Here is a 144,179-nt window from a genome sequence, read left to right as displayed (position 1 = left end):
AGGTGTATATTGCAATTAATGGTTGCTTGGTAAACCCGTTTTCCTAGTTACCCCTCTTTGTTTTTGTTTGTATCTTTAATTTCTAAAATCAATTAATTGATCACGGAAAAACATCCTCCCTGTGGAATATCTCCTTTAGTGGATCTTGGGTTGACACTAATGGAAATAGTTCCAGAGTCTACCAATCAAGCAAACCCCTCTAATAGGAATTTTGGCCATTTTCCTTCTCTTGGAAATATTGGTGATCCTTATATGGAAACGTTGTCCCTTCCCAAATTTACCATTAGTTTTCTAGTTTGGTTTTTTTTTACCACTATGGTTCTGAATGTCCAAACTTGTTCTCAACCAAGTTCTCCTCCACTTGAAAAATATCAATCCAAGTTTATCCTAAACTTAATCCTTTGCCGCCTTTATTTGTTCGATCTTCTTCCTCTTCTTCCTCTTTGTCTTGTGAAAGCCTCCAAGTTAATAACCAGGTGGATAAGAAGAAGAATAAAATGAATATTAAGAAGAAGAACAATAAGCAAAGGGACAAGCAAGTAGCCATTGCTACTGATGCAAATGATGTTGAGAAACCTTCCAATCAGCCCTGAAAATTTAAATTCCCTTGCAAGTTATGTAAGGGTGAACACCTTCTTAGATATTGTCCTGGTATTCCCAAGATATTAGAAGTGTGGTCCACATGTTCACATCAACCCTTTTTCATCGGCCGCTGGAGATCATGTTAGTGATAATCCTTTGACTAGTGATAGTAAGGTCCATGGGAAAAAGGTTAAAGTCAAGTTTTCATGTAAGTTATGTGAAGACAATCATCCTATTCACCTTTGTTCTTATATGGATGAACCCTCAAAATTGTTGGAAAACTGTACAACTTCTGAGCCTCATTTTTTGGCTCGTTATCGAAAGATTTCTCCCAATCCTCCACTAGTTGATGAAGTGATTGATCATAATCCAAATGTAGTCAATATTGCTCTCTCTAATCATCAATCCTGTGAGTTTGTGCCCAACCAACCATTGGTTGAGAAAATTGTTGACCCAATTCCACCTTCATTCAATCATACTTTTCTTGTAGAGAGTGAAGATCATATCGCTCAGGTCCTCCTTGTTTCTTCTGATTCTACTGGACAAGGGGGCATTAATCCTGTTCCTATGAAACCCCCTCCAAGAAAACATGCCATTTCCTTGGATTGGAATCGATCGACAAAACCTCCTCTCCCTTCTTACATGCCTTTTAATATCATGGTAAAGGCTTATGATAAGAATATCCATCACATTGTTACAGATGAGGGAGATTTTGTTAGTATAATATCTTCCATTGCTTAGCAAGCTTTGGGTTCCCCACTTCTTGTGTCTATCGCTCTGAATCTGTTAGCTTTTAACATAAGAACCAGTAGACCCATAGTGATCCTTTCTCAGTTTCCTATTACCTTAGGAGGAAAAATTGTATGTATTGATGTTATGGTTGTCATAGACCCTTTGGACTTCAATTTTCTCCTGGGACGAGACTATATTTATGCTGTGAATGTTGTTGTATCCACACTCTTTCGTGTGATGTGCTTCCCGCATGATGGAAGGATTGTGGCTATCGATAAACTTTCATTTGTTGGTCCTGATTTGACTGCCAATCATCCTACTTCCCTAAGCCTTCTGAATGTGTAAGTGGTATCTTCCCCACAAAAGGTTAATTATGTGGAAACCTATCATGTTCACATATCTACTAATGAATATGAGCCTTTCATTGTCTGCTCAACTTCTTTCGACCTAGATCATATAGGTGATATGGTCCATCATTTACTGGCGGCATTGGAGCCTGATATTTCCATTGGATCCTTTGATATGTATCCCTTTCGGGGTGTTGTTCTTCCATCTGATGAGAACCTCTCGAATACATGGTCTCTTATTGACCATGATATGATTCTTGAGAAAAGTTCCTTTTCTTGTGTCAAGCTCATTACAAAATGAAACAAGGTGTCAGAGTAGAGTTCCTTTTCTTGTGTCAAGCTCGTTAAAAAATGAAACAAGGTATCAGAGTAGAGTTCCTTTTCTTATGTCAAGCTCATTAGGAAATGAAACATGGTCCTTTGAGAAAAGTTCCTTTTCTTGTGTCAATCTTGTTAAAAAATGAAACAAGGTCTTTTGAGAAAAGTTCCTTTTCTTGTGTCAATCTCGTTAGAAAATGAAACAAGGTTTCATGAGCATAGTTCTTTTCTTGTGTCACTTGTTAAAAAATGAAACAAATCCATTCCAATTCAAGTCTTTGATTAGATCTTTTAAATTCCAAATCGAGTCTTTCACTTGATCTTGTAAATGAACCTTCATTAAATCCACTTGTTAGTAACTAGTGGTCTACTTAAGCGAATGAAATGAAGTTAGTAACCAACATTTTTGTGGTTGTTTATATGGACGACATCCTCATATTCATCAGGAGTTGGGAAGAGCACTTGCAACACATTCAACAAGTTCTTCAAACCTTGCAACAACACAAACTGTGTGCCAACTTGGGGAAATTCACCTTCAGCATGAGCTAGGTCCAATATATGGGTTACATCATGATGTGGGAGCATCCGGCCACCCTTAGTCAAAAGTCAAAGTCAAAGCTATGGAGGAGGAGATGTGGAAAATCATGTGAACCGGGAGCAAATTTCTATTAAAAACGAGCTAATTTGATGGAATTGATAAGTCTCGAGAAGGCTTAATTTAATGTAATTATCTGCCATGTATGTGTGTAGAGAGATTTAGGGGATTTGATTGAGCGATTGTGGGAGGAGATTGTGGATCTTAGATGATCCACAACTTTGTAATTTCTCTCTAAAGAGTCTGTGTTTGTGAGAAGAGAAATGGAAGGATAGGAAACATTTGTGTAAACAGAGTGTGGATTCAATGTAGTTGAGAGGAGAATTTGTGACTAAGGCTGAAATGCCTTAGACTATAATTATACTGTGTATAATATAAATTGTGTGTTATGTGGAATTCGTATGTCTATGTGTTTATGTGCTATTGAGTTAATTCCCATGTTATTGATCGACCATCGATCACTGTAAGGATTGATGGTGATCCAATATTAACAAGTTAAATGTTGTATGAGTTGGAACAGAGTATGGTAGAGTTAATGGGTGTTTGACATAAATTCCATCTTAAGCGAACAAGCACAGAGGGAGTCGTCGAATTGTTTAGATCGATGGATATTAATGGCAGAGAATGGAGGAGGAATAGATTGCAGGGATAGGAGAGTCGAAATTTCTTGATCGTGGTTGAAGACTCACGCTAAATCCTAGCTGTCGATCTCATTTCCAAATGCTTACATCACAGTCAACTGCGGAGGTTAAGTTGTTTGGTAATCCGTGTGCTAGTTGAAGACCCGTGGGCCGTATATTTGATGACCTCGTATATCCAACAGGTATTGGTTCATAAAGTGATCGAACGTTAATCTTAGAACGGACTTGAACTTTTATAGACCAAGAATTATATTCCTTATCGTCTCCATAAGGGTAGTTAAACGTCGTGCAAGTACTCCATGCGATATCACTGTTGATCGTTGGATCAAGTGTGCTTTGATCAATGGCAGAGATTGAAGTCGATAACACTTGGGCCTGAGCGGACCTGAGAAGTTTATGGATGCGATTTTATTTTATTTCGGGTCCGGCTGTATGCATTCGGAGTGGGACCGACGTTCGTTGGCGGATCATGTGTTGTATCACTGCTTGGTGATTGGTTGGGTTTTTGTTAAAACCCACTAATGTAAACACTTCCGATTTGTATAGGTGGGCCATAACCCATAGGTTCATGTAAGGTTATTATGAAAATCAAGGAAATATCCTTTAGGCGGCTTTTCCTGCGTCACATCATAGATGAGCAAAGCATGCATTTGATCCAGCTAAGATCCAAGTCATTCGTGATTGTCCAACCCCGACCACTCTAACAGAGCTTCACAATTTTTTGGGCCTCACAAATTTTTATCGAAGATTCGTTTTGGGATACTCCCATATCACTTGGCCTTTGAGTCAAAATATGAATGGTGGAGAAAAATCAAAGTTTTCCTGGTCCAAGTCCCAACGGAGGGCATTCATTGAGTTGAAGCACCACCTATGCTCTGCACCTATATTCACATTACCAGACTTGCAGAAGCTATTTGAAATTGAGACAGATGCCTCTAACTATGATATTCGTGCAGTCCTCACCTAACATGGGCATCCAATGGCCTATCATAGTGAGACAATTTTTGATACAATTTGGAAGTACCCCACCTATGATAAAGATATGTATTCTATTGTGCAAGTATTCCGACAATGGAAACATTACATTTTGGGGAATGAGATAGTCATCGACATCGACCACCGACCTCTTCAATTTATATAAACAGAAGGAAGCTACAGAACAATCGCCATCAAAAGTGGTCTACATATATACAACAATTCCACTTTAACATTAAATACAAAAAGGGAAGCAACAATCATGTTGAAGATTGCCTTAGACGGTCCCCAGTTGCAGCACTAACTATTGTTCTCAACTCTTGTGGCCACAAGACCTTTGGATGGCCGCAAATATACAAAAATGATACAAATTTCACTACCACATACCAGCTTCTAGTGGATGGCAAGAAATTTCTTGATTTCCACCTCCAGGACTCATTATTATGCTACCTGGGCCTTCTTTCTGTTCCTTCACTCGAGCGTGCCAAGATAATTTGGAAGAAACACTACAGTCAGTTCATAGGACACTTTGGTGTGGATAAAACCATTGTCGTACTACATAAGTACTTTTCTTAGCCAAAACTCTGATAGGATGTTGAGAAATATATCAGATCTTGCACTACGTGTGCCATCGCTAAGCCAAACATCAAGAACCAAGGCATACACACTCCTCTTCCTACTCCCAGCCAGCCCTAGGGATACATCTCCATGGACTATCTATCTAGCATCCCTTCTACCAAGCATGGTAATGACTATATATTTCTGGTCATGGGCAATTTTTTTAAGATGGCTATATTGGTGTCGTACAAGAAGAGTATCACAACAGAGGACACTACCAAAATATTATTTGAAAGAGTGTGGGTACATTTTGGGATCTTGTAGACCATTATATCAGATCAATATAATAGGTTCCTAAGCACATTTTGGTCGAGCCTCTGGAAACTATTGGACACTAAGCTCACCAAGTCGACTACATTCCATCCCCAAAATGATGGCCAAACAATGGTTGTCAACAGGATGATAGTGCACATACTTCGTGTTACACTAAAAAATGTCACCATGGCTATTTGCAGTTAGTATGGCTCCATCAACTGTCATACTATCCTCCTTGGCAAGCCTCATACCTCTGCTCTCCATGTCAAACTCCAAAAAAGAGAGAAAGTCATTAAAAATCTGTATATCTCTGGGTACGCAGTTTCTCTTAGCCTTACCTGCGTGTACGCACCCCAAGCTCACAATACCTGCGTACTTGTACGCTCTGTCTGTAAAGCAATGGGTGCGTACTCCTGTAAAGGTCAAAAGGCGCAAGTTTCACTCCAAAAAAGTTACTTGTGGTCATTTCTAGAGCATTCTAGAAGCTTGTTTGACGTGTATGAAGCGCCTCCAGATGGTTCATGTATCCCTACCAAAGAGGAACTTATCCCATCAAGAGGGGAACTAACCCATCCAAAGAGGGGCTTATCCCATTGATGGTGGACCTGAATAACTTCCTCTAGAGCACTATAAATACAGGCATTGGGCCAGAAGGAGGGGAGGTTGAAAGCTAAACATTCCTAAGGGTAGATGCTGCTGGAATTAGGACTTCCTTGTAGAAGCTTGTGAGGAGAGATTCCCATCCTTTCTTGTTTCATTTGGAAGTGGGTGAGCTTATCAAAGTAAAGGAAAACTCTTGCTGGACCCTGGGAGGAACCTGCACAACACCAAGGTTCAGGTTGTAATGGTTTCTTTTGTTTCCTATTAATACAAATAAGTCCATTCTTCTCAACAATTTGTTATTTATGAGTTGTTTCATATACTCCTTGGTCTGTATGTTAAATATTTTTTGTTTTATGAGATATTCAGGTGCTATTTAATCGTTTGATTGTTAGTGAATGCAGGTTTCGAAGAGATGGAGGAGCTCATCCGGATCGACGAGGCTGGACTACTACAACAGCGTTGGGTTACAGGTAGGATCTAAACACTTGATTTCTTGTATGATAAATGCATTATTATTTAGAGAAGGATTGCTCTTAATTGTCTTGTTTGTCACTAGAAAGCCTTAAGCTTCTAGGGAGGTTGGTTGTGTCCGCACTATCGACTCTTTCCGCATGAAAAAATGGCGACCATACTGGGGAACTCCATTGATGTGAATGATTTTTCCTTTGTCTGAAACTTTGATCTGAGAAAAGTTGTTTGTTTTCTGGTTTTTGGCTGTCTGACTGTGTTTTTGGGTGGGCTAGCTTAGGGTTAAATTAGATTTTAGTTTTTCTTTCTTTTGCTAGAAGTACGCAGCCTCTGAGTTGAGCACAGTAAGTACCTGTACGCACTGTAGCTTTGTGCACAGAGCGTACCCGCACCTGTGCAAACAGGTCGCCTGCGTACCCTGTCAAAATTAAGAAAATTTCAATTTTCTTCTTTTTGCCTTTTAGATTTTGTTTTTAATTTGTTTTTTCTGCCCAGATCCACTGGTTTTCTGCCATAAATCTTCACCTAAGCTTGTTTCGTCAGTGTCGAGAGTTTTAGTGAAATTCATAGAGATTTTGCCTTAGGGTTTGATTTTTAACTGGTCCTGTAGTGACTTTGGCGTTAGAGGTTGTCAAACTTTGGATCTCCCTGGTTTTGTTCAACCCTCTTAGGAGTCGGACCTGTCATAGAATTCATCCTTGTGAGAGACCTACCTTTGTGTCTTCTCTTTGCGAATCTCGAAAAAGTTTGTTGATTGAACTTTGAATTTTATTCTTGAGAAAAAGAACAAAAGATTTTGATTTTTGTTTTTGACTGGTTTTTGGTTCTGCATTAACTAGTCCTTAGTTGCATTTTGACTGAGTAAAACATCCAGGAATCATCTTTAGTAGGCTTTTGCCTCGTTTGATTTAGTTTTTAGGTGCATTTCTCTAGATTTGCTTTTGAGTGAAATTGAGTTGATTTGATTGCCATAGCTTTTTTAACTTTGATTTTTGTTACAGTAAGTTTTACATGCTTTATTAATTAGGAAAAAATACAAAAATATCTTTTGAAGGAAAGTTTGCTTTGGTAGCATTTGAGTCTTTGAAAGGAAAAGGAATTTTCGTAGAATAATTAGTGGTCATGTGTTGTACGTTTTGGAAAAGATAAAGAGATTGTTTCTTTGATTGTCTTTGCCAAGAAAGTTGTCTTTTATAAATTTTGCATTCTCCAACTCTCTTAGCTAGGGAATTCATTGAAAAAGAAAATTAGTATAAGTCATCCTAAGTGCATCTTTTTAGTGGATTTGAGTCGAGTCTACACACCATCAGTTTCATCTCCGCTACCTTTTGTCTTAAAGAAAAGCCATAAAAATTAACGCTTAAAGTAAAATCAACGTAGTAACTTTTATTTACTAGGGCTCTGAAACACCAATATAGATCAGGCTAGTGTCTTGGAGTAGGAGAGTAATTAACTCTCCAAGACAGCAAAACCAAACAAGTAGCTTATCTTGTGGTAGGATAAATCCAACTGTTGCATTTATACTCTGGGAAAGCTCCTCTTAAAGGAGAAGCACGAGCTCGTGTCCGAACCAGTGAGGGGATCAATCCTCCCTCGTTGGGAATGACGCCAGACACGCACGTATTACAAACGGTAAACCTCGGATTAACCATTGTCGAGGAGCCAGGGGTCACTTGTCGGTAAACCTTGGATTATTGTCAAGGAGCCGGCAAGGGGATTGAACTTGATACTCTGCCCTTGCGTGCTGTCGGAGTGTAGACTGTTCCCCCAGGTGTATTTGTTGTTGTTGGTAACTTTAGTGACCATTATCTTTAGGATTCTACACGAGGTGACGGTGGAGGGAAGATCCCACTGTACCTGGAGCAGACGTCGGCTAGACTCACTTGGATTTTCCGGGGGGTTCACTTCACTCGAGACGGTTGAAGTGGAGGAACTTGTGCCGGTCTATTCATTAAGCAGGTTGCCGGGGTAACTGTTCCACCCTCCACTTCTGTACTGAATTCGGCGATGTTGGGCTTCATCACCAACTAGTGTTTTCGGTCCGGAAGGCTACTGTTTGTGTATGGTTTGACGCCCTAGATTCTTTAGGCGTATGATTCAAATTTGTTTGGTTCTTTAGAGACTTTAGGTGGTTTGCTTTGAGATTTTACTTTGTTTGCGTGTGAAGTAGTTAAAAGTTTTAACTGTGGCGGAATTACCGAGACAGTCCCGTAGACTTCGGGGCAAGTCTCCTGAGATTGTTACCGTGGCCGATTTGTTGAGGAAATCCCGTAGATTGCGGGCAAACCTCCTGAAGAGGTCCCGAGTCATTACGAAGGTTTGAAGGTCCTTGTAACTCCTAGTGGCAGTAAAGTAGGTTCACCTGAAGAAGGAGAATCGTCGTTGGTAGTCCATCCAGATTACCAAGGTCTAGAAACAGGTTATAATCCCGAAGCAGTTGCAGTTTCCGAGCTTGCTGGTAGTTTTTCATCTACTAGTGATATAGGCGAAGAACCTGAAGTACCTGAACCTGTTACTCCAACTTCTAGTGCACCTGATTCACCTAGGGTAGAAAGAGTTATCACCGAAAATCTTCCTGCTGGTTTGATAGCTATTGAAGAACTTGCTCCAGAGGAAGAATTTGGCGTTTCTACCCTTGAAGATCAACCTACTATTGATCTAAGGGAGCGTGAATCCATCTTTTACAGTCCTCCTAGAAGTACTACTTGGTACCTTTCGTTAACCAATTATTTAGACAACTCAGGGATAAGTTTTTCTCCACCTCGTACTCCTTTTCCACCTGGAGGTATTTATACTCCTGTAAATATGTCTGGTCAGTCGTCCGTGTTCACTCAATCTCCTGAATCTTTCTTGTATGGCGGTCCTTCTGTTCCCTCTGGGTATCAGTCACTTTCTGGTACTTTTGCGGGAGCATCTCCTCAACCCATTGAACATGGGTTATTAGCTGGAAACAATGGTAATAAACCGTTGGGTGTAGGAGACATTTATATGATGTCAGGTTCAGTTCCCGGTTCTCAACCTCAAGGTGGCCAATTACCACCTTGGGGGCAGCCTCAATTAACGCCTGGGGGGCAACCTCAAGGTACACAACTTGCGTCTGGGGGGCAGCCTCAAGGACAGTATGTACCCATAGTCCAATACATTCCTCAAGGTCAACCCCAGCCTCAATATGTACCCCAGGGTCAACCTCAGTATCAATATTTACCTCAAGGGTATCAACCTCAAGGTCAAGGTCAACCCCAGTATCAGTATTTACCTCAAGGGTATCAACCTCAAGGTCAATACTCGAGTCAAGGTTATCAACCACCTCAAGGTCAATCATATGTACGGGAACTGTGCCTTTCAGTTATCAATCCTAGCCTCAATCCGGTTATGGATCTCAATATCCTCAACCTGTCATGGGTCAGTACCCCGGAATGAACATAGTGTGGGATCCATCGCAAGTTCAACAGGTATTGCAGCCAAGTGTACAGTTGTCATCTCAAGCCGGACAACCCTTAGTTGCTGGTCCATCCCAGCAACCAGTCCAGTCTAATGTTCAAACTTCTGTACCTTCGGTAGTTACTCAGTCGCCAATTGCACCTAGTACTCCATCTCAAACGACTGCTGCAACTACCGCAACATCTGTTTCTTCCACCGCACTTACTTCTGGAGTATCGACAGCTCCGGTTTCTACTGTCTCTGCCACTACTCCGCAGACATCTTTACCATTTTCTGGATCCACGATTCAAACTACGGTTCAGATGCCTGTGGGGCAGCCTGGTTTAAGTACGGTTGTCACTAGTCAACCACAATTTGTTTATCAACCGTACCAGGGACAGTACCAATACGGGCCTGCTGTCCAACAACCGGTTTACCAGTATCAACCGTATCCTGGGTACACTTATCAACAACCTCAGCAACCCCAGTACGGTCCGGTTAATCCTGGTTTTCCAGGAGGATACAATATCCCGAATGCGATTCCTGTTCCAAGTTATCCTGGATATCCTCCTCCTGGGACTGGTCTTGTGACCCAGAGTTTTAGGGATCCTAATCGGCAATTGCCGTTTATCGCAACTTTGGATTTACCAGACTTGACGTGCCTAACGAACGATCCAATAAATTATCTTCCGTTCTGGCCGCCAATGCCAAATAAGTTGCCCAGTGACATACCCAAGTTCGAAGGTAAGTCTGGAGAGGATCCATCAAATCACATGATGACTTACCACCTCTGGTGTGCTTCAAATTCTATCTCGGATGATTCGATCCGTTTACGTCTTTTTCAGCGTACACTCATTGGTCTCGCGGCCAAGTGGTACATTGAGTTACCACGGGCCTCTTTTTATAATTTTAGTTAGTTAGCTACCTCGTTCTTAACACATTTTCAGTTGCCGGTCAGGTATGATAATGGCACCGAGTTATTAACTTCATTAAAACAGTCGACGTCCACTTATATTTCCGATCATATTCATGAATGGAGACGTCGAAGGCGATTAGTGAAAGTTTTTATCCCGGACCAAATCTTAGCTGAATGGTTTGTTAAATCATTATTACCGAAGATTACTGAAGACGTAGCTAAGGCCGGAGTAGTTACTGAAGAGCAAGTAATTGCTCAAGCGCAGTACCTTGACTTAGTTTATACTCAGTCGGGTACGTTACACGAAAAGATCCCAGATCTTCCAAAGTCAAATCAAATTGCTGCTGCTCCTTCGGGGTCTCATGCTGCTGATGGCATGATTGGTACGGTAAATACTAAAAGCAAGAAGAAGTCTTCAAAGAATTCTTCGCCCATTATAACCTTACTAGACTCCCCGACAGGAGAATCTTCTCCTGAAATTTCCGCTGATATTCACGCTGTAGAGTCATCTACGGCTAAATCAAAAAACGGTGGGAAAAAGAAAGGCAAGAAGAAGGATAAAGCAGACAAGGCTCCAAAGGAGAAAAAAGAAAAATCGGAAACCAATGACGAAAAGCGCAAACCTCGATATCCTTGTCTTATTTGTGAAGAGGATCATTTTACAAGAGATTTCCCTCATCGGGCCGAGGTTGTGAAAATCGTCAAGGGTTCTCCAACTCCTGTTGTTTTGAAAGATCCATTTCCAAAGCAGGAGAGTAAGATGATAGGTTCTTCCTCGAGTGCCAGTGAAGAACCCATATTGATGATGTCTCATGTACGGATTGCGACTCGATCACACGATTATGGTAGTAAAAGTCCTGTTGATGGATCGAAAGAAGCAGAATCTTCTCAATCAAATCCATCAACCTCAGCTCCCGGTTCCGATCCACTATAGATCGAGAAACCTAACCCTGACTTAGTAATCAAACCGCCCGCCAAGGGTGTACTTCGAAGGTCTGCTTTCAATCCACATGCGAGAGCGGCCCAGAATTACAACATTGTTGAGGATTTAGCTGTTTCACCCTCAGCAATGTCGGCTTTAGAAGTGCTGCAATCATGCCCAGCACAACGAAAATTACTTTTGTCGGCTATAGGAGCTGTTGATGTTCAGGACCCAAACCTGATAATCTTTGATCTAGAAAATAGTACACCGCGTCTCCCTCATCAGATGGCTTTCCAGATTCCAATGATAGTCAAAAACAGGCCTATTCATCGGACTGTAATTGATGAGGGAGCTTCCACGTGTATTATGTCAATTCAGTGTTGGAGATCGCTTGGTTCTCCTTCACTGAACCAATCCCCGACAATTCTTAAGGCCTTTGATGGCCGTGGGTTCCATCCGTTTGGCATTTTATAGGATTTGCCCATAGGGGTTGAAGGAAAAACCGTTAGTCTGGATGTGGAGGTGGTTGATGCCCCTCTGGACTACAACCTTCTCTTGGGTCGAAGTTGGTCTTACGCTATGACAGCGGTCGTCTCATCGGTCTTCAGAGTTATAAAGTTTCCACACAATGGCAAGATCGTGACAATAGACCAGCTGGCTTTCTTTTCATCCGACCCAGCCTCTTCAGAGAGTATCCAGCATGTTGGTAAAACGACTATCCCTTATAAGGATGTTGGCGTAGGATTAGTTAAAGATTCCGGTTTACTGGGAACTTTTCCTTTTCCTCCAATCAACGCAAACCCTTCATTCGCATTCATTCATATGATTACGTCAAATACTATTATTTACGATGATCCTTGGATTGTCCCATCTGAATCTGAGATAGACTCATTCGGTGATGCTATGCCTTTGAGTCCATATGAAATTGCTTATGAAGCCGTGCAGTCTTTTACCGACTCGCGTTCAACCCAAATCGACCAAATGAATGTGGTCGGTGAGGAATCACTTTTCACATCAACCTTAGAACGGATAGCGTTTCCCGAAGTTGTGTCATCTGACGAGCAACTTCGCGAAATCCTAAGTGTAGACGATCTACCATGGGAAGATCTCCATCATAGATCTTCGTTTTTACCTGAGGGTGATGGCTTTGAAAATGATTTTTCATCAATCTTTACGGCTGAATATGTCAAGGATGCTCAGAATCCCATGAAACATCCTGATTCAGAGTTGAATTTGGGAAACATTTCTCAAACTATTGCCATTTACATTTCATTCAAAGCTGGAATTGTTGAGAACATTCATATAGGCGCCTCGTGTACAGATGACGAAATTCAAACATACAAGGCCCTATTTCAAGAATTTCGTGACGTGTTTGCCTGGTCCTATGAGGAAATGCCAGGAATTGATCCCTCCATTGTTGTTCATGAGATCAAGACTTGCCCGGACGCTAAACCTGTTCGGCAACGTCTGCGTCAGATACACCCTTGGAAAGCGGCTGCGATTAAAGCAGAAGTTGAGAAGCTGTTGAAAGCAGGTTTCATTTATCCGATCCCGTTAACGGATTGGGTATCGAATATTGTTCCGGTTACCAAGAAACAAGGAACAATAAGAATATGCATCGACTATAGGGATATTAATCGTGCTTGTCCAAAAGACAACTATCCCACGCCCTATATCGATCAAATAATTGATGATTGTTCCGGCAGTGAAATATTTTCCTTCATGGACGGTTTTTCCGGTTACAATCAAATCAATATTCTACCTGCCGATCAACCAAAAACGGCTTTCATTTGTCCATGGGGGACATTTGCTTATTGCAAATTACCTTTTGGGCTTAAGAATGCCGGAGCCACTTTTCAAAGGGCAATGTCTTATGCGTTTCATGACATCAAACACATTGTGCAACCGTATCTCGATGATTTGCCTGCTCATTCTTTACATCGAGCTGATCACCTTGTCCATTTACGAGCAATCTTCATGAGGTGTAGGCATTATCGTATACGTTTGAACCCACACAAATGTGTCTTCTGTATAGAAGTGGGACGATTGCTGGGATTTGTAGTTTCAAAAGCCGGCATTCGCGTCGATCCCTCGAAGGTAGAAGCTATCATCAAATTGCCTCCTCCTTCGAGTCTTCGCCAACTCCAAAGTTTGCAGGGGAAAGCAAACTTTTTACGCCGATTCATTCCTAACTACGCCGAGGTCACAAAAGGTTTCACACGGTTGTTGAAGCAGAACGCTCAATTCTCTTGGGATGAGATAGCTCAGCAATCTTTTGATGCACTTAAACACGCGTTGACCCATGCACCGTTGTTGCATCCTCCCAACTACAACCAAGATTACTTTTTGTACCTCGCCGCCTCTCATTCCACTATTGGAATGGTGTTAGTTCAGGAAGATGAAGTCGGAACGGAACATGTGATATATTATCTTAGTAGGACGTTGAATCCCACTGAGCTAAAATATTCGCATGTGGAGAAATTGGCCCTGGCAGCCGTTCAGGCTGTCCAACGTTTTCGTCATTACATTCTTCTCCGTAAAACTACAGTCATTTCGGATTGCAACCCTATGATCTACATTTTGACTAAACAATTGCTAGGGGGGAAGTACTCTAAATGGATCGTTATCCTGCAAGAGTTCGACTTAGAATTTGAAAAATCTAAGTCTAAGAAATCTTTCGTTTTTGCAGAGTTGATGTGTGACTTCCCGCGTGCTGACACGGAAACTGTGGCAGAGGAACCCATTGCGGACGAATCTTTGTTTCTCATCAGCACTTTAGATCCGTGGTATGGGGATATAATCGTCTATCTCCAAACCCAATCCTTTCGGCCCGAAGCTTCCAAGTCAAAACGTCGGAAAATTCGATTTCAGTCCCAACAGTACAAAATTATTGGAGATACTCTTTATCGTCGTGGGGCGGACTTGGTTTTTCGTCGTTGCTTAACTCACGAAGAAGCAGAAAGGGTTATGAATGACTGTCATTCTGGAGCGTGTGGCGGTCATATGTCTGGGTATGCCACAGCCCAGAAGGTGTTGCGTGCTGGCTACTTCTGGCCGTCCATGTTTAAAGATTGTATCATTGCGGTCCGAAAATGCCACAACTGTCAAGTGTTTGATCGCAAGATGCGCGCACCACCAGCTCCTCTCCACCCTATAATTGTCGTTGGTCCTTTTGCCAAATGGGGTATCGACTTTATTACATGTAACCCTCACTCGGCCGGGGGGCATGCGTATATCATCCTTGCGGTTGATTATTTTACTAAGTGGGCCGAGGCGATGCCTACATTCGAGGCTGACGGCAAGACAGCTGCAATTTTCGTATTCAATCACATTATTGCTAGGTTTGGTGTCCCACAAGCGATAATCACTGACCATGGGCGCCATTTTCGAAACATTATGATGACAGAACTTACAGGCCAGCTTGGTTTACGTCATGATAGTTCTACTCCTTATTATCCCCAAGCAAACGGTCTGGTTGAAGCCATCAACAAAGTTCTAGTTATCATGATCCGACGAATCATTGGTATTCATCGGTCGAATTGGCACAACATGTTATTTTCAGCGCTTTGGGCGTACCGAACCTCAGTAAAAACATCAACAGGGTTCACTCCTTTCCAACTAGTTTATGGTTTGGAAGCTGTGCTGCCTATTGAATGCGAAATCCCATCACTTCAAATGGCTGTCGAATTACTTCCAGCTACTTCCGAAGAGGAGAAACGTCTATTATACTTAGCTCAATTAGATGAGACTCGACGTGACGCTGCTTTGGCAATCGAGACTCACGCAAAACGAATGAAAGCTCAGTATGATCGAAATGTGACCCCTCGAAATTTTTCGGAAGGAGACCTAGTGCTATTATATGATCAAGCTAACGATAAATTAGGTGCTAGAAAATTCGTTCCTATGTGGCATGGACCCTACATTGTTAAGCGAAAGCTAGCAAAAGGGGCCTATGAGCTGGTTGACTTTGATGGGGACTCTTTGGGTAAACCCAGAAATGGACTTTACCTAAAGAGGTATTATGCTTAAATGATGGGTGTGAAGATTTTCGTTAGGTTAGTTAGGTTAATTTCTCTTTCTAGCTGGTGTGTTTGTTAGTTTAGACAGTGTGCTTAGCTTAGAAAGTGTGTTTTCGTCGTTATTCTGGCTTATCTTGGTTTTACTCTTGATATTGCAGATGTCGACGCCTCTCCAAACGTACATTGGATTTGCTGATGGTGCTTGTTGTAGTACACAGAATATCTCTTCCGCAGCTTGGGTTATCTATTCGCCCTCTGACGAGTTAGTTTCTATGCATGGGGTGAGCCTCGGTCAAACAACAAACAACATTGCAGAATACAGTGCAGTGATTGAGTTATTAGCTGAATCTATTTCATTTGGGATTCGGAGTTTGATAGTGAGGTTAGATTCTGAACTCGTTGTATTACAGCTCAATAGAGTATATGCCATTAGAAATCCAGTGTTATTAAGGTTATTTTTGAGAGTGCGTCTCTTGGAACGTGAATTTGATTACATTGAATATCAACATATTCCAAGGTCATTAAATACATTAGCAGATGCAATTGCTTCTCGAATGTTAGACAGACATTTGCAATAATCATAAATGTAAATTTAAAAACATTTCATCATACATGTTTAACAAGATAAGCCGGTAATAATGATATATATAGATAGGAGTGTGTCAAAATATACATCGTCTTCGATCATAGGTTGCAAAAACACCTTATGATCGGCAAAAATGATAAGTACAAAAAACCAAAATGTCATATGTGTCTACAAAAAGTGACTAGCCAATCACTAGTGGTGCTCTCTATACGAGACCACTGCCCGCGCTACCCTACACAGGAACCTCCTGAAAGGTCCTGGGACTGCGACCACATAGCGCTGAAGTCGGATAGGAATATCGTCTATAGTCGTCTCTAGTATGTCCGCCGTAAGACGCTCTAGGTCTTGTTCCAGCTCGGCTAAGGTCTCTGCGGCCGCATCCTGTGGGGCCGGTGCTGGTGCAACTGGTACTCTTCTCTCGAATGGCCGGAGATTGGCCGGACGCTGTGGACCTACATCTGCATTTTGAAAATTGTCACTGTCAATTTTGAGACGATATAAAAAACAAAAAATATAGATAATTTAAAAACTTGTGAAAAATGAAGTACCTCTGTCGTCCCATTGTTCTCCCTGTGGAAGAACCATGTCCGGATCACCGCGAAAATCCACTCCGGCATAAGGAAAATCCTGGATCGCAAAGACCTGGCCCTCCAACCAGTGAAAATAACCCGCAGGAAATCGGACAACTCCTGCTCCCTCATCAGGATGCCGGGCCATCACCGCAACCCATCGCATCAACTTTGGCTCCCGAGGAGGCCCAACTGCAACAGTGAGATGCTGTGGGATCAGCATCGGAACCCTCTCTAGGGCAAAGCTCACAACTAGAGGCCCATACCCAAAGGTCTTTAATTGCCCGTTCTTTGCCCTAGTCAGTTGGCCCTTCATATTAGCCAACACAGCATCGCACCAGTTGAAAATGGTGCCTCAGTAGCAATCAATCGCCATCCGCATTTGGGACCCGGTGGCAATATGCAAAGCGGCTGCACCGCAGAGTCTGGTAACTGTAAAGGCAATTACCATAAGTTCAGGCAGGGATATGTATTTGATTTCTATCCCTTTCTCCTGGTGCTGATTATTGCACCACTCTAGCCGGAGACTAGCAAGGGATTGGCCACCCGGCCTAGTCCCGGACAGAGTCAGTTGCTCGCCCTTATTAGGCAAACCAGTGAGAAAATATATGTCTGAGGGCTCTATCTCGAGCTGGTGCCCTCCGATGTAAAAACATTGATCCTGAACGTTCCACCTTTCGACCAGCCATTCTAAGAATCGCACCTGGGCCCTCATGCCAGGTATGGCCCAGTATTTGTAGAGACCGCATGCTTTCAAAGCATCAATGGAAGGTTGATGATCTATTGCGGCCAAATCGACATCTTCGTGTTCTCTTTCGCGCCAATCAAGCATGGTGGGCAATCTACACACCAAAAAACATTCATTAGAATTCATTAAATCAAGAATTGATGGTTAGGTTTTGAGTTTGGGGTTTTGAAAATCGCTTTGCGCGGAGTACGCACCCCGCGTTCAGAAAACAGAGCGTGGGTACGCAGCTGTTCTGAAGGTGGGCTGCGTACCCCGACCATTTTCCCAATGGAGAAAATGTCGGGGTACGCAGGTTACCCATTGGGCACCTGCGTACCCCGAAAAGCACATCTTGAAACCCCAAAACCCCCAAAAAATCAAACTAGGGCTTAAAATGAAATTCTAAACGGATGAAAACAAAGAGGAGGATGTTGTGAAATACCTGAAAGAGACGGCGCTCGATTCCGACGGTCGGATTCTCCGCAAAGTCCACGGGAAGTTTCTTGTCAAAAGCCCTTTTCTCTCCCTCAACAGTAAAATGGTAAAAATGACATGGTAAAAAGTCTTTTTATAGGTTTTTTGGATAAATGAATGCTAAGTTTGTTTATTTTTCACCATGAAAGGATATTTTTCAATGTATTTTTGCCAATCTTAAACAGGTATGAGTAATGTGTTGTTTTTGTGCAGGACAAAAGGACTTCTAGGTAAAATTATCATTTTTTACGAACCAAAACATCAGAGTCATCTTTTAAGCCCTTTTCTGACTCCTAAAACATGAAAAGATTGCCGAGCGTTTCTTTTACACTCGTTAAAACGGAATTAAAAGACGGTCCCCTTATAGCTCTTTTCTGACCGTAAAAAACAGGAAAAGATCGCCGGGTTTTTGTCGTTTCAAACTCGATACTGGAAATAAAACGACGTGTCCTTGATCGCTTTTTACTTTTCAGGTCAAAGGCACTAATCATGAAAGTACTCCTTGGTCGCAAGATCAAGCGGTTCTCTCAAGTATTATTTTATACTTTTTCGGGCTTGGGAGACACAACTTTACGAAAAAGTTCAACTTGGAGTCTTCTTTAGTTTTTTCAGACTCTCTAAAAATTGAAAAACGCCGAGTTTCTCCTATACTGGACTCATTAAAATTTCACAGTAAAGGACCTGTTCGATTACAAACAGGAACGGACCACTCCTTCTTAGGGTTCGAATCAAAACTAAGTTGGACTCATCCGAAGGATGAGCTTATAATCAAGCATATGTTATCCTCCTCAAGCTTGTAAAAAATAAAGAGGTACTTGCCAAAAATGGTGGGGGAAAAGAGGGAAGAATGAGCCTATTTGTTATCCTTTGTCACAGAAAAACCTTATTACCACTCTTGAACACGACACTTTTCATTCACCTGGGTTGGGAAATCCTTTGTCTTAAAGTTGATTAAACCGCTTTGAAAGTCTTCAACCGTTTCTGGGTATTAACTTTGGGTCAATCGTCACCAAGCCATCTGTCGTGTCGTTATGTGTTCAAGAGGTCTCTGCAAATAAACCATTCATATGCAAAATACTTGTCATCCATTTTGACCATCCCTGAGTCAGTCCTTACAGCAACATTTCTTCAACTTGAACTATGATTTCGTGTTGTGGGCTTGCCTGCAACGGGTCGCTTTCTATCGACATCAGCACTTTATCTAGAGAGATGACTTAGAAATCGTCAGTACCTTGAAGTCTGCATGCATCAATGGCAGGTTTCTCGCCTTCGACAACAGTTTACATCATTGACTTTCGATCGAAGGATTCCATGACATGTTCGACATCAACCCATTCATTCGCATCTCATGGATTTTACTGGGTACTTTGAGAACCATTGACATCACTGGTGGTCTCTCTCATGCTTGTTAACAGTTTACATCATTGACTGGTAATCAAGTGGTTTCTACCATGTTCGACATCAACTCATTTATTCGCATGGATAGAATCGTACCAATTCGGGAAGTAGAAATGAAGACCCTGGATCTAGTTTCCACCATCCAGGCTGCGAGGAGTTTTGTATTCATTATACAGTAGACTAATCATAAACAGATGGCTGCGTCCATACTGTGTCTACAAAAGTCTATGATTATGATGTACTGCAAAATCATTCCTGTATCAGAGCAGTAGATAGTCAATTAGTTAAAGTTTTCAATCTGAGTATGGGAATGCCTACCTCAGCGATGATATGATCTTATATATGTATTTTGTGTTGAATACTTGCAGGTTCTGACCGGGCTCTCCACGAGATAATCCTTGAAATGATAAAGTACTTCACCCTTCCTAGATGATATAAAACCCTAATCTACTACAGGCTTCGCACTTTAGGGGGCAATCTGTTACACTAAAAAATGTCACCATGGCTATTTGCAGTTAGTATGGCTCCATCAACTGTCATACTATCCTCCTTGGCAAGCCTCATACCTCTGCTCTCCATGTCAAACTCCAAAAAAGAGAGAAAGTCATTAAAAATCTATATATCTCTGGGTACGCAGTTTCTCTTAGCCTTACCTGCGTGTACGCACCCCAAGCTCACAATACCTGCGTACTTGTACGCTCTGTCTGTAAAGCAATGGGTGCGTACTCCTGTAAAGGTCAAAAGGCGCAAGTTTCACTCCAAAAAAGTTACTTGTGGTCATTTCTAGAGCATTCTAGAAGCTTGTTTGACGTGTATGAAGCGCCTCCAGATGGTTCATGTATCCCTACCAAAGAGGAACTTATCCCATCAAGAGGGGAACTAACCCATCCAAAGAGGGGCTTATCCCATTGATGGTGGACCTGAATAACTTCCTCTAGAGCACTATAAATACAGGCATTGGGCCAGAAGGAGGGGAGGTTGAAAGCTGAAAATTCCTAAGGGTAGATGCTGCTGGAATTAGGACTTCCTTGTAGAAGCTTGTGAGGAGAGATTCCCATCCTTTCTTGTTTCATTTGGAAGTGGGTGAGCTTATCAAAGTAAAGGAAAACTCTTGCTGGACCCTGGGAGGAACCTGCACAACACCAAGGCTCAGGTTGTAATGGTTTCTTTTGTTTCCTATTAATACAAATAAGTCCATTCTTCTCAACAATTTGTTATTTATGAGTTGTTTCATATACTCCTTGGTCTGTATGTTAAATATGTTTTGTTTTATGAGATATTTAGGTGCTATTTAATCGTTTGATTGTTAGTGAATGCAGGTTTCGAAGAGAAGGAGGAGCTCATCCGGATCGACGAGGCTGGACTACTACAACAGCGTTGGGTTACAGGTAGGATCTAAACACTTGATTTCTTGTATGATAAATGCATATTTAGAGAAGGATTGCTCTTAATTGTCTTGTTTGTCACTAGAAAGCCTTAAGCTTCTAGGGAGGTTGGTTGTGTCCGCACTATCGACTCTTTCCGCATGACACTTCGCATGTACAACTCCAAGCATCCATGAAGCTGGGATGAGAGCCTTCCTATGTGCAACACAACTATTTTTATCACAATATTAGTTAATATTTTTGAGGCACTGAGAGTTTCAGTTTCAACGCCAATTTGTACAAAATAGTGTAAATTTTTTACAAACCAAAATAAGAGTCATATGTCGATAAGAAACCAAACTAATATGCCATCTAAGAAGTAAACTTAAATTAAGATTCTATCTCCTCATGGTTTTATACTAGAATAGCAAATCATGAGGGATTATTCTCGAAGATGTCTTCACGATCGAACAACTCTTCTCCATGCTCGCTTGATCTCGCTTGATCTCTTGTCGAACTTTGCTTGAATACTGAAACGTCATAGCTAGAGTTTGAATTTTGATTTTAATTTTAGATCTTTCAAACTCTGTATCTTGACATATCATGATGGTAGGTGGACATCCATGTGTAGAACAATTTTCATCTATAGGTACCTTTCATTCATTCATTGGCGCATTGAAACTTGTCTAACCATGGAGATGGCTACAAAATTTGATATTAGCAGCGGAATGTTTGACATTGGATAAACCAACGCTCCCTGTGTGTTTTGTGACATGGACTAACCACCTCTCGTGGATCCTTATCTTTAGAAATGTGATCATTGGCTAACACCTGCGGGTTTGGTCTAATGAAAATCGTGATTCCCAACAAGTGGTATCAGATCGTATGTCACAAGTTCGATACACACCTGACTCATGTTGGGGGGAGATTGTTGGACATTGGATAAACCAAAGCTCATCATGTGTTTCTTGACATGGAATAACCACTTCTCATGGATCCTTATCTCTGGCGATGCAACTGTTGATTAAAACCTGTGGGTTTTTTACTAACGAAAATCATGATTCCCAACACAAAATGAGCAAGATTTTGTAGTTGTAGAGATGTTTTAATTATATTTCACAAAGAAACAATAGATTCTAAAACATGGATGATCAATACCTTTTATATTCTTGAGTAAGTCTGTGATGACCTTGATTAGGTTGAAACTGCAACAATATGGTCACAAAAAGGTAAAGTAGAGGGAAAAGGGATAGTAAAAAAGAAATCATTTTTGGACTTCAACAAAATGTTTCTTGGTTCATTTTGATTTTTCTATAGTCTTCACCTAACTTTCATTTGTATGTAATATTTCATACAATTTTTCCCCTTTGCACGACATTACAAAACTTGAAAAATTTCTCATAAGCATGAATCAATATCAATAAATGTGATTTTTCCTACTCTTTGGGACAAAAATAACTCTATCATGCCATATCACCCCACACCTCTCTAAATGTTAACCCTCAAATAAAATTGACACAATGGAACATTCAGTTATTTAATAGACAATTTGTCGTTTCGTTGTCTTTGTCAACTACATTTTATGCTAGTCGTGGAAACTTTATAAAGAACAACCATGGAATAGCATTGCAAAATAGTTCTTGTGGCAATGTGGCTTTAACATCCATTTTTCCACCACATGGAATTCCTTGCCACTTGTCACCTCAAACCACTACCATCTGTCACTCATTTTCACCATATAAACATATCAAAGTGCATTATCCATAGTGGAAAAATTCCATGTCAAAATCCATGTGGGATCCACCATATACCTCACTTTAACTACAATTTATCGACACTAGGTTTACACATAACTAGGGTTTAGTGTCATGAGTTAATTTACATAATCAAAATGAAGTTATGAGTTTCACATCGTGGTGTAAGTTAGCACGAAAATGCATTCCAAGGTATTAACAAGGGCATAGCGCCAATGGATCATATGTCAACTCTGGTTTAGTAGCGTGGATTTATCAGAATCTCACAAAGATTTATATTAACTGAGGTTGGTGCTATGGTTATGGTGCTGATGGGGGGTGTTATTATTATATCTTATTTATATTCCACCTAGGTTGCACCTCGCCTCCATGTATACTACACCTAAGGCTCACCTCAAATTCTCCACATTGGACTCCACATGGGTAGATCCACACATTCAAAGTTTGACTAAAAATATATCATGCACACACTCCACTAGACTTATCACTACATGTTCAAACAAACTATAATGAGCCATAAAATTATATAAGCCCCTCTAAGCTTGTTCACTGTTGTGTATCTGGGATAATCTATTGTGGTTTTAAATCGATGGTCCAACCCATAAAAAGAATCAACACTTGTGATGTCTTTGTTTCTAAAAGTCATATCTCGTTCTTTAAGGCCTCAAAATTTTTCTAGCAAGTAAATTTTCACAAAAACTTCATATTTCTTGTTAGAATGAAATTATAAAATGGCTTAATCAATTTTTTGTTTGTTATGTGGGTTGGAATCATAAACAATCCTCAAGGAAATACATCAGGCCCATAAAACTTCCCGGAAAGATAAGATTGGAGGGAAACCCCAATTCTATTGGAAGAAACAAAACTTAATATGCAGAACTCTTCATTTGGATTTATCCAATTAATTGAACCTTCAACTAAGATATTTCCTAGGAAGAGCCTATTCAACAAACTACTTGATTTGAAAATCACTTATGTATGATCTCAGTTAATTAATGTAGGTACTACAGACTCATGTGCTGGTGTGCCTATGTTATTTTAAGCAACGGATCGATAAGATTGCGAAACACACAAGCATTGGAAAACAGTAAGAGAAACACAACAAGCAAATGAAAAAACACAACAATTTAATAAGGAGTTCACCCAATCCTCCTGGGCTACGTCTCCTGGTCCAGCTTTCAGTGGTGGCATTTTTTATTGTGTCTTTAAGCAGGGTTTTTACAATGAGGAGCTCAATTTGAGTCTCCTCTAACAGATGATGCTTAGTAGGGTGGCACATGGATTCCCCAAGCCACTAGAGTACATAGACTCCCCCTTACCAAGTCTCAACCTCAACTGGTCTTAATAGGGTGAATCCAATTTGGTACTTAGTTCCCAATAGATATCCTCACAAGGATTGCTTGAACTTCTCAAGCCTTCTCGGTTCTGTCTACTCAATGCTGCCTTAGCTTTGCCGTTCAGTTTGACTTCTCCGTTCTCTGCTTCTTACTCTTCTATCTGACTGTCTCCTCTCTGTTCTTTGTCTGTTCATGGCTTAAAGCAAATTCGTCCCTTAACTGTTTGCTTCCTCTTCTGGCTCTTTGGATCGCCTGCCTCTGTCCGCTTGGAATTCTCTGCTTCTGTGTCATCACCACTGTGTATTGTTTCACAGAGAGGTGGCCACTTGTCTCCTTATGGACTGAGTGCCAGCTCTTCCTCGAATAGTTGTTATTTCGGTTACTCTGCAAAATGATTTGTCCACCAGCTCAATGGTCATGTCGGACCCCAAATTTCATATGCCTCAACCTATTCTTCTGCCAAATCTGGTCTCCCATCTGGTGCAATCTCCACGATTTGATCTGGGGCCTCCAGATCCTACGGTCATTGCTTTTATCGCGCGGTTGACTTTCTTGGCCATTAGCCCGCGATGAGAGCGGTTTTCTCTCTCATCCAACGAACACGCATCATTCAATGTATGGCATCGCTCGGTCCTCTGACAAACCCACTTATCGCCCAAAATGCCTTCGATATTCCGCCGATTTTGGAGCGCGGGACCCGCCTGTCAGTTTTATCACTTTTCCCACGGTTTTGCCTATTTTTCACATGACCAGGTGCTGGGGCTATTCCTTCTCTGAGGTTTTTATCATGCGATGCGCGACGCTAATCAAGCATCAGAAATGGCCTCTATTTTCTGATCTGGACTCCCTATTTGCTAGTTTGCGCCACTGCGCGGTCTCCATGGGCCAACGGTCAGTGCGCTTTGACTGAGGGTCCTCATTGTTCTGTGATGGCTGCAACTGCCACTGTCCAGAGGTCCTTCCTGATAGCTCATTGTTTACAAGATTTTGGAGTCTGACATAGTTTGAAACAGTTATAGAAACTCTGATAATTTTCAAGGATCTAATTCGGATCATGGCCTTCCCACTGAAAAATCTTTTGGACCACCAAAAGTTGGTTTTCAAGCATCGACTAAGTGAGGATACAACCTTCTCACCTGTCCAATCTCTATCCATTTTGCATTGCTTGGATTTGAACCCCTTAACCCAATTCTGAGGTACTCAACATCTCCCTTGTGCGTCGTTCTCACCTTCCTATCCAAAACTGTGTCTTCCTGCAATTCATTAAGATATTCAGGTAGCAGGTCATCAATAGAAGGCAATTGACTTTTCTCTTCGGGATCTTCAATTAACGAAGGTTCAAATAGCTCAAGCTGTCTACATTTACTTACCCCAAAGTGACCTGATATTAGAGAAGTGTGTGCTTCTCGAATTATCTTTACTCTTTCAGTTTGTGGAATGCATAGCTTCCCACAATGATATAGGAGTTGGTCCTTAATATGTAATCCAATGCTTCTACTCATTTGCCTTGACTTAAAGTTGCATATACATTTTTAAAATCTATATCTTGAGCATATTGTTCAATGTAGCTCTCATGTAACACAGAATTATGCTTAAGTATAGTAGATGCATTTATAATGGGTCTAGATAACATATCTGCAACTTTATTGTGTATGCCCTTTTTATATCTGATGACTAAATGAAACTGTTGTAGAAAGCCCATCCATCTATAGTATCTTGATTGTTGCAACTTAATTTGGGAGTGTAGATATTGAAGTGGTTGATAATCAGTATGTATTACTGTCTCTTTGCCCATTAAGTAACGTTTCCACTTTTTCACACTTTATACTAATGCATACAATTCTTTATCATATGTAGGATAGTTAACTACTGCAAAATTAAATTTCTCAGAATGATAACATATGGGTTTACCGTGCTGTATCAACATGCTCCCATGGCATAGTCACTGGCATCCGTTTGGATCTCAAAGGGTCTTTGAAGATCATGAAGTGCTAGTACTGGTGTTGTACTAATCTTTTCTTTCAAGGTGTCGAAGGCTTTCTGCTATTTGCCTCCCCACTGAAACACCTTGTTCAATCCTGTTAAAGCATGTAAGGGAGCTACAATTAAGGAAAAGTTAGAAATGAAATTTCTCCAATATTGTGTTGCTCCTAAGAAGCTCCTAACTTCTGTAGCAGATTTCGGTTTAGGTCGGTTTATAATGACTCCCACCTTATAGGGATCTATCTTCAATTCACCACCCCTACTATATGTCCCAAATAATTCAAAGATGTTTTGCCAAATTCACATTTCGAGAGTTTAACATAAAGTTTTTCTCCTTTCAAAACATCTAATGTCTACTTAACATGCTTTAAATGTTCTTCCCATGTTTTGCTAAATATCAGAATGTCATCTAGATATACAATAACAAAATCATCAAGAAAAGGTTTGTGTACATCATTCATTATTCTCATGAAAGTAGCAGGAGCATTAGTTAAGTCAAAAGGAATAACTAGCCACTCATACAATCCCTACTTTGTTTTGAAATCAGTCTTCCATGCATCTTGTTTTGCAACTTTGACTTGATGATATCCACTATGCAGGTATAACTTGAAAAATAAACAACTACTTTTAGTTGATCTAATAGATCATCTATGCGAGGAAGGGGATAACAATTTTTTATTGTTATCTTATTCAATGCTCAGTAATCAATGCACATTCTCCATGAGCTATCTTTCTTTCTCACCAAAACGATTGGAGATCCACATGGTGATGTTCTAGGTTTGATGAACCCCTTCTCGAGCAACTCCTTGTTTGGTCAATTTAGTGTGTCCTAAATTGCTATTTAAAATGTCAATCCGGGAGTCGTAAACTGATGAAGTGAAGTGCACTGTATCTACAAGATAACCGTTTTCTTAGTCTTTTGTCGTTTTTGAGTTTTTGAGTTTTTTTTGGGTTTATCTTTTGTGGATTCCCTAGTGTGAGATGGCGAAATTGAAAGTTAAGTATGGATGGTAATGGTGATTTATACAATGATTTTCCAAACTTTAAAGTTCTCAAAAAGAAGGTTTCAAACTGACTGTGATGAAATCAATTCTCAAAAGGAAATAAATGTACCAAAACAGTGAACTAGTGACAATGGCCCAGTATCCTTACTACTATATGAAAAGGAAAATAAAAACTGAACTTAAAGCAACTCAAAGACTGAAAGAAAAGCAAACTAAATCACACTACTTCAACCCACATTCTGACCCTTCACCTTTCGACTCGCTCCGGCTATAGGAAGTAATCATAAACAAGCTGAGTAATATGATATCTAAATTGCAGGAAATCAAATTGCATAAAAGGAAACTAAGATTTAACTACTCATTCATATTTTAATTCTTGAAAATGACATAAGTAATTCAATCTATAACTTGCAGGAAAGCAAACTAAATCATACTACAACAAGTAATATTTTGATTCCTCACTAATTGAGTCACTTAGCTATAGAAAGGAAATCATAAACAGATGAGCAATATGATGTCTAAGTGGCAGAAAAGTAAATAAGCAAAGCAAAACTAAAAGAAATGACAATGCTGGAATTAAAACTCAGTGAATGAAAATCAGCAGAAAGGACAAGATGATCTCATGTCAGTAGTTATTAAAATATGTAAATTTGCCCGGGCTGCCTACAAAAACCTGTAACAAAAGCACTGATCAGCTAACAGTTATGAGAAAACATAAAGGGAAATATGGACAACAATGAACATCAAAACATCGCAATGTATACAAGCAATGATTATAAAACAGTAAATGAAAGCAAGTAAGAAACTATACAGAGCTTTGGTGTATAGGGGCCCTCTGCTACCTCAGCCAGTCAATACTCAGTCACAAATCGAATTCAGGAATGTTGTCTTCTCATATATTAAAGTGCAATAATAAGACAAAGTAAAGCACAGTACAGTGGGCTTATAACAACAGTCAAAATTACATTTGAAAAGCTAACCATCCAGCGTATACCAACACGTTATTTATAAGTGAAAATGCTGCAACTAATTCCTAGATTCTACGCTGCCAAAGAGACACATAAATCTCCACGGCCTGAGATCTAGCGTTATGGTCATCATGACAGTTAAATCCATGGAGTGGTGGCTGCTCGATTCAGTTCACGGGTTGATCTACAGGTGTGCCAATACCTCGGGAAATTGAGGATCGTGCCAAGCAAACCTTCGCATGGGCAAAACAGAGCCGTGCCACCGCAAAACTCCTTGTTTGGCCTTTCCTTTGACCATCGTTGACCATGACCGTTTATGAGTGATTTGGCTGAACTGAGGGGACACACTCCATGTACATGTCACTTGCAGCTTTCCCATGTGGCCGGTTTCTCCATTGGACACCTGTAACATAGACTTTAACAAAATGGCTACGGAAATTTGAGCTGGCTGCGGAAAGTGACAAGTTTCCGCAGTTGCTTGAACAAAAATCTAAATCAAACAACATCCATAAACATAGTTAGGAAACCATTTCATAAGCTCTTTTTAGACTAATATGCAATGATTTGACAGCTTGGTGGATGACGTAAATGGAAAAAGAAGGCTGAAAGGGTATATAGGGAAGTGCAGGTTTGGGACTCAACATACCCCAGCTGTGAAGGTGTTGCATGTCCTCATGCAACCAAAATTTAGTCATTCCCCTCTAATCCATATGTTCTGAAGCTTCTGCTAGGACATCTAGCCCTCTTTTCTTCTTCTTTGGTGCTACCACCATCCTGGGTTTCCTTATTAGACATCTGAATTTGAGATTGATCAATGCTCTGCTCAACGTTTTGCACTTTTTCTTCAATTTCTTGTTTTTCTTTTGCCATAGTCCCAAATGAAGCATAGTGTTATCATGAATAATTTTATCTACTTTGCTCTGCTCCTTCAGTGCTTCATTTTCTTGCTTGATATGCCTGTTTAGGACCTCTAATTCAAATACCTCCTGCTTTAAGGACTGAACTTGTGCATCTAGTGGCAGAGTGGTACTCGGACCTGCAGCTGATTTTTCTAAAGATTCCAAGTAGTCATATACCCCCTGTTGATTGGGATCTACTTCAGGTGTCTTTCTTGGACTGAATTCAAAATCTTGTGGAGGAGGAGGACTGCTCTCTAGCTCTGGCTGAGAAGGGCTTTCATCATGTGGAGGACTAGTTTCAATGCTTGGCTGAGGACGAGGTGGACTACGGCCAGCTGGAGGTTTCTCAGGTGTCTCTCCACCCAAGTCAATGAAGTGGGGCCGTTTTATTTGTGTTTTACTCCCCTTTCCTCTTAGCCTGGTGCTTCTCCTTAAGTATGGTGGACTAGTACTCTTTTCTTGTATACTCTGTTTCCCTTTTTCCTTTTTCTTTGCTATAGCAGCCTGTTCTTGAAGATGTACTAATCTCTCTAATAGTGGTTGATAATCCTCCTCTATGGATGGCTCAGGTGATTGGTAGACTTCTTGGATGGTCCTTTTGCCTTTCTCTTTTCTCCGTTTCTTGTCTTTAGTTCTATTCTCTTCTTCTTTTTGACCAACTTCTTGAGTTTCTGTAGTAGGGGAGTCATGGACTATGGTACTCTTTTCTTTTCTCCTAATTTTTCTTGGTGTCTTTGGTGTACTACTTTTAGAAGCCTCAGATGGCTCTTGGAAGTAGTTTCTTATCAAGAATTATTCCCAGGTATCTTTGTTTTTCTTTAGTTGGTCCTCAATGAGAATTTTTACAAGTCCATGATGATATAGATGAGGTTCTATATTGCCTATGTGTTTTTGGACTGTAATACTCATCTTCTTCAAACTCAACAGTAAGAAATAAGGCAAATTAAGAGTCTGATTCTCTAAGAAATTCATCAACAGTCTAGCATGGTACATGTACATTGAACCAAATAGTCCTTCACAAGTGACAAATTTTTGGATAACTAGCAGCAGACTGGCCCATTCTTCCTTGAATGCATGAACAAGAAGTCCTTTAGTAAGCACAGTGGTGTCCATACCTGGGTTTCTTAGCATAATTCTCCATGCGTGTTCATCCACGCTTTTGTTTTTGAACCATCGCTCACCTTCCTGGGGTAAACCTGTGGCAGCTGCTACTTTTGTTTCGGTCACTGTGAGCTTCAAATCTCCAATCTCCACCATTTGACCATCGAAAGACTGTGAAAAAGCCTTGGTTACCTCTTTATTATAGCCTTTAAACTTTTGGATGAAGCGTAACCATTTGGCTTTCTTCAGCAAATCTTTTGCTTGAGGGTAACCTTCTAAATATTTCGGTCCTTCTGGCTCTGCCCTTAGTAGTTTTCCCATTCCTTCCTCTGTTTTGAATTTCAACTGAGGATTCAATTGTGTGTGAGGGTTTAGCAGAGGCAAGGTAGCTCGGTTGTAGGGTTTATGGTAAAATGCAGTGGCTGCAATCGGTAGCAGGTAACGGGAATGCTTTGGATTACAGGCGGAACAGAGGATGAGCAGCCGCAAATGAGTTCACAAATTGAAATGCGTGTATATGAAAAGGATGATCTTAATGAAATGGTAAGTGAACGGAGTGGAGTAGAGATTTTTTTTGAATTAACGGCTGCGTACGAAATATCACACATTTTGATGGATGGTTGCGGGAAATGCGATGGAGAGGAGCCGTAATGGGATTGGTCACATCTCATGAGTACAGGTGGCAAATGAAAGTGTAGTCAATTTGAGTTTAAACCCGAAAATCAATCATGAGACCGTTAAGAAATGAATGCATGGTGTGTGGAGTAATATCGTGGAATAGGAGTGGGTAATGGAGCTATCATATCGAATCATTGCACATAGTAGAACTTTTATGGTTTGATAACTATGCATAATCATGACTTTAATTGTTATTTGATAAAAAAATTTGCTCATACCTTTGGAAACTTTGTCATTTCTTGCTCATAGCTTTTAACCAACTGCTCTTCCTTGATGTCTTGGAGATGCTCCATGTCTTGATGGCATTTGCTCAATTACACCTGCATTTTCATGATGACGAAGCCCAGGCCTCTCCCAGGCCACAACTACCAGGATCTTTGACAACTCATGCATATGAAAGCTTGTTCATCGGCGTTGTAACCTTATAAAACATGCTTGTTCAACGCGTTTATTGGGCACACGGTGCTCCATGACTTCTTAAAATTCTTCAACTGGCGGTTCACACAACATAAGAAAGATATATATATACTACCTGATATATATCCTCTGCATCATATATTCTCCTTGAGTTGAGCGTTCTTTACCTCTTGTCACTTCAGCAATGGTTAAGGCTGGCTTCTCCCCTAAACAAAGATGCAACCGAAATATATGTATATATATGCCGCCAGTTATAATCTGCCCTTAATTTAAACGAATTGCTCGAGGCATTGAATTACCACAGGCAGGCTCCGCTATATGTATCAATCGCCCGGCACTGGTTTCAATTTATTCTCATAACAGTCGCTGGCCCTTTGTATATATACTACGCCTATATATACCTCCGCTCTCTCATAAAGTTTCACCAAATGGATAACCAACTCGGACAGCCACGCATGCACAACACCGCTTCGGTCTTTTACATATACACCACTCCCTCCAATGCAACCGAACTGTATATATATATCAGTCAATGATTATAAGTCTGACACAGTCATAACAAATGCTTCCGGCGCATGAAATCATACTGCAGACATATAAACTATCACAGCAATTAATTGAATCTTCAATGGATCTATGGCCAGTCACTCTTCACGCTGGTCGAAGCAACAAGCAGCTCCCACTTTCAACTCGCACTGGCTTCAAACTTCGATTTAACGTGGAAACTGACCACAATCACCTCCAGATCCGCATGAATGCAAACGGAAGTCCTTGGTCACGAACTCATGACCCTGCGTAGCAGTAAAGTTCAAGGCGATGCTCTCATCGCATGGAAACCAAGCAGAACAACAGGGAACTGCGCGTTAAAAACTATATCCACCATATAGTCAAAGAACAAAGGACTGTCATCGGATTTTAATGAACTCAATTTAGAATGCACAGTCAAATAATTAAGCGGAGAATTAAAAAGGCCATTCACGCCTTCCAATCAACCATTGGATTCCGCAGTGCAATTTAATAAAAATTACAAGAGTTATATATGCGCCACAGTAAATAAACATCAAAGCATACAATCATGAATACACAGTATTATACCCCGGTTGCAATACGCTGCCTCATATGGTTCAACCGATACAATAGAACATTCAGGTATAAAAGTTCTATTCGCTTCAGCCAATTAATGGAAAATCCAAACTCTTAGAAACAGAGGCTATTCGTAACTGCTGTTTCAAGCCAGTATGTTATCAACGGAAGGCGAACTAATACAATAATTATTACACAGCAATTGCGCATACAGAATCGAATTCATCATCCTCATATATACATAAAAACAAACATTCATACATAACTTTACATTCATGGCCAGATATGCAAATCCATGGCCCTTTTACAAACTGCCCGAAGGCTTCCAAGGAGAAACCTTGCTCCTTCTCACACTCACTCCTCACACTTCCCTCTCACCCTACCTTTCATGCCTTTGAGGCTTCATAATTTATTAAACTTAGCATGATCTAAAATCTTAAAATTACTCAACAAACCCTTCAATCTCTCAACATCCCTAAAATATAGATCTATCCCTAAAGTTTTGCAACTAAATCTAATTTAAATAGATTTTAGGTGTGGACTCAACTAAGTCCCGTACATAGCATTTCTACTTCCTAGAATTTCTATCTAACTCTATTTTTTCTCATATTCCTTAAAAGAATATTTACAAAATCCTCACTTTCTCCTATTTTATTAAAAATAACAAAGTAATTAATAAAATATTAAAAATTGTCACACCCCCTTTAATCACATATTTACAATGAAAAAAAATGGTCTTGATGCTCCTGCATCACATGATTATTGCACTAACATTTTGACTGTGAATTTGAAAAACAGAGTGGTGGTAGCTGCGGAAATCGTTTCTGGCTGCGGAAACTATTTCTGGCTGCGGAAACTGCTTCCAGCTGCGGAAACTGGGACAACACCCACTTAGTTGAACAAAGATAGTTAGAAAAGAAATAACTGAGTGAAAATAGTCCTGAAAGGGACTTTTATTGATGAAATGAAAATGAAATGAGTGGAATGAAGTGAAAGTGAAACGGAGTGAAGTGAAATGAAAATGTGAATGAGATGGAGATGGAGTGAAATGGCAAATGAGGTGGAGTGAAGATGGAAAAAGGAGAGGAGATATTTTTTTTTTTTTTGGAAAATATAGAGCATTAGGTGTCCCTGATTTTCACTCTATATTTTCCGTATAAGACCGCCAATCTATGATTGGTTTTCAGGCTTATACAATTTTTTATTTTTTATTTATTTATTTTTTTTAATTTAAAGAAACAAAGGCTAGGCTGGTGGGGAAGAAGGATTCTTGTCCACCAGCCTTATTGCAGAATTCTCTTGGACATCTTGAAAAATTCCTCTTTTGATAGTGGCTTATGATAAATTTTCAATCGGTGGCCATTCACAATAAGAGGAGTCTGAAATTCATCAATGGTCTTGATTCTTACTGCTCCATTGTTAAAGACTTTGTCAATCTCATATGGCCCAAGCCAATGGGTCTGAAATTTACCTTTGAAGTCTTTAAACTTGGAATCAAATAGTAGCGCCCAATCTCCCTCTTGAAACATTTTCTCTTTGATGTATCTGTCATGCCACTTAGCTCTTTGATGTTGAACTAGATCAGTCCTTAAAATTGCTTCTGGTATGATCTCATCTAGCTCATTCAGCTGCTCCATTCTGTGCTTTTGGGCTTCTGATAGATTCATCCCCAACTGGACTGCCATCTTGAAAGTCTTGACTTGAAACTCAATGGGGAGCAGGACTTCTTTCCCATAAACAAGTTCATAGGGAGAATGTCCTGTTGTATTCCTCCATGTAGTTTTGTAGGCCCACAAGGCTTCAGGAAGCCTCTTTGCCCAATCGCTTCTGTGTAGATGGACAGTTTTGGTGATGATGCTCTCAAGAACTTTGTTTGTAGGCTCCACTTAGCCATTTGCTTGTGGATGGTAAGGAGTAGATTTTCTGTGCTTGATTTTGTATTCTTCCATCAGCTTCTCCATCAAGTTAGATGTAAATTGACTTCCCTGATCTGTCACAATTTCTCTTGGGACACCAAAACGAGTAAAAATATCCTCATAAAGAAAATGAACAACTGAATTTTCAGTGGCAGAAGGCAATGCTTTGGCTTCTACCCATTTAGTGACATAATCAGTGCATACCAATATATACTTCTTCTGTTTAGATGGTGGATTAATGGGTCCAATGAAATCTAAAGCCCATTTTTCAAAGGGTTCGATGAGTACCTGTGGTTGTAATGGCATTTCATTTGAAACAGTCGGTCTCCCAACTCTTTGGCAGCTGTCACACCTTCTGACATATTGTTTTGCATCTTTTAAAAGGGAAGGCCAATAATATCCTAAAGAAAGGATTTTATAGGCCGTCCTTTTGTCAGAAAAGTGTCCACCGCATGGTTCATCATGACATGCCTTGAGGATGTCAGGCATTTCATCTTCCCGAACACATCTTCTGATCACACAATCTAGCCTTGTTTTAAAGAATTCATTAGAAATCCATGAATAATTCAAACTCTCCTGAATAATTCTTCTTTTTTCACTAGGAAATAAATGTGGAGGTAGCTTTCTTGTAACCAAATAGTTAGCAATATCTGCATACCAAGGAGTCTTAGTAGTTACTGCAAATAAATACTCATATGGAAACTTATCCTCTACAGGAGAATTTTCATTAGTATTTTGGATTCTAGACAAGAAATCAGCTACTGTATTTTGTTTCCCTGGTCTATCCAACACAGTAATATTGAATTCTTGTAAAAGTGAGAGCCATCTTGTAACTTTTCCATTAGTAACAGGTTTGTTCATTAGATATCTAATTGCAGAATGATCAGTATGGACAAAAGTTTCATAGCATGTTATATAATGTCTAAACTTATTGATTGCATGAACAACAACTAAGAACTATTTTTCAGTCACAATATAGTTTAACTCGGTGGGAGTCAAATTTTTACTGGTGTAGTAAATGGCATAAGGAACTAAATCCTTTTGACCCAACACAGCTCCTAGAGCTATATCTAAAGCATCTGTAGAAATATGGAAAGGAAGTTTCCAATTTGGCCCTCTCAAAATGGGTGCTTCAGATATTCTTGTTTTCAAAGTTTCAAATGCAGATTGACAATCAGGATCCCATTTGAATTCACAGTCTTTTGTAAGTAATTTGAAGAGTGGAGATGCTATTTTGGTGAAGTTTTCAATAAATCTTCTATAATATCCAGTAAATCCAAGAAAACTTCTAACATCTTTTGACAATTTGGAATAGGCAACTTGGAGATGACTTCAACTTTTGATTTATCAACTTTAATCTCATCCCCTGAAATATGATGTCCTAAAACAATCCCTTCAGTAAACATCATAAAGCATTTTTCATGACTCAACGATAGGTTTGTTTATTTACACCTTATAAGGACTTTTTCCAAATTCTCTAATGCCTCTTCAAATGAATTACCATAAACTGTAAAATCATCCATATAAACCTCTACACAATCATGGATTAGATCATAAAAGATTCCTAGTACTGCCCTTTGAAATGTTGCGGGTACATTACATAATCCAAAAGGAAGTACTCGGTAAGCAAAAGTTCCCCATGGATAGGTAAATGTGGTCTTATCCTGATCTCCAGGTGCTACCTGAATCTGATTATAGCCACTAAAACCATCCAAAAATGAAAAATACTTTTTGTCTGCTAAAGTATCTAATACCTGATTGATAAAGGGTAAAGGAAAGTGATCCTGAAACGTTGCTTTGTTCAATTCCCTGTAATCAATGCATACCCTCCATTTACCATTCTTTTTAGGTACTATAACCAAAGGAGAAACCCATCGGCTATCTGAAATTGGATAAATGAAGTTTACATTGAGTAGTTTTTGGAGCTCTTCTTTCACTATCTCCCTAAGGTTTGGATTCATCCTTCTCTGAGGTTGTCTGATTGGTCTACTGTTTTCCTCGATGTAGATGTGATGAATGCAAGTCTTAGGGTCAATACCTTTCATATCAGTATACTCCCATGCAAATGCAGTAGAATGTTTATGCAAGATTTTGGTTAGCTCTCCCTGTTGTGATCTTTTCAAGTTTTTGTTGATATTCAATGTTTTACCTGGAAAGATCTCAATGGCGGAACTACCAAACTCTTCCATAGAGAAAAGAGACATTTGTCTAGATGATAGATACTCAATGTCAGAATCTAACTGAAATTGTGTGTGGTCATATTCTGAAGATGTTTCAAAGTTTTCTAATGTGTTCAGAATTTGACTATCTTCACTGACTTCAGAAATGGTAAAGACAGGTTGTATAGTATCCTCATCATCAACCCACTCATTATCTCCTATTTCTGTAATTGCTTTTGCTGGAGGATACAGATTGAATTTCTTTGTCAAATTACCATCAGAAATATACATATCCCTAGACCTACAACTGATAAAAGCATCAGCTGTGGCTAGCCAAGGTCTTCTTAAGATGAGAGGGTGTCCTCCTAAATTACTCTTGGGAGTTAAAATCATGAAATCTACTGGATATTCCCAAGAGTCTAAGGAGACCGAAATGTCTTCTAATACACCATCTGGTTTGATAATTGATCGATCTGCAAGTTGCAGTAAAGTAGGTGTAAAAAGAATATTAGGAAGTTTCAGCTGTTCCATAGTCTGTCTACTCATAATGTTGATAGCAGCCCCTAAATCAATCAAAGTATTTGGAATTTCTACCCCATTGATATGTGTTTTGACAATTGGACTACCGGGATCTACATACTTCTGCATAGTAATTTTTCCCATCATGATATCTGCAATTTTTCCTACCAGGTGGATTCTTCTTGTATCTCTTGGTTTCCTTCCTGGTCTTTTAAGACTCAACTCCTTTATTGTTTTTGCTAGAATAGGAATCTCTCTAATGGCTTGTAACAAGGGAATCTTGATACAAACATTCTTCAATTCATCTAGAAAATCATAGTCAGGCAACAAGATTTGTTTTTCCACCCCTTTGTCAATTTGTAATCTTTCAGAAAAAGGAGGTGTGGATGAAGATGCAGGTTGCTCAACTATAGGATTTGTGGGGGTTAACTCTTTTTCTTTTTCTTTTTGAGTGCTTGGGTTTTGAAGAGATGCTTCAGAACCTTTATTGGCTTCAGGAGAATCTTCCTCAGAAATGCTTTGCTTTTGGGCATCTATAGAAGGTTTATCTAAAACTCTACCAGATCTGAGTTGTACATCATTGAGAGGAACAATAATATAGGTAGGAAATTGTTGACCTTCTACCATGTAAGCATTTTGAGGGTTTTTATTGTTGGGGTTTGGCAATGGCTGGGAAGGAAGTTGATTTGGCTTCTGTTGGAATGGAAGCAAGAGTTGAGAATTTGGATTCTGTTGAGAAGGTTGTTGTTGTTGTGGAAATGGCAATGATAGTTGTGGATTTTGATTTGGAAGTTGTGGAGCTTGTTGGTTTTGAAAAGATGGAGGATATTGATAAAATTGAGCAAATCTCCCATAAGGAATTTGCATGCCTTGTACCCATGATTGAAAAGGATTTTGAGGTTGGGACCAAGGTTGTTGCCAAGGATTCCAATTTGGTGGGGCTTGAAAGTTCATAGAGCTGTTAAACCCTTGGTTTTATTGCCCCTGCCAAGGTCTCCTTGCAACAAAACAGAGAGACTCAATTGTATTTGGATCTTCTTGAAAGACAACTTTGAGCCCAGGAATTGAAGGACAATCCTTGGTCTCATGATTCTCTGAACAAATCACACATGTTTCTACAAATTTTGCATCCAAGGGACATTCCCTTAGAGCATGTTTCTTTCTACATTTTGGGCAAAAGATGGCCAAAGCTTCAGCTTCTGCTTTCTGCTTATTTTGTATCTTAAGGGTGTCTAGTTGCTCACTAAGACTCCCTAAGTTATCAGTTTTGAATTCATCAAGCATATTGCCAATCTCAGGCCTACTTACTGATCCAGTTGCAGATTTGTTTGCTCTAATGAGAGAAGGATCTCTAGGCCCTTTTCCAGTTTTAGATTTCCCCTTGAGAGATGGACACATAGTTCTACTATATCATGAAGTGGAAGTTGAGATATATCTCCTTTTCCCATCATGTTCAAAATATCTATCCATTCATCTCTAATGGCTTTTAATAGAAGGGCTTTCAAGGTTTCCTCATCCAAGTTACTCATTTTTTCTCTTTTCAGGTTGTATTGGAATCTTTCAAGTAAATCCTCGAAGTTTTCATCCTCTCTTTGCACCATTTTGAATACTTCATCCTTGTGATTGGTGGGCATACAATAGTCCAGGTATCTATCCAAAAATGCTTGTTTCATATCATTCCAAGCCCTAATGGATTGGGTGAGTAATCCCATGAACCATTTCAAAGCAGCTCCTTTCAATGTTGAAGGAAACAGTTTGAGTTTTTGAGAGTCTTCCAGATAATCATAAGTTCGACACACGACCTCAAACTCAAATAGAAATGTTTTAGGATCGTCATTTCTTAACCCATGAAAGTTTGGGAGGACAGATGGTGAAATGTTTTTCATTGTTGCTCGAGAATCCTCATCGACTATAGGAAATCCGAATGAGTTATCTCCATCCCTATTTCCCCCATTGTTACCTCTACCTCCTCCATTGTTTCCTCCTCCCCCTCCTCTACCTCTACCTCTACCAAATCCGTTTACTACCTCCTCTGTCATGATAGCTTCCTCAGAGACTTTAGAGTCCTCTGGTTCCTCTACTAATGGCGAACAAGGAGGAATTTCTCCCTCTTCTTCCTCAGGTGATTCTACTTCTTCAATTACAATGTGTCTCCCTGTATAAGGAAAGAAAGGATCTTTTCCTAATTCAGATTCGATGGATGGTGTGGGAGAGTCTCCTAATTCAACTACTGCCTCTTGAATTCCAGGAATCCTAAGGCTAGGAGTGTGAGTTGGAGATGATGGAGGTGTCTCTTGTTTATTCCTTGAAGTAGATGGAGTTGTAAAAATCGAACTCTTGGCTCTAGCTAAAAACCTTCCCCTAGAATCTCTTGCTCTATGCATGTCATTTTTTTATTTTTCTTCAAGTCGGGCTAATAATTCTCTTTCTGATCTTCCAGGTCACTCTAGGTGCAAGAAGAGAGCATACTCAAGAAACTATTAAACCAATAACTTTCTCTTTTTTGATCCTCCAGGTCACACTAAGTGCAAGAGGAGAGCATACTTTGAGAGGTTATCAATTTTCCTTCCTTGAAATTTTCTTATTTTTTTTTAAAGAAATTGGCTACCTAGTTTCACTTCCCCGGCAATGGCGCCAAAATTTTTGGTCAATTTAGTATGTCCTAAATTGCTATTTAAAATGTCAATCTGGGAGTCGTAAACTGATGAAGTGAAGTGCACTGTATGTGCAAGATAACCGTTTTCTTAGTATTTTGTTGTTTTTGAGTTTTTTAGTTTGTTTTTGGGTTTATCTTCTGTGGATTCCCTAGTGTGAGATGGCGAAATTGAAAGTTAAGTATGGATGGTAATGGTGATTTCTACAATGATTTTCCAAACTTTAAAGTTCTCAAAAAGAAGGTTTCAAACTGACTGTGATGAAATCAATTCTCAAAAGGAAATAAATGTACCAAAACAATGAACTAGTGACAATGGCCCAGTATCCTTACTGCTGTATGAAAAAGAAAATAAAAACTGAACTTAAAGCAACTCAAAGACTGAAAGAAAAGCAAACTAAATCACACTACTTCAACCCACATTCTGACCCTTCACCTTTCGACTCACTCCGGCTATAGGAAGTAATCATAAACAAGCTGAGTAATATGATATCTAAATTGCAGGAAATCAAATTGCATAAAAGGAAACTAAGATTTAACTACTCATTCATATTTCAATTCTTGAAAATGACATAAGTAATTCAATCTCTAACTTGCAGGAAAGCAAACTAAATCATACTACAACAAGTAATATTCTGATTCCTCACTAATTGAGTCGCTTGGCTATAGAAAGGAAATCATAAACAGATGAGTAATATGATGTCTAAGTGGCAGAAAAGTAAATAAGCAAAGCAAAACTGAAAGAAATGACAATGCTGGAATTAAAACTCAGTAAATGAAAATCAGCAGAAAGGACAAGATGATCTCATGTCAGTAGTTATTAAAAATATGTAAATTTGCCCGGGCTGCCTACAAAAACCTGTAAGAAAAGCACTGATCAGCTAACAGTTATGAGAAAGCAATGAACATCATAACAACGCAATATATACAAGCAATGATTATAAAAACGGTAAATGAAAGCAAGTAAGAAACTATACAGAACTTTGGTGTACAGGGGCCCTTTGCAACCTCAACCAGTCAATACTGAGTCACAAATCGAATTCAGGAATGCTGTCTTCTCATATATTAAAGTGCAGTAATAAGACAAAGTAAAGCACAGTACAGTGGGCTTATAACAAAAATCAAAATTACATCTGAAAAGCTAACTATCTAGCGTATACCAACGCATTATTTATAAGTGAAAATGCTGCAACTAATTCCTAGATTCTACGCTGCCAAAGAGACATGTAAATCTCCACGGCCTGAGATCTAGCGTTATGGTCATCATGACAGTTAAATCCATGGAGTGGTGGCTGCTCGATTCAGTTCACGGGTTGATCTATAGGTGTCCCAATACCTCCGGAAATTGAGGATCATGCCACGTAAACCTTCACGTGGGCAAAACTGATCCGTGCCACCGCAAAACTCCTTGTTTGGCCCTTCCTTTGACCATCGTTGACCATGACCGTTTATGAGTGATTTGGCTGAACTGAGGGGACACGGTCCATGTACATGTCACTTGCAGCTTGCCCATGTGGCTGGTTTCTCCATTGGACACCTGTAACATAGTCTTTAACAAAATGGCTGCGGAAACTTGCGCTGGCTGCGGAAAGTGACATGTTTCCGCAGCTGCTTGAACAAAAATCTAAATCAAACAACAACCATAAACATAGTTAGGAAACCATTTCATAAGCTATTTTTAGACTAATATGCAATGATTTGACAGCTTGGTGGATGAAGTAAATGGAAAAAGAAGGCTGAAAGGGTATATAGGGAAGTGCAGGTTTGGGACTCAACACTCCTGCACCTGCTTCTTGATTTCTGCATTCTCTAAAGTAGACAACCTGTACATTCTAATGTTAGGCAATGGAGCATCTTGTTGCAAATTAATTTCATGCACTATTCCCTTTTTGGGTGGCAGACCTTTAGGTTCTTGAAACAAGATATCATACTCTGAAACAACTTTTTCTAAATCAGCTTATTGTTTAGCATCACAGCCCTCAAATACATTGGTTTTATCAGGTTTCTTTTCCTTTACAACCATCAGTAAAAATTGTTTTCATGAATTTATCATTCGTTTCATCTACCCTGAGTTTATGAGAGTGTAATTATTCTTGAGCTTATGAGCTCTTACAAAGTATTCGATTCCATCTTTAACGAGTAGATACTTGTTCTCAGCTCTATTGAAAATAGACTTTCTGTCATACAAGTAAGGACTTCCTAAAACAATTCCACATATATCCAAAGGAATTATGTCTAACTCAACCTCATCTACAAATGCTGACCCAAAATAAAACTTGAGTTTGCATTGTCTAGTCACTTGTAGTTGTGCTTTATCGTTTAACCATCCTAATGGGTATGGTTTCTTGTGAGGTGTAGTCAGTAATCCCAAATTCTTTACAATTGCTTCAGAAATTAAATTTACTTGTGAACCACTATCAAACAAAGTATCAATATTTTGATGTTTGGAAATAACTCGAATATGGAAAAGCTTGTGTCTTTTTCGCTCATTTCTTCATCAATAGTAGATTGTGCAGAATTACTAGTAGATGCTTTAGAATTCTTACCTTTTATACCTGTGGTTGCAATGGCTATTTCATCTCCTGAGTCTGACCCCAAATCTTTCTGAATAGCTGCAACAGTATTCTTCTTCTTGCCCTCGAACTTCTTAGGTCTCAGCTCCAGATGCAGAATCCAATAGTGCTCATCATCATGCCCATCCTTCTTATAGTGAGTGCATGAAGACTTGCTTTTCTGTGCAATATTGGCCTTCCTTGCTTTCCATTTCTATTTTCTTTTCTCCTTATTCTTGCTTTCAGTGGGTTGGGATGATCCCCCAACTTCTGGGTTTCCATTCTTTCCTCTAGCTTCTAGATGTGTAGCTTGAACAGATACCTTATCTATACTAGTGTGATTAAACATGAGGATAGTGTGCCTCATGTAGCTATGTAGACCACTGATGTACTTCAATAGAGTCTCAGGTGAGTCTAATGAGATTCCTAGAATCAAAGCTCTCTTCCTAAATTCTTGGGTGTAACCTTGTACACTTTGCCCTTTCAACCGACGAAGAGTTTGCCAGCTCATAATGGCTTGTTACATGTAGGCCAGTGGATAGAACTGCTTTTTGATTGCAGAAACAAATTCACTCCAGACAGAAAAAGTCTTACCATGTCTCTTCATGTCAGCATGGGTCATGCTTTTCCACCAAACCAAGGTAGTGCCTCCAAGGCATAGGCTGGCCAGCTGAATCTTACTCTTATCTAAATCGGTACTCTGCACTCTGCAATAAACATCAATTTGTCTGATCCAATTGTCCAACTTTTCTGCATTCAACTCTCCATCATATATTGGCAAATCAAATTTAACACCTAGTTTAATCAAAGATGTCTTCTTTTTATGTTCAGGGCTATTAGGAGGTGTGAGAAATCTTTCTTCGTTCCCCTTGCCTTTTGAGTGGTCATGGAGGAGAGACTCTTCTTCTCCTTTATCTTGTTTGGAGCCTAATGAGTCTTCATCTTTATGTTTTCTAAAGTCCTTATACATTTCCTCTATCATGGACCTTATGGCCAGGAAACTATCTATAAATTGAGGGTCTGGCCCCACAGAACTGTCCTCTGACATTGTCTTCTGAGGATAGACTCTTCCAATCTCAGGATTAGTTTCGACCAACTCTCCTTCTCCTAATTTGAGTTTTGATCTAGTTAGCATTCAACAACTAAATCCAGCACAAGCTTGTCTAACCTTAACAACCTATAGCTCTAATACCACTTGATCTTAAAATCACTTATGTATGATCTCAGTTAATTAATGTAGGTATTACAAACTCATGTGCTAGTGTTCCTATGTTATTTTAAGCAATGGATCGATAAGATTGTGAAATACACAGGCATTGGAAAACAGTAAGAGAAACACAGCAAGCAAATGCAAAAACACAACAATTTAATAAGGAGTTCACCCAATCCTCTTGGGCTACGTCTCCTGGTCCAGCTTTCAATGGTGGATTTTTTTATTTTGTCTTTAAGCAGAGTTTTTACAATGAGAAGCTCAATTTTAGCCTCCTATAACAGATGATGCTTAGTAGGGTGGCACTTGGATTCCCCAAGCCACTAGAGTACAGAAACTCCCCCTTACCAAGTCTTGACCTCATCCGGTCTTAATAGGGTGAATCCAATTTGGTACTCAGTTCCCGATAGATATCCTCATAGGGATTGCTAGAACCTCTCAAGCCTTCTCGGTTCTGTCTGCTCGATGTTACCTTAGCTTTGTCGGTCAGTTCGACTTCTCTGTTCTCTGCTTCTTGCTCATCTATCTGACTGTCTCCTCTCTGTTCTTTGTCTGTTCATGGCTTAAAGCCAATTTGTCCCTTAACTGTTTGCTTCCTCTTCCAGCTCTTCGGATCGCCTGCCTCTGTCCACTTGGAATTCCCTGCTTCTGTGTCATCACCACTATGTATTATTTCACAGAGAGGTGGCCACTTGTCTCCTTACGAACTGAGCACTAGCTGTTCCTTGAATAGCCGTTATTTTGGTTACTTTGCGAAATTATTCGTCTGCCAGCTCCGTGGTCATGTCAGACCCCAAATTTCATATGCCTCAACCTATTCTTCCGCCAAATCCAGTCTCCCATCAGGTGCAATCTCCGTCGTTTGATATGGGGCCTCCAGATCCTACGACCATTTCTTTTAATGCGTGGTTGACTTGCTCGACCGTTAGCCCATGATGAGAGCGATTTTCCCTCTCATCCACCGGACACACGTCATTCAATGTATGGCATCACTCAGTCCTTTGACAAACCCGCTTACCGCCCGAAATGCCTCCGATATTCCACCAGTTTTTGAGCACGGGACCCGCCTGTCGGTTTTAGCACTTTTCCCACGATTTTGCCTGTTTTTCACATGACCAGGTGTCGGGGCTTTTCCTTCTCTGAGGTTTTTAGCCTATGATGCACGATGCTAATCGCGCATCAGAAATGGCCTCTGTTTTCTGATCTGGACTCCCTATTTGCTAGTTTGCGCTACTGCATGGTCTCCATGGGTCAATAGTCAACACGCTTTGACCGAGGGTCCTCATTGTTCTGTGCTGGATGCAATTGCCACTGTCTAGAGGTCCTTCCTGATAGCTCATTGTTTACAAGATTTTGGAGTCTGACATAGTTTGAAACAGTCATAGAAACTCTGATAATTTTCAAGGATCCAATTTAGATCACTACTATTTGTAAAATTCCCATGTTTTATAAAAGGAGCTGATAGAACAAGATTAGGTGGTTCAATTTTCGGAAGATCCGATTTCATACCACAGGGAAAACCTTTGCGCTATTATAAAGTTATCTCTAGGGAGGAAATTGGGAACCTGTAAGAGAAGATTAGGGAAAATATTCATTTTGTAATCAATATGAGCACTACTGCTTAGATTTCATGATGAATAAATATAACATCTAGTTTTGGTTTATTGTCTATTCGAGATAAGAGTTTATTGTTTTATTTTAGCATTGTTATTAATTTAACGTCAATTTACGCTTATTTAAAACTAATGTAAAGTTGTCTTTACATTATTAGTTAGAATTAGATTGAAATTGATTATTGGATTCAAGTGGACTTGTATGTATTGATTGATAACTATTTAGTAGTTTAATTACATACTTGTCTTTTCTTTACTTTGTTGTATTATATGAATTTTTTCTATAATAAAACAAGTTTTCAGACTTGAAATCAATTTCTACAAGTCTTATGAACTATTTCAGTGACTTACTAGTTCATCTTAATCTTGGATTCAAACCTAATCGATTTACCTTGATCTTGGTCGAGAGTGGGTTTGTTCCCTCTTTTGATAGAGATAGATTATATTTCTTTATGTTCTTTTCACATTAGCTTAGATTACATTTGCATTTAGGAAATTAGTAGAAAGTACCTATTTTTAAGGATAAATTCACTCAATGGCAAATAGGCCACATACCAATCAAAATCACTATCCCAAATGGAAAAGGGTCTAATTAAGACCCTGGCTAGGTGATTTCTCAAATGTTGATATGGCCATTTTTTCCCATCAACATATCTATATCCAACATCATGGTATGTGGTATCCCAAAATTTACTAACACTTGTTTGAAAAATAGCTTGACAGTGGCCTCCACTGTGATATCCTTCTTATAGGCTATTAGAATGGCCATCTTAGAAAATTGATCAACAACTACAAAGACACAATCACTTCCCTTCTTGGTTGAATGAAGGCTATACATGTAGTCCATCAAGATGGACTCCCAGGGTCTATCAGTAGTAGGAAGAGGTATGCACATTCCTTATATCTTAATGGTTGGTTTGGAAATGCCACAGGTAGTGTAAGACCTGATATACTACCTGACATCCTATTAAAGTTTCATCCAATATAAATACTCTTGTAGCTCCAACACTATATTTTCCACACCAAAGTGTCTCACTATTTGACTATAGTGAGCTTCCTAACCAACTTTGCATACTCGTTTAAAGGAACATAAATATGGAAAAATATGGCATAACATTCCATCTTAAAGATGAAAATTAGTGACGCTTGCGCTTATGCTTAGAATATGGTAGGTGGTAACAAAGTCAATATCACTCACATAGAGTTGGGGCCACTAAGAGGTCTCATGTCGACCTAAAGACAAGATCAAAAATATTGCAAATAATATAGACAATGAGCAGTTAGAAAACATAACAGACAAACACATCAACACAACAAATAATCAAGGAGTTCACCAGACTTCCTAGCTACGTCTTCTGGTCCAGCTTTCAGTGTCGATGTCTATATTAAGTCTTTAAGAATAGATTATTACAAGAGTGAGCTCAATAACAGAGTCTCAACCAATAGTGACATCAAAGAGGGATCTGCTCGAAAACCTCGAGTCTAAAAGAGTGCACAGACTCTCCTTCTATCTTTTTCCTCTATCCAATCTGCCTCAATCTGACTGACTGACTATCTTTTTGTGACCATCTTCCACTCTTCTCCTCTGTCCCTCTATGCTACCATTGGATGTCCTTTTAAGCCTATCAGAGTTGTCTGTCCATCTCCTTGTTCGGGCTCTCTGGCTTCCGTCCGTTTCCCTTCTTCCCTGGGCTCTCTAGCTCCCGTCGAGTGTTAAACACTCATTGTCGAAATGCTTAAGGCACATAGGCAGCCGTTTACAAATGGAAGGATCTTTGGCGCGGGTGAAAATCCTCTGAAATTACACTTCTCTGTTTACAGAGAGAATTACCAGGAAAACACTAAAAACAAAGGAAATCTCGACCGAAACACTAAAGCCGGACTTCAGATGATATAAAGTCCGCCTCATAATCCTTTCGGTCTGTGCTTTATCGCTATCAAAAGTTGTAGCGCTAAAGTCCTAATCCCTTTGTATTTGGTCCATAGCGGGAATACACAGAAATACATAGGAAAAACGCTTATTATCGGACATCAAATTTTATACAGCCGCATCTATACTTCCTTTCGGGTTTGCCTTAATTGCAGTCGCATATCGCATGGCGCATAGGCCCCTTTTTATTTGGTTCCATTCCTCCACGGATCGCCGATATTGGCGTATTGCATATTGCAAGGTCGCGGGTCCATTGGTATCACCCCTTGTATCATTGCGATGTGATATTGCGATGAGATATATCTCAATCGCATATCATTGATCGCTAACACACATTGGCCCTTTGTTATGCTTCGGTCCTTCCCCTTTGGTTATGTGCGATGCGATAAGTCACAAATCGCATATTGCATGGTCTTCAGGCCTACGGGTTAAGTCCTCCCCTTTGGAATCTGTGATGCGATATTATCATCCCGGCCATTGATCTTGTTAGTGTCAGTATCTTCATCCCTCCATCAGTGATCAAAATTCTCTTGTTGCATTGCATGTTAGGTGTCTCATCCAATCATCTGCACTCCATTAGGATCATGGATCATCTAATGGTAGTGGCATATTATAAATTTTCCCTCATGATCTTTACCTGCTAGCCCATTTTCATACATTTAGGTCATTTGCAGTCATTTTTTGTCTTTACATCTACAAAAGTCATTTTTAGGGTTTTAGGTCTCATTAGGTCTAGGATTTCGTCAATAAGGTTTTGTAAAAGCTCAATAATGGTCAATAGGCACATGAGGAGGACAAATAAAGTCTCAGCAACAAAAATTTCAATAATCACATGCTCAGTGATTGATTTTTCCTTAAAACCCTGTTTTGAGGAAAAACAAAGTTTTTTATGTTTCATGTATAAAATTTCATGTAATTTCATTTTTCCTATATGTAATAATTCTGAGATGCAGCCCTGGTCACCTGCACTCGAGCTCTTGCACTCGAGCTCCTGCAAAAGAGTCAAAATTTCAAAGCATTTAGTCCATTAAAGGCAAAAAGCAAATCACACTGCCCAAAACAGAGTTTTAAAAGGCAAGTGAAATCCAAACATTACAAAGTGGGTTTTTATAAGTGAAAAATTAAAATCATTTGTATATAAAGTCTTTTTCATGTCAAAGAGCTCATTTATGTGCCAAAGAAGAAAAAACAAGTGTTAAACCGTGTTTTTGAGCCAAAGGAGTGAGTTTGCTACAAATAGTGAGAATTTTTAGGCACGACGCACCTGGGTCAAGGCTCGGCGCACCTGGCCGGCGTGGTGCACGTAGCACAGGTTTTACAGTGCAATTCTAATTGGCGCAATGCACCAATGAGGTGTGACACACCAGTGAGGCGCGGCACACATGCCTCCAAAGCCTGAACTCATTCAAATCACCTCCTCCAAGCTCCAAACTTTCAAATTCCTCATTCCACAAGTAAGTTAACATCTCCATATTGCCATTGCAAGTGTTTTCATCAGTGTTTATGGTGTTTTAATAGGTAAAAAACAAAACCCTAGTTCCTTGCACAGTTGTATTGAGAAAGTTGCCTAGGGTTTGAAAAATTATAGTTTTTGCTGTCTAATTTCCATCCTACCATTTTCACATCCCCTCACTACAATTTCATTCACCTCTTTTCTCCTTCCATCTTTCACTTACACTTAACTATCCCCCCTATCCCCAAAACTGAAAACACTAATCCCTAATCCCACTACTCCCAAACCCTAATTGATATCCCAAAACCCTAAACATCATTCCCCAAACCCTTCCATTCCCAAAACCCTACAAGCAACATCCCAACTCCTCATTCATTGTTCCCCATCATCAAATCCCTGTCATTTAGCAGCAAATACCTATTGTCTCTATAAAATCTCTTCATACTCATCTAAGAAACATCAAACAATGGCAAACTTGGAGTTAGATTCATCTTATGACAGAAATGAGGAAACAACAAGTGACTCCTCCAAAGAAATTCATGCACCAAGGGGACCTCACAAGAGTGGAAAACATATCTGGGAGGAGTCCACTACACTTACTGAGTTATTGGCTTGCCCTCTTGTTGTAGCATGCTTCAAACATCAATATTGCCACCAATTTTGTGAGATGGTGGAAAGAGTCAAATACCACCATGAGCTTGCCAGATTTTTTGTGCTCCATCTTCACAATGGCCAGGTTAATTTGGCAGGTGTGACATTCACTTTGACACCTGAAACTATAGCTCAAGCAACCGGTATTCCGAATGTAGGTGAACAGTGGAACAAGGGACAACTGGTGGACAAAGATCATTATGAGCCTTATATCAAGGCTAGTTTTCAGAGGCATATCAGTAGGGTCTTCCCTTCCAGGTACCTACAGGACACATATGCTCCCCTTATGAAACTCATAATCCAATATTTTAGCTGTGAAGGCAGATTTTCTCACCTATACACCTATCATATCAGATTGTTGATGCATTTTACTAGGGTGAGGATGATGAACATCCCCTATTTCATATGCCGGAATATTGAGAAAATGACCACATTGGTGGAAAGGAAACCTCCTCATCAGTAGTATAACAACATCTATCACTTTGCATTAATCAAGATTGTGGTTTTACATCAACTTAGTTTACTGAATGTTTCATGGGAGGATTTCATTTCACATGAGGTCTTCACAGGTCCTCAAGTGCCCCCATCAGTTTTTCGTGAGGCAAGAGAGCCTTCACACCAACAAGAAGTGCATGAGACTTAAACCACTAGTGTGCCAGTGTTTGTCACTTACCAAAAAGGCACAAGGAGATTGTTTGCAGCAGCAAAATGAGTACTATCTCCACTCGGGGTGGAAGGGGTCTCGTTTCCTTCAACAGCAAAGCAAGTACATGACAAGGGTAAGCAGCCATTGCATGATGAGGGGCCTTCAGAAGGTCAAGAGAGATATTTCATTCTCATTCAGGATGATGACACTGTTATAGATCTGATATGAAAATATAGCTTCGATACCGCTTGTTATAGATCTAACCTGGAAATATATGATAATGGAAATAAACCCAGAAACAATAAGAGAGAAATAGATAGAAATGCTTCTTTATTGATCGCTCTGATACCACTTGTTATAGATCTGATATGAAAATATAGCTCTGATACCACTTGTTGTAGATCTGATATGAAAATATAACTCCGATACCACTTGTTATAGCTCTGATACCACTTGTTGTAGATCTAACCCGGAAATATATGATAATGGAAATAAACCCAGAAACAATAAGAGAGAAATAGATAGAAATGTTTCTTTATTGATCAAACCCTTAAGGTAGGGCAACACCATACATTCACTCCTTAAGGAAGGAGAACACTCCACAAGCCATATGCCTGTTCATACAATATTCCTTGACTATTCCTTGACTTGGAGTCTCTAGCCTCTATATAGGCCTCATACATACAATACCATGGGTCATTACCATGGTTCCCTCATACCATCAACTAATACCATGGGCCCATTACATTATTATTAACTACTTGTGGTCCCTTACATGATATGGGTTAACCACCTTATTTATTACTCTTGCCCATCCCATTATTACATTATTACCTTGGGTACCTCCCTTGGTACCCCATATTATCCCCCCTAGGTATATAACACTCCACCCCCCTTAGCATGTTTCATCCCCGAAACATAGGAAGAACACAAATAATAAGATCTACTCAAAAGAGTAGTCCACTGGTACCATGCACGTGCATCTAGCCATCCAAGAGAAAGGTGAACCCTCGATCTCGCTGGTGCCTCGCTCGCTTGAGATGGAAGTTGACCATGGCAGCTCTTTTGTGTTGATGTGTAGTAGGTGGATCTTAGCTCCTCACTATCCGTCATACGGGGGTTGTTGTCCTTGTGGCTAATTGGTTGCCATCTTGTTGGTTGTTTTCTTGCGGGGTGATGTGGGTGATGATATGTTGAAGTTTTAACCCATGGTGTCTTTTTCTTTAATTCACCCTGCTGTAGTGCCTGTTGTGGTGTCTTCTTTTCCAATATGACTTCAACCACTGAGCCCTCCTCTGATGTATCAGCACCAGTAACCTTTTCTGCTTCTGCCTTTGTTTGTGTTTGATTGTCTATCATCACTGGCTCATCATCTAATATGTCAGACCCTAGAACATCTTCTGTTTCAGCCTCCTTGCACTCTACCTGTTTATTAATCGAAATATCCTGTAATGTAATTTTCTTCTTTTTATACCAGAGCTTCAGGAATTTCTTCTGTACATTAATATTGATAGTACCCACTGATTCCATCTAAGGGTATCCCAAAACCACATCCATGTTATCCATATCTGAAGCATAAAAATCACCATGCAACACATACTTATCCATAGAAATCTTCAAATCCTTATACAATTGAACATCCTCATCATCCACCTGTGTGTTTTCAATGTGTTTTTCTGGAACTTGCAATTTTTTTACCGAATTAACATTGATAAAATTATGCTTGCAACTAGGATTTATAGAAACAACGATCTTCTCTTTCTTAATCAATCCATGAACCTGCAATAAGGATATACCAGTAGGAAATAGCCCCACATGTTTCTCCTTATCTTGTTTTCTCGCATGAGACCATCTGTCTAAAAGTAATTTTTCAAATTCTTCATCGGACAGGTTGGAACACTTCTTTTGGTTAAGTAATCCCCACCATGTGGCTGCCTCGTCTTCAAAATTACACACTACAAAAGTTCTCCAATGATTTTTCCATAATAACTTGTGTTTTTGAATGTATTCTTCAATAGTAGGACCATCATCGTTTCCTGTAAAATATAGCATCTCCATGAAGAGGGTTTGAGAAAAATTCACTTACTTGGCGAAAATTTGAAATTGTCACAGTTTCGTCAATATTGCTCAGAATCCCTATTATGACCTATTTTCAGAAATGGAACAATCATTCTGCATCTGCCCATGTGATAGAAATCCTGATCCAGGCACTAGAATTTCAAATCTGCGCTGCAACTCTCCCGCCGTCACCAAAATTTCTGCAAAAAGAGCTGATTTTAAATCAGCGATATCTCCCTCATCCGGACTCCGATTCGACCGATTTTTTTTTTGAAATCGGGTATTTTTTCACATAGAATCCAGATCTACAATTATATTTTGTAGATCTTGCACCAGGACATCCAGATCTGTGCCGCAAACTCGCTGCCTTGAAAAATTGTCTACAACCCCACTGATTTTTAGATCAGCGATATCTCCTTCATTCGGACTCCGATTCGACTGATTTTTTTTTGAAATCGGGTATTTTTTCACATAGAATCCAGATATGCAATTAGATTTTGCAGATCTTGTGCTAAGACGTTCAGATCTACGCTGCAAATTCGTTGTCTCGAAAAATTGTCTGCAACCCCACTGATTTTTTTAAATCAGCGATATCTCCTTCATCCGGACTCCAATTCGACCGATTTTTTTTTTTTGAAATCGGGTATTTTTTCACATAGAATCCAGATCTGCAATTATATTTTGCAGATCTTGCACCAAAACGTACAAATCAGATCTGCAAACTCACCGCCCAAAAATCCCTGCAAAAAATATAAAAAAAAATTCTCCACTTTTGTGCCCAAGAAAGTGCTCCGATACCACTTGTTATAGATCTAACCCGGAAATATTATAGATCTGATATGAAAATATAAGATAATGCAAAGAAACCCAGAAATAATATGAAATGATTCCTTATTGATCAAACCCTTATGGTAGGGCAACACCATAAATTCACTCCTTAAGGAAGGAGAGCACTCCACAAGCCATATGCATGTTCATACAATAATCCTTCACTATATTCCTTGACATGGAGTCTCTAGCCTCTATATAGGCCTCATACATACAATACCATGGGTCATTACCATGGTTCCCTCATACCATCAACTAATTTCATGGGCCCATTACATTATTATTAACTACTTGTGGTCCCTTACATGATATGGGTTAACCACCTTATTTATTACTATGGCCCATCTCATTATTACATTATTACCTTGGGTACCTCCCTTGGTACCCCATATTATCCCCCCTAGGTATATAACAGACACTGATTTGGGCTCCCAAATCTCAAAGCTCAAGGAGATCATTCAGGAACAGCAAGCTGACATTCATGACTTGTCTCTCAATCTAGAAAGAGCCAAGTGGATAATCAACTATCTTGAGCAAAGGAATAAGCAGTTGGAAGATTAGAAAACCATCATGGAGCTCCAAAACATAAGAGAAAACTGGCAAGCTGCCAAGAGGAGGAATATCAAGTTGACACCACTTGAACAAGAAATTGAAGATGATAGTGAATCTTGGCTTGAAAGGGAAAACATACACTTGGAAAAGATGTTGGAGAAGGCCAACAAAGAGAAAAATATGTTGAGGCACATTGCCTATCACTATTTGGTAAGAAACAAAGTTTGTAAAGTGAGAATTAGGACTTTGAAGGCCAAATTGAGGAAAGCTTTGAGGAAGAGGAAAGAGCAAGACAAGCTCAAGATTTTGGCTGAGGCTTCCTTAGCCCAACATAGCACTTGATGCAAGACACTCAGCCCAAATTTCAAGAAATTTGGGATACGTTTTGTCAATTTTGAATTTTTGGAGCAAAACAAAGGTTTTTCTGCCTAGTGCACTGCGCCACCTGGCGCGCACTTTTGCTAGGGACCTCCTTTGAAGGAAAACTCAGCATTTTTGGATTCCTCAGGAAAAAATATGAATTCCCACAAATGGCCAAGAAACGTTTTCAAGTTTTGATCTTCCAAAAGGGTTAAAAACACCTAAAAAATACCCTTTTTGCCCCTTTTTGGCCACACAGGAAGCAGTGTTGGGAGAACTCACTTTTGGAGGGGCAAATGGACACAAAATTCAGAAATTCCACTTGTTCTAGAAAGTAGACAGATAGTCCCTTCCAACAAGCCCACTTGGAGCAAATTTGGTGCACAGAAAGGCCTCCAAAATCAGTGGAAAAAAGGCACGGCGTACAGGGACAGAGGCGCGGCGCACAGGATGGAAAATTGACTTTTTTTGCCAAAAAACTCTATCTTTTCGCCTAGTTTTTTCTCAGTTTGACTTTTCTCTCTCTAATTTTAAAATTCATGATGTAATTTGATGTAACTTTATGGAATTTGATGTAAATATGCTAAAATTTCACTCATGGAGGTAGATACATCATGAAAAGGTAGTTTGCAACTAAATGAATAAGTTTCCTAGGTTTTAGAGGCAAGCTGTTCCACTGCCTACTTTTCAATTCTTAGTTTAGATCTTCTTGAAACAACCCCTAAACTCTTGAATTCAACCCCTAAAGCCTAGTATGAGTTGTTTGTTTCCTATATCTAGTAGTTTTTCAGTCATTGGTAAAGGTTGGACTCTTGTGAATGCTTTGAGAATTATTGTACATTCATTTATGCAATTTGGCAAAGAAATAAACCATGGTTTGTAGCATTTTGTGGGATTCTTGTGGCAACTTGATTTGGTATTGTTTTTCATTCTGTAACTCAAGTTTACATGTGTTTATGTATGCCATCATCTCTTTCTGTTCAACTTAACTAAATGAATCAAGGATAAATGTAGAATTCATTGATGTTGTAGTGCTCTACCTAGGGTTTGTTTAGTTATTCATGTTTTCAACTATTTGAAGAGGATCCCTGAGACCTTCATGCCCTCTCCAACTCCTCACCAGTCTTAAGACTCTCCATCTCACTTATTTCAAAGTACTAAAGCATTTGCCTACCTCGCCCCACAAAAATCTCTGCAAGACTGTGTCCATTCCCTGGACCCAAATCTGCCTTTCACATTTGAGCCAGCAAAACCAAAATTAAATTCAATCAAACTCTTCTGAGCATATACCTAGCCTAAATTCAGTCTTTACATCAGTCATCTCAAACCTCATTGATCATATTTTCCTGAGATTGACTAGGAGAGAGCCCTCTCCGGACGTGGTAGGGCTAGCTACTAGGTTAAGTGTGGTTTGATGTTACCCTAGATCCTTCCTTTCTCAACTTGAGGTAGATTTAGGCCCTAAAAGATCTGCGCACTTGATCAACGGTCAAAGACATGTCGTTGGATCGCGATCGCAATTTGCATAGGGCCGCCTCCAATATACTCCACTGGCCTCTCCCGATTGCAATATCCCAATTCAATCTAGGCTGTTGATTTGTCTGATCCAACGGATCTGGTGTAACGAGACTGCACTCTTTGTTGAACTTGGTTTTTCCGCCATTCCTTAGTGTTTTCAATGCCATAATTTTTTCCGCTAGTTTTAAAGACTTAGACTAAGAGGTTTTAAGATCCATTTTGGATCACGCCTCCCCACTAAAAAGCTTTTGGACCACCAAAAGTTGGTTTTTAGGCATCGATCAAGTGAGGATACTGCTCCTTCACCTATCTAACTTCTATCCATCATGCTTTGCTTGGATTTGAACCTTTAAGTCCCACTCTCAAGACCTCAACATCCCCTTGACGTGTAGTTCTTACCTTCCTATCCAGAACAGTGTCCTCCTGTAACTCATTGAGATACTCAAGCAACAAATCCCCAATAGAAGGCAACTGACTTTGCTCTTCAGGATCTTCAATCAATGAAGGTTCATACAATCTCAAGTTTTCTGCATTAACGACTGAATAGATCTACATATAAGCTGGCAAATCAAAGCGAAAAGCATTTTCACCAATTTTATCAAGTATCATGAAAGGTCCATACCTTATTGGTTTTAGCTTCTTACCTTCACCTTGCATTATGTCTTTGCTAAGGTACAGCCAGACTTGATCACCAACTTGAAAACTGTGTTCAACTCGATGCTTGTCATGTCTTGCCTTGTATTTGGATTGACTTCTTTCCAGTTGTTCCTGTACTGCCTAGTGAATTTCCTAGATTTGTTCAATGAACTTGGTTGCTTTGTCCACATCACTGTGTCCATCAACTGCTATGTCTTTACCAAAGACAAAATCCAAGGGAGACTTTGGTAAAAAACCAAAACAAGTCTCAAAAGGAGATCTCTAAGTAGAAGAGTGCTTGGCACATTTGTAAGCATGTTGTACATAACACAAATGCTCATCCCAAAACTTGGGATGCTTGCTGCAATAGCCTCTGAGCAACTGGATCACTGTCCTGTTGACCACTTCTGTCTAACCATCTATTTGTGGATGAAATGTTGTGCTCTTCTTCAACTTGGTGTCCATCAACTTCCATAGATTTGACCAAAACTTCCCAACAAATAGAGAATCTCGATCAGATACAATAGAAGTGGGTAACCCAAAATGAACCCATACATTCTGAAAGAACAACTTTGTAGTTTGTTCAACTGTAACCTGCTTGTTACATGGTATCAAAATACACATTTTACTGAACCTATCCATAAAAACATACAAATAATCATGACATTTCCTAGATTTTGTCAATCCCCCAACAAAATCCATGGAAACACTTTCCCAAGGACGAGAAGGAATTGGGAGTGGAGTGTACAAGCCTAATTTCCGATTATTGGGCTTGCTTTTAGCACACATAGTACACCCTTTGATATATCTAGAAAGTGTCTCATGCATTCTTGGCCAATAACAAAACCTTTGCAATTGTGCAACTGTTTTACTTACACCAAAATGACCTGATATGAGAGAAGTATGTGCTTCTCGAATTATGTTAACTCTTTCAGTTTGTGGATTGCATAACTTTCCCAAATGATATAAGAGTTGGTCCTTTACATAATAATCCAATTCTTCTACTTGCTTGCCATGAATTAAAGTTGCATATACATATTTAAAATCTACATCTTGACCCCCAGATGCGGGTGTCTGATGGAAAGGATGGCAGGCACGTGATCAGTGACATGGGAAAGTGTCCGAACACGCCTACTACGGGGTGGTGTACAAAGAAAGCGAGCTGGTCTCGCACAAAGATTTTAAGGCGAGACATTAATTCCTCAACCAGACTCCCGGTTAATTGTGCCATGGCACACCATATCCGTTGCTCTCTTGCTGCTCCAGCATTCATTTCTGCTGCCCCAGTCTCTTGGGTCACGGTGGTCTATGTAAAGCAGAGCTTCTCCCTCAGCGTGGCAGCGTTAATTCCTTTCCAGGTTCATTCGCTCCACCTCGGGACCTTGCAATGCTGCAAGAACGGCTCAGGATGATAAGTAGGCGAGGAGGCTCCAGGGGTCGCGCCATCTCGCAGCGGTCAACCTCCCCGACGCGCTCTTTCACAGAGGTGCAGAATTTTGGGCGAAGCAGTCCCCCTGTCACAAGATCTGGTAGTGGCAGAGGTCGAGGGCGCGGTAGATGGAATAATTGTGAGCATGAGGCACACCCCACGGTCCGCTATCGAATCCCCTGCACTCTTGCTCATTCTACCTTTATTGTTTCAGTCACAATTGAGAAATGTGAAGATCCCAGAGGCCAGGTAGATGCTCCTCCAGAAATGCCGGCCGTCCAAATAAGGGCGACTCCAATGGACAGTCAGTATCCAGTCTTAGGAAGCTCCTCGATGGCGAATCAAGCTATCTCTGTAGGTCCAAGCGAGCCAGTGCAGAGAGAACCAACAGGCTCGGTGGCTCTGCATTCAGATTCGGAGGACTCTTTACAATTTGGTTGCAGAGTCGTTGAGGAACCATACACCACTGATGATGATTGACCTATCCCGGTTCTTCGCTAAAGGTAGCTTCAGCAGCAGGAATACTACTCTGTTTTGTTTCTTGACTCATGCCAGTATCGGGTCTCTATCTTGAATCTTTTTCTGCAACATGTAGGATGCAATGTTGTCTTTGTTTAGCCTCGTTTCGGGTACTTTACTATCTCTGTTCAGCTATGTATATGTGTCGGGTCTTATAAGAGGCCATATAAAAAATGGAGGTCCTCTGAGAACTAAAAAAGTGAATACTTGTGCAAATTTCCAACCTCTTGGCAAGACTTTCAAGGCCAAGGCCTTGCTGTAATTTTTGCTCTTTTTGTATAATAATAGAAGTAGACAGATTTAGAAAAAAAAATCTACATCTTGACCATATTGTTCAATGTAACTTTCATGCATTACTGAGTTATGCTTAAGTATAGTAGATGCATTTATGATTGGTCTTGATAACATGTCTGCAACCTTATTGTGTGTGTCCTTCTTATATCTAATGACAAGATGAAATTGTTGTAGAAAACCCATCCACCTATAATGTCTTGATTGCTGCAATTTAGTTTGTGAGTGAAAATATTGAAGTGGTTGATGATCTGTATGTATGATTGTTTCTTTACCCATTAGGTAATGTTTCCACTTTTTCACACTTTGTACTAATGCATACAATTCTTTATCATATGTGGGATAATTAACTACTGCAGAAGTAAATGTCTCAGAATGATAGCATATGGGTTTTTCGTGTTTCATCAACACTGCTCCCATGGCATAGTCACTGGAATATGTCTCAATCTCAAATGGATGTTGAAGATCTGACAGTGCTAGTATTGGTGCTATACTGATTTTCTCTTTTAAGGTGTTGAAGGATTTCTGTTGTTTGCCTCCCCACTCAAACACCTGTTTCAATCTTGTTAAAGAATGTAATGGAGTTGCAGTCAAAGAAAAGTTAGCAATAAAATTTCTTCAGTAATGTGTTGCCCCTAGGAAACTCCCAACCTCTGTAACAGATTTGGGTTTAGGCCAGTTCACAATGACTTCAACCTTAGAGGGATCTATCTTCAATTCACCACCCCCTACAATATAACCCAAATAATTTAAAGATGTTCTGCCAAATTCACATTTTGACAATTTTACATAGAGATTTTCTCTTTTTTAAAACATCTAAAGCCTGCTTTACATGCTTTACATGGTCTTCTCGTGTCTTAATAAAAACAAGAATTTCATCTAAATAAACAATTACAAAGTCATCAATAAATGGTTTGATTACATCATTCATGACTCTCATAAATGTAGCAGGAGCATTAGTTAAGCCAAAAGGCATAACCAACCATTCATATAGTCCTTGATTTGTCTTGAAAGAAGTCTTCCATGCATCCTATTCTGCAACTCTGACCTGATGATAACCACTTTGCAAGTCTAACTTAGAAAAGTAAACTGCTTCTTTCAATTGATCTAATAAATCATCAATACGAGGAAGAGGATAACAATTCTTGATCGTTATTTTATTTAGTGCTCTATAATCAATGCACATTCTCCATGAACCATCTTTCTTTCTCACCAGCACGATTGGAGATCCACATGGTGATGTTCTTGTTCGTATAAACCCTTTATCGAGCAACTCCTGTACCTGCTTCTTTATCTCTGCATTCTCTAAAGCTAACAACATGTACATTCCAATGGTAGGTAATGGAGCATCTTGTTGCAAATAAATATCATGTACTATTTCTCGCTTGGGTGGTAGAACTTTTGGTTCTTGAGATATAACATCATACTCTGAAACAACTTTAACTAAATCAGCTTTCTGTTTAGAATCATAGCCTTCAAATGCATTGGATTTTTCAGGATCCTTCACCTTTACAACCATTAGTAAAAATTGCTTACTTGAATTCACAATTCTTTTCATCTGTCCTAAGTTTATGAGACAATAGTTATCTTTGAGTTTATGAGTTCTTGCAATGTATTCTATTCCATTTTTAGTGAGTTGATACTTATTCTCAGCTCTATAGAAAATATCTTTCCTATCATACAAGTATGGACTTCCCAAAACAATACCACATATATCCAATGGAACTATATCTAACTCAACCTCGTCTACAAATGTTGATCCAATAGAAAACCTAAGTTTACATTTTCTCGTTACTTGTAGCTTTGTTTTATCACACACCCAACCTAATGGATATGGCTTCTCATGAGGTTTTGTTTGTAATCCCAACCTCTTTACAATTGTTTCAAAAAACAAATTTACTTGTGATCCACTATTAAATAAAGTATCAATCTTATTGTGCTTGGAAATTACTCTAATACGAAAAAGCTCATTTCTTTCCCTCTCATTACTTTCATTATCAACAGATTGTGCAAAATTACTTGTGGATGCTTCAGAATCTTTGCCTTTAATACCTGTGGCTGTAACTGTTGTTTCATCGCCTGAATCTGATCCCAAGTCCTACTGAATAGCAGCAACATTATTTTTCTCCTTTCCACCAAATTTCTTAGGTTTCCATTCTGGATGCAAAGACCAATAGTGTACCTCATCGTGTCCTTCTTTCTTGCAATGAGGGCATGAGGGTTTATCCTTCTTTACAGTGTTTGCTTTCCTCTCCTTCCATTTCAGTTTCTTCTTTTTTTTGCTCTTGCTTATAGAATATTTATATGATCCCCCAACCTTTGGGTTTACATTCTTACCTCTAGCTTCTAGATGTGTGGCTTGAACTGATACATCATCTAAGCTAGTGGGATTAAACATGAGAATAGTATGCTTTAAATAGCTATGAAGACCACCTATATACTTCAATAAAGTCTCAGGTGAGTCTAATGATATACCTAGAGTTAAACTCTCTTTCTAAATTCCTAAGTATAACTTTGTACACTTTGACCCTTCAACTGACGAAAATTTTTCCAACTCATCATTGCCTGCTGCATGTAAGCTAAAGGATATAATCGCTTTCTGATAGCGGAAACAAATGCATTCCAAGTAGAAATGATTTTTCCATGTTTTTGTAGATCAACTTGTGTCTTGCCTTCCCACCATACTAGTGCAGTTCCTCCAAGTCGAAGGCTAGCTAGCTGAATCTTCTTCCTTTCCAAACCAATGTTTTGTACCCTACAATATACATCAATTTGTTTTATCCAATTATCTAGCTTTTCTGCATTGAGTTCTCCATCATAAATTGGCAAATCAAACATCACATCTAATTTGATTAAGGAAGTTTTCTTCTTCTTCTTAGAAGAGATAGTGTTATGTGAAGAAGATGATGAGGATGATGAAGGTGATGATGGAGGAGATGGTGGAGAAGGCATTTACCCTTTCCCTTTGCCTTTTGGAGGGGCAATTAGAAAAGGTTCCTCTGCTCCTTTGTCTAGTTTGGGTGTTGAAGTGCTTTCACCTCAACCCTTCTTAAACTCCAGATACATCTCTTCCACCATAGTCAGATTGTCATAAAACTTTCTATAAGCTGAGATTCTGATCCCAATGGAGCTTCTTCTGCCATTCTCCTCTAAGAATAGACTCTTCCAATCTTTGGATTAGCCTCAACAAGTTCTCCTTCTCCTAGTCTGAGCTTTAATCTAGTTAGCATTCAAAATCCAACACAAGCTTGTCTAACCTTAATAAAACCAAAACCAAATGCTCTGATACCACTTCATCCGAAATGGATACTAAATCAAGAAGAAAAGGTATTACAGACTCATGTGCAGGAAAATTTCTATATTACTTAGTGCAACGGATCGAAAAGATTTCAAATAATATAGACAATGAGCAGTTAGAAAACATAACAGACGCACACAACAAAACAACAAATAATCAAGGAGTTCACTAGACTTCTTGGCTATGTCTCCTGGTCCAGCTTTTAGTGTCGACCTCTATATTAAGTCTTTAAGAACATATTATTACAAGAGTGAGCTCAATAACAGAGTCTCAACCAACAGTGACATCAAAGAGGGATCTGCTCGAAAACCTCAAGTCTAAAAGAGTGCACAGACTCTCCCTCTGTCCTGTTCCTCTATCCAATTTGCCTCAATCTGACTGACTAACTGTCTTTCTGTGACACTCTTCCACTCTTCTCCTCTGACCCTGTGTGCTGCCATTGGATGGCTTTTTAAGCCTATCGGCACTATCTGTCTGTCTCCCTGTTCGGGCTCTCTGGCTTCTAGCCGTTTCCCTTCTTCCCCAGGATCTCTGGCTCTCGTCAAGCGTTAAACACTCATTGTCGAAACTCTTAAGGCACATAGGCAACCATTTACAAATGGAAGGATCTTGGCTGTGGGTGAAAATCCCCTAAAATTATACTTCTCTGTTTACATAGAGAATTACCAGGAAAACACTAAAAACACAAGAAATCCCAACCAAAACACTAAAGCCAGACTTTAGACGATATAAAATCTGCCCCATAATCCTTTTGGTTCTGCGCTTGATCACTATAGCAAGTCGCAGCGCTATGGTCATAGTCCCTTTGTATTTGGTCCACAGCGGGAATACACAGAAATACATAAGAAAAATGCTTATTATCAACTTCAAATTTTATACAGCCGCATCTATACTTCCTTTCCAGTCCGCCCTGATCACAATCGCATATCGCATGGCGCATAGGTCCCTTTGTATTTCGTTCCATTCCTCCACCAATCGCTGATATCGGCGTATCGCATATCACGGGGTCGCGGTTCCATTGGTATCACCCCTTGTATCGTTGCGATGTGATATATCGCAATCGCATATTGCCAATCACTATTGCACATTGGCCCTTTGCCATTCTTCAGTCCTTCCCCTTTGTTTATGTGTGATGTGATAAGTTGCAAATCGCATATCACATGGTCTTCGGGCCTGCAGGTTAAGTCCTCCCCTTTGGAATCTGTGATTCGATATTATCATCCCAACGTTGATCTTCACTCTTGATCAATGGTCCACGCTGTGTCGCTGGATTGCGATTGCAATTTCCATAGGTTCGCCTCTGATTTTCTCCGCTGGCCTCTCCCGATTGCGATATCCTGATTCAATCTGGGCCTTTGATCTATCCGATCCAACAGCTCTGGTGTAACGAGACTGCAATCTCCACTGAACTTGGTTTTTCTGCCATTCCTTAATGTTTTCGCTGTGATAATGTTTTTCGATAGTTTCAAAGCCAAATGTGCCACTTGCCATCCTATATGTCTCAATTTGTTTAGGGATCTCTATACATTGTTCTGGAGATCGCACCATCTTCTGGACACATGATAAGAATCCATCCATGATCTCAGCATCAAAATCAAACCTACATGCGTAAGAAAATGCAGGGTTCAGGAAAAGCCTAGTAGCATGAATGGGATGATGGAGTATGTTGTTCCATCGCTCATCAATCACTCCCCATAGGAGGAGTTGTCTTTGAAACCCATCATCTCCCTTACCATCATAGTAGGCCCGAATGGCTTCTTTGGCCCTGTCCATGGCCTCATACAAAAAGCCCATTACGAGCTTCTCACCATCAACCAACCGAAGAACCTTTACCAAAGGTTCAGTAATGACGCACACCTCCTGCACTCCCGCCCAGAAGTATTTCTGGTATGAAACTAGTCTGCATACGACCTCTCCCTTTGGTTTGCGGCTCATTGGCAAAGCACGCCACTCCTCTGAAAGAAACATTCTCTTCACATCCCACATAGAATTCAAGAGGGATTGAAGAGATATGAAACTGGTGGCAAACCATGTAATGGCGGGGCGCACCAACTCTTTGTTGTTGGTGAATCTTCTCATCAAGCTAAGCACAGATGTATGGTTATATATAAATTTTGTAATGCTTTTGGATGAATCAACAATATCTTTGACAAAGGAAATTTTCCCTATGTCCTCCAACATCAAATCAATACAGTGTGCAGCACAAGGTGTCCAAAATAAAGTAGGATGCCTGTCCATAAGCATCCTGCCAGCAGCAACATAATTTGCAACATTGTCCGTTATGACTTGGACAACATTTTCTACACCCACCTCCAAAATAAACACATCTAGCAAATCACATAAAGTTCTTTCATCTTTGATTTGTGCAGATGCATCAACAGATTTGATAAACATAGTCCCCTTGGGACAACTAACCAAGAATTCTATAAGGGTTCTCCCCTTTTGGTCAGTCCAACCATCTGACATAACAATGCATCTTGTTTGTGCCTATGATGCCCTAAAATCCTCCAATCTTTGGGCGCAGTCACGCTTTTCATTTTGAAGAATCCGGCCTTTGAAATCATGATAAGAAGGGATTTTGTACCCTGTGCCAACATTTGCAATAGCATCAACAACAGGTTGGAAAAATGGATTATTCCTTACAATGTTGAAAGGAGTATCACTTCAGAGGAGAAATTTTGCCAGCAACTTGTCAGCTTGTTCTTTCTCAGTTCTTTTTATCATTGAACTGATAGATGGCTATGAACCAGGTGTGGTTCGAGGAACAAAAAATGATGTGGTAGCTACCGGATTGGTTGATGTTGCAGTAGAACCAGTGCCACTTGCTTCAGCTGTCCTTTTTAGTTGCCTTTTGATTTCTTCTTTGGCCTCTCTACTCTGGTCTAAATTTTCCAATGCTCTCATGGCTCTTTGGATGAGTTCAAGATTTGTATTTGTACAAGGCCCCACATCTTTTCCAAGGATTTGTGCAAGGTGAAACTTCAACCTATACACCCCCCCGGACATAGAGTGGCCACACAACTTGCAACTCAAGTTTAGTCTATCATTCGGAGCATCAGGTTCACCATATTCCCAGAAAGGATCCAATTTCCTTGGCATGTTTGTTTTTGAACTTTGAAGTTGCAAACTTGAATGGTGTTTTGGTGAAGTTGTGAACCTATGGGAAAATAAGGATTACAATTTAGTATTTACAAAATTACAAGTTACAAATTTACAATTTAGTATTTTAATTTTTAATTTTTACATTGTAAAATGAAAACCCAAGTTACCCAACCAAAAACAACCATTCCAAAGTTCAAACCCAAGTTACCCAACCAAATGGCAAAAACAATGAAAAAAACATAAACAATGTTTAAAAACAATGAAAACAAAAAAAAAAATTGGTTCCCATAGTCATACCAAGTTACCCAACCAAAAACAATGAAGAAATACAAAAACAATCTTTAAAAACAATGAAAACTAAAAAAAATTGGTGCCCATACCAAGTTACCCAACCCAAAACAATGAAAAAATACAAAAACAATGTTTTTAAACAATGAAAACAAAAAAAAATTGATCCACATACCGTTTCTATGGAGAAATTGGTCTCCTCCTCTTGATTTTCTCCTCTAAGCACTTGAATCAGCTTCAAACCCTCTCCAGCAACATCTCCCAGCTCTCCTCTACCCTCCGCGCGCGACTGTGCAAATGATTTCATAAAAAAACTGAAAAAACATTATAAAACCTCGCTGCCAGAGACCCCCACGATAATTTCGTATAAAAATCGCGATAAAATCATTTTCTCAAAAAAATCGCGATAAGACGATAAAATCGCGATTTTCACAACACTGCTAAATAGTATATACCTAATTACGACATATGTAATATATAATACGTGGATTCCAGGATTCGATATGAAATATGTCTAATTACAACCTATGTAATATATAATAGGACCACGATTCCATATGAAAGTTATGTCTCAGATTTTTTTGGTTATCTTCATTGATTATTTTATGTTAAATGTTTTGGGTTATCTTTATTGATTACTTTATGTTAAATGCTAAGTCATTTGATACGGGGACACTCGGATTCAAGTATCGGACATACAGACATTGATTTTTTTTAGAATTAACATGTTATATATATATATATATATATATATATATATATATATATATATATATATATATATATATATATATATAATAAAAATTAGATATTTCTTACACAAATTCTTATTTATGATATAAATTTATTGATTTAAGCATAGATCTTCATTTAGATGTAAATTTTACAAAGTAGCATTATGCATACAAATATAATTGTGACATAAATGATAAATCATAATACATATTCAATTAATCAATGATCTAATAGGAAAAAGACAAGATACTATAGTTTTCTCATTAAGTCATCAAAATCAAAATATGTTACATAGGTAGTACAATGTCAATGACAAATAGAAATAGAAAATACAAAAAAACTACAAGTCTACAAGCCTCAAGCAGTAGGTAGCTCATGAGTCAACAATCCTCATCATCAAAATCAACATCACTGCACTCATAATCATGGTCACCACTGCTCTCCTCTATTGCATCCTCCTCCTCTATATCCAAAGTCATCTTTGCATCTCTTGGTGTGGAGGATGACCCCTCTAAAGTATCACCATCATTAAATGTGACAACTTCTAGCACTAGCTCATTGAGATCCAAGTTGGCCAATGCCAACTCAACATTGTTTTCCAGACCCATATCATCATGAAATATATCCCACATCTTTGTCTTTCTCTTCAACCACTCATCCCTCTGCCTATAAATAAGACGAAGGTTGGTGTGCACATACACCATTGTCTCTGTCCTGGACTGCTCAAGCCTGCTCTTCTTGACACTATACAAATTCCCATATATGCTCCAATTCCTCTCGAAACAAGAGGATGAAGTCACCTGAGAGAGGAGCCTCACGGCTAATTGTTGTAGAGGAGGGCTTGTTGCTCCATGAGTTGCCCACCAAGAATAGGGCTTCTTAGCCTCCCTGTCTCTAATCCCATCATATCCTGCAAATCGACCAGTGCCAGTGGAAAACTCTGAAAAGGCATCCTCCACCTCATCAAGGGATGATATATCTTGAAAAATCCACCTGAATGCATATTTCCTTCCCTGTGAGATTTCATCATCCATGTGAGGAGGGAATATGCGGGAAGGTCCAACATTCAACGACGCATGGTTGTAGTATTTTGGGTTCAATGAGTGAGCCAAACAATGTAAAGGTGTTCAATTCTTGTCCCATCTGTTGACAATAATATCCTGTATGGTGGTGAAGAAGGCCTTTGATAATGTCTCATACTCAGTGCACTCACTCTGTAAAATAATGCTCCTCACAGACTCAATCATGGAATCCCATCCCTCATAAACCTCTCCTAGGTTATGTTGGTCTATATCTGCAAATCGAAGCAAAGAAATGATATGGTCCATGATATGAATAAGTAGATCTACCTGCTCCCACCAAGCATCATCTAACATTGTTTCTTTCACTCTTTTAGAGATTGCTTGATCTACCTTTTTCCAAAAAGACCAAAACTCTGAAATAACCATGGCCTCAAGAGCGCTCTTGACCTCCCTCAACCTCTTCAACATGATGAATGAAAAGACAAACCATGTATCCAAAATCTTCAACAATGATAGATTGGTGTCCTCCTTGTATATAGTGAGGGCATTTGTATGATTTTTGTACAAAGTTGCAGATATGGCGTGCATCCTCAATAATGCTTTCAATCCAAAGCACATCAAAAACAATATATTTAAGTGCTAAGTTCAATGAATGGATAATGTAAGGTGTCCAAAACACTTGTGGATACTTATCTTCCACAATCATGCTAGCAACCTTGTAAACAGGTGCATTATCTGTAATGATTTGCACACAAGAATCAACACCTACATCTTCAATAACTTTAATAAACAACTCACCCATATATTGTGCATCCTTGTATTGTCCAAATGCATCCACTGATTTCAAGAAAACTGGACCATTCAAGGAAGACATCATGAAGTTGATGAGTGGGTGTCGTGCCAGATCTGTCCATCCATCAGAAACAATGCTAACCCCAACTGTTGGCTATGTTGATTTAATAGGCTTAAGCATTTTGTCCAACTCTTTTTTTGCCTTCATCAACAATGTGGTTCTAAGCTTATCTAACCCAAGAGACACATACCCTGATGGAGCCCCTTGAGTTAGAGCTCGTCACATCTCAATAAATAGAGGTGAGCATGCAACATTAAAGGACATGAAGTTTTGATAAATAAAAAAAGGCAATGGTGAGATCAAACTTTTCTCGTTTCTTTTTCTAAAAAAACTTATCCATTGGACCAAGTGCAATTGCCTTTCTTTTTGTTGCTTTTCCCCCACCATAACTCTCAAATGGAAATTTGTTGTTGCTTTTCCTCAAGAATGGAAGGGGGTCATCATTCTTGTTTTTTTTAGATTTTGCAGCTACATTTTCCATACCAACATCGGCCTCTCTTTCCATTTCTTTTGCCTTTGGTAAAAGCACTTTTGTACAAGCTACAATTCCACAGCTTGATAAAGCCAACAAATGAGCTTTCATATGGTAATATGTGCTCGTGAAATTAGTGTTGCACTAACTGCATTTCCAACTCACATTTCCTCCTCCCTTCATCTTGTCGCCTTACCCTTGCTCTCTTGTGACATATTTCCATAAGGAATATTTGTTATCTTGAGGATGTTGTCTTCCCTCAACATTTGAAGTTGTTGTTGCAACCCCACTTCAATAGAGGGAACACTTGCAACAGACCGTGATGAAATTGGAACAAGAGGGGCATCTCCAATGGAGACATTCTTCCCCTTCCTTTGCCCCTTCCATACTACCCTTGATTAAGCCATGAATGCTATAAAAAAATAAACAAAAAATGCACATGCCAACTATTGTAATAAAAATGAAAAAAAAATAGAGAGAAAATGCAATTACCTATTGCTTGAACCTCCTTGAAAATGCTCCCACACCCTTTTCTCTTTGCTCTCACACACCCACAACAAACCCACAGCCAAGAAGAAAGGTGAATGTGAAATTAGAATGGCCAAATCGACCTTTTAATGTTGTGGGGAAGTCTGATTTTCGGGATTCGTGTCCCAGAATCGGGACACGATCTGGACACGATCGTGTCTTGATCGAAAGGACACGAATCCAACCAATCTGTGTCCAACTCACTCGATTCGGGACATGAGAGGCAAGGAGGATGAAAATATGCTTTTTAATTATAATTTATGGTGTAATTTAATAATATTTTTTTAATTTTTTATTTAAAATTTAAAAAAATAAAATTTTATGATATTATTTATTTTTATTTTATTATTATAAAGATATTTTTAAAATATGAATAAATTAAAAAAGATTTAAAAAAAAATTGAAGGGTCAAAACTTAACAACCAAATATCTAATTAAAAAAAAACCCTTCATTAAACCATTGCCTTTTTTATCTCTTTGGCCTCTTGGTTTGCTATGTAGCCATCCAGGGTTAAATTTGGCGAGTCCCCTACTCATCATGGAATTTTTTTATGACGATTTTTTAAACTACCCTTCATATGACTTGTAATATTTACTTTCACCAGTTTTATCTAACTTCTACAAATTATATTCATAATTATTCTCACATGAAAATAGTGAATATAGATATTGTTGTAACTAAATTAGACAATAAAATTTAACTCAACAAAAATTGAAATACACACACCATGTTTCTATTTAAGTCATTTCAATGTTAATCTCATTAAAAGAACAATAATTGTTTCAAACAAAAAACATAATATGTATGAACTATGTAATAGTTCAAAAAGTAAATTCAATATCATCATATAAAAGAATTAAATTTTGAATAGTTTCACAAAAAAAAAGGTAATTGTCAAAACACAGCACCATAACCAACATAAAAATACAAGCAAAAGCTTCAAATATTTTCACCCTTTTTAGTTGGAGTCTCTTACTAAAAACAAACATAAACATAAAAACAAGATCTTTAAATATTTTGAGCTTTTAGTTTCACCTCCATTCTCTTCTCCAATCAATTAAATTTGATATATGGTCATTTTTCCATTCAATAAACTAGTTTAGAAAATGATAAATTATCCAAACACAATTATATATTATATATATATATATATGGTTTTTTAAGTTATTAAAAAATATATATATATATATATATATATATATATATATAAATAAATTGTAGTTTTTAAAATATGTGAACAAATGGTTATTGAAAACTAAAATCATCAAAAAAAAATTAATTGGAATTCATAAATCATTTTTTAATTTTTATTATTAAAATTTAAGGAAACCTAGGTTTATATACTTTATTCTTTTAAATTTTAACTTACTACCTAGGTGTTTATATTCTATTTTTTATTACTCAAATATATATATTCTATTATGTTGAATCTGAATATATCTTTAATCAAAAAATATATTTTAACTTGTTATTATGAAAGCATATTTTTAACTATTAATTTTAGTTAATCTTATTTTTATATACAATTATAATATATAATATATAATTGATTTATTTAAGTTAATAAAAAAATATTAGCATTATTTATATTTTTACATATTTTTATTTGTATTTTTCTCTATCTAACCTATTATATCTAACATACAGTGAATGCTGATATAAATAAGTTCAAATTGGTAGCCAAAAAGAATTAATATTTTATCAATTTCTCTCACACTGGTATAAAAAGAAATTTAAACTTGTTAATTTTTTATATACCCATCAATGTGACTTTTTTTTAGAATTATTGGTAAGTTAAGAATAACGTGTATATTTTAAAATAAACGGTATTTGACATCTAAAAATTCTGAAAAGGTGCATAGGGGTGTCAATTTTAAATCCTGGTAGCCATGATGATACGACTGACATCATTTTTATGTACGGCCACTCTCAGAGGATTTGAAGTTATCAGTGGTCAACGGTAGTGAGTAATAAACTTTTGAATTTGTAAGCCAGATTTAATGAAGCTTTTTCCCTGAAATCTGGCCCCTTTTTTCAGAAATTTTACTGTGCCAGTGTTGAAATTATTTTTATGATAAAATTGAATTCAGCACCGTTAAGAAACTATGAAACTGAATTCAGCACCGCACCATTAAGAAAAAAATTACCTAATTTTCAATCCGAATCATACAGGAATTTATACTGTTTTTGAGCACATGTGTGGCATGTTTGGCTCCGCCTTTTTGGGACTGGATTTTGGAAACGACGAAACACTGGATTGGTGTGCTGACCAACGTTACTGATTAGTTAGTACAGTACAATAACCGGAATATTTATATTGGTTTTCAGTCCACCTTTCACCACCAACTCTATGAAAGAGATCGGCTACCATGTATTTGCGGTTCAAAGATTGACAAGCAATTGATATCAATCATCGTGGTCCTGTATCAAACAGGATTCCGGCATTTGTTTTTTTCATACCTACTCTGTGGTAGTGCTGGACGTTACCTGTATCTGCTCAACACGGGAATGAGCCTTTATCTTCACTAGAACAGCTACATTGGTTATGTTCCTTTTTCTTTGCAATGAGAATTTTCTATTGTTGTGTTTCCTTTTGTGCCCTATTACTTCCACTTTTTAACTAAACTCAGTTGCTTCAAAGAGGTTGTCTTCCACATGGTTTTTAGAGCAAAGTGGGCTTCTCTCATCAAATAGCATCATATGAATAAGATGTTTTTGTTGCATGCAACCATTCATCATTAGCCAACTTGTCTTTATCAAACTTAACATCAACAAATTGAATTGTTGGATTCACCATAGGAATGGTTGCTTCAATGACAACTTCATTGTTATCAGCAAGCTCTGTTGCCGAATTCACCAAATCTTCATCCACTTGTGGTTGTGCACAATGGGATTCATGAGCATTTGTGTGCTCTTTTGCAAATTCTTCACAATCATGATCCACTTGTGGCTGAACACAGTGGGATTCACGAGCATTTATGTTCTCTTTTTCTTCTTCGTAACAGAACATCATCATTGTCATCCACTTTCCAGTGGAATTCACCAAACTCTTCATCTTCAACTTGATTACTGATGCAAGCTACTTAGAATATTATTGTACATTTGGTTGAATTAAGGGAGTAATGTTTTTAGTTATTTTTAGGAATTTGTATAGATTGAGTGAAAAATTTATGTATGAGGCTTTTAGTTGTGAAATATTCTCAACTATGTGAGAATATCAGGGAATTCTCAGGGAAATTTAATGTGTGTAGATCTCGTAGAAATCTTAGGGATTACAAGATCCTTAAATAGGAATTAGTTGAGTGATTTGTGGAGAAGATTATGGATTTAGAATAATCCATAATTATGTACTTATTTCTATAAATGTAAGCCTACGAAGAGAGTGAGAGATAGCTTTCTTGACAGAGTGTTAAAGTGTTAGAGAAAGCTAACTAGAGGAGAGAACAAAACAGAGCACGAGATGTTTTGTATATATATGTAAATACCGTTTGAATAAAAGGAGTTTTGTGTGTAAAAACATGTTTCTATGTGATTTTATGATGTGATTTGATTCTTTAATAGTAGGTTGAATCCTCTGTTAAATACTAGTTTTTGTTAATCGCCGATTGAACATAGACAAAGATTGAATGAAGAAATGAATCATCATTGATCACATGATGGATCAATGATGATCTAATACAAGAAGATCGATGGTGTTCGTTGGTGAATGCGCACGCAGCTTAACATAGAAAACGAACCCAAAACATTATAAGATTGAATTAGTTGATAAATTTGCGAGAAAACTTGAAGAAGCTCAGAACTGTCCGATCAATAGATCGGTTAGATCTACGGTCATCGCGTGCAAATAAACATCGAGGTTTAATCTAGAACGGACATGATATTTTATTAAACTGAGTTAACAATCCAGTCAGTTGTGACCGTCTGATTAAAGGAGGCAGATCCGACAGTAATCACGTTGAAAAATGAATGAGTTTTAATATAAAATTCAGATGCGATATGGTATGAATTGTGGTTTAATCCATTGAAGTCTGGATCAATTGAATCCATTCATTGTGAAGGGCGCGATCCGATGGTGATCGCGTGGTAAAGGTACGCATGGGTTAATTCAAAGTTCGGACCCGAGAAACTTATAGAATGACAGTGTTATTTCCTTTTGGTTCCGCGTGATAATTGAAGTTTTTGCATATTTCGGGTAAATAAAAGAATTCTACTATTATAGCATAATAACGATATTAAAGGTTTAAATGGGAATTTAAATTATTTTGAGTTCCGATAACGAAGAGGGGGTGATAATTTAATTAAACGGAAGGTTTAATTAATTTAATTTTCTGAAAGAGTGTAAAGTTGTAGTTTCACCCCACCAATTACTCCCTCATACAACAAAATTCCTCTCAAAGATATCCCAAGACTTTTTGGTTGTCTTTGTATCTGCATTTCAATGTGAAGGCATTCTTTTTCCATTTCACTAATAATTTTTTCAAAAAAACTTGCTTCAATTTTCTTAACCTCTTGGCTTTTCCATTTCTACACTTTCTTCACATATAAACCATCACTTTTCACCTTTCATTCAAATATTCTATACAAATTTATTTTCCTTTAAACAAAAATAACTCATGCATGCTCTTTTTAAAACTTATGTTATTTCATGAGGAAAAACCTCTTAAACATTTTCATAAATCCACGAGTGATTGTTTAAATAGAAACAAGTTTCCTTTGTTTTTTTCTAAGTAAACCCAAAGAATACATTAGAAGGATTAGAAGCTCATACATCAAGCTTTAACTTTAAGTTTTTTTTTTTTACTTTTCCAGAAGCATGAGAAGTTTTCAAATTTGTGTATGTGGCACCGAGAACAACCACGTCGGTGTGTTCCTCCATTTTGACCGTGCCTTGAATGTTGATGAAACAACGTTCCAAACGTTCTTGGTCCTCTATCCCGGAATCCGCTTTATTCTCTATGTCTCGAAGCCTTTTTTTAAAACCGTGTTGCCATCCCATTTTCTACATAGAACGTTTGCACTGCATCACTTTCTTCGATGGAGGGCTTGTGTGATGGGTTTCTAAACCACAATTTTGACACAAGGCATGTGTGACGAATCACGGAGTGTTATGGCCTCACGTTGTGATGCGTTAATACCATTGTGGGTAATGTGCAGCACCGACAATGTATGGCACCGATGATATTTCGCCGCAATTATACAACTACTTTAATATCGACTATGCCTAACACTTTAACACCTAGCCAATTTTTCAATTCAACCTTCTTATTTAATATGCAACATAGATAAAATTTTAATTCACTTAATTCATTAATGTTCAACAATTATTCAAATTTGTGATATCATAAAGAACAATATGAACACAACATACGTAATTATGCACGTTACCCCTATGTGGATTTGGGTGCCCCTCCTCTATGTGGGCGCGCTCGTCGCACCTCCAAGTCAATTTTTTGCCACCAAGTGAGCATGTCCCGTCATGGCCTTGACATCCTCCCCCACTTTAAAAAAGTTATCGCCCTCGACAACACCATCTCAATAAACTCTATCACCAAGACCAACTATCACAAAGTGCCACCAACTCCAACGTTAATTGTCCCTATTGCATGAACTCCTTGCCTTCATCAAATGAACTTCCATCAAGACTCATGACTCCATCCGGGTAAGACTCCTCAATCTCACAATCAACAGCCACAACTCGACGTAACACTCCACACTAGTTGACTCATGGAAGGTTTCTCCCTCCATCTTGGCTGCATGGTTTGGTCACAACTCATATCGTGCTAATCTATCGCATATCATCATCATCTATATTGTTGCTGCCATACTCCAACTCAACTCAAACATATCTTGGTGCATTGCATGCCCCCATGACTCGAACTAGTTGGTTAATTAGTCCAACCATCACATCTAAACCATGAGAATGCACCTCCTCATGCCATCATCATTTGTTTCTCCAACACTTTATCACATCTTCAACTTCGATAAAAAAATATTCCCATCTCCATGCATTAATTCTTCAACCAATGTTCATGGTGCCATATCTAGGTCCCTCAAGAAAAGTCCATCTCATTTGCGATATGTTGCTCATTAACGATGTCAAAGGGGCAAGTCTTCACTTGCCTCATCTTGTTGTCCATTTGTTGTCCATGGTCATAGACCAACAACCTCCATGTCCATCAAAAATGGATAAGTCCCATCAGACTCAACCCATGACTAAGTGCTCTCACCAAGACATCCTCATCACTGCAACCACCATCCAACTCCAAGGCATCTTGCTCCTATTGCATCCATCAAGTCGCTCCTCACAAATAAATCCCATACTGTGCCCAAGATATGTGTTATATACCAAAACAAAGTCATGTCTCGAAACTAACCTCAGCGCCTCAACGCACTATATACTCCAAGACGACCATCACATAAATTGTTCATCGACTGCAACGTTTTTCAAGTCATTATAGGCTCCTCTAAGCCATCTTCATCCAAAAATTTAGGAAAGCACACCTGTCTTGGTCACAAGTCCCATCACAAGTTACCTCTACCCTCTTTGTCGCATGAACGCTCGCATAAGTCGCCCATTTCTTCAAAACGACCATGGTCTTGCTATTCGAATGCACCCAAAATCCCCATTGGTCCATCTACAAAATATCTTCATGTGGTGTCTGTTAGAAAATTATATATTACAGAGCAATGGAACACATAAAATATTGCATAAATATAAACACAGAAAACGCACAAAACAAGAGAGACACAGATATACGTGGTTCACCCAGTTTGGGCTACGTCCACCCCGAATAGCTAGTCCTTCCTTTATATTATCCAGCAAAATGTAGAGACACAACCTACAGCAAATCCGCTGTAATATCCTCTATTTTCTCTCACAGTCTCACCTCTCTGTTTCTTGCTCACAGAATACACATCTATATCTCAGCCTCAAATACAATGCCCTCATACAAAGAGAGGGGTTGCCTTCTAGGGCAAAAAAACCCTAAACTAAACATAAGTTCTACCGTCAGATCATCTGCCTAATGAATGGCCCAGATTGACTAGAAATTACTATACTTTTACAAGGCAATTTTACATTTGTTTTTAGCTTCGGGGGCACTGCCCCCGAGCCCCCGCCGGGGGACCGCTGGCCCCCAGACCCCCCAGCCGGGGGGGATGGGCCCCCCCGGACCCCCGCACGTGGAGGGGTGTACAAACTTCCTAGGGTATACATCCGGCTGAAACAAAGACCTTTGAACAATCATGCTCCACACACAACAATCTCCCACTTGGAGAATGATTGTAGAAACTCCACCGCTGCTTCATTTGTTGGACAATGACTCCTCTTTGGACCTGGCTATTTCTCATCTTCATCATCATCCTTGAGGACCAATTGAAACTGAGCATATTCTCAGTTTCTCCTTGGTTACAACTTTTGTTAGCATATCTACAGGATTCTGGCTAGTGTGTATCTTTTCCAGCTTCAACTCTCCATCTTCCAACACTGATCGTATGAAATGGTACTTGAGTTGTATGTGTTTAGTCCTGGAATGAAATGCTGAGTTCTTTGCAAGATGAATGACACTTTGGCTATCACTGTATAACGTGCCCTTATCATGCTCCTTACCCAATTCACCCATAAACCTTTGTAACCAAATCATTTCTTTACTAGCCTCTGTAGCAGCAACATACTCTGCTTCTGTTGTTGAAAGTGCAACAACACTTTGGATTTTTGAAACCCAACTGGCAGTTGTTCCTCCAACAGTAAATACATATCCTATAGTGCTCCTCCTGTTATCTCTGTCACCTGCCATATCTGCATCAACATATCCTTGTAGGGAAATGTTTGATCCACCAAAGCATAATGCTTGATTTGTGGTACCTTTCAAATATCTGAGAATCCATTTCACTGCCATCCAATGTTCCTTTCCTGGATTGTTCATGTACCTGCTTACAACTCCCACTGCATGTGCAATATCAGGCCTTGTGCAGATCATTGCATACATTAAGCTTCCAACTGCTGATGCATATGGAACTTTAGACATATCATCCATGTCTTCTTGGGTCTTTGGGCACATTTCCTTGCTAAAATTGAAATGGCTAGCAAAAGGTGTACTAACTGGTTTTGCATTGTGCATGTTAAATCTTTTCAACACCTTTTGTATGTACTCATTCTGAGACAATGTTAATTTACGATTTTTCCTATCTCTAGTTATTCTCATACCAAGGATTTGTTTTGCAGCTCTCAAATCCTTCATTGCAAATGAATTTGCCAATTTTCTTTTGAGCACATTTATTTCTTGCATGTTAGATCCCACAACAAGCATGTCATCTACATACAATAACAATATAATATAGCTACCATCATTTTGCTTTTTCAAATAAACACAATGATCAGAGTGACATCTAGTATAACCTTGTTCAGACATAAACTTGTCAAATTTTAGATACCACTGCCTTGGAGCCTGTTTTAAGCCATACAAGCTCTTCTTCAACCTGCACACTAGTTTCTTCTTCCCTTTCACCTCATATCCTTGTGGCTGCTGCATATATATCTCTTCCTCCAAATCCCCATGGAGAAAGGCTGTCTTTACATCTAACTGCTCAAGATGAAAATCTTCAGCTGCTACAAGACTTAAAATAGTTCTGATTGAAGTCATTTTAACAACAGGAGAAAATATTTCATCAAAAACAATACCTTTCTTCTGTGCAAACCCCTTCACCACAAGTCTAGCTTTGTACCTCTGTTTTCCTACATCTTCTTCCTTCAGCCGGTAAACCCATTTATTCTTCAATGTAGTTTTTCCTGCAGGCAACCTGACTAAGTCCCAAGTCTGGTTATGCATTAAGGAGTCCATCTCTTCTTCCATGGCTACCTCCCACTTCTTCCTGCATTCAACCTGCATTGCTTCTTCATAACATTCGGGTTCACCAGAATCAGTCAACAATAAATAATATAATGAAGGAGAGTATCGTTCAGGGGGTCTACTTATCCTAGTAGATCTTCTAACACCACTTTCAGGTGTTTGGGGTGCCTATTGCTGTTGTGGTGGTTGCTGTTGTTGATTATTATTATTTTCAGGCACCTTTACCTTTTCAGTGATTTCATCAAGAACTGCGTATTCCTTGTTTTCTTTTTCCTGTTTCTTTTCCTGCAACTGATTCTTATACAAGACCTTTTCATTGAATATTACATCTCTGCTCCTAATGATTTTGTAATTTTCGTAATCATATAAGCGATAACCAAAATCATTAACACCATATCCAATAAAGGTACATTTCTTTGACTTTGCCTCAAGCTTTGTTCTATTTTCTTTATCAATATGGACAAAGGCCTCACAACCAAAAGGCTTTAAAAAGGAGTAGTTTACCTTTTTACCTGTCCATGCTTCCTCTGGAACACCACCATCCAAGGAACTTGAAGGCCCTCTATTTATTAGATAAACAACAGTATCTACAGCATCTGCCCAAAACTGTAAAGGCAATCCTGCATGCAATCTCATGCACCTTGCACGCTCCATGATTGTTCTGTTCATCCTTTCTGACACACCATTTTCTTGTGGTGTTCTTGGAACTGTCTTCTTTCTGCGAATTCCATGCTCTGAACAGTACCTATCAAACTCTTTGATGCAATATTCACCTCCATCGTCTGATCTAAGACACTTCAATTTCTTTCATGTCTCAATCTCAACCAAAGCTTTCCATTTCTTGAAAGTATCAAATACATCAGATTTATTCTTAATACAATAAATCCAAGTTTTTCTAGTTGCATCATCAATAAAAGTAACATAATAACGAGAGCCACAGAGAGATGATACTTGAGCAGGTCCCCATACATCTGTATGCACAAGCTCTAATTTTTCATTCTTCTTTTCTTTCCCAACTCTAAGAAATCTGACTCTCTTCTATTTTCCATAAATGCAATTCTCACAGAAGTTCAAATCAACATTCTTCAAACCCGACAACAAATTCCTTGAGTGAAGAATCTTCATCCCCTTTTCACTCATGTGTCCGAGCCTATGATGCCATAATGCTGCATCTGCTCCTTTGGAAGTTAAAGCATTAACATAGTTAGAAATACCATTGCATAAATACAATGTACCAACCTTTTCGCCTTTTGCTATTACCAGGGCTCCTTTGGTGACCTTCCAAGCTTTATCTGTGAAAGTTGTCACACAACCTTCATCGCCTAACTGCCCTGTTGAAATCGGATTTTTCTTTAGATCTGGAACATGCCTTACCTCCTTTAATAGCCATTGGTTTCCATTCTGCTGTTTTACAAGAACCTTACCCATTCCAACAATTTTACAGGTTTTATCATCACCCAGACGAACTTGTCCAAAATCTCCTTGAACATAGTCACGCAAGTATTTCTTATCAGGTGTGGCATGGAATGAAGCCCCTGAATCTACCACCCAGGAATCAGTAATATTTTCGAAAGAAAGAATCAAAGCATCTTGTAACACCTCACCTGTCACATTTGCTTCATGATTGTTTTCTTGCTGTGCATCTCCTTCTTTTCCCTTCTGAGATCTACAGTCTTTCTTTAGGTGTCCTTTCTTTCCACATTTCCAGCACACTATCCCCAATCTGGACTTGGATCTGCCTTTCCTTGATTTACTGCGATATCCTGAGCTCTTTCCTCTTTCCATTTTTCTTCCTCTAGACTCTGCACTCAAAGCATTTCCCGATGTCTCACCGGAGCTTTTCCGTCGCATTTCCTCGCTAAGGATAGCACCAACAACATCATCAAACTTTAAGGTACTAGATCCAGAAACGGAGTTACTAATGGCCATTACCAAACCATTCCAACTTTCTGGTAATGAGCACAAGAATAACAGAGCTCTAACTTCATCATCAAAGTTTACCCCTACAGAACTTAACTGACTTGTAACTATATTAAAATCATTTAAATGGTTTGCAACAGATCCACCTTCCGACATATTCATATTGAATAACCGTTTCATAAGAAATACCTTGTTTGAGGCCGAGGGTTTTTCATATAGTTTCGACAACGTCTGCATCAAACCCTCTGTCATGGTTTCCTTCGAAATGTTGAAGGTGACTGACGCAGCAAGGCACAACCGTATTGTTCCGAGTGCCTTTCTATCGAGAAGGTTCCATTCTTCATCTTTCATACCCGTCGGCATCTTTGTTTTTCCGCCCAATGGTAGGTATAGATCTTTCTGATACAGATAATCTTCCATCTGCATCTTCCATAGCGAGAAGTTTTGGCTGTTAAATTTCTCGACACTAAACTTACCATCTTCCGCCATTGCTCCCACTCGAACCAGGAACCCTTCTTTCTTGTGAGTTTATCAGCCAAATAGACCTTCGGCTCTGATACCAGTTGTTAGAAAATTATATATTACAGAGCAATGGAACACATAAAATATTGCAGAAATATAAACACAAAAAACGCACAAAACAAGAGAGACACAGATATACGTGGTTCACCCAGTTTGGGCTACGTCCACCCCGAACAGCCTGTCCTTCCTTTATATTATCCAGCAAAATGAAGAGACACAACCTACAGCAAATCCGTTGTAATATCCTCTGTTTTCTCTCACAGTCTCACCTCTATGTTTCTTGCTCACAGAATACACATCTATATCTCAGCCTCAAATACAATGCCCTCATACAAAGAGAGGGGTTGCCTTCTAGAGCAAAAAAACCCTAAACTAAACATAAGTTCTACCGTCAGATCATCTGCCTAATGAACGGCCCAGATTGACTAGAAATTACTATACTTTTACAAGGCAATTTTACATTTGTTTTTAGCTTCGGGGGCGCTGCCCCCAAGCCCCTGCCGGGGGACCGCTGGTCCCCGGACCCCCCAGTCGGGGGGGATGGCCCCCCCCCGGACCCCCGCGGGGGGGACAAGTCCCCCCCGCGTGGAGGGGTGTACAAACTTCCTGGGGTATACATCCGGTTGAAACAAAGACCTTTGAACAATCATGCTCCACACACAACAGTGTCAACACATCCATCCTGCACAATATTCTCACTTGGCACTTCTGCTTGATGCCCATATGTGACATCTCTATAAGCGCTCTTGCTCGATGTCCCTGCATGAAGTTTTCAGTGCCCACCTTCTTCAACTCGATGCACATGACTTTGGTTTTCAAACTCGTTACCTTCAACAGAACCAACAAAACTTCAGTCATCACATCCTTTGCTTCGGTCATGTTAGCGCCCTCAGTTTCCCTACCCTCATATCGTTATTGCAGGTCCCTTCCTTCACCACTGTCTCCCCGACTAAATGTTCACAAAGACTTCTCCTTGGCCCAATGAGACTCCGATGATGAAGTCCACCCAATATGTGCTATATTTCCTTCCACTTCGGTGTGCCCTTTCTTCCATCTTTCCATGAGTCATGTCGGGCACTTAGCCAAATCTTTGTTCGGCTAAGCGTGACTCACTCATCGCATAAGTTCATCATGTTCCACCCTTGTCTCAAGCGTTTTCACCTTCTACCCTAAGGTCAAATATAACCCAGACAAGTCATGCAACAAACAATGTCCCTTGTTTCCCAACTGCATAAGGATGCATCCCATTCTTCCAAGGAAACATATATCTTTGTCGAGGATTTTCTTGCAAGAATGGAAGGTATAAACACATATTTCTATATTTCACCGTTCATACCATATTCAGTTTTAGCCATTAACTCATATAAAAGAAATTTGTATACATATCAACCTTATAAACATCAGATCAGAATATCTCACTTCTGTCCAACATCAAATCAGAATATCTTACTTCTATCAAATGTTCTTTAGAGGGGATCTCTATAATTTATAAATTAAACAAAATGCTAAAAAAGCAACAAATCTTTATAATTTTGAGATTAGACAAGATGCTAGAGAAGCAACAAAGTTATACCCAAAAGTGCAATACACCACCATGGATTCTTATTTCAAGGGCTACTTATAAGTCGATAAAGATGGATGTGCTACAACATGAGTGTTGCTCGCAGGCTCCAATCAAGTTCAAATAATTGAAATAATTCATCATTATGTTACAAAACACTACATTTTAGTCTACAAATATGAGTTGGGAATTTTTTTTTAACCAATGACGCAGATTTATTTTTGCTATTTGGTGGTTTTGTGTGGAGAGGTGCATTTTAGCAAAAAAAAAAAAAAAAAAAAAAATATTATGGTTTTGTTCACCAAGGAAATATTATATCAAATGTTGAGTGGATTTCGCAGTTTTGTTTTGTAATGATTTCAATTATATAGAAACGCGTATTTACAATTTGACTCTTAACCATACACCCCGCCATGCATAGAACCGACCCTTTTCATGGTCGGTTGAGCATGTGGTGTCCTTTCTTTTGTCACCTTCATGATTAAAGGGAATTTAAATCTGCTTTCATTGATGGTACTTGTGAGGTAGATCTTATTTCTTTGTTATCTCTGTGAAGGGTTTTGTAATCATATGATTTGAGATATTTAAAATTTTGATGGCTGAATTTTAATAGTGCTTTTACGTTGGTAGTGGTTTTAATTATTTAAAAGTTTGTGGTTTCTTGACTTATATGGTATGAGTGAGATGTTTAAAATGGTGAGATCTCAATTTTTTGTAAAGCGATTTTTTTAGTTTTTATGGTACGAGTAAGATGTTTAAAATAAAAGTATATTGTTTCTTGATTTATATGGTTTGATTTATATGGTATGAGTGAGATGTTTAAAATGTTGAGATTTTAACTTTTTGTAAAGCGGTTTTTTTAGTTTTTATGGTATGAGTAAGATGTTTAAAATGTCGATTATTCAATTTCAACAAACTTTAGGTCAAAATGAACGCAAATTTCTTTTCCTCGTATTAGGTAATTATATATATATATATATATATATATAAATGTCAATTACACTGTGTGTTTTTTTTCACTTAATGGTAAAATGAGTTTTTTTATTAATTTCTAATGTTTGTGATTTTGGTGGCTTAATTGTATATTTTGATAGCTAGTGTTTATCTTTGGTCATTTATGTGAAGGGTTTATTTTCTCTTAGTTTCTATGGTGTGATTTGACATGTTTAAAATTTAGAGCTTCAACTTAAACAATTTTTGGTGGTAAGATATGGAGATCTTTTTCTTTAAGATATGTTGATTACATGGTGCAATTTCTTTGATCATAAAGTGTGACTAAAGGAGTTTTCTCATTGCCTTTAATATGATGGTGACTTAGTTGTGTACGTTGTTTTGAGAAAAATTCTATTATTTTTATGGTGTGATTTGACATGTTTAAAATTTGGAGCTTCAACATAAACAAACTTTAGGTGATAAGACATGGAGATTTTTTTCTTTAAGATATGTTGATCACATGGTGCAATTTATTTGATCATAGAGTGTGACTAAATGAGTTTTCTCATTGCCTTTAATTTGATGCTGACTTAGTTGTGTGCCTTGTTTTGAAAAAAATTCTCTTATTTTTATGTAAGGGTCAAGTGTGTTTTTCCTTTTATGGTATAAATTGAGATGTTTAAAATTGATGTAATTGGTCTAGTCACATTGATTACAACATACTAAATTATTTCTTAGTGAAGCCGCCTTGGAAAAATGTTTCCACGTGGTTTTCTAGCCTTCTTTCTTGCTTTGGGTTGTGTGATCCTTTCCTTGATCTATAAATGATGGACTTGTGACCTTCCATCTAGCTAACATAAATCTCCATGGAATCACAATAATTCTCTACAAATTTAAATAATCAATCTAAGATCATGCTTCTCAAAATGAATTCTTAGAGGCAACAAATAGGGCTCTATTCTAGATTGGTTCATTTCTTCTTCAACATGAGTTAGATGCCACATATTGAAATCTTAATTTTCTTGTTTGGTTCAACTGTTTGGCTAACTTGCTTAAGTGGAAATAAATAAGGAAAACTTTGTTTATCCCAATTTAACCCAAAAATCCAAATATTTTAGCAATTTGCATATATATATGTGTGTGTGCGCGCATGTGTGTGGTTGCTTGGAGTGTTAGTGTTTAGGCTCAGTTTTAGTTGTTGTAATTAACATATGTAATGCTTGGTTCGAAGGAAGAATGACTTGGGTGTATGCATTTTGGTGTAATTGGAATGAGAAAATTAAAAGAATGACTTGAACCAACCCAACAATGACTTGCAAGTGTAAATACCTTAGAGGTATTAAGTGGTCATAGGTAAATACTAAGGTTTACACAACAAGATATTAGAAACTCATAAGAAACAATTAAATCAGTGATGGAAACTAATTATTTACACATATACAAACTAATAACATAGTTAAAATAAATTTTAGTGATTTAAATGTTGTGGGTTGCACTAAATGACTCAATTAAAGAGGAAATTGGGTTGTGGTTACAACTTCATCACTCCAAGAAATGGATTTTAGTGAATCAACATGTATAAGAGCACTATCTAGGTATATGATTCTCATCGAACTATTTGCTAAGGAAAACAATTTGATTAGAAGCATTGGATAGTGATAGTAATATCGCCCCTCTAATTTTACATAAGCACAACCTAACTTTAGTGCAAGTAAACATCTGTTGTTTCCATGGATTTGTAGCTTATATTTGCAACATTAAGTATCCAGCAATTAACGATTTCTATGTAGTGATTTTTTTTCGAAGAGACTCCATTATATGGTGTGACTTCACTCTACAGATACTTAACAAATTCCAAAAATATATGAAAAAAACAAAGCCCGAAAATTTCTTGCAAAACTTTCCTCTATTTCCAAAGTACTAATTCCCATGGGCTTGTCCAATACCTATGACATTTAGTTCTTATAACCTACTTAACCCTCTTAACATGCATGCAAAACAAAGTTGTAATAGACAAGTTGATGGATCGACGGAATACCTTGTCTTAGAAGGTGGATGAATTAATGCTCCTAGTGACCAGAGCCCTTAAGATCTATCTCTTTGCTCCTTGCACTTGTAACCCACAAAACAAACAACCAAATTCTACCAAACTATATAACTTGTAGCAAAGTTAGTGTTAGCAAAATCAAAACCAAACATGTACATACTCAAGACGAAGTCGTCGAGATCCATCTCTTTCCTCCTTACACCTATAAATTTTGAAATAAACAACCAAATTATACCAAACTATATAACTTGTAGCAATGTTAGTGTTAGTACAATCAAAACCAAACATGTGCATACTCAAATATGAATAGCACATAAATTGGGGGGCGGGGGAAGAGGAATAACGTTTTTTATTATACCAAGATGAGTATAGAAGTGCAATTCTTTGAGGCTGTTGCAGTCACCTTCTCTTCTCATCAAAACTCACAATTAGGTTGACTACTAGACTTAGCTTATGTCAATGAGGAATTAATTAGGTTCTCAATTCGGCAATATTTACGTATGTCAACTTTTGACCTTTTGCTTCATCGAGAAATTTTATTTTATGTATGAGTTAAAAAAGTCATCAGATGAATCTAGAAATATTTTTTTACTGAGTTTGAATTGGGTTTGATCCAGGTGGCTCTGAAGAGGCTAAAAAATTGAAGTCTTTGGATTTCGTCGAAAATCATGAGTAGATTGAAAAGTTCACCATCCTAATCCCAATGGTACATGTGACACTAAAATCTGACTTCATATGCGAAAGTTATCAGTAGTCAAAGTTCAAGTAAAAAGGAGCAGTACTTTTGTTGTGAGCAAAATTTGGAAGCTCACTAAATTTGGCAGTCTAGCTAAATTTGGTGGCAACTAGCTAAGCAACAATTTGGCACTGCAGGGCCATAAGAACTGGTCAAATTATCGTCTATTTATTTTTTTGATGACCCTAAAAACACAACAGACGATTTTTTGGCCTTTTTTTTAAAATAAAAAATAAAAATAAAAATAAATATTGAAAAAGGGGTGGCGTGCCACCACCCATGCCACCACCACCAACCAAATATAATGAATATATTTCAAATATGGTGTGGGTCGCCATTGGTGGACTCGCAAACCCAATGAACCACCAATTAATATTGAAGGTCAACAGGGATCAAACCTGCCTAGCCCACCCAATGGGTAGCCCCAATTCCCAAACCATCATAACAAACAAAAACAAACGATGCCCAATTAAAAAAAAACTCGTTATTCAATTTAGGTGCGGGCGGGATTTCACCTCAGTTCTCCACCGAGCAAACAACGAGCCTCCGCCCTTAGGCCGATGGTCTATGTTGATATTCATTCCCATAAAAATATTCAAACTAGACTTTTCATTTGACTAGTGAACATAAAGAAATGGAACATTAAAGTCGATAGATCGTTGAGGGACAAACATAACCGTGACACAGTAGAAACATGTGGGGACACAAAATCAAGATAGAATATTTTCAAAGAATATTTCCTAGAATATTCTACAAAATATTCCCTATTCATAATCTTTGAGGAATCTTTAAGATTTCTTGGGGCCAAATTTTGACAGTGTCAGAAATATGTCAAGTTTATACTCATTTGATCGAAAATTTCACTAGGAATATGATGTTGCATATGGTTTTATGATATGAGCAGTGGATTTTCTAGAGGTAGAACATTGAGCAACATAACCATGAAGGTGGAACCTTGAGGCAGGAATCTGCAAAGAATCTTTTAGATTCCTTGGAGGCCCAGATTTGACAGTTTTAGAACACGGTCAAATCTATACTCAAATTTCATGATTTTTTGCAAGACTCGTGATGGAACAACCTATTTTTTCATTTGAATAGCCGGATTTAGAGGTATATTAATGCATTGAACACTCTTCTTGTTTTTTCCAGAAAGGAGTCATGTTTATAGTCATTAGCCTCAAATTTTCTAAATGAATGTAATGATGATGAGTATGCCTTGAATCTAATAAACGTATCAAGAGGTCCATTTTATGCCTCTTGTGTGTGAGTCCATTTATACCACTTTGTGAGAGATCATGCCTTTTCCATGTTGAAGGAGAATGTCTTATGAGTGAGAGTTCTTTGCAGAAGCATGTCTCTTGGGAGAGACATGCCACTCTAGATAAGGGATTCATCCATGTATTAACAAAGGCTACATTATGTACTCATCTTCTTGTAGATACTAATGAAGCGACCTCCCCAATATTGACCTAGGACTTGGAATCTTACAGTGGTATTAGGTTTATTTAATTATTAATTATTATTATAGTTTTTTTAATATATAATTTGACTCAGTCAAAATAAATTACATTAAAACATCTCTTTCATATTGTGCTCGAGCGTTCAAGATTATCGAGCAAGGTCTGTCGTGGCAGATTGGAAACGGGGCAAATCTTCGAATAGGAAAGGACCCCTGGGTGGGCTGCAATGAAAATTTTGCTCTATCCCCAGGTTTTATCAGGCACCTAGAATCTAAAGGAATTATTTTCCTTAGCCAGGTAGAGAAACATGGTCATTCAACAATCTGGGGAAAAGCTTGGAAATCGGGAGAGGAGTTGGATCTCCTGCCCCATTGGTGGAATGATTGGAAGGTCTACACCCGAGAACTCTCTAGATCAAATGTGAAGCTGAAAGACAGATCGGATCTACTGGTGTGGGCCCATGGAGATTCTGGATCCTATTCTCCAAAATTCGGGTATAAGTTCCTTATGTCAAAGAAAGGTTGGGGGAATCAGAATGGTGGGCCAAGCTCTTATGGAAGTTAAAATGCTCTGCAAAAGCCAGACTTTTCTTCTAGTGCATTCTCATGAGAAAAGTCCCCACATGGGACATCCTTCAATCCAGATATAAGTCAAGGCCGAGGAGATGTTCTCTATGCAAAAATGAATCTGAAACAATAAGGCATCTATTTATAGATTGTCCTGTTGTTAAAAAGGTGTGGGTGGAGGTTGGGAAGCTCATCTAAAAGCAGGTAGTCTGGGAAGGGGAAAACTTCTCTGATGTTTGGTATAAATGGTGGTGCCTATATCCAGAAAGGAATCTGCGGAATTTACCTCCCATTATTTCATGGGGCATCTAGATTGCCAGGAATAGGAGCATCTTCTTGGATAAGGAAACCCCTGTCGAGACCATTGCCATACAATGTACCTCTATTTACACAAACATTCCCGAATCAAAAGAGGAGAGGACTCCTAGACATTTTAGAGAGGAACAAATCAAGGAAGGTGTTCCTTGGGCTTATTTTGACGGGGCTTCCCAGAACAATAAAGCAGGAGCAGGGTTGGTCATAAACCTAAATGAAAACTAGATTCTAAAAGCATCCGTGGGTTTAGGCACCGGCTCAAATAACTTCGCGGAATTGTTTGCTCTAAAGTTGCTCTTATGCTGTCTTATCCACAGGAACATCTTCACAGTTCAGATTTTTGGGGATTCTTTGAATGTTATAAAATGGTATAATGGACAAAGTAGATGTCAAAATTATATTTTGAGACCTTTATTAGAAGAGATTCAGAATTTAAAGCTTTCATTTAATGTTTTCTCTCTATGCCACATCTACAAGGAACACAATGATTTAGCAGACAGGCTTTCTAAAGAGGGTCTGCAACAAGATTTGGGCACTTGGAGAATAGTGGAGGAGAACCATGGAGAGATCCGTGTCTTGGATCAGCCTCCTTACTCTTAGTTTGTTATCTTTTTGGAGATTTCACAGGCTTTGCAAAGTCATTTTTCTTACAGCTGTTATGGTGCTTTTATAAAACTGTTTTCAGTTCTGTATGACTTTGGTATCTATTTCAGTTTGGGTTGTTTTCCTCAGTGAGGAGACCCCGGAAATAGATGCACTGTTTTGATATTTTTATGGAGATGTTCAATATATGGAAACTGTATATTTTTTACTGTTCTGGAGACAGGAGCTGTTTTTCGGGGGGAGGCCGCCCGATGCCATTCATCGGGCGCCACGTAGCATTGGGGCCCAAAAGAAAACTGCCCATATCGGGCAGGTAAAGGTCGGGCTTCGGAGGCCGCCTGATATGATCGTCCACCGTTGGATTAACAGGGGGCGATCATACAGTGATCGGGTGGGATTATGGCATGAATTTAATGGAGGGGTCCAGCGAAGGTTTAAGGGCGACGGGTGAAATTAAATGATGGACTATGGCGGGTTAAGGGTGTTGGGGGTAATTTCATTGGCAGAGGTCGATTATTAATTAACCGCAGATTGGTTAATTAATTCGTTTATTGGGTTAGGGTCTATTATAAATTTTATATTTAAAACTTCTTTGGGGCGGGGTATTAATATAAGGGTTTTGTTTTGTAACTATACGGGAAGGGTTTATTGCTTTTTTTGGGATCTAATACATATAAGTTAGAAATTAATTACGTAAACGAAAGTGCTAAGTGTAATGTTGTTCATTTATTTATTGTTGTCATAACACATTATACTTAGGCTTGAAGTGTTTTTGGGTTTTTTTGAAGAAAGGGGTCTTTTTCATGGGGGGATGATCACTTTTTCTAGGATAACATGGTTTTATCCCTAAAGAAAGGGGTTTATTAGGGGAAAATGATATTTCCTTAAGAAAAGGGATTTGTTTGGAACTATGAGTGAATTGAAGGGGGTGAATGTTCATGAGGGGACTTTCAGTACTTAGGACCTATAAGTCATTGGGCCGAGGGTCCGGTCCATCCAGAAGCCAGAGAAATTCTTTGAACCTCTTTGACTTAAGATTTTGGGTACTTAAGACTTTTTATTGGAAATTAGTTAAGTGAAAGGTGTAATGAGTGAGGGAAGTTAATCAATTTGACTTTGTGAACTTGATACATGCTCAATTTTCATCCATACTTAGAACTTTGATGATGAAGGTGATTAATATGCTTTTATCTAACAATCATCACAATTCTGCAACCTTTCTTCTACTTACCCACGTACTCATCCTACCATTTTTACTTCTCTTTATTAGGGTGCACTTAAGCTGGCAAACCCTTATCAAAAAATTTTCCTTTCTTTTACAATAGTAATCTAACTAAGTCTAACCTTACATCCAAGGGCTCAGATTAAACAGTTGAGCACCTTCTATTCACTCCACCTAATCTAATTATCTGCCAAGATTACATTGTTTGGTCAGATTTTATTCTCTATCTATAAACATAAAATTGAAAGCATGAAATAGTCAAGTTTAAACATTTTGACTATCGGGGATTGTGGAAAAGGTAACAAGCTGCACACAATCATTTATTCTGCATCAAAAGTAACTGGGAGTGGCATTTTGATTTGCACACTTTCATGGTCTTTTCTTTTCTTGGGGTTCATTTTTTCATCTTTTTGACCTTTTTTATTCTTTTTGTCCTTTGATTTTTCTTTTAGGACATACCCTCTTTACATTTTTTAATTTTTTGAATATGGAAAACATTTGCAAAAAACAAAGGTATGTACATATTATAGGTTTAATCTCAGTCATTCAAAAATTATGACTCCTATTGGTATAGGAACCTAACAGGATCTAGAAAAAGTTATCCATCATCTCATTCATTTGTAATGTGAGGTCTTCCTCGAGTAACAGGTTAATAAGATCTCATAATCCTTGGTCTTTATTTTCTTCCATATTGGGAGGCCATTTGGTTCATCAAGGATGCTCTTGCAGAGGCTCAAGCAATTAAAGTCCCAACTCATTATATCCTAACCTTGTGGGTGACATGCACAAAAAATAAAATAAAGAGAAAACGGCTCTGATACCACTAATTTGAATTTAGGAAGGGAATAAAATGAAATACAAATTTGTAATAAAAACACAAGGATACAATAAAAATTGACTTCTATTAATAAATAGAATGTGCTAAAATTGTAAAAATGCAGAATGAAACAAACTCACTTGAATAGTGGTAACTTGTCTCGGAGAAGAGATGTGAAAGCTATGCACATTCTCTTGAGCACATTACAATGAGGTCGAAAGGTCATTTTTAACACAAATATACAATTATAAAACCATAAACATCTGAAAAGATAACCCTAGCACATAAAATGCCAAAAGGTGTGTGTCCCTGATGGGGTTAGTTAGTACGTTAAATTCTTGGGGTTATAAATTTTGCATACGATCTCTAATTGGTGTGCTCGGTATCCCATTGGAAAGGTCTAATTGAGAAGTACACATTTCAACGAAGCCTAGGAAGAAGCCTATAGCCATAGCCTACCCCCCTACCACATAAAAAAAAAAAAAAAACCATTGTTTAGGACCTCAAAACAACCCGAAAAGTTCATGACTTGAAAAACTGTAAAAATACCTACCAAGAAGGAGAATTGTGCTTTGAGCTAGTGGAATAGGTCGGTGGCCACAAATATCCACATAGATCAAACAAACAATTAAAATGACAATAAATAAGATCCTAAGCTATACATCCATGCACAATGACAATTAATTATCCATCCACATGGTCATTATTATGAACTATGATTCCACCCTCTAACCCCTAAGAGATTTAAACACTAGGGACAATAAATGAGATGTAAAAGTATAAGTACAACAACCTACAATTTCTTGAAAATTTAAAAATCACCCTTAAAATTTATGAGTATCCTATCTAAGCCCAAAACACTAAATTTGGGTACATTTTCGCAAGTTAATATATGTACAATACACTATTATTGCAAATTTTGGAGGATTAATCACAAATTTTCTTGTGGGTTTTGAAAATTTCCCACATATAGAAATCTTGAAAGTTCTTAAAGATTTTCCACATGTGACTCCACATGACTCTTACAATTTTTGTAAAACTTCTTACAAGTATTTTTTTGCTTTTGTACTGTTTACCACCAAACAACAAACAAAAAACATAATAAAAAAGCACATAAACCTAATACAAAAAACACATAAATTTGTAACATCTTACAAATAACTCATATTCTTAACCATTAAAATTATATATTAAAAATTATTATTTTCCATATTAATCAAAATTAATTACACTAATAATCTTAATAATAACAAAAACATTATAAGAACATTTATTCTTATATTAATAATTAAAATTAATTAAACCAACATCATATTACATAAAAAAAAATTATGACCCTTCAATTTTACGTTAATGGATGATGATAACATTCTTATATTTTCATGTTTAGACTTTTATAAATTTCTTATAATTTCCAACTATTTTTCATCACAATTTATGATAATTAAATAAAAGATAATATATCACATGTATATAAATTACTTATTTTTTAATATTTATAGTTTTATGGTTTTTATTAAATATTATACATTTAAATATAACTAAGGTTTATAACTTCTGTTTTACTAAATAGAGAAACCATCATTTTTATAACTTTTTTATTTTATATTTAAAGCTAAATAGTATATACCTAATTACGACATGTGTAATATATAATACGTGGATTCCAGGATTCGATATGAAATATGCCTAATTACAACATATGTAATAGATAATAGGACCACGATTCTTTTGGTTATCTTTATTGATTATTTTATGTTAAATGTTTTGGGTTATCTTTATTGTTACTTTATGTTAAATGCTAAGTTACCACGGTGACACCTGCATTTAAGTCCCAGATATACACGTTGACTTTTTAGAACCAGAGATGTTTTATATATATTAAAAATTAGATATTTCTTATACAAGTTTTCATTCATGATATAAATTTATTGATTTAAACATAGATTTTCAACTAGATGTAAGTTTTACAAAATAACATTATGCATACAAATATAATAGTGACATAAATGATAAATCATAATACATATTTAATTTATCAATGATCCAATAGGAGAAAGACAAGATATTGTAGTTTTCTCATTAAGTCATCAAAATCAAAATGTGTTACATAAGTAGTATAATGCTAATGACAAATAGAAATAGGAAATACAAAACAACTACAAGTCTACAAGCCTCAAGTAGTAGGTAGCTCATGAGTCAACAATCCTCATCATCAAAATCAACATCACTGCACTCATAATCATGGTCACCACTGCTCTCCTTTGTTGCATCCTCCTCCTCTATATCCAAAGTCATCTCTGCGTCTGTTGGTATGGAGGATGACCCCTTTAAAGTATCACCATCATCAAATGTGACAGGCTCTAGCACTAGCTCATTTAGATCCAAGTTGGCCAATGCCAACTCAACATTGTTTTCCAGACCCATATCATCATGAAATACATCCCACATCTTTGTCTTTCTCTTCAACCACTCATCCCTTTGCATGTAAATAAGACGAAGGTTGGTATGCACATACACTATTGTCTCCGTCCTGAACTGCTTAAGCTTGCTCTTCTTGACACTATACAAATTCCCATATATGTTCAAATTCCTCTCGAAACAAGACGATGAAGTCATCTGAGAGAGGAGCCTCATGGCTAATTATTGTAGAGGAGGGCTTGTTGCTCCATGAGTTGCCCACCAAGAATAGGGCTTTGTTGCATCCTCCTCCTCTATATCCAAAGTCATCTCTGCATCTGTTGGTATGGAGGATGACCCCTTTAAAGTATCACCATCATCAAATGTGACAGGCTCTAGCACTAGCTCATTTAGATCCAAGTTGGCCAATGCCAACTCAACATTGTTTTCCAGACCCATATCATCATGAAATACATCCCACATCTTTGTCTTTCTCTTCAACCACTCATCCCTTTGCATGTAAATAAGACGAAGGTTGGTATGCACATACACTATTGTCTCCGTCCTGAACTGCTTAAGCTTGCTTTTCTTGACACTATACAAATTCCCATATATGTTCAAATTCCTCTCGAAACAAGACGATGAAGTCATCTGAGAGAGGAGCCTCATGGCTAATTATTGTAGAGGAGGGCTTGTTGCTCCATGAGTTGCCCACCAAGAATAGGGCTTCTTAGCCCCCCTATCTCTAATCACATCATATCCTGTAAATCGACCAGTGCCAGTGGAAAACTCTGAAAAGGTATCCTCCACCTCATCAAGGGATGTTATATATTGAAAAACCACCTGAATGCATATTTCCTTCCCTGTGAGATTTCACCATCCATGTGAGGAGGGAATATGCAAGAAGGTCCAACATTCAACCACACATGGTTGTAGTATTTTGGGTTCAATGAGTGAGCCAAACAATGTAAAGGTGTGCAATTCTTGTCCCTTCTGTTGACAGTAATACGTTGTATGGTGGTGAAGAAGGCCTTTGATGATGTCTCATACTCGGGGCACTCACTCTGTAAAATAATGCTCCTCGTAGACTCAATCATGGAATCCCATCCCTCATAAACCTGTCTTACGTTGGGTTTGTCTATATCTGCAAATCGAACCAAAGAAATGATATGGTCCATGATATGAATAAGTAGATCTACCTGCTCCCACCAAGCATCATCTAACATTGTGTCCTTCACTCTTTTAGAGATTGTTTGATCTACCTTTTTCCAAAAAGACCAAAACTCTAAAATAACCATGGCCTCAAGAGCGCTCTTGACCTCCTTCAACCTCTTCAACATGATGAATGAAAATACAAACCATGTATCCAAAATCTTCAACAATGATAGATTGTTGTACTCCTTTTATATAGTGAGGGCATTTGTATGATTTTTGTACAAAGTTGCAGATATGGCGTGCATCCTCAATAATGCTTTCAATCCAAAGCACATCAAAAACAATATATTTAAGTGCTAAGTTCAGTGAATGGATATTTATCTTCCACAATCATGCCAGAAGCCTTGTAAACATGTGCATTATCTGCAATGGTTTGCACACAAGAATCAATACCTACATCTTCAATAACTTTAATAAACAACTCACCCATATATTGTGCATCCTTGTATTGTCCAAGTGCATCCACTGATTTCAAGAAAACTGGACCATTCAAGGAAGACACCATGAAGTTGATGAGTGGGTGTCATGTCAGATCTGTCCATCCATCAGAAACAATGATAACCCCAATTGTTGGCTGTGTTGATTTAATAGGCTTAAACATTTTGTCCACCTCTTTTTTTGCCTTTGTCAATAATATGGTTCTAAGCTTATCTTACCTAAAAGACACATACCCTGATGGAGCCCCTTGAATTAGAGCTCGTCACATCTCAATAAATAGAGGTGAGCATGCAACATTAAAGGATATGAAGTTTTGATAAATAAAAAAAGGCAATGGTGAGATCAAGCTTTTCCCGTTTCTCTTTCTAAGAAACCTTATCCATTGGACCAAGTGCAATTGCCTTTCTTTTTGTTGCTTGTCCCCCACCATAACTCTCAAATGGGAATTTGTTTTCTTTTCCTCAAGAATGGAAGGGGGTCATCATTCTTGTTTTTTTTTAGATTTTGCAGCCACATTTTTGATACCAACATTGGCCTCTCTTTCCATTTCTTTCGCCTTCGGTAAAGGCACCTTTGTACAAGTTGCAATTCCACAGCTTGATAAAGCCAACAAATGAGCTTTCATATGGTAATATGTGCTCGTGAAATTAGTGTTGCACTAACTGCATTTCCAACTCACATTTCCTCCTCCCTTCATCTTGCCGCCTAACCCTTGCTCTCTTGTGACATATTTCCATAAGGAATATTTGTAATCTTGAGGATGTTGTCTTCCCTCAACATTTGAAGTTGTTGTTGCAACCCCACTTCAATAGAGGGAACACTTGCAATAGACCCTGATGAAATTGGAACTGGAGGGGCATCTCCAGTGGAGACATTCTTCCCCTTCCTTTGCCCCTTCCCTACTGCCCTTGATTAAGCCATGAATGCTGTAAAAAAATAAACAAAAAATGCACAAATTTGTAAAAGAAATGCACATGCCAATTGCTGTAATAAAAAAGCAAAAAAATTAGAGAGAAAATGCAATTACCTGTTGCTTGAACCTCCTTGAAAATGCTCCCACACCCTTTTCTCTTTGCTCTCACACACCCACAACAAACCCACAACCAAGAAGAAAGGCGAATGTGAAATTAGAATGGCCAAATCGACCTTTTAACGCCGCAGGGAAGTCTAATTTTCGGGACGACTGAATTGTGTCCAACTCACTCGATTCAGGACATGAGAGGCGAAGATGACAAAAATATGCTTTTTAATTATAATTTATGGTGTAATTTAATAATATTTTTTAATTGTTTATTTAAAATTTAATAAAATAAAATTTTATGATATTATTTATTTTTATTTTATTATTATAAAGATATTTTTAAAATATAAATAAATTAAAAAAATTTAAAAAACAAATTTAAAGGGTCAAACTTAACAACCAATTTTCTAATTAAAAAAAAAAAGCACTTCATTAAATCATTAAATCATTGCCTTTTTTATCTCTTGGTTTTCTATGTAGCCATCCAGGTTTAAATTTGGTGGGTCCCCTACTCATCATGGAATTTTTTTATGACGATTTTTTTAATTGCCCTTTATATGATTTGTAATATATACTTTTACCAGTTTTATCTAACTTCTACAAATTAATCATAATTATTCTCACATGAAAATAGTGAACATAGATATTGTTGTACCTAAATTAGACAATAAAATTTAACTTAACAAAAATTGAAACACATATCATGTTTTTATTTAAATTATTTCAATGTTAATCTCATTGAAGAACAATAATTGTTTCAAACAAAAAACATAATATGTATGAACTATGTAATAGTTCAAAAAGTAAATTCAATATCATCATATAAACATAATATGTATGAACTATGTAGTAGTTCAAAAAGTAAATTCAATATCATCATATAAACGAATTAAATTTTGGATAGTTTCACAAAAAGAGGTAATTGTCAAAATACAACACCATAACAAACATAAAAATACACGCGAAAGCTTCAAATATTTTCACCTTTTTCAGTTGGAGTCTCTTACTAAAAACAAACATAAACATAAAAACAAAATCTTTAAATATTTTGAGCTTTTAGTTTCACCTCCAGTCTCTTACTAAAGATAGTTTCAAAGTTCTCCAATCAATTAAATTTGATATATGATCATTTTCTATTCAATAAACTAGTTTAGAATATGATAAAATATCCAAACACAATTATCTATTACAAAGATATATATATATATATATATATATTAGTTTTTGAAGTTATTATAAAAATAAATAAATAATATAATATATATATATATATATATATATATATATAATAAATAAATTGTAATTTTTAAATTTATGTGAACAAATAGTCATTGAAAGCTAAAATCATCAAAAATAATTAATTGGAATTCATAATCATATTTTAATTTTTATTATTAAAATTTAAGGAAACTTAGGTTTATATACTTTATTCTTTTAAATTTTAACTTTTTTTTTTTTTTTTTTGTAAGCTAAGGCGAGATTCTTCATTTCTATTACTGTAAAATAAAAAACAGATACATATGGGCAGGTCTCAACCCGCCCCGAAGGGAAACCGGGTTTCTTGACCACCTGAAATTTTTAACAGCCATCCAAAAATAGAATACCATCAGTCTTTCTACCCATGCTATATATCCATCTATTCGTACTACAGTCAAACTAAGTTTCATTTGAGTCATCAATAACTAGTATATCTAAACAAAACTGAAAGCAAAAAACCTCCTTTTAGCTGCTCCATCTGCTACTGAGTCCTGGTCTCCAGATTGGCCTCGTTCTCAGTCTTGACACCCACACCACTTGCTTGAAGTAACTTCATGATCTCATCCATCTTCCTCTCTTGCATCATTAAGGTGACTTGAATATTTTTCAGCTCCTTCTTCATGACAGGTATACCTTGTGCCAATTCTACCATCTCCATGGCAACCTGTTCGAGTGCTTTAGCTAATAATCTTTTCATGCCCCAATAGACATGCAAAGATTGTTTGTATAATGTCATCCTCCCTCTTGTGTGTCCTGGATCAGGCAAATACGACTCCCAATCTTCCATTTCTGACCCTGAATGTTCCTGCATAGCTTCATCTTCCAAATGTTCAATGATCCTTCGAATATTTGGGTTGGTGTTTTGATGATAAGCCTCTTCTGCCTCCTGCAATTTCTTTTTCATATCTCTTTTACCTCTCTTCCTACCTCTGGCCTCACTAGCAGTCCCTTCCTCAAACTCAGCTCTTTCATTCCTGCCCCCTCTTCCTCCTCGCCCGCTCGGACCCCCTCTGCCTCGCTGGCTGACAAAATCCTTCTTCTGCCCGCGCATTCCCCGTCTCCTCCCTCGTCGACCACCCGCCTGTCGCTCCCCCACTTCCTCATACTCCTCATCATCTACCCGGTCCTCATCCTCATCCCTCAGCCCCTTTCCCCGACCATCTTTGCTTGCTTGTCCTCGCCGGGGTTCCTCGTCCACAAGATAATCCCTTATGTCAAAATCCGTCTCTGAATCATCTGAGATATTGAGCATAAATTTCCTCATGGTCTCCTCAACTTGGCTTTTGCCTTTCACCTCTCGACTGGCCTCCTTGCTCCTCGTCCAGCGCCCAACTTCCCTGTCCTGACCCTCCGCCATTTCCGCGTCCCCCGTCAGCGCCAAAATCCTATCACTTCTCTTCCCCGCACTACAGTTCTCAATTAATCTCCAACTTCGATTTATTTGCATGCATGCAGAGCCGAATACCTTACCGCTCAGCCACCTTGGTTTCTTGAAGCTTCCTTGCGTCCTAGCTTCGTCATTACTCCTCAATCCATTTGTGTTTCCACAATTGGGATCGATCACCATCACCCTGACAGGATGACCTCTCGTCCTCGGTACCCAGTCCCGTTTCCGTCTTGGGATGAGCAATCGGGCCTTGGGTTGATTACTCCGACCGTTCTGAACATTAATACCATACGCGCGAGCCTGCATACACTCTACACCATCATGATCTATTGTACGTTCATCCCTCCTTGCCATGAGTCGGAGGTGGTTATGTGTTCCTCGCTTGTGCATTCGCGTCATGTAAATCCCGGTTTAATATAGTGTTTAACTCTATCCACCTCGGATCGTCTTTTACCAACCTCCAACTACCATCGATTCGCCTATCCGCGCCTCCACTTCCCCAATTCGCCAAAAGGTCCGCTGCCCTGTTTCCATCTCGTAATACATGGTTAATAATCGTATATTCAATCCCCCGCAGCAATCCTTCAATGTCTTGTATTATTCCTGCGGTCCGCCAACTTCTTGCAACATGGTCCCAGCACTTGCCATCCCTTAGTTTTCTCAACATGTCTACCGTAATCCGGGAATCTCCGACAATTTCCAGATTCAGATATCTATTTCTAACCGCTATGCGAAGTCCCTGGTAAACGGCCCACAGCTCCGCCTCATTATTCGTCATGTCTCCTCCAAATTCAGCATATATCCATCGTGTAGACCCACTGCTGTCCCTAAATAAGCCTCCCAGACCAGCTTGTCCGGGGTTACCTTTCGATGCCCCATCGAAACTTAATTTAATCCTTCCCTCTCCAGGCAAACTAAAATGATTGGGACTCTGCACTCCGCCTAGGGGTCGTTGCTTTGTATTCGGGTAAATCATTGTTATATCCAAATTAAGTTTCGAAACTATTTGCTGCTCTTCCGGATTCAACTTCCAATCCTGTTCATCCCAAACTTCAGATAATACCGTTTCTTTGATTGATCTACATATTATCTCCCAAATGCTCGATTCCTGACTCCTTTTATCTTGGAAAATTCTTCGATTACGTTCTTTCCAAGTTTCCCAAACTGTAAACCCCACTGCCAGAGTCCATATCCTTCTCACAACTTTGCTTTGGAAATTCCCTTTTCCCCATTGAAGCAAAGTGATCCTGTGGTTCTCTGGATCCCTGTTTGTTTTACCAAATAATATCCTGATCTCCTCCCACAAACCTCGAATAAATAGACACTTGTTCAATAGATGCTCCTGAGTTTCAGTTTCCTTATTACAAAGATAGCATTTTGATGGTCCATTCATACCTCTCTTCTGAATATTATCCCACATCAGTATCTTCCCTCTACACACCAGCCAAACAAAATAAGTTACTTTTGGCCACCACTTACTTTCCCAAATCTTTTTCCAGTCCACTGGATCCTCCTCTCTGTCTTCCCTTGTTGCCCAATAATATGCTTCTTTGACTGTAAACAGACCCTTCATCGCTTTACCCCATCTAAGAATGTCCTTACCATCTCTAATTTTAATTTTTCTGGAGTCTAATTCCTTAGTATACACCTGGCCAACCTCTTGACTTATAGTTTCATCCAATTCCTCTGGTCTTTTCCAAACTCTCCATATGTCATTCTCTGTTCCATTCCTCCAATAATCCCTTACATATTTCAGTCCTGCTCGTTGCGCTCCTTGTTGGACTAGATGCAGATTTGGGATTCGATTCATGTGATCCCGCTGTTGCCATCCTTCCTCCCAAAACCATGCTGAACTTCCATCTCGGATTTCCCAGAAGGCAAGGTTCCTAACGATCTCCCGATTACTACTAGCTAGCTCCCACATTTGTGACCCCCTTGGAACTTCGTCAATTCGTATACGCCCTTCAATTGAATCAGGCATTCCATATTTCTGATTCCATATGTTTTTCCATACATCTGTACCCCCCTGTACCCAGCGCCACCATAATTTCGCCCCTAAAACCTTATTGACAATTTCAGGATCTCGTACTCCAAGTCCCCCTTCCTCTTTCCGTTTTATTACATTCTTCCAGGAGACCAGAGTCCATTTCTTCTGCTGTTTAGGACCCCCCCAGAGAAATTTGCCCATTATTGCTCTCATTTTAGAAAAGATCCCTTTTGGAGCAGTCATAAGTGATAAGGAATATATGGGAATAGATGATAAAACCGATTTCAACAGAACAATTTTGCTGGCTATATTCAATAGTCTGAACGACCAGTTTGCTAGTCGTTTACTTAACCTTTCCAATAGACTCTGCCAGTTTTTTATACGACTAGGGTTCATATCTAGTTGAATGCCCAGATACTTTGTGGGTAATTCTCCCTGTCTGAAACCTAGAACTCGAGTTAAATGGGTTTTTACAGCCTCAGGTGAATTGAAAATAAATGTACAGGACTTATCGTTATTGATCTCCATACCTGATGCGCTCCCAAAGAGTTCAAGAACTCTCTTGAAACTTCGGACCTCCCTCAACGAAGCTTCACCGAATAGCATCAAATCATCAACAAACTATTGATGTGTAATAATCAAGTTGTTCCCCCATAGCCTAATTCCTTTGATTCGCCCTTCACTGACTTCTTTTTTAAGGATTCGACTTAATCCTTCCATAGCCAAGATGAATAAAAACGGGGAAATTGGGTCCCCCTGCCGAATACCCCTGGTGGCTTTGAACAGATCTGTAGGAATACCATTCACCAAGATTGAAAAATTGGGCGTAGATATCATGCTGACAATCCAAGCTATCCATCTGCTCTCAAAACCAAAAGCACGCAGAACCTCTCTAAGATATTCCCAACTCAGCCGATCGTATGCCTTAGATAAATCCAATTTCATTAACATCCCTTTCTGTTTCCTCCTCTTCAATGAATGAATTACCTCCTGAGATACCACAATGCCATCCAATATTTGCCGGCCTTCCACGAAGCCAGTTTTTTCAGGTGCTATTAGATTGGGTAATAGAGGTTTTAGCCGCTTCACTATAAGAGTGGATATTATCTTATAAATAACATTACACAGTGCTATGGGTCGAAAGCCCTGTGGTTCCTCCGAGGTATTGCTTTTAGGAATCAAAGTCAGAAAAGTCGAGTTTATCCCAGGCCATATTCGCTGTCTTAGGCGTGATTCTTCCACTGCCTCCAATATCTCATTTCCCAGAAAGTGCCAACTCGCCTGAAAGAATTCCACTGTATATCCATCCGGACCTGGAGCTTTATTAGTACTCATACCCATCACAACTTCACTTAATTCTTCCTTGGTTACTGCCCTCATTAATGATTTATTTTGTTCCTCAGTTACTATTCGTGGTATTTCCCTACAAATCTTATTAATAGCTTCTCCTCGGTCCCTTTGATTTTCTGTTAATATCCCTTTGAAATAATCTACCAAGGTCTTCTCTAAATCCTTCTGTTCAAGTACTCTTTCCCCCTCAGCATTTTTGATTGAGAAAATTCTGTTGCACTGCCTGCGTTGAATCATAGCCTGATGAAAGAATTTAGTATTCCTTTCTCCTTCCCTTAACCATCTTATCCGTGATTTTTGCCTCCACAATATCTCCTCCTGCTTTCTTCTCTCTTCTAACTGGCTTATAATTCTACCTTCCTCCCTACTTTTTTCTTCATCCCTACCTTCAATGATAATTTTTTGTTGGAGGTCCTCCATCTCACCTTCTAATTTCAATTTTGCTTCAAAAATATTCCCAAAATCTTTCCTATTCCATTCTTTTATTTTCTTTTTAAGTTCTTTGAGCTTCAACTGTACAGTATGCATCTTTCCATTGCCTCTGCAATCACTCTGATTCCACCAATCCTCTACTTTCTTTATGAATTGTGGATCTCTAAGCCAAAAAGACTCAAATCGAAAGGGCTTCCTCCCTTTCACCTGCTTAATATCAATATCCAATATTATGGGCCAGTGATCAGACCCAAGACAGGGGAGGATTTTAGCTTCAATAAACACATCCCGGTTCAAAATTTGCTCTGACAATAAAAATCTATCAAGCCTCGAAGCAATTTGATTCTGTCCCCCTCTGCGATTGTTCCAGGTATGAACCCCATTTGTTGTATGGATGTCCACCAATCTCAGGTCTCGAATCATATCATTGAAATCTTCCATATTCTGATCCTCCCTCCTTACTCCCCCTCGCTTTTCTCCTAAATTCCTTATCATGTTAAAATCCCCTCCAACTATCCATGGTATATTCGGGATAAAACTTCTCATGGTATGGATATTTCTCAAAAAATCTTTCCTCTCCCTATAATTATGGGGCCCATATACACCTGTAAATAGGATTCTTTCCCCCAACCCCACCAATCGAAATACGCCCGAAAGGATTCTAGGCAAGCTAAACCAATGATCAAAAATTACCTCATCCGGGTTCCACAAAATAGCCAGACCCCCTGCTGTTGCTACTGCATCCAGGGCCATTACCTCATAACCGATTTTCAAATTATTTATCATTGCTGCCAACTGCTGGCTCTCCATTTTCGTTTCTTGAATGACCAAAATGTTTGGCTTCTCTCTCTTCACTCTTTCCTGCAAATATCTCTGTTTCCCTTTACTATTTAACCCCTAATATTCCAACTTAACACAATCATTTATAACTTTTTAGGTGTTTGTAAGAATACCTCAGACAGAGGTATTACCCTTCCGGAATTCACAAGAGTCTCCCCCACTGCTTGAATTGATTCATTTAATGTTCTTCTCCCTTTTTTCCTTCCACCTTTGCCATGTCCTTCCCCTTCCAGGTTTTGGGCTTCCTGATTTCCTGTTTGATCCAACCTGTTTTCTATTAAACCTACCTTCTTCTCCTTATAACGTTGAAAGGTCTCCTTATATAACTGCTTCTCTTTTTCAGGGATGAATCTCTCATCCAATTTCTTCCATTCGTTGAGTAATTTCTTCAATATTTTCTCTTCCTCCAACCCCGCTTCTCTTGTGTTCTCCATACTTATTATTGCTTGTTCTTCAGTAGTACCTAATCTTATTTCCGCCTCCTCTTCTGGTTCTCTGCTGGGACTCCTGCTCTTTCGCTTACCATCCTTAATAATTTCCATTGGGGCGGTTCCAGTAATCTCCTGTTCCTTTTTCCCTCCCTCAGATTCTTCATCCTTCTCTTGAAGAATTTTAAACTTGTTTTGACACTCCGGTTTGGCATTTGTTTCCTTCAAAGTAGGCTTTGATGGGCCGGGATTGGACTTCCTCCTCCGCGGTACTTCCTGGAAATCATTGTCTTCCCCTCCCATACCTTTACCTTTATCTACTCGTATTTCTCCCGTATTGTCCTTAGCTGCTTCCGCGGGTAAGTCTGCTTCCACGGATCGAATTTGTGGGCAATCCTGTGCAAGATGGCCATATACATGACAGCGTCGGCATCTGAACGGTATATGTTCGTAGTCTATAGGTTGCTGCCATACCTCGTCCTGATATTCGAGCTCAATTGATTCCGGTAAGGGTTCTGATATATCCATGTATACACATATCCTGGCATAAGAATTATATTTCCCTCTTTTCGTCGACTCCGCTACCTTCACAAAAGTACCAATCGAGTTTCCAATACCTTCCAAAATCTCAGGATCCCAAAATTCATCCGGTAACCCAAATAATCTGACCCAAATCGGAGCTGCCTTAATTTTTTCCTCATCAGGATTGTATCTATCTTCCCAGTATCGTGTGAACAAACCCACATTATTCATAAAGTGTGGCCCCTCCTCAAAAACCCTTTCCTTATCCTCTAAATTGGCGAAGATAACTGTGAAAAAACCTTTCGCCCCCAATTTGAGATCGATATGCCCTCTTGGTCGCCATCGTTGTTGAATCCATCTCGTAAGGTCCCTTTCAGATGGCCAATATCCTATAAACTTACAGATTAATGCATGGTCTCGCATATAACATCGATAATTTTCCAGCTTGTTGTTTGGAATCACATACCGTGGCTTTTTCTGTGCCCTAGGAAGGCATTTGTTTACTAACCTGGCTTGCCATTTGTTCCCCAGCATTGGTGTTTCCCTACTAATTTGTCGCACTCCCCCTTGCCCTATTTCATTCCCTGAACTTCCTGCCATAGCCGCCTTATAGGAGGGGATCTCTCCCCTCCCCTGACTTTCCCCCATGATTTCTTTCAATCCTCCCTAATCCCTAATTCACTGTTAAACTCTCCGAGAATCTTCAAACAATACCTGATCAGAGTCTCCTGGGGCCGCTGCTGCCCCTGCTTGTTCCCAATCCACCCGCTCGCTGTAATTTCCTGCAATTTCGAAACCCTAACATCGACATTTCGAAACCCTACAATTCATGATATATGTTTGCACTATTCATTTTAAATTTTAACTTTACTACCTAAGTACTTATATTCTATTTTTTTATTACTCAAATATATATATTCTATTCTGTTAAATTTGAAAATATCTTTAATAAAAAAAAATACCATGTTATTATCCAAGCATATTTTTAACTATTCATCTTACTCAATTTTATTTTTATATACAATTATAATATATAATATATAATTTATTTATTTAAATTAATAAAAAAGTTATAGAATTATTTATATTTTTACATACATTGTGTATATTTTTATTTGTATTTTTACATACATTGTGTATATTTTTATTTGTATTTATAGAATGACAGTGTTATTTCCTTTTGGTTCCACGTGATAATTGAAGTTTTTGCATATTCCGGGTAAATAAAAGAATTCTACTATTATAGCAAAATAACAATATTAAAGGTTTAAATTATTTTGAGTTCCGATAACGAGGAGGGAGTGATAATTTAATTTAACATAATGTTTAATTAATTTAATTTTCCGAAAGAGTGTAAAGTTGTAGTTTCATCCCACCAATTATTTTCTCTTAAAACAAAATTCCTTACAAGGGTATCCCAAGACTCTTTGGTTGTTTTTGTATTTGCATTTCAATGTGAAGGTATTCTTTTTCCTTTTCACTAACAAATTTTTCAAAAGAACTTGCTTCAATTTTCTTAGCCTCTTGGCTTTTCCATTTCTACACTTTCTTCACATATAAACAATCACTTTTCACCTTTCATTCAAATATTCTATACAAATTTATTTTCTTTTAAACAAAAATAACTCATGCACGCTCCTTTTTTAAAACTTATGCTATTTCATGAGGAAAAACCTCTTAAACATTTTCATTATTTTGGAACACACCGACGTGGTTGTTCTCGGTCCCACATACACAAATTTGAACTAGCTTGTATGTCCCTCCATTTTGACCATGCCTTGAATGTTGATGAAACAACGTTCCAAACATTCTTGGTCTTCTATCTTGGAATCCACTTTAATCTCTGTCTCGAAGCCCTTTTTTTTAATACCGTGCTGCCATCTCATTTTCTACATAGAACGTTTGCGCTGCATCACTTTCTTCGATGGAGGGCTTGTGTGATGAGTTTCTGAACCACAATTTTGACACAAGGCATGTGTGACAAATCACCGAGTGTTATGGCCCCACATTGTAATGCGTTAATACCATTGTGGGTAATGTCCCTGCCGTGCTTTCCACGCTACCATTGCTAGTTGCTGCCATGTCAAACACTCCACATCCCACTACCTACTTTCTTGCTATGCCTTGACCGTCACAGCGCCTGGGCAGGCCTCCTTGGTGTGGAAGTGCCCGTGGGCATAGGTCCACCGAGTTAAGTTGTCACTATGTTATGGGAGGGCACTCCCTTTTATGTACCCTCTGCTATACCATGTCATGTGGATAGGCGTGCCCATCGTGACATGCCTGCTATGCCTTGCCTGATGTAGCGCCCATCTCCCTGCCTCTGTGCAGGTGCACCTAAGGCACTCACCCTTCCAACTTGTGCACGTTACCCCTGATGTGGATTTGGGTGCCCTTGTTTCCCAACTGCATAAGGATGCATCCCATCCTTTCAAGGAAAGGTTTCCCATCACACTGGTAAACACATGCTTCCTTCGTTCATCTCTGCGTATGACCCATCTTCTAAGGATTCTGACGAAACATAAGTTACTGCAATATTTACATCTTCATGAGGTCTCTCCAAGTGAGTGCCTCCTTCCTTCAATGGCTCCGTTGTGCATGAATCTAGTTTAACCTCGGAAAGCTCCATCGCACCAAGTTCCTCCTATTTCACCGGCGCATCTGCAACACTTTCTTCTTCATTCATCACAACTTCTTCCTCAACATGGTTAATAGCTATGACTTGTTCGATCAAACACTCTTCTTCAAAAGTGTGACAAAGAGTTCCTTTCAGGATTTCCAACACTTCACCCTTGGCTATCTTTTTACCAAGCATGCCCTGTTTTTTTCAACTCCTCCATTCCTTAGTATAAACAATCCAGTTTTTCTACAAGTCGCAGGTATTCAATTTTGTTTAGGTCGCATATCCCTTCTCTAGCCAATGCATGAAGGGTCTTATCTGTCACACAAACTCTTCTTGCAACTCTATTAATCTTTGTTCAAACCCTTGCTGAGCAACTCACAATTTTGCCAACAAGATCGGTTCATTAGTGATCGAAAAAATGGTTACCACGCCACCATTGCCTTCAACTTCTATCAAGTGCCCACCTTTGCAAAGTAGGCTCTAATACCATCTATCATGGCCTCACATTGTGATGCCTTAAGACTATTGTGGGCATTGTGCAACACCAATGATATTTCGTCACAATTATACATCTACTCTAACCCAAACTACACCTAACACTTAACACATAACCAATTTTCAATTCAATATTCTTATTCAATATGCATCAGAAATAAAACTTCAATTCAATTAGTTCATTAATGTTCAACAATTATTCAATTTTGTGATATCGTAAAGAATAATATGAACACAACATATGCGACGGGGGGGGGGACTCCCAAAACGCTTCTCCCCTTTACTCTTATTAAACTTCAAATAATATTTACAACAGAGTTACAAAGGGGCAAACCATGCCTAAACTCATGCGCTTCCCAAGTACAAGTAGTGGCAGTCATTGGCCCAACCCAACGCACTTGCCCAAAAATGCTAAGTTCACAACTAGGGTGTGAATCAACATGTATAAGAGCACTATCTAGGTATATGATTCTCATTGAACTATTTGCTAAGGAAAACGATTTGATTAGAAGCATTGGATAGTAATAGTAATATCTTCTCTCTAATTTTACATAAGCACAACCTAAATTTAGTGCAAGTAAACATTTGTTGTTTCCATGGATTTGATTTATTTTGTAGCTTATATTTGCAACATGAAGTATCCAACAATTAACGATTTCTATGTAGTGATTTTTTTCCGAAGAGACTCCATTATATGGTGTGACTTCACTCTAAAGATACTTAACAAATTCCAAAAATATATGAAAAAACAAAGCCTAAAAATTTCTATCAAAACTTTCCTCTGTTTCCAAAGTACTAATTCCCATGGGCTTGTCTAATAACTATGAAATTTAGTTCTTATAACCTACTTAACCCTCTTAACATGCATGCAAAACAGAGTTGAAATAGACAAGTTGATGGATCGATGGAATACCTTATCTTAGAAGGTGGATGAATTAATGCTCCTAGTGACCAGAGTCCTCAAGATCTATCTCTTTGCTCCTTGCACTTGTAACCCACAAAACAAACAACCAAATTCTACCAAAATATATAACTTGTAGCAAAGTTAGTGTTAGCAAAATAAAAACCAAACATGTATATACTCAAGTCGAAGTCATCGAGATCCATCTCTTTCCTCCTTGCATCTATAACCTCCAAAATAAACAACCAAATTATACCAAACTATCTAACTTGTAGCAATGTTAGTGTTAGCACAATCAAAACCAAACATGTGCATACTCAGATCATTATGAATAACACATAAATTGGGGGGCGGGGGAAGTGGAATAATGTTTTTTATTATACCAAGATGAGTATAGAAGTGCAATTCTTTGAGGCTCTTGTAGTCACCTTCTCTTCTCATCAAAACTCACAATTAGGTTGACTACTAGACTTAGCTTATGTCAAGGAGGAACTAGGTTCTCAATTCAACAATATTTACATATGTCAACTTCTGACCTTTTGCTTCATTGAGAAATTTGATTTTATGTATGAGTTAAAAAAGTCATTAGATGAATCTACAAATCTTTTTTTACTGAGCTTGAATCGAGTCTAGTCCAGGTGGCTCTGAAGAGGCTAAAATATTGAAGTCTTTGGATTTCGTTGAAAACATGCCTAGATCGAAAAGCTCACCATCCTAATCCCAACGGCACATGTGACATTAAAATATTACTTCGTATGCGAAAGTTATTAGTAGTCAAAGTTCAAGTAAAAAGGAGCAGTACTTTTGTTGCGAGCAAAATTTGGAAGCTCACTAAATTTGATAGTCTAGCTAAATTTGGTGGCAACTAACTAAGCAACAATTTGGCACTGCATGGCGGTCAGAACTGGTCAAATTATCGTCTATTTAATTTTTCCGATGACCCTAAAAACACAACGGACGATTTTTTGGCCTTGTTTTTAAAAATAACAATAAATATTGAAAAAGGGGTGGCGGGCCACCACCCATGCCACCTCCACCAACCAAATATAATGAATATATTTCAAATATGGTGCGGGTCACCATTGGTGGACTCGCAAACCCAATGAACCACCGATTAATATTGGGGGTCGACAGGGATCGAACCTACCTGGCCCGCCCAACGGACACCCCAACACCCCAAACGATGCCCCCAAAAAAAAAAAAAAACTCGTTATTCAATTTAGGTGCGGGCAGGATTTCACCTTGGTTCTCCACCGAGCAAAAAAATGAGCCTCCGCCCTTAGGCCAATGGTCTATGTTGATATTCATTCCCACAAAATATTCAAATTGGACTTTTCATTTAACCAATGAACAAAGAGAAATGGAACATTAAAGTCAATAAATCGTTGAGGGACAAACATAACCATGACACAATAGAACCATGTGAGGACAAAAAATCAAGACAAATAATATTCTAAAGAAACATTTCCTAGAATATTCTACAAAATATTCCCTATGCATAATCTTTGAGGAATCTTTAAGATTTCTTGGGGCCAAATTTTGACAGTGTCAGAAATATGTCAAGTTTATACTCATTTGATCGAAAATTTCACTAGGAATATGATGTTGCAGATGGTTTTATGATATGAACAGTGGATTGCCTAGAGGTAGAACATTGAGCAACAGAACCATGAAGGTGGAACCTTGACACAGGAATTTGTAAAGAATCTTTTAGATTCCTTGGAGGCCCAGATTTGACAGTTTTAGAACACGGTCAAATTTATACTCAAATTTCATGATTTTTTGCAAGACTCGTGATGGAATAACCTACTTTTGTCTTTGAATAGCCAAATTTAGAGGTATATTAATGCATTGAACACTCTTCTTGTTTTTTCCAGAAAGTAGTCATGTTTACAGTCATTAGTCTCAAATTTTCTAGATGAATGTAATGATGATGAGTATGACTTGAATCTAATAAATGTATTAAGAGGTCCATTTTATGCCACTTGTGTGTGATTCCATTTATACCACTTTTTGAGAGATCATGCCTTTTCCATGTTGAAGGAGAATGTCTTGTGAGTGAGAGTTAGTTGCAGAAGCATGTCTCTTGGGAGAGACATGCCACTCTAGATAAGGGATTCATCCATGTATTAACAGAGGCTACATTATGTACTCATATTCTTGTAGAGACTAATGAAGCGACCTCCCCACTCTTGACCCAGGGCCTGGAATCTTACAATGGTATTAGGTTGACTTAATTATTAATTATAATTATAGTTTTTTTATTTTTATTTTTTTTTATGTAATTTGACTCAGTCAAAATAAATTACATTAAAACATCTCTTTCATATTGTGCTCGAGCACCCCTCTCCACATAATTAAAAATTATTATCCATTTCCCTTGAAAATTTTATTATTTTCTTAGCATGTTTTATTCTTGCCATTTCTAAAACATGAAACTTCCATCTGTGAATGATGATAATTAATTCCATTAGGTGGAAGCACTTCAAAAATTGCACTCTAGTGTAGTTCACACAAACCCATAGGATTAAAAAAATTCGACGAGTGAATGTATGGCCCCTTAAAGAATTCAATGATGGGGAAGCTTTATTTTCTAATTAGAACCCAAGGTGACGAAGATTTCTTCTCTAATATTTATGCTCAAGGGAAGCTTGCTTCTCTAACCTTATAATTACAATAATATGTTCTTTCTTCATGAAAATTTTTGTAGAGATTTCTTCCCTCTAAATTTGGGATGGACTTAGATCGCATGGAATGTATGGCCCCTTAAAGAATTCAATGATGGGGAAGCTTTATTTTCTAATTAGAACCCAAGGTGACGAAGATTTCTTCTCTAATATTTATGCTCAAGGGAAGCTTGCTTCTCTAACCTTATAATTACAATAATATGTTCTTTCTTCATGAAAATTTTTGTAGATATTTCTTCCCTCTAAATTTGGGATGGACTTAGATCGCATGGAGTAGGAGGTTTGGCACAAATTAGTTGCCTTATGCCCCCACGTGAAAAAGTAGTTATATATCGAGATGGAAACATTAAATGTGTGTCTTGCTACATATTCTCAGTACTACACAATCAAACAATCCTATGTTTTGTATGAAACACTATTATTTATCTATATGTGAACTTACTATTTTCTTTTTTAGCTATTTGAGTGGATGAAGATGATATTAGAATATACACACTAAAAACAATTGATGATCCATGCACTCTGAAAAATATGTATATATCATGCCACTTCAAAATATATTTTCTCAGAACGAGCTTGTGGTGAAATGGGAAAAACTCTCAGGAAAATATTTTGAAGAAAATATATGTTTCTGCCAAGGATCTTCTTACATACATGGAAGGTATGAACATATATATCTCACTAATATCATGAAACTTTGTATACATATCAACCCTATGAATATTGGATCAGAATATACCACTTCTTTCAAATGTTCTTTAGAGGGGATCTTTATAATTTTGAGATTGGACCAAATGCTAGAGAAGCAATAGAGTTGTACCCAAAAGTTCAATACATGACCATGGATTCTGTTATGAAACCAGCTCAAGAAAAGATAGAAAAGAGAGATCAACGCCTTAGAATTCAGCCTCTTTGAGGGGGCAACCTCCTTTACATTACATAAATGAACAATTCTTCGATGATACAAATGACAAAACCTCCTTTCTATATATAGGAGTCTAAGGAGTCACAATATAATCCAGCCGACCTAACAATAATAATATAAAGCCACAAAAATAACAATAGAGGGATTCTATGGGGCACATAAATAACAATATGGGGGTAATAGGGGCACAACAATATAAATAAGGGGTATAACTACAATAGTAATGGGGTAATTACTAGTATTATAGGGACCCAACATGCCCCTCTCCTTCAAAAAAGTGTTGTCCTCAACGCTTGAGCAGTTCTGGGTACTTCTGCATAAAATTCTCATCCTCCCATGTGGAATCTTCAGCAGATAAGTTCTTCCACTTGATAAGATACTCTGAAATTGATCGATTTCGTAGCTGTCGAGTTCTTGTTTCTGTGACTGCTTCCGGTTCCAATATAATTTTTCCTTCCTCGTCAAGTTCTGGCAATATTGTTTGAACTGGGAGCTTGTCGCCTATAACCTTCTTTAAACATGAAACATGGAAAACTGGGTGCAATCGAGAAGCTGCAGGAAGCTCCAATTTGTATGCCATAGTACCAATCTTTTCCAACACCTTGTACGGACCATAATACTTTGGTGATAATTTATTATCCTTCTTAGCTTGCTTTAGGGACATTTGCTTATATGGTTGTAGCCGTAGGAATACCCAATCACCTACATCAAAACTTCTTTCACTGCGATGTTGATCTGCCTGTTGTTTCATTCTATTTTGTGCCAACAAGAGGTTATCCTTTAAGAGTTGGAGGACTTGTTGTTGATGTTCGATGTGATGTTCCACTGCCTGAACCTTAGAATTTTCTCTTAAATATGATGTGATTGATGGTGGTTGGTACCCATAAAGTGCCATAAATGGGGTCATTTTTGTTGCTGTATGGAAGGAAGTGTTATACCACCATTCAGCCAGAGGCAACCATTTGACCCATTGTGTCTGTTTATCAGATACAAAGCAACGAAGATATCCTTCCAAACATTTGTTTACTATCTCAGTTTTCCCATCAGATTGAGGATGATAAGATGAGCTATGAGCTAACTGAGTACCAAGACAAGAAAATAATTCTGTCCAAAAATTTCCAGTGAAAATGGGATCTCTGTCACTTACAATAATCTTTGGGTTTCCATGTAGCTTTTGACTGTTTCCATAAATGCAGTAGAAACTGTACTGGCTTTAAATGGATGTGATAATGCACAAAAGTGTGCATACTTGGTAAGTCTGTCAACTACCACCATGATGACACTCTTTCCCTCAGACTTGGGTAAACCTGTGATAAAATCCATTGAAACCTCCTCCCAACGTTGGCTTGGAATGGATAAAGGTTGTAATAGACCCGGTGTCTTAATTGTTTCAACTTTATTTTGTTGGCAAACCAAACATTCCGCCACAAACTTTTGAATATCTGATTTAAGGCCATCCCAAAAAAATTCCTTCTTAACCCTGTGGTAAGTTTTTAAAAATCCTGAGTGCCCTCCTAAGGGAGAAGTGTGCAATTCCATAAGAATCTTTTGTTTTAGCTGGGAATTCTTACAGAGGTATAAGCGATCTTTGTACCATAACGAATCATTTTTCCAGCTAAATGTATCAGAAGTACTGGAATCTTGTTGTAGCTTTCGAATAAGTGCCCACACTTCTTCGTCATTCTTCCATTCCTCCTTTGCTTCGTTTATCCAATCTGGTTGGATAATAGAAATGGCACACAACAATGCTTCCATATCCTCATCCTTTCTTGAGAGTGCATCTGCCACCACATTTTGCTTCCCTTTTTTGTAGATGATTTCAAAGTCATAACCCAACATCTTTGTGACCCACTTTTGTTGCTCTTCAGAGGATAATCTTTGTTCTAAAAAGTATTTAAGGCTATCATGATCCGTTTTTACCTTGAAGTGTCTTCCCATTAGGTAGGGTCGCCATTTCTTAAGTGCATGGAGTATTGCCAACATTTCCTTCTCATAAATAGCTTTGCTTAAAAACTTTCCCTTGATTGGACGACTTTCAAAAGCAATGGGTCTTTCATCTTGCATTAGAACAGCACCAATTCCATTTCCTGAAGCATCACATTCCACAATAAAGGTTTTTGTGAAGTCCGGTGTAGCTAAGACCGGTGCTTGGCACATTGCCTCTTTAAGATGTTTAAAGGCCTTTGTTGCTTCCGAAGTCCATGAAAATGAATCTTTCTTCAATAATGTTGTTAGAGGTGCTGCTATTCTCCCATAATTCTTAACAAACTTGCGATAATACCCTGTCAACCCAAGAAATCCTCGCAGATGCTTTATGGATGTGGGGATTTTCCATTCCTTAATGGCTTTAATTTTGCTAGGGTCTACCTTAACTCCTTCATGAGATACAATATGACCCAAATATTCCACCTCCTGGACTCCAAAGAAACATTTGGATCTTTTTGCATATAATTGTTTCTCCTCCAATAGTTGTAACACCTTGTCAACATGTTCAACATGATCCTTCCAAGACTTGCTGTAGATTAGTATATCATCAAAAAATACTAACACAAATTTTCTAAGGAATGGTTTGAAAATTGAATTCATCAAACCTTGAAATGTTGAAGGTGCATTGGTAAGGCCAAAAGGCATGACCAAAAATTCATAATGACCCTCATGAGTTCTAAATGCCATTTTCGGAATGTCTTCAATCTTCATTCTGATTTGATGATATCCCGAACGAAGATCCAACTTGGTGAAGTAAATTGATCCATGCAATTCATCCAGTAATTCATCAATGACAGGAATGGGGAACTTATCTTTAATAGTGAGCTTGTTGAGCTCCCTATAATCTGGACACATGCGCCATGATCCATCCTTCTTGTGCACCAATACTACTGGAGCTGAGAAAGAACTTTGACTCGTTTGAATTATACCAGCCTCTAGCATTTCTGCAACCATACGTTCAATTTCACTTTTTTGGACATATGGATATCTGTACGGCCTGATGTTTGGAGGAACACTTCCTGGAATCAGATGAATAGCATGATCATGATCACGCATAGGTGGGAGACCTTTGGGAGTCTCAAATACCTTGGAATGATTGTCCAGGACTTTTTGGAGATCTGGAGAAATAGATGATTCCAATGTGGAAACATCTAGCGAACATAATTGTGCAATTACACCTCTTTGCTCCTTTTTTAGAAGCTTTGTCATGCCATTAGAGCTGATTATCTTTCCTGGTTTCCCTGCAATACCCCTTAATTCAACTTCCTTTCCTTCTACAGAAAATTTCATGAAAAGTTCTTGAAAATTAAAAGCTATTGTACCCAAGGATTGTAGCCATTGGACTCCTAGTACAACATCAGCACCTCCCATTGGAATGGAAAGCATTGGGCTAGTCAATACATATTCTCCCATGGATAGCTTGATATTATGGCACTTTCCAGAACAATTTATTGTTCCTCCATTTGCAATCATCACTTGACACTCTGGTGCTGGATATAGGAAGCAATTCAATTCTTTTGCTACCCTACAATGAATAAAATTGTGGGTGCTTCCTGAATCAATCAACACTATTACCTTTTTCTTCTTGATTTGTCCTTCTATCTTGATGGTTTGAGGAGTGGTAATTCCCGCCAATGCATTACAAGATATGGTCGGATTTATTTGTTCTTCATCTAGGCTTTGTTCCTGGAATATATCCTCTTCTTTTGACCTTTCTTGCTCCTTTTCTTCTTCCTCTTCACAATCTATGTAGAATAATTTCTTCTCAGCACACTTATGACCCTTTGTGTATTTGCTATCACAATTGTAACAAAGCCCTTTTGCTCTTTTTTCTTCCAATTGTTGTGGTGTCAACCTTGTAGGTTGTGGAAGACTATGGGCAACAACACTTCCGTCTTTATAGTTGTGAATGGTATGCTTCCTAGTTGCCATAATTTTGCTTTCCATTTTTCTTGCTAACCTGAATGCCTTCTCTAATGAATCAGGTTCCCAAAGGCGCACATCATGTTGGATATTATCCTTTAAAGACCCTATGAACACATCAATCCTATGCTCCTCTGGAATATCTTTTACCCTTATGTTCAATTTTTGGAACTCCTCAATGTGCTCCATTATTGAACCCTTTTGTTTGAGACTTATCAATTGGCTAAAAAAAGTGTTGCTTTTTGTATCCTCATAATGTGCTATCAATTCTTCCGTAAAAATTGCCCAAGTGATAAATTGTTTACGAGAACAAAGCCATTGATACCATACAAACTGATTTGGTTCCAAATATAAAGTTGCCATACGTACCTTTTGTGTGTTTTGCACATTATTGAGATCGAAGAATTGCTCCATCTGTAATATCCATGTGGCGGGATCCTTGCCATCAAACTTCCTCATATCGATTTTTGGAACATGGTGAGTCTTCGATCCAACATTAGAGTCTATGGAATCATGATTAACATTTCTTTTGTTCTCATCATGAGTTTCCTTTAGTACTCTTTCACCCTTAGTGACCATTTCTTGTAGCAACTTATTCATATTTATCTTCAATTCTTCCATCTTATCATCCATGCCATCAATTTTAGCGTCCATGCCATTCACCTGAGCTTCCATGCCCTTTATCTTAGATTCCACGCCATTTATCTTAGCATCTGTTAGCTTTTGTGAGCGTGACATTTGTTGCACTTGTTCTTGTAATTTTGATATATCATGTAGCATTTCTTCCTCTTCTTCATGAGTCATGCTAGAGCTTTCAGGTTCCTTACTAGGTGTTTGCATTTTCTTTCCTCGGGGCATCAGTTACCGATAATAATGCTTTACTATGCCCTTTGAATTCCTTCAAACCAAGCTTATGCAAAAATTAAAAAAAAAACTACACACCTTTTTTTTTACTTTGTAGAAGCCTGATATTGAATCTGATGTATCTCTGTAATTTCGAATCATCCAGTTCTGAAATTGTGACCTGTAGTAGCCTTCTATGTCCTCTTTCCAATGCCACTAGTCTGATCCAAATTGGATTTTCCAAGAAAGCGTTATGCACAATCTCCCGCAGTGACCTGATTATAGACTAGTTCCGTAGAGCGAACTTGTATGAAGTGCCACGTGTCACTGTTTCAACCTTTGACTCTAAAAAATATATAAACAAAAACTACAGTCCGTCCTCTTTCTGTACCTTCTTACGCAATTTCAATCCGATGCTCAGAAAGAAAGTTATGATGATTTTCCCCAGGTCACCTGTTTTGAGTGTAATTCAGGAGTCTGCAAAAAGACCAACTTCCTCAGCTCATATCTCCGAAAATATCATGCGCAAAGCTCTGAAATTTGGACCCAAGGTTCAGCGTGATTTCTTCTCAAATGGGTTTTTTTTGCGACTTCTGAAACGTCACAGAAAAAAATTTATAGCGAAAATGCCACGATGACCTGTTTGGAGCAGCGAAACCCTAGAATCCAAAGCTCTGATACCAAATGTTATGAAACCAGCTCAAGAAAAGATAGAAAAGAGAGATCAACGCCTTAGAATTCAGCCTCTTCGAGGGGGCAACCTCCTTTACATTACATAAATGAACAATTATTCGATGATACAAATGAAAAAACCTCCTTTCTATATATAGGAGTCTAAGGAGTCACAATATAATCCAGCCGACCTAACAATAATAATATAAAGCCACAAAAATAACAATAGAGGGATTCTATGGGGCACAGAAATAACAATATGGGGGTAATAGGGGCACAACAATATAAATAAGGGGTATAACTACAATAGTAATGGGGTAATTACTAGTATTATAGGGACCCAACAGATTCTTATTTAAAACACTACTTATAACCATTATGAACATTAATGTACTCTAGTATGAGTGTTGCCTGAAATCTCCAATCAAGTTCAAATAATTGATAAATAATTCATCATTATGTTCCATAACTCTACATTTTAGTCTACAAATACCAGCTAGGATATTTTTCAATATTCAATATATACTTACTGGTTATATAGTTGTCTTATTGTGAAAGTTTTCCTATCACCATAACTCTCGTGAAAAGTTACCAAGGTCATTATAAGTAGTCTTATGGCACCATTTTTTTCCTTTTTTAAACCAATGAACATTTTTTTTTTTTTAATGTGATGGTTTTGTGTGGAGAGGTGAATTTTACCAAAAGATATTATGGTTTTTCTCATAGAGGTGTATTTCATCAAGGAAATAATATATCAAATGATTGAGTGGATTTCGCAGTTTTGTTTTGTAATGATTTCAATTATATAGAAACAGGTAATTACAAAGGGGATAAAAGGGTAGAGAGAGAGAGGAGGAGGAGAGTGAGTGATGAAGGGAAGGAGAGAAATAAAGAGAGTGATGAAGAGGAAATAAGGTTTAGAGAGAGAGGGAGAGAGAAGGGGAAGCGAGATAGGGGGTTATGAGAGGGAGGGAGGGAGGCAGAGAGAGAGAGTATGAGAGACTCACAATGGGGGTAGAAATAGATAGAGAGGGAGAGAGGGTAAGAGAGGGGGGAGAGGTTAAAAGGTGGGGGGTGAGAGGTAGGGAGGGAGAGAGGAGAATAGGTAGAGAGGGAAAGGGGGAAAGGTGTGTGTGTGTGAGAGAGAGAGAGAGAGAGAGAGAGAGAGAGAGAGAGAGAGAGAGAGAGAGAGAGAGAGAATGGTGGAGGTAAGAAGGGGAAGGGGGAGAGAGAGAGATAGGGAGGGAGAGAAGAAGTTTGGGATTGAGATAGGTAGAGAGGGATATAAATAAAAAGCTAGAAAGTGAGGGAGGCAAAAAGATGGATGTTGTGGAGGGGGGAAGAGAGAGATAGGAAGGAAAGGGGAGGAATAGCGAGGGGTATCATCATTTTTTACCCTATAACCTCTTTCCTGGGGCCATATTCATTCTTTGTGGCCTCTACCCTAAGTCCCTAATAATTTGTTATCCCCTCTACTCTATGGCCATATTCCCTCCCCTAGGGGCCTTCACACCATTTACCCATAAGTTTTTATCCCCTTCATCCTATATCCCCCACTCCCTTGGACCATAAGCTTAGCCTGTTACTCTAGCCACAACCCTTGGCCCCAAGCCGTAGACCAATAACAATAAATTATGTTGCCTAATAAGAATGGGATTTTATTCTTGTGCCTAAGAACATTTGCATGTTTCTATCAATTCCTATTTAGAATTATTGGTGGTAATTTAGGTAATGCTGAATCTAGAAATCTAGGAAGGTGTAAATGTTATTATGAACACACACACATTCATGCGTGAGTGCTCTTGTGTTCACACCATTACCACTTTTTCAAGGACCTTCTTCTTGAAAGCAACAACTAGGGTTATGAAAATCTTAATTTGATTTATTTCGTGTGATAGAAATTTTAAAGTTCTCACCCTTTCTAAGTCGAAAATATTTCTCTATGGGAATAGAATAAATGACATGTTTGAGATAAATAATACCTTTTAGGTCCATGTGTGTGCTTCAATTGGTGAAATGAAAATGTTGCAATTATAGTAATTGAAAAAAAATCCAAGAAATGTACTCCAGTATGAGTGTTGCCTGAAATCTCCGATCAAATTCAAATAATTGATAAATAATTCATCATTATGTTCCAGAACTCTACATTTTAGTATACAAATACCAGCTCGGATATTTTTAAATATTTAATATATACTTACTGGCTATATAGTTGTCTTATTGTGAAAGTTTCCCTATCGCCATAACTCTCGTGAAAAGTTACCAAGGTCATTATAAGTCTTCGCACTAAGATCTCCGCACCTGTAGAGTGACTCGAGGGCGAGTCACGATGTTTGTGTTGGGGGCCTGTTGGGCGCGAGATCCCCCATGGGTATTTTTAGGGCTTATAGCCGATATTTTGGTCAAACTTTGTAATCCAAGTGTAAAGACTCCACATATTGTGGTGACGAAGTGCGTAGATGTTAAAGAGTCATATGGTTGTCCGCCCTTATTTTGGAAATGTAATGTCGACTGTAGAAGATCTACCCATGGTACATGGACCATGGGATTGTATAAAAAGAGCTAAGCTCTAAGTAGATAGAGACATCAAACATGTAATAAAGTGATATCTCTAAGCAGAAGTCTAAGTTTCAGGTCGTAGCGTAGGTAAAGGCTCTACAGGTGAGTGCGCAGAGGCATAGAGTAGAAGTCCACAGCTGAGTGCACGAACCCTTGCAGCTGAGTGCGCAGTGCGGGTCGAGTCTGTAATTGTCCGTAATTATCAATAAAGAGAAGTATTCTACAAATTATGTGTCTTCCTTTCTAGTTTATGCAACTTGTTATGTTGGGTATGAATTTTGTTTATAGTGCTTATATGATGTGCGAATGTATATAAATGTGTTTATTAAGTGAACACAAGTAAGAACACTTGTTTACGCGATGCTAACTAAGATCAGTTAATAAGATAAGTAAGACACTTAGCCTAGTTTGGTAGATATTGCAGTTCGCTACACTAGCAGCGTGAAAGTACCTTAGCCCCAGGTTAGGGTTGTGCGAAAGGCAATTGTACCCTTTCGTGAAGGTACTGAAGGGTGGAGTAGAGGGCTAAGCAACTTGTGAAAAGGTAGGATAGCCGGAATAAACCGACATCACGTCCATCTCATGGGTGCGGAAACTTAGTTCCAACATCCCCCCATACTTCTTTGGGTGAGACTTCAATCCGCGCTCTGCGAGCTGATGTCAAAAGGGCCAGTAGTGTGGGGATTTGTTTGGCTAACTAATGGTGAACCCGGGTTAGGCCCCCTCCATCCAATAGGGGAAATCTATTATAGGCCATTTTGTCACATTTGGTCAATAGGTCTTCAAATGGATCAATCAACATCCTTTGATCCCTTTTTCATCATCCTTGCACAAATCCCTAAGCATGAATCATTCTAATCCCTGCTTTTCTGCCTGAAAACACCTTGTTTCAGTAATTTTAAGGACCAACACACCTTGGTCTCCTACTAGCCAACGTTGGCTACCAGGTTTCCCTACTCTACACCTGGATTGATCACCAGCAAGTTGCTCAGTCTTGGGGGTGCACAGATTCTAGAAATTTGGGAAAAATAGAAAGAATCTTGAAGCTTCCTCTTCCATAATCTTCCAGGATCTGTTGTAACCATTTAGCTCAGAGAAAATTCTCAAATCCTATCTTATCCTACCTTGGAGTTTTCATCCCTTATCCCTTTATCTCACCCTCCCATCAAGAGTGGATATCAAGCCTAGATTGGTAAAAGGACAAGAATTCATGAACTACCTCCTTCACTTATATATTTACTGCCACCCATAGGCAAGGGGTTGGCTTTTGGAGAGTGATTCTACACTTATGCTACTGTTGTGAGAGATATATTTCCATGCGTTAAGGTGATTAGAGGTGCACTTTGTGACAAGGAAAGGACAAGTCAACTTGGAGGAGCTCTTCTATAAGATCAGTGCCTATTTTTTGTTGTAACTCACTCCATTTCTATTAATGCAAAGAGTTCTTTGTTTTCATATATATGATGTTATGGTTTCATATATTTCAATACCATGTTGATCTATTTAATAAAGTGATTAGATGATGCTACATAGATTTCGTGGATCGTTGGCTTGTGTTATCTAACTGTGCAGGTTCTAATTATAACAATCAGAGCTAGGATTAGAGCATTCAAGCGAGTGAAGTTGCGAATCATACGCCAAATTCTAGGTAGGCTTCATCCCATTATCTATTTACTTTAAGGAAAACATTATTCCCTTTTCCCTTATATTTTTCTAGGTCAATCCACTAGGCCTAGGGAATATACTTATGTCCGCATTCGTAGATTACGCATAACAGGGGGATTCTAAGGACATGGTAACTTCCCAAGGTATTTTTTGATGTTATTTTCGAGTGGAATTATCTGATGGTATTAAGAACCATTTGAAAGATATAAAGGAAGAAGGAGAGGAAGGGAAGGCATGGATTATGATTTTCTCTCTTGACATTTTTTTGGAAGCATAAGTAAGTGTTCCGCAAGTGAGGGTTTCAGGTGATAAAATTAGCTTAACTTTGGTGGGATTATGATCTAGATGTATATTGGTGGCCACCCACCTAATCTAATTGTATCGCCACCATTTTTTCTTTCAGTTTCCTTAGTTGTAGTGCATTTTACTATTTTTCGTAGTTTTTGGGGTCTTTAACTTCTTGAACCATTTTGAGGCCCTAAACTACGTTTTTTTGGAAAACAAGCAAACATAGGGAGTAAAATTAGGGTTTGAAGTTAAAAGTTGTAGTCATTGGATAGATCTTTCTAACGAGGTATATTAAGCATCAAATGAAGATTATATGTCAAATTTATGACCCCCGGAAGTTGATGTACCAATTTACCCTAACAGGGCTCGTAGATTTTTGGTGCTTCATCTCCTAGGGTTAGGATTTTGGATGTTTAGGGTTTTCCATTATTTCTCAATAATAAATAGGCCTTTGATCCTCATTCTCACATAGTTCAAAAGGCATGTATCCACCACATCTCTTCTCAAAGATAAGCTACCATCGCCTGAGCTAGCTTATTTCCATTCTTCATGTAAACAATTTTCAGTACTTGGTTATTAATGAATTGAAATTTTGTTTTTGTTGTATCTCTATGTTTTTGTTCATATCTGTATTTCATTTCCTTCCTTCATAAAACTAATTCAGTGGTATCAATGCAGTCAGCTCTAGCCTCACTCCCATAATAAAACAATTATAAATCCAAAATTATAATTAAATAAATCAAATTTTGAGAATTAGGAGTTAGTTACTCAAACTAGGGAGTTTAGTTAGGATGAGATATTCTCTCCAATTAGTTCTCCTAGATTATTGTTTTGCTATGAAAGTATCTCAACCAAGCTTGTTCAAGATAGACGCACTATCTTGAGACAACTTGCTCATGAAAAATTCATGAGAATGAGAGACTACAAGAAAGTCTCTCATGCCTTCTCCGCCATGTGTGGTTTGGGTATATTTTTGCTATTTATTTTATGAGTGGTTTATTAGTTTATTAGATTACTTACATGTGGTATTAGAGCTTTATTGTTCTTAGGGCCTGAATGATTTTGTGGTAATTTTCCATGGAAGGAAGGTGGAGCGTTATTTCTCATTGAATGTTGAACGTTCTATCTGAGTGACCATGGTGTGGTGTGATTGTCGACCACGATTGATTTGATCTGTGTAGGGCACTAAAATTATAATGCCTGCCAACGCCCGAGGTTTGAACCCTTGACCTAAGAGACATTCAAAGGCTCTAGGGTTTATAGTCAAATTCTCGAAATCCGCAACAGGCTGTTGTTCGTCGTGTGGAATTTTTGATTTGTGCTGTGTGTGCATTTATTTCTTACTGACTTCAAGGGGCGGCACGCACGATCTCACCGAAAATCTTCTGAACAAAGCTCGTGGCAACACTGAGGGCCATCATGAAACTTTATTGCATTGTTTTCGTGGTGCATCTCTGATTCTGTTCATAGACAGAGTGCTCCTCCGTTGGTTCTCTCGACATTTGGAATGGATCAGGTGCTTGCATCGTTGATTCGTCGACAAAGAGGCTCGAGGTTAAGTCCAAAGTAGCATTCAAAGGAAGCATACATGGTGCATACCAGGGGTAGCCCACTGTTGTAGAAATCCAAAGTAGAAATATATTGAACCATTGCACCAGTCACAACCACATCGATGTACCTGGTGTTAGGCCATAGGCGAGTTATAATTCTTTGCCAAGATTGGACTGAACATTGCCTTTCAACAAAATCAGCCAACTCTGGGTTAGGGTGCAGAAGCTCCCCAACTACATCTCTGACTGATGAAGCAGTCACCTCTCTGTTGAGACTTCTAGTTTTTATTTCCATGAAAAATTGTTTCTAGTGCACTTCCAGGAACCATATGGCTCTGATGAACTGAGAAGCGAAAACGACTCCCATCCTCAAGACTTCATTGTTTTGAAGGAGGCTGCATAGAAGTTGAGAGTACATGCTCTGGTAGGCATCTAGAAAGAGGAATATCGTGTTTGGATTGGTGTAAACATTGTAAGGGTCATAAGGCCTCTCCTGGAAGTAGCGGCTCTTGTAATAGCTTGTCAAAATGAGACTTGCTAGCAACCCTCCTGGAGTCTTTGCCTCTGATTTTATGAAGAAAAAATACATTCCATTTCCCTATCAAGTCCTTACATGTATTGATTCATGATGGGCATGAGAAGACTATACAGAAGAGTTTTCCTCTCCAATTCCTCTTGGATAGTGGGCATCAATTTCCGCTCACCAGCAGAGGTTCCAGAAATCGTGAGGAATTCTAAAACTGGATGCGCAAAAAGGATGGGGGAAGTGTCTCCGTTAGAAATACGATGACAGTTAAATATTTTTTGAAAGTTCCTCTAACAATTCGCCCGTTGAGGCCGTATTTCTTCAGATATTCGGTATCAACATTTCTAAAAACGATTCCCAACCAGCAGTTCAGAGAGGTATGAAATCGACATTAGATGTGCGTTGGAGAACTTAATTAATGGTATTGAAAGTGTGAATCCATAATGAATGCACCTAGCACATGATGGAGTGATCATCATTGTATGCAAAGACGTGAAAGGCACTCGTTCGATGCCCAGTTACAATCAATGTTGCGCAACGGAAGGCTGCAAAATTCACCATATTCGTCAGCTAAAGTATCTCAGAGAAAGTCCATTCACAACTCTAGAAAATCCCAGCATAGCTCTCTGCTTCCAATTGTGGTTATAATTTAGTCAAACGTGAATAAACGTTGCCAGAATATTTTTCCCACCATCAAATTAAAAGAGAGCAGCGGAATTTTAATAGTTGTTGATTCTACAAATGAACATGACATTTGATCCTGCATGGAGGAGCAATGGAGATACGATTGTGATGGTGATACATGTCATGGTAACTGGATATTGGTTAAAGTGCAGTGTTCATTCGATAAAATTTACTCAACTCTTTTACAGAAAATTCAACATTTTCATAAATTCATTTTTTTCATAATGCACGGCCCTTTATAAATACATGTAAAGTGGCATATTTTGTAAAAGTGGCATATTTTGTATTTTGAGTGATAAGTGATTTTTTTTAGAGAAAGTCATTGTTTCACTCCAAAGTAATATTTTACTTTGAGAGAGATTGAGTAAGTGAACATCCATATTTTGAAGACAATTTTCCTCAAAGATGAAAGGTTGATGTACTTCAATACTTAATAAAGACATAATTTTTTTGTGTTGTTGAAGTGTCCTAGATCCACCCAGAATTGAATAAGGGGATCTTAGGTACACTGTGAGAGTGTTTGTGATCGCGCATGATTCTTGATATTGTTTTTGTTTTGTGTCTAGTTTTGACTCTAACCTTCATGTGTTATCCTTCTAATATGGTACACATGTAGCACACAAAAAATTAGGGAATTTCATGCACATAATCATTTTCATTCAAGTTTATGTAATCAAGTGAACTACAAACAATCAACAAGCAACAATCAAGTTGTCAAAGATGATTCTACATCAACATCCAATCAAGTTAATGAAGTTGTCATCTACATCAACAACATTTGCATCAATTCAAAAGAAATTTTTTGGAAAATGAACTTGCACCATTTTTTTAATAAGCTCAATACAAAATTGTAATTTGCAAATCATAATTTGTAAGTTGGCTTGTAATCAAAGTCACATCGAGTTTAATTGTAAGGGTGAATTCTCGGTTGAAATCGACACCCACGATTTGAATTGATAGGGAGTCAAATAAGTCCAGTGAACCCATTGTTTTTTAAATGAGTCATTCAGATCATTGTAAGTGTTTCTCTTTTGTGCATTTTCGATAGTGTTCGACACCCTTTTTTTATCAATCAAGTGAGTGAGTTCAAGCAAGTGCAAATCTCACAACATCAAGCGAGCCTGAAACTAAGCGAGTTCAACTTTAACGAAAGAAAATATTCAAACAACAATCAAGCTTATTCATATCTACAGCAAGCGAGCGTGAGTTCTAGCAAGTTCACATGGTGAAAAGCTTTCAGTTGTTACAGATTCTTAACAATTTGATCCTCTCAACTGTTGGAGACATGGTGCAAATCAGAAAAGCAACTCCTGTTGATATTTCAATGAATCTACAACATGCACATGAAACAATTGAGTTCCTTCAATTAGAGTTGCAACTACAAAGAGATGAGATACAACATAAGAGTGTTGCTTCCAAGTCATTCAACCATATAGATGAAGATAAGGATTTTGATTCCAAATCACTCATCCAAACAACTTCAAGTGTAAAATTTGTTCATGATCAAATTTAACTTGCTTCTTCCAAACCAATCATCAAGCCGTGGGAAGAACTCTAAAGTAACAAAAATCAACAAGGATTAGGATATGAAAAAGATGAAAACAACTTGCATATCCTCGATTATTCTAAGCCAATCAAGTTCACCAGTGCAGGATTTCTTGATCAAATAACATCAACAAGCGATGAGAATGTTGAAGACAAACCCACATGCAAACATTGTCAAAGAAAAGGTCACATTGAATATCAATGTTTTGATATCCATCCTTGTCACCATTGTGGCAAGAAGAGTCATTCATCAGTGTAATGCAACAAACAACAACAATCAACCCGATTGAAGATCAATTATTCATGGTGTTATAGACATTTTTGGGCCCTACAACCCCAAGCATGAAATTTCCATAAACCAAGGGCTCCTAAGTCCCTAAAAGTGTTGTTCTAACCCCTAAAGGAACAAGGTCAACAGATTATAGCTTCTCCCAGAAGTTCTCCATGAGAAACTGCTCAGAATTGGTGAAAATAGGATCATTGCAGCTGCTCCACTGGCTAGGTGCGTTGCATCTCACCCAAATACACTGTGAGGGTGCGTTGCATTTCAAAAGTCCCTTCTGTGGGGTGCGATGGGTGAGAAATGACAAATGGCAGTGTCATTCCGCAAGGTGGAGAGGCAATGGAAGCTTCCAGAATCTTCTCTTGTGACACTTGCCTCACTGAATTCGACCAAGGATGAGTAAGAGGCCCTCAGTCTCCAAGTGGAAGCAAGAACTATCAGAGAGAAGACACTAATCAAATCACAAGCTGACTCATCCCCCTTACAGATATCTATATATGGATCCCTCATCCCAGAGATCTAGAGGCTGAAATTTTGCATATTGTAAGGAATTGTTGTTGGTTTCTTGAGACAAACATCAGATTGTTGGGTGATCTAAGCTTTGTTTGAGGTGAAGAGGGGCTTCTTTGCTGGGAGGTTGATGCTGGGTCGGAACAACTGGTTGTAACTCCTCCTGGCTCTTTTCTTGTTTATCAATAAAAGCTATTTGAGTTTTCCTCCATGCTTTTGTATCATTGATGCTTGTTACATTTGTATGGTCAATTTACATCTGATCCTAGATTGTTTATGATTATAGATCCATGTCTTTGTATAGTGCTATGCTTCTGTGATCTTACAGGTACTTTGTGAAGCTGGGCGTGCAAGGGAGCAGGTAGCTGAGGACTATCAAAGAAGAGAGGGATCGAATCGAAGGATTAGCGCAAGACAGAGGTTGGTCTTTCTGTTCCTCTCTATCTATAATTCATAAAGGAAAAACAAAAGTAGTTTTTCTCTGTTTGTTTCTAAGGCAGCTGTCACACCTTAGTGGGATAGAGCAGTTCTATATAGACACTTTTCCCTGTAACAAAATGGCGACTCCGCTGGGGAGCTAATTAGTTTGTTTGTTTATCATTCTTTGTTGTTTGTTTCATAAACTTACGAGTAGCATTCAAACTGCATTTGCCATAACAAATGCAAAGTAGACAACTGCTACTTCAATCCATCTACTGGATCTGTTTATGATTTAAACAACTGATTCACAAACTATCTGATTGCCCTTGTGATAGATCTTATATCCTCCTTAGATCTACCCCTGATTGTTGCATTACTGATTGCTTTTTACTCGGCCAAAACCCAAGAACTGAACTGCAAATTGTGACCCGGAACCCAAACAGAGTCTCGTTTCTGGCCCAGCGTAGGTACTGTTCAGAGATTCTGAATTTCAGCGCACTTCCCAAGTGGACAACCTGCGCTGCATTTCAGATTCTCTGTGTTACAGGTGCGCTGATCAGACTAGCTCTGTGCAGTTGTGGCTCCTGTGGTTCATTCTTTCCAGTTCTATTCTTGAATTTTGCTGCCTGTGATCAGTATATGTCTCCTCGAAATCCCTTTTCCTTACTGTTATTCCGCCTCCTTTGTACAAAAGAACTGTAGATTTTTTGTGTGTTTGTTGAGTCGTTTACAGTTCTCCTTTGCAAAAGTAGCGTAATTGTACTGTCGTCCTTTGATTTGAAACTGTCACAAGTGTCGTTTTCAATCCTGGGAAAGAGTTTGATTGCTGTTGATGGTCAATTATCCTGTTACTATTGCTTTTGGTCTGAATTTGTAATTTTCTAGTGTCAAAAACAAGTATTCGTTTCAAAATCGTAAGGTGTTGTAATCGTCTCCATTTTTTGATTTCGAAGAGAAACTTGTTTATATTTGTCGCTTGAAAATAAATTCAGATTTGTGCATCAACTTTCTTTTTAGCATTCATAAACTAAGAAATTCGAAAAACAAATACATGCATGTGCATTTTCATATAGACAGTCTGATTGGCTTGATTTAGGAAAGTGCATTTAGAGTGTGCTCTTTTCTCTTTGTGAAAAGATTCTGTCTTTCTTTTCCCTAGTAGCTAGGATTTTCATTGCATAAAGGAGATAAAAAGTTTGTTTATCATCTTAGATTGAATTTTAGGAATTACATCTACATCTCGTGGTGAACCCAAAAGGCAAACTTCATAAACAAGATCAACTTAAAATAAATTCAATGAATCTAACAATGCTTTGGAACTTAACACACAACATTTAGAAGTCTAGGCTAGAGATGTATTCCGACGTCGTAAAGCCTGGTAACTGTTGTTCTCACTGATGGTTGGGTGATTCCTCCACTTTGAGACGATAAGTGCCAGTACGGACTTGTGCTCCCACGTACCGTCGAGTATATTTTGGCAGACCCCAATAGGCTTAATCCTTTATCCATAGGAAGCCATGTCTGCCGCCCTATCGATCGCAATGCACTGAACACAGCATTCGGGAAGATTGACTGTCGTACCATAAAAAGTATTCTGCAGTTTTGCGATTGGTTTGGTACTCCCTCTACCTAGATTTCTAGAGCAGTCCCTTTCGTTCCTTTTCTGACTCCTTGACGGAAAAGGTCCATCTGAGGACTTGTCACTTCAGGCTCATTAAAAATCGAAGGAGACTAGAGTCATCTTTTGTTTTTTCTCGACTCTTAAAAATTAAAAAAACAAGTTGTGTCAAAGCGTCTAAAATTTATTTTAAACGGAATATTCATTACCCTTTCCTACGTTGATCTTGGGTCGAGAAAATGGAATCCACCAACCAAGGAATTCCCCTTGGAGGAAATCCTAGTCCCTTCTCCTCTTGGGGAGATGTTGGTGCACCCCATATGGCCACATTGTTGCTTCCAGGACTGACAATTGGTTTGCCTGTATGGCTCTTCTCAACCTCTGTCGTTCAGAACACCACAATTCCTCAACAATCGAATCAGCAATTAGACGAGTCCAGAGTTACCCACCAACCTTCTACTTCCTCTGATTCTTCCTATCCTCCTTCCTCTTCGCTTGATGGGGCTGGTAAAGCCAAAAATCAAGTACCTAAGGAGAAGAAGGAAAAGAAGAAGAAAGAGAAGAAGAAGAAGGAGCCAAAAGCGAATGGGGGAAAACGAGTGTCGTCTAGCGAAAATCCACACACTGCACCGACTAGGCCTAAATCTCCATGTGTCATTGCAAGGGAGACCACTATCACAGAGATTGTCCTTGTATCCCTCGGATCTTAAGGGACTGGTCTCCTCGTTTGCACAACCCGGTGTCATCAATCTCTGATGATCATGTTGAAAACACACCGTCAACTAGTGAAAGTGAAGCCCCAGGACAAAAAGGAAAATATAGATTTCCTTGTAAACTGTGCGAAGGTGATCATGCCGTCCACCGTTGTCCCTTGTTAGACGAAGCTAAAAGAGTTTTGGATGATCGTCCGGTTTCACCGTTACGACTTCCTCCTGGATATAAAAAACTCTTATCGAGTCCGTCACTAGTTGAAAATCCGGCTAGCCCGCTGAGGTGGTCGTCCGAAGCATCTATAATTGAAGATAAACCATCTGAATCCATACCAGACGAAAGTCAAAAGGTCGAGGCAGCAGTTGACCCGGTCTTGCCTTCAGAGGTTCCATCTTCAGATGATACAGTCACTGAAGAGAACAAGGATGACACCGTCCAAATTCTTTTCATAAGCATAGACTCCAACGAACATGGGGTCAATTTACCCGTTCCTTTACCGCAGGAAGGAAGTTCGTCAGAGTCGTACCCGGCCGTCTATTCGGTCCCACCTCCAAGCAACCTAGTTGTCTCCTTCGACTGGAATCAACTAGGCAGACCTCGTTTACTAGCTAGTATACCATTCTGAATTATTGTTCAAATATATAGAATGGTTATGGCTGGTACCATTATAGATGAAGGGGATTCTGTGAGTATCCTTTCCTCAACTGCTTGGAAAGCGCTTGGTTCGCCATCGCTTTTGCCTGAGATGAGAAATCTAACAGGCTTTGATAAAGGAACCAGTCGACCGTTAGGGATCCTTCCCAATGTGCCCATAACATTGAGAGGGAAAACCGTTCACATGAACGTGATGGTAGTCAAGGACCCCTGGATTACAATCTACTCCTTGGACGAGACTAGATTTATTGCATGAGAGCCATTGTCTCATCACTCTTTAGAGTGATGTGTTTTCTGCACGAAGGAAGAGTGGTCAAGCTTGTAGACCAGCTTTCATTTCCCGGATCACGCATAGCAAATAGTCATATACCATCCCTAAATGGTCTTTTCACGCAAGAAATGTCTCAATCTCCAGTCTGTCCACCCGATGAGCGCGAGTGATTTGAGGGGACATGACTGAAACCCAGGGGGCATGCATCTTGGTCTGCTTCGGCAGGAAAACTTCGGGTATAGGCTAGGTTTCCGCGGGAGAATATGACCTCCGTACTCCCATCCGTGATTGGAAGAGGGAGTTGGACTGGAATAAGATCCTCTTGTATAAGTTATGTGGGTTGGCGGGCATCGCCGCTCACCTTTGTTTATTTTGGTAGACATCGTCGGAGAAGTGTTTTGTTTACGCGCTAAATAGAACAATCTTTGGGTAGCCTGAAAGAGGTATACCTTTCCTGATAAAACAAATGTTTTGTCAGCTCGAATAGAAGGTGACCTTGCAACTCTGTTTTATACCTGGGGGCATGCAAGCCTTTTGGCGTGCAAGCGAAGAGCGACTATTTATTTTTTAAATTTGTAGGACCTCTAACCCTTTAAACTCGTAGGATTGGTCATTTGCTAACTTGCATAAAGAAAGGATGTGAGGCAAAACTCCAAAAGTTGTCATTTTATATGAGACATTCTTATCACACGACTGGATTAATTGAGCAGTTTTAGCACATAGTTCAAGCTCGTTAAAAAATAAACATAAGACATGAGCAAATGTTTCCACCCGCATTTAAGCTCGTTAAAAAATGAACTATTCCTCGGTAAATAACCATCGTGAATGTAGTACTTCAGTCGTTAAAGCCATGGTCGTGTTTGCACCGTCACCTCCACTTTTGCATTGGCCGATCATTCACCTCCATTTGATTGTTTACCCATTTTGAGGAACAGTTGCGAAGAGTGATTTCACTAGCCATCCTTGTGACACTGCCGTGATTGGAAAATTCCAAACCTTACCTGGAATCAGCTGCTACCCGTTTTATCACTCGTTCCTCAAAAGACGAGTCTCCTTTAATCTCTTTTCAACTGACTTGTAAAATATGAAAAGATTGCCGAGCCATTGGCCTCTCTAGCTCGTTAAAGGGACAGGAAGTGCTATCCCTCCTCTAGATTTTAATCTTTTTGGACCTGAGGGATTATTACACAAAAAGATCGAGCGCTTGTTTTGTTCGGCTCGTTAAAAGTATCGAAAATTCATCCCTTTTGTATTATTTTATACTTTTTCGGACTTAAGGGATTAGATGACGAAAAAGGAATTTTGGAGTTACCTTTACGTTCCTTTTCAGACTCTCTAAAATTGAAAAGGACCAAGTTATCTTTGTCGTTAAACTCGTTAAAAAGATTAATAGCGACAAACTTGTCTATAGATGAGAACGAGTTTCACTATCGCTAGGCTTGTTAAAACATAGTGATGGTTTGCCCGAAGGGAAAATTATAGAACAAACATATGTTATCCTCCTCAAGCTTGACAAAAATAAAGAGGTACTGGTCAGCAATGACTGGGGAAAATTGGGAAGAAAACTCAAAGAAACTTTGTTGGTAGCAAGTCGCTCTTGAACATGACACTTCCGCTCCGTGTTCGAGTCGGGTTGGGTTGTTTCATTCACCGGTCACATCACCATGGTCACGCCATACCATCCACATTTGGGGTTAATGCTACCAATCCATCACATCAGTGTCGCCGATATGTTCAAGAGAAGTCATTCAGAGAATTCACCTGTGTCTCACCCACTACCATACATTATACTCCATTCTTTCATGACCGCCACCCTGAACCTTATATCACCAGATCGTTTTCACCTCCATTAAAATCATTTGCTCCGTTCCGTGTCATTGATGTGGGATTCATTAAGGCCCTCCTATGACGGATCACTTCTTGTCGACATCAGCTCATTATCCAAGAAGTTGATCTAGGGACACCCCATTCAGTACTTTGAAGCTTGCATGCCTCAATGGCAAGTTTCTCACTTCCGACGACAGGTTTACATCAATGGCCTTCGACCGAAAGATTTTGCATGGTGTTCGACGCCAAGTCCTTTATTCACACCACGTGAATTGTACTGCAGTACCTTGAGGGTCATTATCATTATCGGTGATTCCTCTCGCGCTTGTTAACAGTTTACATCATTGACTGGTAATCAAGCGATGTCTTTCCATGTTCGACTTCAGAACATTTCTCACATGGATCGACTTGTACTTTGAGTGAAGATCGGACGAGATTGAAGACCCTGGATCTAGTTTCATCCATCCGGGCTGCGATATATATTCAGGGAAATAAAGACATTAAATGTACATCATTGCAGCACAGATAATCATCCTATCAAAAGGATGATGGCTCTACCAGAATCATCAGTCTACACTCAGACGATTGTCTGTCCTATGTACATGAAAATGAATTTATAAAGCTGAGCATGGGAATGCCCGCCTCAGCTAGATCATGAAAGTAGTATGAAGATAATGTATTGTATTGTATCTTATTACAGGTCTCCTCCCAGCATTGAAAGAACTTCGGATCCTCATAATAAAGCATTTCACCCGACACCAAAAGATTAACGGCCTCATACTTTAGGGGGCAATTGTTATAGACATTTTTGGGCCCTACAACCCCAAGCATGAAATGTCCATAAACCAAGGGCTCCTAAGTCCCTAAAAGTGTTGTTCTAACCCCTAAAGGAACAAGGTCAACAGATTACAGCTTCTCCCAGAAGTTCTCCATGAGAAACTGCTCAGAATTGGTCAAAACATGATCATTGCAGCTGCTCCACTGGCTAGGTGTGCTGCATCTCACCCAAATACACTGTGAGGGTGCGTTGCATTTCAAAAGTCCCTTCTGTGGGGTGCGATGGGCGAGAAATGACAAATGGCAGTGTCATTCCACGAGGTGGAGAGGCAATGGAAGCTTCCAGAATCTTCTCCTGTGACACTTTCCTCACTGAATTCGACCAAGGATGAGTAAGGGCCCTCAGTTTCCAAGTGGAAGCAAGAACTATCAGAGAGAAGACACTAATCAAATCACAAGCTGACTCATCCCCCTTACAGATATCTATATATGGATCCCTCATCCCAGAGATCCAGAGGCTGAAATTTTGCATATTGTAAGGAATTGCTGTTGGTTTCTTGAGACAAACATCAGATTGTTGGGTGATCTAAGCTTTGTTTGAGGTGAAGAGGGGCTTCTTTGCTGGGAGGTTGATGCTGGGTCGGAACAACTGGTTGTAACTCCTCCTGGCTCTTTTCTTGTTTATCAATAAAAGCTATTTGAGTTTTCGTCCATGCTTTTGTATCATTGATGCTTGTTACATTTGTATGGTCAATTTACATCTGATCCTAGATTTTTTAAGATTATAGATCCATGTCTTTGTATAGTGCTATGCTTCTGTGATCTTACAGGTACTTTGTGAAGCTGGGCGTGCAAGGGAGCAGGTAGCTGAGGACTATCAAAGAAGAGAGGGATCGAATCGAAGGATTAGCGCAAGACAGAGGTTGGTCTTTCTGTTCCTCTCTATCTATAATTCATAAAGGAAAAACAAAAGTAGTTTTTCTCTGTTTGTTTCTAAGGCAGCTGTCACACCTTAGTGGGATAGAGCAGTTCTATATAGACACTTTTCCCTGTAACACATGGATTGATCCTTGGGAATGGTCATCCACGGTCAGAAGATTGTATAAGTTTTACAATCGAATTCACTCACACATCTTGCAGCCAACAGTAAAAATGAAGATGGTACTCTCGTGCAGTGGAATAGGGGAGTACACCAGTGAAACACTCGTACACTTTAAGGGGGGGATTCAGAAATATATTGACAAAGATTGTCTCTCCTTTCAGCTGACAAAGGGGGGGGTGGCGCATTTCAATGAAATTGACAGTGGTTGTTAGGCTAAAAGTCTCGAAAACATCAGCGAAGCAGCCAGTGGGCATTTTCATCAGCGAGTGAGCATCAACAAATTCGCCAGTGGGAGATCGATAACAAAGTCAACAGTGAGCAGTTTTCAAACACAGTAAAAGAAACAGTGAGTTGTTTTTCAATGTCATCAGCTAGTGGGCGATCATCATCAGTAGATTTTCCAATGGGCATTCATCAACTTTTGTCAGTGGACAAACAAATATGCCAGTGGGCGTTCATCAAATTTTTTCAGTGGACATAGGATGCTGATTTCAAGCAAAAGACAGTTGGATCCTTTTGCAGCTTGGCACGTGATTGAGTTTTCAAGAAAAATTAAGAGATGAATCAGACATGTAGCTAATTCATGGTCTCTTCATATTGCAGTTTCTTCAACATCCAGCTTTGGCGGTTTTTTAGGAAAATGTTTCTTGAGGATCAAATTGAGAACTTGGAAGAGGGTTCCTTGTTATTATTTTGGATTTATCATTGGGGGGGAATGTTAGTCCCACTCTCATAATAAAACAATTATAAATCCAAAATTATAATTAAATAAATCAAATCTTGAGAATTAGGAGTTAGTTCCTGAAACTAGGGAGTTTAGTTAGGATGAGAGATTCTCTCCAACTAGTTCTCCTAGATTATTGTTTTGTTGAGAATGTATCTCAACCAAGTTTGTTCAAGATAGATGCACTATATTGAGACAAATTGCTCATGTATTTAATGTATCATAAACATTATTTAAAAAATAGAAAAATTCGTGAGAATGAGAGACTACAAGAAAGTCTCTCATGCCTTTTTCGCCATGTCTCGTTTGGGTATATTTCTTCTATTTATTTTATGAGTGGTTTATTAGTTTATTAGATTACTTACACTTTCTCTGTTTTGTTATGCATGTCCCCAACAAGGTCGAGGTATAAGTAGTTAGGGCTTGAACTAGTTGAACCTTTGCAAGACTGGCCTTGCCAACCCTAATAGCCTCCCATGGTGGAAGAAAAGAAAGACGAGGGAGTAAGAGATACTTTAAAAATATTGCTCGAAGAAGACCTTGAATGACAAAGGAACACAATGATGGACAACTTTTCCTATATCCTTCAACGAATACCCACTGGCGATGCATCTTCATCCAATAGTCAATTTGGAGGTGCTTCCACCTTCAAGGTACAAGTAAAATTCTATATCCCTATATTTGAAGGTCAAATAGATGTAGATGTTGTAGATAAATTGTTGAATATGTTTGAAGGTTAATTTTTAGTCCATAGTTTCTCCAATAGGGAGAATATTACTTTTGCATGCTTAAGGTTGCTCCCCATGTCAAGGACTGGTGAGAAAAGGGTCGAGGAACCCTCTCTATTTACAATTTCCCCCTCTTGGAACTCTTTCAAGGAACAATATTATCTCGTGGGTAGCTATGAGGAAAAGTACATACAGTGGACCACACTACAATATCAAAGGGACCAAGATGGATGTGCATGAGCTCACAAATATTTTTCATACTCTACGCATAAATTTGGGTATCAGAAACTTTGAGACACATATGGTGCTCAAGTACCAAAACTATCTGCACAAATACATTTAGGAAGAAATGGTGTTCATGGACATCTCCTCGCTTGGTGAAACATACTGATATGCTGCCAATATTGAACAAAAATTTAAACAAAAGAAGTACCCCTTTGGATATACGAATCAAAAGTAGGGTAAGATCACCCCCAAACCATAGAACAAAGGATAAAGCTAAGGTAGGGTGACCCAAGACAACCTGTCGAAGCAACAAGCAAGGAATAACACCATGAAGATAAAGAAGGTCATAAGAAAATAATGTGAGTTCTATAAAATCCCCAGTGACAACATGAGTCAGTATCAAGCCAAGTAGTCACTAATTGCTGAAATGAAGGCTTCAGATGCATGTTCCGACTCTGAGTCATAACCTAACAAGGGGAATGAAAAAGGGAACTAGATTATTGACACAGAGCATAGCGCCACTATTTCCACCACCAAGATCCAGAAGATTGAGCCAATGATCTAGAGGAGGGGGAGCATCTCTTCCACTCATAGATATGGGTGAAGGGTTCCTTCTACAATTCATTTTTGACATTGAGAGCCAAAAGAAACTTATTTTAGGAGAGGCCATGAAGTAGCTGGGTCTACCAACCACACCACACCCACATCCATACACAATCAGGTGGCTTCACTAAGGACGAGATCTCTGCATCAACTAACAATGTCACCTTCCCTGCAACATCAAGCCCTTCATAGATGAAGTAGTGTTTGATGTTTTTCCTCTTAAAGTTTGTGATGTATTATTAGGCCAACCATACCCATGGAATCATCATGTTATGTATGAGTCTAGGCCCCGCACTATTATTATTACTTTGTAAAATAAGTTATACAAGATATCTAAGGTAGCCCCACCTATCGTTATCTCTTTGGTCTATGCTAAGCAATGAAGTAAGATCATCTCCCAGGCCAGGAAATTTATTTTCTTTCTGATTCCACCTCAAAATAAAGGGGATATTATGGCCACATCCATGGCCCCTGGGAAGGGTTCCTCCACGTAGCAGAAGTAGGTGGATAAGGTTGTGGAAGAATACAAGGTCACCTTCTCCTCACCCACAAGGGCACCGTTGCAATTTTAGGCGAACCATTTGATCAATCTTACTCTTGCAGCACCCCTACCTAATGGGTCAATATACCACCACTCTATTATGGAAAATGAAGTGATCAAGTGACATATCTAGGAGTTGCTGCAAAAAGGTCACATCCTTCCAAGTTCCTCACCCTGTGGGAGCCCGATTGTACTTGTATAGAAGAAGGATGGGACTTGGATGGTCTGCATTGATTATCGGGCACTGAAGAAAATCAATGTCAGGAATAGGTACCCAATATCACAGATTGATGACCTTTTGGACTAGCTCAAGGGGGCTAAGTATTTTAGTAGGATTGGTCTAAAGTATGGCTATCACCAAGTTCCAATAGAGCCCACAGATGTATGGAAGACCACCTTCAAATCCAAGGAAGGCCTTTCTGAATGGTTGGTCATGCCCTTCGAGTTGACAAATTTCCCTGCAAATTTTATGAGGTTGATGGATGACATTTTATGACCCTTCACCAATGTTTTTGTGGTTGTTTATATGGATGAAATCCTCATATTCATCAAGAGTTGGGAAGAGCACTTACAACACATTTAACAAGTCCTTCAAACCTTGCAACAACACAAGCTGTGTGCCAACTTTGAGAAATGTACCTTCGGCATGAGCTAGGTCCAATATATGGGTTAAATCATATATGAGTGTTACACAGTAATTTGTCACCGTTTATCACCGTCCCTGTTTCCCCTCTCCCGTACATTGGAAGACTCATTCCGGGACTTGTGAGAAGTGACATAACCTGAAACCACTTGCATTATATTCCTCTAAGTGTGAGCTTCATATGCCCTGAAGACATCTCCTGCAGTATACCCATAAAAACAACCCTTTTTGCATTAGCGCGGGTCCACAATGTACTACCTGCGCCAATGGGGGAAATCCTCTAAAGAGGGTGCGCCAGTTGGTGCTCTGTCTCAGAGTCGCACTCGCGCCAACCTAATTGGGTAAAGTTTTTAACGAACAAACTTCCGAAGGTTCTCCTTAACCCATTCACCAACTGTATCCGTGTTGAGTTAGGATGGTTTTGCTTCGAATCTCCATAGAAGGGAAGTGGTTTGCCACCTTTCATGGAAGCTTCTTAGTGATAAAGCCAATCCCATGAATATTGTGGTGATCCTATCTCCTTCCCCTCTATCTATAAAAGCTTGTTCTTTTGCCTTGAGCAAGCTATTTCCAGCATAGTGCTAGTGATAGTGTGAATTCCAGGAGTTCAAGAGGTTGAAGTTGCAAGAGCCTTCTTTGCATCCATAAGGCCAAATCTAAGTGAGGAGATTGTTGTCACCAAGGAGAGAGAGGCTTGTTTCCCATCCTAACAAGCTTTGCAAGACTTGTGTAGTTGATTACCCAGCCAAAGGAGGATTTGACGTCAGAACTATGATTGTATTCTTCTTTGTTGTTTATCAATAATAGATGACTATCATTATGGTTCCACTCTCATTGTCCTTTGTAATGATTGATATTGAGTTATATCTTTTCTAACTGATATATAATTGCATCTATTGGATTTTATGCTTGTATTTGTGTTTTTCTTTGCATGTGCAGGTGTCCAATCACAGAGATCGTGGGGATCGTGACCGGCCGAAGCAAAGGAATGAGAGAGACGTCTCTTCTACGAATATTAGCGTTGGAATCCAAGTAGGTTCTCATTATCCACCTTTAATTTGCAATTAGGAACTTGCGTGATAGCATTGTTTGATTGTTTCTAGACCCGGTCTGGGCTAGTAGGGATCGCCTCTGTCCGCAGAGGGGATTTACCTCCACAACAATGAGCAAGGCATGCATGTTGATCCAGCTAAGATCCAATTCATTCGGGATTGGCCAGCCTCGACCACTCTAACAAAGCTTCAAAATTTTTTGGGCCTCACAAATTTTTATCGGAGATTCATGTTGGGATTCTCCCATATCACTTAGCCTTTGAGTTAGAATATGAAGGGTGGAGAAAAATCAAAGTTTTCTTGGTCCACGTCCCAACGGAGGGCATTCATTGAGTTGAAGCATGACCTATTCTCTGCACCTATACTCACATTACCGGACTTGTAGGAGCTATTTGAAATTGAGACAGATGCCTCTAACTATGATATTGGTGCAGTCCTCACCCAACATGGGCATCCATGGCCGATCATAATGAGAAACTTTTCGATACAATTTGGAAGTACCCCACATATGATAAATATATGGATTTTATTGTGCAAGCTTTCCGACAATGGAAACATTACATTCAGGGGAAGGAGATAGTCATCGACATCGATCATCGACCTCTTCAATTTATATAAACACAAGGGAAGATGCAGAACAATCGCCATCAAAAGTGGTCTACATATCTACAACAATTCCACTTTAACATTAAATACAAAAAGGGAAGCACCAATCATGTTGCAGATTGCCTCAGTCGGTCCCCAATTGCAGCACTGACTATTGTTCTCGACTCTTGTGGCCACAAGACCTTTGGATGGCCGCAAATATACAAAAATGATCCAGATTTCACTACCACATACCAGATTCTAGTGGATGGCAAGAAATTTCTTGATTTCCACCTCCACGACACAATATTATGCTACTTGGGCCACCTTTCTGTTCCTTCAAGCAAGCATGCCAAGATAATTTTGGAGGCACAATACAGTTTGTTCATAGGACACTTTGGTGTGGAGAAAACTATTGTTGTACTACAAAAGTACTTTTATTAGCCAAAACTGTGATAGGATGTTGGGAAATATATCAGATCTTGCACTACATGTGTCATTGCTAATGCAACCATCAAGAAGCAAGGCCTATACACTCCTCTACCTACTCCTAGCCGGCCCTGGGGATACATATCCATGGACTATCTATCTATCATCCCTTCTACAAAACATGGTAATGAATATGTATTTCTGGTCGTGGACAAATTTTTAAGATGGCTATATTGGTGTCCTGCAAGAAGAGTATCACAACAGAGGACACTGCCAAAATATTATTTGAACGAGTGTAGGTACGTTTTGGGATCTTGTATACCATTATATTAGATCAATATAACAAGTTCCTAACCACATTTTGGTTGAGCCTCTGGAAACTATTGGACACTAAGCTCACCAAGTCGACTACATTCCATCCCCAAACTGATGGCCAAACAAAGGTTGTCAGCAGGATGATAGTGCACATACTTCGCATGTACAACTCCAAGCATCCATGAAACTGGGATGAGAGCCTTCCTATGTGTAGCACAACTATTGTTCTCACAATATTAGTTAATATTTTTGAGGCGCTGAAAGTTTTAGTTTCAATGCCAATTTGTAAAAAATAGTGTAAACTTTTTACAAACCAAACTAAGAGTCATATGTCGATAAGAAACCAAAATAATCTGCCATATAATAAGTAAACTTAAATTAAGATTCTATCTCCTCATGGTTTTATACTAGAAGATAAAATCATGAGGGATTATTCTTGAAGATGTCTTCACAATCAAACAACTCTTCTCCACGCTCGCTTGATCTCTTGCCGAAATTTGCTTGACTACTGAAACGTCATAGCCAGAGTTTGAATTTTGATTTGAATTTTAGATCTTTCAAACTCTGTATCTTGCCATATCATGACGGTAGGTGGACATCCATGTGTAGAACAATTTTCATTCATTCATTGGCGCATTGAAACTTGTCTAACCATGGAGATGGCGGAAAAATTTGATATTAGTAGTGGAATGTTGGACATTGGATAAACCAATGCTCCCTGTGTGTTTCGTGACATGGACTAACCGCCTCTCCTGGATCCTTATCTCTATAGATGTGATCATTGACTAACACCTGTGGGTTTTGGTTTAACGACAATCGTGATTCCCAACAAGTGGTATCAAACTGTAGGTCACGAGTTCGATACACACCTGACTCACGTTTGGGGGAGATTGTTGGACATTGGACCAATGCCCCTCGTGTGTTTCTTGACATGGAATAACCACATCTCATGAATCCTTATCTCTGTTGATGCAAACATTGATTAAAATCTGTGGGTTTTCGTCTAACGACAATTGTGATTCCCAACACAAAATGAGAAAGATTTTGTAGTTGTAGAGATGTTTTAATTATATTTCACAAAAAAACAATAGATTCTAAAACATGGATGATCAATACCTTTTATATTCTTGAGTAATTTTGTGATGACCTTGATTAGGCTGAAACTGCAACAAGATGGTCACGAAAAGGTAAAGGAGAGGGAAAAGGGATAGTAAAAAAGAAAACATCTTTGGACTTCAACAAAATGTTTCTTGGTTCATTTTGATTTTTCTATGGTATTCACCTAACTTTCATTTGTATGTAATATTTCATACAATTTTTCCCCTTTGCACAACATTACAAAACTTGAAAATTTTCTCATAAGCATGAATCACTATCAATAAATGTGATTTTTCCTACTCTTTGGGACAAAAATAACTCTATCATGCAATATCACCCCACGCCTCTCTAAATGTTAACCCTCACATAAAATTGACACAATGGGACATTCAATTATTTAATAGCCAATTTGTCATTTTATTGTCTTTGTCAACTACATTTTATGCTAATCGTGGAAACTTTATAAAGCACAACCATGGAATAGCATTGTGAAATAGTTCTCATGGTGATGTGGCTTTAGGATCCATTTTTTCACCACATGGAATTCCTTCCCACTTGTCACCTCAAACCACTACCATATGTCACTCATTTTGTCCATATCAACATATCAAAGTGCATTATCTATAGTGGCAAGATGCCATGTCAAAATCCATGTGGGATCCACCATATACCTCACTTTAACTACAATTTATTGACATTGGGTTTAGACATAACTAGGGTTTAGTGTCATGAGTTACTTTACATAATCAAACAGAAGTTATGAGTTTCACATCGTGGTGTAGGTTAGCACGACAATGTAGTCCCAGGGATTAACAAGGGCATAGCGCCAATGGATCATATGTCAACTCTAGTTTAGTAGCGTGGATTTATCAAAATCTCACAAAGATTTATATTAATTGAGGTTGGTGCTATGGTTATGGTGCTGATGGGGGGTGTTATTATTATATCTTATTTATATGCCACCTATGTTGCACCTTGCCTCCATGTATACTACACGTAAGGCTCACCTCAAATACTCGACATTGGACTCCACATGGGTAGCCACAGATTTAGAGTTTGACTAAAAATATATCACGCACACACTCCATTAGACCTATCACTACATGTTCAAACAAACTATAATGAGCCATAAAATTATATAAGCCCCTCTAAGCTTGTTCACCGTTGTGTATCTAGGATAATCTATTGTGGTTTTAAATCGATGGTCCAACCCATAAAAAGAGTCAACACTTGTTATGTCTTTGTTTCTAAAAGTCATATCTCGATCTTCGAGGCCTCAAAATTTTTCTAGCAAGCAAAGTTTGTCAAAAACTTCATATTTCTTATTAGAATGAAATGATAAAATGGATTAATCAATTTTTTGTTTGTTATGTGGGTTGGAATCATAGACAATCCCCAAGGAAATACATCAAGCCCATAAAAGTTCTTGGAAAGATAAGATTGGAGGGAAACCCCAATTCTATTGGAAGAAACAAAACTTAGTGTGAAAAACTCTTCATTTGGATTTATCTAGTTAATTGAACCTTCAATTAAGATATTTCCTAGAAAGAGCCTATTCAATAAACTACTATTTGTAAAATTCCCATGTTTTATAAAAGGAGTTGATAGAACAAGATTAGGGGTTAAATTTTCGGAAGATCCAATTTCATAACACTAGGAAAACCTTTGGACTATTATATAGTTATCTCTAGGGATGAAATTGGGAACTTGTAGGAGAAGATTAGGGAAAATATTCATTTTGTAATCAATATGAGCACTACTGCTTAGATTTCGTGATGAATAAATATAACATCTAGTTTTGGTTTATCCTCTATTCGAGATAAGAGTTTATTATATGATTTTAGCATTGTTGTTAATTTCATGTCAATTTATGCTTATTTAAAACTAATGTAAAGTTGTCTTTACATTATTAGTTAGAATTAGATTGAAATTGATTATTGGATTCAAGTGGACTTGTATGGATTGATTGATAACTATTTAGTTTAATTACATAATTGTCTTTTCTTTACTTTGTTGTAGTATATGGTTTTTTTATATAATAAAACACGTTTTCAGACTTGAAATCAATGTGGTTGAGCATAGGTGGTGTTTTCTGACTATTGAACATTTTTTGTTGTGTCTTTCCCCACATGGATTTTTCTTTACTACTACGCTTCGTCACTTGGATGAGGTCCCATGCAATATGGGAGAGTGCTAACATGAACCTACAATAGAGGTCAGTAATGCCTAATAAAATACAAATCTTAGTTATTGTGGTAGGGGTTGGCCAGTTGTGAATGACCTGAATCTTGGCTCAATCCACATGAACACCATGCTCATTAATAATGTAGCCTAGGAATTGGACCCTACTCATACTAAAGGAGCATTTTTCTAAGTTAGTATATAACTTGTGTTGCCATAGAGTGTGAAGGACCTACTGAATATGCTACACGTGTTCTATCCAAATCTTGTTGAAGACGAGGATATCATCCATATATACCACAACAAAATAATTGGTGAAAGGTCATAAGATGTCATTTATCATCACATGAAATTTTTTGTGGCATTCTTCAAACCAAATGGCATGGCCATCCATTCAAAAATACCTTCTTTGGACTTGAAAGTAGTCTTCCATACATTCGTTTGTTCTATTAGGACCTAGTGGCAGCCAAAATTCAGATCAATCTTACTAAAGTACTTGCCCCCCTTGATTTGGTCAAGAAGATCATCAATTCAATGAATTGGGTACCAGTTCTTGACTGTGATTTTGTTCAAGGCCTTGTAATCAGTGCAGAGTCACCAAGTCCCACATTTCTTCTTCATGTGTACAACTAGGCTTCACTAAGGTGACGAGATCAGTCAGATGTGGCCCTTTTGGAGAAACTCTGTTGGGTCCCTATAATACTAGTAATTACCCCATTACTATTGTAGTTATACCCCTTATTTATATTGTTGTGCCCACATTGCCCCCATATTGTTATTAATGTGCCCATAGAATTCCTCTATTGTTATTTTGTGGCTTTATATTATTATTGTTAGGTCGGCTGGATTATATTGTGACTCCATAGACTCCTATATATAGAAAGGAGGTTTTGTCATTTGAATCATCCAAGAATTGTTCATTTAAGTAATGTAAAGGAGGTTGCCCCCTCGAAGAGGCTGAATTCTAAGGCGTTGATCTATCTTTTCTATCTTTTCTTGAGCTGGTTTCATAACATTTGGTATCAGAGCTTTGGATTCTAGGGTTTCGCTGCTCCAAACAGGTCATCGTGGCATTTTCGCTATAACTTTGTTTCTGTGATGTTTCAGAAGTCGGAAAAAAAAAACCATTTGAGAAGAAATCGCGCTGAACCTTGGGTCCAAATTTCAGAGCTTTTCACGCGATATTTTCGGAGATATGATCTGAGGAAGTTGGTCTTTTTGTAGACTCCTGAATTACATTTAAAACAGGTGACCTGGGGAAAATCGTCATAACTTTCTCTCTGGGGATCAGATTGAAATTTCGTAAGAAGGTACAAAAAGAGGACGGAATGTAGTTTTTTTGTATATCTTTTTTAGATCCAAAGGTCGAAATAGTGACACGTGGCACTTCATACAAGTCCTCCAACTCTTAAAGGATAACCTCGTGTTGGCACAGAATAGAATGAAACAACAGGCAGATCAACATAGCAGTGAAAGAAGTTTTGATGTAGGTGATTGGGTATTCCTACGGCTACAACCATATAAGCAAATGTCCCTCAAGCAAGCTAAGAAGGATAATAAATTATCACCAAAGTATTATGGTCTGTACAAGGTGTTGCAAAAGATTGGTACTATGGCATACAAATTGGAGCTTCCTGTAGCTTCTCGATTGCACCCAGTTTTCCATGTTTCATGCTTAAAGAAGGTTATAGGTGACAAGCTCCCAGTTCAAACAATATTGCCAGAACTTGACGAGGAAGGAAAAATTATATTGGAACCGGAAGCAGTTATAGAAACAACAACTCGACAGCTACGAAATCGATCAATTTCAGAGTACCTTATCAAGTGGAAGAACTTATCCGCTGAAGATTCCACATGGGAGGATGAGAATTTTATGCAGAAGTATCCAGAACTACTCAAGCGTTGAGGACAACACCTTTTTGAAGGAGAGGGGCATGTTGGGTCCCTATAATACTAGTAATTACCCCATTACTATTGTAGTTATACCCCTTATTTATATTGTTGTGCCCCCATTGCCCCCATATTGTTATTAATGTGCCCATAAAATTCCTCTATTGTTATTTTTGTGGCTTTATATTATTATTGTTAGGTCGGCTAGATTATATTGTGACTCCATAGACTCCCATATATAGAAAGGAGGTTTTGTCATTTGAATCATCCAAGAATTGTTCATTTATGTAATGTAAAGGAGGTTGCCCCCTCGAAGAGGCTGAATTCTAAGGCGTTGATATATCTTTTCTATCTTTTCTTGAGCTGGTTTCATAACAAACTCTTAGATCGGGCACTTGGTTTTCTCCTCTTCTAGACGAGGGATAGATTGTACCATTGGGTAGAGTTGTGCCAAGGTTCACACCAGTTGATGCTTGACCTAACAGTGGAGAGGTACCCCGATGGGTGAGGATAATATGCCTTTGTATTCTTCCATGACCTTGTCCTCTTACTTCTGCTGCATCGAGTGGTCTTGTGTGGAGGCCATGGATATGGAAATGACTTTTTTCTCTCTTTGAGAGTGAATTACGATGAAGACAAATTTCTTGTTATGGGAGATGACCTTCCTACATTTCTTAGTGGAAATCAAAGAAATGGCGGTAGGTGGACCTACCTATAATATCCTGTATAGTTGTCTTCCTAAAGTAA

The sequence above is a fragment of the Pinus tabuliformis genome, chromosome 8 (genome assembly GCF_031772625.1).
Source record: "Pinus tabuliformis cultivar Carrire ecotype Pingquan chromosome 8, CPIR1, whole genome shotgun sequence".
NCBI lineage: Eukaryota > Viridiplantae > Streptophyta > Pinopsida > Pinales > Pinaceae > Pinus > Pinus tabuliformis.
This window is presented reverse-complemented; position numbering follows the sequence as displayed.